At 43.1% G+C, this 144,179-nt stretch overlaps 2 protein-coding genes across 3 annotated transcripts; one reads left to right on the forward strand and one right to left on the reverse strand.

Moving 5' to 3' along the window:
• Nucleotides 1-25,723: 25,723 nt before the first annotated feature.
• Nucleotides 25,724-54,418, forward strand: LOC112260411 (IgGFc-binding protein). The gene is made up of 24 exons (XM_024435484.2): nt 25,724-25,917; nt 26,223-26,263; nt 26,569-26,816; nt 31,068-31,623; nt 31,762-31,958; nt 32,051-32,431; nt 32,901-33,202; nt 33,408-33,673; nt 33,982-34,035; nt 34,135-34,272; nt 34,528-34,790; nt 34,888-34,972; nt 35,089-35,151; nt 35,278-35,415; nt 35,756-36,015; nt 42,782-42,866; nt 42,949-43,181; nt 43,399-43,480; nt 44,370-44,578; nt 44,700-44,856; nt 45,136-45,614; nt 51,546-51,675; nt 52,045-52,213; nt 54,217-54,418. The coding sequence occupies exons 1-23, from the start codon at nt 25,841-25,843 to the stop codon at nt 52,161-52,163; spliced, it is 4,563 nt and encodes a 1,520-aa protein (XP_024291252.2). The 5' UTR covers nt 25,724-25,840; the 3' UTR covers nt 52,164-52,213; nt 54,217-54,418.
• Nucleotides 54,419-80,549: 26,131 nt separating this feature from the next.
• LOC112260412 (paired box protein Pax-3-like) lies at nt 80,550-117,268 on the reverse strand. Of its 2 annotated transcripts, none has more exons than XM_042328703.1 (9): nt 116,865-117,268; nt 115,977-116,212; nt 115,428-115,554; nt 114,857-115,003; nt 98,060-98,259; nt 94,079-94,244; nt 93,695-93,918; nt 83,227-83,499; nt 80,550-82,028 (listed from the first exon to the last, which is right to left on the reverse strand). In XM_042328703.1, exons 1-9 carry the CDS (start codon nt 116,947-116,949, stop codon nt 82,011-82,013), a joined length of 1,476 nt encoding a protein of 491 aa, XP_042184637.1. In that variant the 5' UTR covers nt 116,950-117,268; the 3' UTR covers nt 80,550-82,010. The 2 variants fall into 2 exon arrangements, with proteins under 2 accessions (XP_042184637.1, XP_042184636.1); XM_042328702.1 differs by having other exon boundaries at nt 115,428-115,557.
• Between the last annotated feature and the right edge of the window lie 26,911 nt (nt 117,269-144,179).

Below are 144,179 nucleotides of genomic sequence, written 5' to 3' on the forward strand. Positions count from 1 at the left end.
ATGTATATACCCTTGTTTAACCTTGATTTGGTGTACAGATGCCTGTATATTTGCAAGGCAGTGTGCTTGAGTGCATGTGTAAACATACTGTATCTATGTGTGTATGAAACGCTGTAAACCGGAGACTCTGTGCATCTGTGCGTGCACTGGCGTGCACATGCAGCAGCATGTGGATAAGCTCAGATTGCTCCTCTCTGGTCCACTACCCTCTGGTTTTTAGGCAGGCAACCTCTTGGCCCAGCTAACAGCTTGCAGAGCTGAGAAGACCGCTCTCTCTTAGCCCAGTCGCTGGATGCCTCCGCTCAGGTGAACAAGAGTAGATGGAATTTCTCCAGCCCCGCATGAGGTCTGCAACTCATCACAAACCGGTCTCGGCTGGTTTGTCCAGCGAATCAAATCAGGACCAACACTATTTCAGTTTTTGACTGGAATCTCTGAATACAACTCAGTCATTCACCACATCTGATACGATTCCATCCAACTTAAATGAAATATAACCCCGAAAACAATGGTGGTTTGACATTGTGCGAAAAGCCCACATGCTGTGCGTCACCACCGTAAACTCTAGTTATGACATCATCTGCTTCTGTTTGCAAGCCAGAATACCTTGGCTGTTGATAATACCGTCTATTTATACTATTCACAGCACACATTCAAATATGAACACACGTACAAAAGGTGCTTCATACACAGACCGTACAAACAGAGAAACCTATACAGTAGTCACAAGAACCATGGGACAGATCTGCAGTGCAGCGCTGCAAGGATGTACTGATAATGCACAATAGGACAATACTGCAATAGTCACAATAACATAAATGGAGAACAAACACCCACATTAAAAAATTCTATGGTTAAATACTATAGTATCCACTTTAGTGTTTTTGTGGACTTTACTGTAGTATTTACTATAGTTATGCGGACATGACTGTAGTATACTGTAGTATTTACAGTTTATTATTGTATAATTACTGTTTTAAGAAGAAAAAACAGTAGTATATGCTATAGTACTTACTGCAGTGTTTTTGCTGACTGTAGTATTTTCTGTAGTATTTTTGTGGACAATACTGTAGTATTTACTATAGGGTTTTTGTTTTATTATCTTTGACATAGTGGTGGGGGCTTTGTCCTTGAGGAAACCTACTTGACAAAATACGCAAAGAGCAAATTTTCCCTTACCTGTAGGTAGGTAGGACTGAAGTCTAAACAGACAGGTCAGAGCTTCTGCTCTTTTTTATATATACTGTAGGGAACACAATATATGGTCTCTACTTGGCATGTAGGTTTCTAACTTATGGGTGGCACAAATTGGGATATCGGGAGGGGCATGGGCAGGGTATATGCTAATATAATACAGTAGTATATACTATAGTAATTACTGTTTTTGCGGACTGTAGTGATTTTGCGACCATTAATGTTTACTGCTGTTTACTACATTATTCTATAGTAAGTACTGTAGTATTCTATAGCAAACTGTAGTATTTTTTCATGTGGGCACACACACTCAAAGACCTGCCGGACTACTCTAGACATGATTGTATAGTACAACATAAAGACATACCACACAATCCAAGCACATCATGGAGAAAAACATCAGAGACGTAGGTGTTTAATGAGGTGATATAGTCTTTGAGAAACATGAAGCAGTCAGTCAGAAGCTCTAACGATGCTCTCCAACGGAGCTTAGGAGTTGATGACGTCACTACTCCCGCTGTGCTTTATGCCCTCTTCTATGAATGAATAATGAGTGTGTTTCTTCTCTGAGCGGTCTAAGTAACACAGAGTCCTCCTAGTACTTGGCCTCTCTGCTTTCTCTCTGCCCCATGGGCAGGCTGATTTAACATTCAAGAGGCTGGTATCATTCTTCTAACATTGCCACGTTACGTTAGACTACATCTGAAGCCTTTCGCTCTCAAAAAGCCTGTAAGACTGAGCTGGTGTGAAGCAGAGCACTTCATCAAGAGACAACAACAAAAAATCATATTTGAAAGTGTCCTTGTTTACATACTTCAAGTACCCTTTGAGTGCCCTTTGACCTTTGAGTACAGCCAGGGACCCTCTAAGCAGGTTCTGAGTAGGTGTCTGTTTGCTTGTTTGTTGTGCATTTGGAGACAGCAGGTGATTCCACTTCACACTGATATCAGACAGTTAGCTCAGTGAACTGCAGCACCTCTCCGTATCAGTGTGTGTGTGGTGACCTTTAAACTGATTGTGAATTAACTGACTCTGGAATCCTCCGCCCGTGGCCTTTGAAGGTTACAACGCTAACACTCCTGACTCTTATCACCTCAACGCTACAGACCTGTACATATAAACCTGGGTGGGGAAAACAACAAGGTCTATCACGTTTGTTTTCTCTCCAATGCCAAACAATCTAATGCCAAACAATCCTTTGTCCCAATGGCAGAAAGGCTCCTGAATGTTTAAAAACCCAAATGCTTAAAAAACCAAGTAGGACTTGAGGGCTGGTCTACAACTAGCATTGCAGTTGACAGAGTGTTCTGTTGTGAATAGTGTACAGATTAATAATTAATTGCTAATGAACTGCACTTTATCTACCTGTATTTATTGTCTGTTTATGTCCTTTGTCTATCTTTAATTGTGTTATCCCCGTGGTGATAATAAAGTCATTAACTTATCTTACTCCCTCCATCTATCCATCCATCTCTTTCAGCAAGCATAGGTATCAGACACTGGGCCTCTCGCTCTCTCTCTCGCTTGCCCCCTTCTATCTCCTCTCTCGCTCTCTCTCTCTCTCCAACCCCTTCCATGTCCCTCAGGGGCAGGAGCTGGGATGTCCATTCTCCATAGTCTCCAAAATTCCATCAGAACCCCTCTCTGGGAGAAGAGGATCAGAACCCCTTTCTGGGAGAAAGGGATGACAATAAAACTGAAAATTAATAGAAAAACAATTAGTGGAGCTGATGGGACTGTGTATGATAATGAGATGGTGTGTGGTTGCGTGTAATGGAGAGAAGTTTGAAGTTAATTGAGGGCGAGATATGACACTGGGCGGTCTCCTCCATGGTATTGCGCTAGGAGACAAAGGATTTATCAGTAAAATCACTGAACCCAGTACATTCAATTTATTATCAGATTTCACAAACCAGAACTCTCGCCTTAACCTGACCATAAGGCAATATTAATTGGTTTCCTAACTCATTTTATTGGTTTCATAATGAATTTCGGATTTCTTTCATCAGTTTCAATATGCCATTATTGGCATGAAGGGTCTTGCTGAGTCAAACCATTTCTCAGTAGTCTTCATGTTTCTAATGTATAAAATGAAGCTAAAATACCATCATTCCAGCTGAAAGGCTTAATGTCACAGTTGTCGTGAATGTACATTTATTCAACATATTCAATTTGCCACTATGCCTCTCTACAGTAGCAGTGAAAGGTAATGTAAGGTTTTTTTTCCATTATGTTGTCAGTGGGATAATTCCCACTGCCAGAATGAGAACATTTGCAGTCTCGTCTTTAACTGACTGTTGGTTTTCTGAAAGAGAAAGAGTGCCACCCTCTGGTTGAATGATAGAATGACCTCCACAAACCATTCTAGAATCCATATAGTCAGCAAACCGACAGAAATGTATACGAATACAAATGTATGCGCTTTCTCAAAGATCACATATAGACACACACGCATACATACATGAACAAGCACGTACACACACATTTGCACACACACACACACCCACACACACACACACACACACACACACATTTTACTTGAACAAACCATAACCTTCTGTCTGCACCACACACATCCTCTCCTATTCAGCTTTAGCAACTTACAAAAAAGGGTGGGCTTGTTGCACTGTATTTCCTATCAATTCATGCTAGGAATGGGAATACATTACATTATGTTGAGCATGATCGACAGCAGAGGGCCCTCTCCTCCCCTCCTCAGAGAGAGGCTCTTTGTTAACAAAATACAATTAAACGCTGTCTGCCTACTGTATTGATCATGTTTCCCTGATAGGCAGTGCGGAACCACTGCACCTGTATTCATTACACTACCTGTTCAGCGTGGGGAGGGGTGATGGGGTAATGGGCTGATTGCGAAATGAAGTGCCGTGAGCTGAAAGACTCACAAAACTGTTTTGTGATTTGTTGACTTGGCCTACACTTCTACATTTTAGAGAAGTGCAGTCTGTCATCCTCCATGGGCAACATTTCCTGATATGAGCAACTGCCCAAAAAAATTAATCTTACAATGAAAACAGGCCATTTTTGCTATTGCAGAATGATATTAAATGGTGAGTTCTGCAACATATCCTTGCAAATGTTGGAGTGACTTTAAAACCGTTATGTTATGGATCCACTTTCGCAGTTATGACAGGATCAAAAATAAATCTGCTGGTGCCTGGGTACAATATTTACCACTCGTAGTACATAATAAGGGGCACAAGCCCTCATGTAAATATCGGCTCTTTTAAGCTCTGTTTGTTCAATTGCTAATAACCCATCCCCCAACCACCTGACTATATGTGATAAAGAGAAAATCTGAGGCCCGCACCTAACGCTAATCCGCAAATATATGAAATACGCTGTGGCTGCTATGAAAGTGAATTGTATTTACGTGTTATCAGGGGAGTATTTATTCCGCTGATTCTGTTGGGAAGAAAAAAAATCTACATTTTAAAAGTTATCCTTTTTAGATGAAACTATACTAAATCTATTCATGTCACCAAATAATTGAAATTGCATTTTTTTTCCAGGTTCACTTACCTAGCTAACAAATGCAGCTAGCTAGTTTATCCTACTCAAACACCCTGCTTAAACAGAGGAATGCTATGTTAGCTAGCTGGCTATGACTATTCCACACAACACTGGAACTCTTCCAAGTCAAGGTAAGCTTTCATAAACCGTATCATAACCGCTACACACAGCCTACATCGTTGTCACTATATTAGCTAAAGTAACAGAATAGTCAACATACTGTAGCTAAAAGAACTAACGTGTTAGTAAACCCACTACAATCATGCAGTAACATTACAGTGTACAGTCAGTAAGCAGTTTAGCACTTACACTGGCGGGTGTAATAAATTAGTGAAACTGTAGTCAAAACTGAACTGACAGATCTGTTAAGTCAAACATCAGTTACCTTGCCAGCTACATCAGTCAAACAAAGACTAAAGAGTTCATGCTCTGCTTTCTTGTACAATGCTGAGAAAAAGCACAACATACACAGACAACAGCTGCCTGTCGATGAAGACCTAATAAAGCCTGCTGAAACAAACAGCCATAGACATGGACCAGGAGGCTAAATGGAAATTCAGATGTTATGAATGTATCACGACTCAGTGAAACATAAGATATTACAGTTTTTAATGTACTGTTGGTAGGATATACATGACCGTGGGCAAATTGTTTGTTTGATTATCAGTATTGTTTGTTAGTATATCGCAATGTGCAACACGCAATACTATTATGGCACTATCCAGATGTTTTGCTTTGGTGTTTCTGATTTATTCTACAATTCAAACATGGCGATTATCCCAAACTTCCATTCCACTTACACCGAAAGACGTTGAGGGAAATCTTCACTTTCATATTGTGAACTTCGGCCATTAACAACTTTACCGGCACGTGATATTAACTTTCCTACGGGAACAGCTGAGCCGCTCGTGGAAGGTACACAGGAAACGCCGCAGCATCGCTGACACCGGTGTTGACTCCAACACGTTGCTTGTTACCTTCAGCCTGCTACTCTGTGGCGATGTACACCCCTGTCCTGGTCCAAACATCACAAAGCAAGCTAAACAACTATGCCCAAACTGTGGTAAGACCATAAGGAAGAATTCAAATGCGGTGGCTTGTGACATTTGTGATTGGTTTGTTCACATAAAGTGTGGAGCTATCAACCCCTTGTCATATGATGAAGCTGTAAAGTCTCAAAGTAACATTTCGCTAGTTTGCAATCTATGCTGCTTAAATGCGGTGCCAAACATTGGGATGCTGGACACATGCAGGGATGATGAGTGCAATCTAGATGAGATAGTCGATGTATCAGCAGTGGGCACAGAAAATGGCGTTTGACTGTTTCAATCGGAGAGGACTTCATTTTATTCATGTGAACGCACGGAGCCTGCTGCCGAAATTAGAGGAACTCCTTGCTTCTAACACATGGGCTGCAGTAGTTACTGTGACTGAGACATGACTCGATGGGTCAAATGAGGATGATGAGGTTGAGCTACCGGGTTATAGCATTCATAGAATTAACCGAAACCGTGGTGGAATGTGGGTTTTTACTAGGAATGCTGTGCATTTTAACCCTAGTTCATATCTGAAAATGGATGGTCTTGAGGTTACATGGGTAGATATACTTCTTCCTACATGTCGTCCTATACTTGTTGGTGTGCGCTATCGGCTTCACAAGCAGAATCATTTATATGATTTACTTGAATCAAATTGCTGTGATCACAATATATTTGCGGATAGCGAATGCATTCTGCTTGGCGATTTTAACACAAATGTGCAGTTATCACCCAAGAAGAATACACTAGTAAATGCCCTGTATAACTAATCAGTTATTTGGACTAAAAAAGTAATGTTGTTTAGAGGTCCTTGGAATTTTGGATTGGTCTCATGAACTAAACTGTGATGATGTTGATCAAGCTTGGTACCTTTTTAAAGATTTCTTTCTGTCTGCACTCGACTCTCTGTGTAAAGACGTGCGCTGAGAGTCGGGAAGCAAGTTCAGGAAGTGAGTGTTTTAATAAATAAACTGAACATAATACAAAACAAGGAACTCGAAAAGCACACAGAAATGATACAGAAACAGAAACAATGCCTGGGGAAGGAACCAAAGGAAGTGACATGTATAGGGAAGGTAATCAGGGAAGTGATGGAGTTTAGGTGAGTCTGATGACGCGTAGGTGTGCGTAACGATGGTGGCAGGTTTGCACCATAATGAGCAGCCTGGTGACCTAGAGGCCGGAGAGGAAGCACATGTGACAGTACCCCCTCACCAGCACGTGGCTCCAACCGCAGGACGGCAACCAAAATGACGATCCCGGGGAACAGGAGTGGACCGATCATCACTGCTGAGGTGCGGGAAACAAGTCAGTCCAGCTGAAACGTGGGAACATGGTGACCTAGAGTGCCAGAGAGAGCATACATAGTGGTACCCCCTCCCCGGCGGGTTCGACTCCAGCCGCAGGACGCCAACCAAAGGGACGATCCCGGGTATCAGGAGCGGACTAGTCACCCCTGCTTATGCGCGGGAACTTGTCACTGGCTGGGGCGCGGGATCCTGACAGACCGGCTGAGGCAGGGGAGTCTGGTGATCCGGTTGAGGCATGAGAGCCTGACGAGTCGGTGGAAGCAGGGGAGCCTGGCGATCCGGCTGAGGCATGAGAGCCTGACGAACCGGCTGAGGCAGGGGAGCCTGGCGATCTGTCTGATGCATGAGAGCCTTCAGCGGCTCCCTGACCCGACGTCATTTCCACCAAAACAAAAACACAAAAAACACTCCCTGATGCTTCCCTTAGGTGAGGAGTCATTCTGTAATGACGTGTGCTGAGAGTCGGGAAGCGAGTTCAGGGTGTCACGATCGTCATACGAATGAGACCAAGGCGCAGCGTGGTATGCGTACATTCTAATTTATTAAAAGAATGAACACTCAACAAAACGAACCTTGAAGCTAATATGCATAGTGCAGACAGGCAACTAAACATAGAACAAGAACCCACAAACACAAAAGGGAAAATGGCTACCTAAATATGATCCCCAATCAGAGACAACGATAAACAGCTGCCTCTGATTGGGAACCATATCAGGCCACCATAGACATACAAATAAATAGACATACAAAAACCCTAGACATACAAAACCCTAGACAATACAAAAACTAGCATACCCACCCTCGTCACACCCTGACCTAACCAAATATAAAGAAAACAGAGATATCTAAGGTCAGAGCGTGACACAGAGAGTGAGTGTTTTAAAACTTCTTTGGGCTGAGATCCCGCTAACGGGATCGATATGACAACAGCCAGTGAAAGTGCAGGGCGCCAAATACGAACAACAGAAATCTCATAGTTAAAATTCCTCAAACATACAAGTATTTTACACCATTTTAAAGATACACTTCTTGTTAATCCCACCACAGTGTCCAATTTCAAAAAGGCTTTACGATGAAAGCACACCAAACGATTATGTTAGGTGAGTGCCTAATCACAGAAAAACACAGCCATTTTTCCAGCCAAAGAGAGGAGTCACAAAAAGCAGAAATAGAGATAAATTAATCACTAACCTTTGATGATCTTCATCAGATGACACTCACAGGACCTCATGTCACACAATACATGTATGTTTTGTTCGATAAAGTTCATATTTATATAAAAAAATCTCAGTATACATTGGCGTGTTATGATCAGTAGTTCCAAAACATCTGGTGATTTTGCAGAGAGCCACATCAATTTACAGAAATACTCATAATAAACATTGATAAAAGATACAACTGTTATGCATGGAACTTTAGATAAACTTCTCCTTCTCCGCTGTCATCAAAAAAGCTTTACCAAAAAAGCACACCATGCAATAATCTGAGTACAGCACTCAGAGACCAAAACAACCCAAACAGATATCCTCCATGTTGTATCGGTCGTCAACAGAAATACCATTATAAATATTAACTTACCTTTGATGATCTTCATCAGAATGCACTCCCAGGAATCCCAGTTCCACAATACATTTTTGTTTTGTTCGATAATGTCCATCATTTATGTCCAAATACCTCCTTTTTGTTCATGCGTTTAGCCCAGTAATCCAAATTCATGACGCGCGATCACTAGGTCCAGACGAAAAGTCAAAAAGTTCCGTTACAGTCCGTAGAAACATGTCAAACGATGTACAGAATCAATCTTTAGGATGTTTTTAACATAAATCTTCAATAATTTTCCAACCGGAGAATTCCTTTGTCTGTAGAATTGCAATGGAACTCAAGCTAACTCTTACGTGAACGCGCGTGGTCAGCTCATGCCTCTCTGGCAGACCTCTGACTCATTCCCCTCTCATTCGCCCCCACTTCACAGTAGAAGCATCAAACAAGGTTCTAAAGACTGGTGACATCTAGTGGAAGCCATAGGAAGTGCAATTTGCCCCATAGACACTGTGTATTCGATAGGCTAAGAGTTGAAAATCTACAAACCTCAGATTTCCCACTTCCTGGTTGGATTTTTTCTCAGGTTTTTGCCTGCCAAATGAGTTCTGTTAGACTCACAAACATCATTCAAACAGTTTTAGAAACTTCAGAGTGTTCTATCCAAATCGACTAATAATATGCATATATTAGCAACTGGGCCTGAGCAGCAGACAGTTTACTCTGGGCACCTTATTCATCCAAGATACTCAATACTGCCCCCAACCATTACAAGTTAGAAGCAATCACCTGGCAGACCGGGTATGATAACTGCTGGTGGTGTAGGAGACCAGACTAGAGAGATAAAGAGGGAGTTTACCCAAAAAGGCTTTGTATATGAACACATAAAAATGTATCTTTCTGCACATATAAAGTGAGGTCCAACCTACCATTTAGTACAATGTGCAATGGTGAGTGAGTGACTTGTCATTTGTAATAAAGCGCAAGGATGCATGACAAACAGTCCAGTTTCTGTAAGACGAAGGAGGTTGCATGCACATACACCAAGTCACCATAATCAATTACAGAGAGAAAAGTGGCCTGAACAAGCTTCTTTCTAGCTAGAAGCGGGAAGAAAGCCTTATTACAAAAATAAAAACCAAATTTCAATCTAAGCTTTGTCACAAGATAATCCACATGAATTTTAAAGGACAACTTGTCATCCAACCAAATACCTAGGTATTTGTAGGATGACACTTTTTCAATGGATAAGCCACCAGATGTGACAATGTTAACATTCTCTGGCAGAGTTCTAGCTCTGGTAAAGATCATGAATTTATTTTTTTTGTATATTAAAGACTAGTTTGAGACCATAAAGGGAGGCCTGCAGTGAATGTAAATTGTCCGGTGGTGATTTTTTTATGAATTGTTCAGCAGTCTAATGGCTTGGGGGTAGAAGCTGTTGAGTAGCCTTTTGGTCCTAGACTTGGCGCTCCGGTACCGCTTGCCATGTGGTAGCAGAGAAAACAGTCTATAACTTGGGTGACTGGAGTCTCTGACAATGTTGCTTTTTATTAAGTCCATTAATGATGTAGTTTGCCACTGCCATAGCTGCAGTTGTGGTGCTGTGCCCCGATCTAAAGCCAGACTGAACCCTGCCCAGTATGTTATTTTCGATTAAGAAGTTGTTTAACTGCGAGTTCATTAGGGATTCATAGACTTTCGCCGGGATAGGGAGTTTAAAGATAGGACATAGTTATTAGCATCTGAGGGATCTCCAACCTTTAGCAGTGGAAGGACATAAGCTGATTTCCAAATGCTGGGTATGGAATTGGTCAAAAGATTCATGTTGAAAATGTGAGCCACAGGTTCAGTAATAATACCAGCTGCTATCTTTAAGAGGTAGGGATCCAGGTTGTCTGGACCTGTAGACTTTTTAGTGTCTATTGCCTTTAGTGCTTTATAGACTTCAGTATAAAAAACAAGCTCAAGGTTAAAATGGTTCACATGAGGGCCTATATCATAGTTGACTGTAACAGGTTACATTAGAGGCCTGGGCCCCACCATTATCAAAAACTGAACCAAATCAAATCAAATCAAATCAAATCAAATGCAATTTTATTTGTCACATACACATGGTTAGCAGATGTTAATGCGAGTGTAGCGAAATGCTTGTGCTTCTAGTTCCGACAATGCAGTAATAACCAACAAGTAATCTAACTAACAATTCCAAAACTACTGTCTTATACACAGCATAAGGGGATAAAGAATATGTACATAAAGATATATGAATGAGTGATGGTACAGAGCGGCATAGGCAAGATACAGTAGATGGTATCGAGTACAGTATATACATATGAGATGAGTATGTAAACAAAGTGGCATAGTTAAAGTGGCTAGTGATACATGTATTACATAAAGATGCAGTAGATGATATAGAGTACAGTATATACGTATACATATGAGATGAATAATGTAGGGTATGTAAACATTATATTAGGTAGCATTGTTTAAAGTGGCTAGTGATATATTTTACATCCTTTCCCATCAATTCCCATTATTAAAGTGACTGGAGTTGAGTCAGTGTGTTGGCAGCAGCCACTCAATGTTAGTGGTGGCTGTTTAACAGTCTGATGGCCTTGAGATAGAAGCTGTTTTTCAGTCTCTCGGTCCCAGCTTTGATGCACCTGTACTGACCACGCCTTCTGGATGATAGCGGGGTGAACAGGCAGTGGCTCGGGTGGTTGTTGTCCTTGATGATCTTTATGGCCTTCCTGTAACATCGGGTGGTGTAGGTGTCCTGGAGGGCAGGTAGTTTGCCCCCGGTGATGCGTTGTGCAGACCTCACTACCCTCTGGAGAGCCTTACGGTTGTGGGCGGAGCAGTTGCCGTACCAGGCGGTGATACAGCCTGCCAGGATGCTCTCGATTGTGCATCTGTAGAAGTTTGTGAGTGCTTTTGGTGACAAGCCGAATTTCTTCAGCCTCCTGAGGTTGAAGAGGCACTGCTGCGCCTTCTTCACGATGCTGATGTGTGGGTGGACCAATTCAGTTTGTCTGTGATGTGTATGCCGAGGAACTTAAAACTTGCTACCCTCTCCACTACTGTTCAATCGATGTGGATAGGGGGTTGTTCCCTCTGCTGTTTCCTGAAGTCCACAATCATCTCCTTAGTTTGGTTGATGTTGAGTGTGAGGTTATTTTCCTGACACCACACTCTGAGGGCCCTCACCTCCTCCCTGTAGGCCGACTCGTCGTTGTTGGTAATCAAGCCTACCACTGTTGTGTCGTCCTCAAACTTGATGATTGAGTTGGAGGCGTGCGTGGCCACGCAGTCGTGGGTGAACAGGGAGTACAGGAGAGGGCTCAGAACGCACCCTTGTGGGGCCCCAGTGTTGAGGATCAGCAGGGTGGAGATGTTGTTGCCTACCCTCACCACCTGGGGGCGGCCCGTCAGGAAGTCCAGTACCCAGTTGCACAGGGCAGGGTCGAGACCCAGGGTCTCGAGCTTGATGACGAGCTTGGAGGGTACTATGGTGTTAAATGCCGAGCTGTAGTCGATGAACAGCATTCTCACGTAGGTATTCCTCTTGTCCAGGTGGGTTAGGGCAGTGTGCAGTGTGGTTGAGATTGCATCGTCTGTGGACCTATTTGGGCGGTAAGCAAATTGGAGTGGGTCTAGGGTGTCAGGTAGGGTGGAGGTGATATGGTCCTTGACTAGTCTCTCAAAGCACTTCATGATGACGGAAGTGAGTGCTACGGGGCGGTAGTCGTTTAGCTCAGTTACCTTAGCTTTCTTGGGAACAGGAACAATGGTGGCCCTCTTGAAGCATGTGGGAACAGCAGACTGGGATAGGGATTGATTGAATATGTCCGTAAACACACCAGCCAGCTGGTCTGCACATGCTCTGAGGGAGCGGCTGGGGATGCCGTCTGGGCCTGCAGCCTTGCGAGGGTTAACACGTTTAAATGTTTTACTCACCTCGGCTGCAGTGAAGGAGAGGCCGCATGTTTTGGTAGCAGGCCGTGTCAGTGGCACTGTATTGTCCTCAAAGCGGGCAAAAAAGTTATTTAGTCTGCCTGGGAGCAAGACATCCGGGTCCGTGACGGGGCTGGTTTTCTTTTTGTAATCCGTGATTGACTGTAGACCCTGCCACATACCTCTTGTGTCTGAGCCGTTGAATTGAGATTCTACTTTGTCTCTATACTGACGCTTACCTTGTTTGATTGCCTTACGGAGGGATTAGCTACACTGTTTGTATTCGGTCATATTTCCGGTCACCTTGCCCTGATTAAAAGCAGTGGTTCGCGCTTTCAGTTTCACGCGAATGCTGCCATCAATCCACGGTTTCTGGTTTGGGAATGTTTTAATCGTTGCTATGGGAACGACATCTTCAACACACGTTCTAATGAACTCGCACACCGAATCAGCGTATTCGTCAATGTTGTTGTCTGACGCAATACGAAACATATCCCAGTCCACGTGATGGAAGCAGTCTTGGAGTGTGGAATCAGATTGGTCGGACCAGCGTTGAACAGACCTCAGCGTGGGAGCTTCTTGTTTGCAGGGATCAACAAAATGGAGTCGTGGTCAGCTTTTCCGAAAGGAGGGTGGGGCAGGGCCTTATATGCGTCGCGGAAGTTAGAATAGCAGTGATCCAAGGTTTTGCCAGCCCTGGTTTCGCAATCGATATGCTGATACAATTTAGGGAGTCTTGTTTTCAGATTAGCCTTATTAAAATCCCCAGCTACAATGAATGCAGCCTCAGGATGTATGGATTCCAGTTTGCAAAGAGTCAAATCAAGTTCGTTCAGAGCCATCGATGTGTCTGCTTGGGGGGGAATATATACGGCTGTGATTATAATCGAAGAGAATTCCCTTGGTAGATAATGCGGTCGACATTTGATTGTGAGGAATTCTAAATCAGGTGAACAGAAGGACTTGAGTTCCTGTATGCATTTGTGACCACACCACGTCTCGTTAGCCATAAGGCATACGCCCTCGCCCCTCTTCTTACCAGAAAGATGTTTGTTTCTGTCGGCGCGATGCGTGGAGAAACCAGCTGGCTGCACCGACTCCGATAGCGTCTCTCCAGTGAGCCATGTTTCCGTGAAGCAAAGAACATTACAGTCTCTGATGTCCCTCTGGAATGCTACCCTTGCTCGGATTTCATCAACCTTGTTGTCAAGAGACTGGACATTGGCGAGAAGTATACTGGGGAGTGGTGCACGATGAGCCCGTCTCCGGAGTCTGACCAGAAGGCCGCTACGTTTCCCTCTTTTACGAAGTCGTTTTTTTGGGGTCGCCGGCTGGGATCCATTCCGTTGTCCTGGGTGAAAGGCAGAACACAGGATCCGCTTCGCGAATGTCATATTCTTGGTCGTACTGATGGTGAGTTGACGCTGCTCTTATATTCAGTAGTTCTTCTCGACTGTATGTCATGAAGCCTAAGATGACCTGGGGTACTAATGTAAGAGAACACGCAGCGAGGCCTAGGAACGCGAAGCGAGGCGGCCATCTCTGTCGGCGCCAGAAGACGTGTAGCAGATATGAAGTGCTTGTTAAAAAACCCTACAATATTGGCTTTAATCCTTCACTTCATTAGAATCAATTACATGGTCAGGAAGGCCAGAGGATACATTAGAGCCAATTTGATTGGCTTCCAGAACTTGGTTGGGTTGTTTAGGTTCTCTGTGACTGCATTTAAATAGTAATCTGTTTTGGACTTCCTGATCAATCCTGTGCATTTGTTTCTTAGTCCTCTGAAGGAGGCCCAGTCGACAGGAGCATTTGTATGTCTCGCTTGAGCCCAAGAGATATTTCTCTTTCTAATTAATTCTGCCAAGTTATCTGAACACCAGGGATTGCCCCTTCCACTGTCTCTAAATTTCTTCATAGGGGCATACATATCCCAAATCGACACAAATTCCATATGAAAATAGTCCCAGGCAGTGTCAACATCGGGAATAAGACTTACTCTGTCAATATTATGGTACAGATCATGTAAAAACGCTTGCGCATCAAACTGTCTAAAATCTCTTTTAAAAATATAAACGGGGTTTGGCTTTGGTCACTTTTGTATTTCTAACACAAGCAATTGCACAGTGATCACTGACATCATTACAGAATATCTAGGTCGATGTGTATTTGTGAGGGGTATTCATTAGAATGATTTCCAGTAGCGTTGATTTGTTAGATGCTGTGGGATTTGGTCTTGTAGGCGCATTAATTAATTGAGCGAGATTCAGAGAGTCACACAGTTCTTTAAAAGAGTCCGATTCAGATGTAAGCATGTCCCAGTTCAAATCTCCTGAAATAATGAATTTGGGGTAATTTAGCTTGTGCAGGATATCAGAAAGAGAGTTAAGTGTGTCTCCGAAGCCGAGGGCTGTAGTCTTAGCCGACTACAGTGATGTGAGAGTCCTTATACATGTTCAACAAGCCACACCTGTTAATTGAAAGGGACTACCTCATGAAGCTGGTTAAGAAAATGCCAAGAGTGTGCAAAGATGTCATCAAGGCAAATACATATAGAGTTAATGTTAAACAAATACATTTTCATTTGTTTAACACTTTTTTGGTTAGTACATGAGTCCATGTGTGTTTTGATGAATGTGTCGAAACTTTTGACTGGTACTGTAGCTCTTGACTATAGTCATCAGAGGGGAGTAAATGATGAATGGACAGTGTCTGAGGTAGTCAGTTTCCAACAGAAGGAGGTTCAGAGCAGGGAGAGAGCAAGATCATGCAACCAACAGAAAAATAGCAAACCATGGAACAGATCATGCTCCTCCAATGAAATGAAAACAAATAGACCCAACATGCCATCTGCTGCGGCACTGCACACAGCCAGCCAGAAGGAACAAAACAATCTATTCTGTGATAGTGCAGACCACAAATCAGAAAGCTGCCCTGACCAAAATATTGCTACACGCAAAGAGAAACTAATGAAAATGGGAAGATGCTTTGTATGTTTAGGACAGAAACGCATAGCAAAAATCTGTAAAGTTTGTAGATAGAGGAAGTCAGAGAACAGTACTAGATAGAGGCAGTCAGAGAAGCTTCATACATGAAAACCTTATGAAGGGCCTGAAACTACCAGTAATCAGAAAAGAGGGACTCACTCTTCACACATTTGGTTCCTTTTCTCCAGTAACATCACAACACAGTGAAAGTAATCTTGGAGAATGTCTGGGACAAACAGCAGAGAATTTAATTAGAGGCAATTGAAACACCACAATGGTGCACAGCTATGACAGAGACGCTGGTTGCTTTAGAGAGCACCCTTTGGATGGTCGGTGCAGGGATCAGTGTACATGTCAAGTGTCGCCGAGTCAATATGCATGTTCTTCCCACTTTCTTCCCCCAAGACACACTAGTCTCCAAACAACTGCATGCATTCTGGGAGTCTCTGGGTATCATAAGCGAGAAAACACTGAACCCAGAGGAAGACGAGGCTCTACAGAGGTTAGAGAGAAGAACAACCTTCAAAGGTGGACGATACCATGTGGAGTTGCCATGGAAACGAGAAATGTCAGAACTCTGAGACAACTATAGAATCGCCAAGAAACGGTTTGAAGGTCTGAAGAACAGACTGAAGAAGGATGTGACATTGTACAGCAGATACAATTAAGTAATAGAGGACTAATTACAAAAGGATATGGCAGAGGATGTGCCCAAGGACAAAGCATCATGCGCAGACGATGTGAAATACTACTTACCTATCTATGCAGTACTCCGAGAGGTCAAGGTGACGACAAAACTGAAGTGGTGTATGATGAAGATGACTGTTCATCGCTCAATGACTGTCTACTCACAGGACCCAACCTGAATCGGCATCTTGTCAGCGTTCTGATAAAGTTCAGACTACATGAGATCACATTCATGGTAGACATCAAGAAGGCTTTCCTGCAGTTATCCCTAGCAGAGAGACAGAGACATGACACTATGAGATTACTGTAGCTCACAGGCCCTCGAAGGGGAGAAAATTAAGAGGAGCTGCTCGTGCTGAGGATGAACAGAGTGGTATTTGGAGCTTCCCCAAGTCCATTCTTGCATCGCAGCTACAATCAGGAAGCACCTGAAACAATATGAAAGGGAACAACCAGAAGTTGTAGAGACAGTGAGAGAGTCACTCTATGTAGATAACTTCATTGCAAGTTCACGCGATGTTGAAGAGGCTTACCTTGTGACAAACAACTGCAAAGTGAATGGTGTCGACTGCAGCCATGGACCTCTGCAAATGGATGACCAACTCTCCTGAACTGAAAACAAAATGGGAGGAGAGTACGACAACTGACCACCCATTGGCGCTAGAAACACAAGTTGTCGTGCGGAAAGTTTTAAGTTTAGTCTGGAGACCGGGAACAGATGACTTTGTGTTTGACCTCAGGCCGCTACTGAGCATTCTAAGGCAAAAGGAAAACACAAAGAGAAGTGTTCTGCAGTTATCTGCACGCATCTTCGACCCTCTGGGCTCCCTGACTCCTTCACCATAAGGATCATGTGCATGTTCCAGGACATGTGGGAGAGGGGACTCAGCTGGGACGAAGAGTTGCCACCTGATCTGACTCGAGAATGGCAACAGTGGTAACCCAGTTACACCAGCTCACCATACCAAGGTGGTACAGAACAGACATGCAGCCACAGAACAGCCACAAACTGAAACTACACATGTTCTGTGACGCAAGTGAAAGGGTTTATGGTGCAGTAGCTTACCTGCAAGGTGAATCACAAGGTGGGTAAACAACAACAAGTCAGGTCGCATCCAAGTCCAGGGCAGCCCCACTCAAGAAAATGAAGCTGCCACGCCTGGAGCTCATGGGAGCTGTGATTGGAACTACACTAGCAAACAGTCTACTGACCACACTGAAAATGGAACAAAAACAGATCAAAATGTGAACAGACGTATGCAGCTCAGCTCAGAAATTGAAACAGTTTGTCGCAAACAGATTGACAGAGATCCAATCCCTGACCAATCCAGAGTCATGGTCACATAATGAAGGGAAAACAAATCTAGACAACCGCCCTACAAGAGTACTAACTGTTCGAAACTTGACACAGAGCCAGCTACGGGGGAACGGACCCAGCATTCTGACATCACCCAATCAGTCGGAGGAGACTGATGACAACAAGGTTCCAGAAGAGGTGAACACAGAAGTCAAGAACTACTCAGTGTGGAAGGAAGACTGCAACAGTCCAACTTCACATTCAGAGAGCAGCACCCATGGGTTCTGCTCAACAAGCACAGATACTGACACAGTATCATTGTAATGCTCCGGGTGTCGTGGGTGTGGAGTCAAATGCAGGAGACAGAGAGTGAAATGCTGTGCGTCTTTAATAGCACCAACGCACCACAGGGTGCTCACAATAGTTACGTTCCCAAACACAGGGAATCAAAATGTACAACGGAAAAAATCACGACCAGGCACTAACACGTACCTCTACAACAGAGCCGAAGGTTACACTGAAATAATCCCGCACAACAACCAGGCGGGCCGGCTGTCTAATAAAGACAAACTAATAAACATAAACAGGTGCTACCAATAAACATACAAGGAGGGGGAGGAAAGACAAACAGTGGCAGCTAATAGGCCGGTGACGACGACCGCCGAGCGCCACCCGCCCGGGAAGGGGAACCACCCTCGGTCGGACTCGTGACAGTACCCCCCCCTGACGCGCGGCTCCCGCAGCGCGCCGACACCGGCCTCGAGGTTGCCCCGCAGGACGAGGTGCAGGGCGATCCGGATGGAGGCGATGGAAATCCCTCAACATGGATGGATCCAAGATGTCCCCCACCGGTACCCAGCACCTCTCCTCCGGACCGTACCCCTCCCAGTCCACGAGGTACTGCAGGCCCCTCACCCGGCGTCTTGAGTCCAGAATGGCCTGGATCGTGTACGCCGGGGACCCCTCGATGTCCAGAGGGGGGGGAGGGACCTCCGGCACCTCACTGTCCTGCAGGGGACCAGCTACCACCGGCCTGAGGAGAGACACATGAAACGAGGGGTTAATACGATAATAGGAAGGGAGTTGTAATCGATAACACACCTCGTTTATTCTCCTCAGGACTTTAAAGGGCCCTACACACTGCGGACCCAGCTTCCGGCATGGCAAGCGGAGAGGTAGTTTTCGGGTCGAGAGCCAGACCCTGTCCCCCGGTACAAACACGGGGGCCTCACTGCGGTGGCGGTCAGAAAAGGGGACACGTTAGTAGAGGAGTGGCGTAGTGAGTTCTGAGCCATTTCAGCCCAGGGAATGTATCGTGCCCACTCCCCTGGCTGATCCTGGCAATACAACCGCAGAAACCTACCCACCTCCTGGTTCACTCTCTCCACCTGCCCATTACTCTCGGGGTGATAACCGGAGGTCAGGCTGACAGAGACCCCCAAGCGTTCCATGAACGCTCTCCATACCCGAGACGTGAATTGGGGGCCCCGATCAGAAACGATGTCCTCCGGCACCCCGTAGTGCCGAAAGACATGGGTGAATAACGCCTCCGCAGTCTGTAGGGCTGTAGGGATACCGGGCAACGGGAGGAGACGGCAGGACTTAGAGAACCAATCCACAATCACTAGAACCGTGGTGTTCCCCTGAGACGGCGGAAGATCGGTCAGGAAATCTATGGACAGATGTGACCATGGCCGCTGTGGAATGGGGAGGGGTTGTAACTTCCCTCTAGGAAGGTGCCTAGGAGCCTTACTCTGAGCGCACACTGAACAGGAGGAGACATAACCCTTAACGTCCTTAGCCAACGTAGGCCACCAATACCTCCCCTGAAGGCTCCCCACTGTCCTCGTCACCCCAGGGTGACCCGAGGAGGGTAGGACGTGAGCCCACCGAATCAGTTTGTCCCGAACACCAAGCGGCACGTACCTTCGCCCCGCTGGACACTGAGGAGGCGCGGGTTCGGTCCGTAACGCCCGCTCGATGTCCGAGTCCACCTCCCATACCACTGGTGCTACCAGCTTTGAGGCGGGAAGGATGGGAGTAGGTTCGGTGGACCCATCCTCCGTGTCGTAAAGGCGGGACAGTGCGTCAGCCTTTACGTTCTGGGAGCCCGGTCTATAAGACAAAGTAAACCGGAACCGGGTGAAGAATATGGCCCACCTTGCCTGACATGGGTTAAGTCTCCTAGCTGCCCGAATATACTCCAGATTCTGGTGGTCGGTCCAGATGAGAAAGGGGTGCTTAGCCCCCTCAAGCCAGTGTCTCCACACCTTCAGAACTCTAACCACCGCTAGCAACTCCCGGTCCCCCACATCATAGTTACGCTCCGCTGGGCAGAGCTTCCTTGAGAAGAAAGCGCAGGGGCGGCGTACCCGAGCGCTGTGATAGCACGGCACCCACCCCAGCCTCGGACGCGTCCACCTCCACTATGAATGCTAGAGAGGGGTCCGGATGCGCCAACACGGGCGCATCAGTGAACAGCGCCTTCAACTTGTTGAATGCTCCGTCCGCCTCTGCTGACCACTGCAACCGCACTGGGCCCCCCTTCGGCAGTGAGGTGATGGGAGCCGCTATCTGGCCAAAACCCCGGATAAACCTCCGGTAGTAGTTGGCAAAACCCAAAAACCACTGCACCTCCTTTACCGTGGTCGGAGTCGGCCAATTACGCACGGCCCTAATGCGGTCGCCCTCCATCACTACCCCAGAGGTGGAAATGCGATATCCCAGAAAAGAGACGGCTCGTTTAGAGAACACGCATTTCTCAGCCTTGACGTATAGGTCATGCTCCAGCAGTCTACCAAGCACCTTGCGCACCAGAGACACATGCGCGGTGTGAGTGGCCGAGTAGATCAGAATGTCATCGACATAAACAACCACTCCCTACCCGCACAGGTTCCTGAGAATCTCGTCTACAAAGGATTGAAAAACGGCTGGAGCATTCTTTAACCCATACGGCATGACGAGGTACTCATAGTGGCCTGATGTGGTACTAAATGCGGTTTTCCACTCGTCTCCCTTCCGAATACGCACCAGACTATACGCGCTCCTGAGATCCAGTTTTGTGAAGAACTGCGCTCCGTGGAACGATTCCACCGCCGTAGCGATGAGAGGTAGAGGGTAACTAGATGCAGGAAAGTCTTCTGATATTTTCCCAGGGAGGACACTCCTTAGAAATCGTGTTGGTCACTTCAACAAGACAGTTACTGTACCCGATATTCATTTTGTTTATAGGGAGAAATCTGAGAGAAAGAATCGTCCTTTCAACATGGTTGGATTTTAGATAATCAAATCTATGGAGGAGCTTGACTAATTCTTATACTGTACAGTCGAGCTAGTCTCTTGTCACTTCTGAGACACCAACAAAGACATGTTATCAATGGGGCAATTTTAAGAATCGTGTCAATATTTGTTTAGCAACGTCTCTGTGTATTGACATACAGGACAGGGATCTGAGAATGTGTGACTAGATGAGACAATCACCTAACACCTCATCTGTCTATCTTATCTCTCCTCTGCTTATACTTATGGTGTGGTGCTATCTGTTTGACACACTGTAAATACACTGAGTTTACCACATTTTAAAGAATATCTTCCTAATATTGAGTTGCACCCCCACTTTGCCCTCAGAACAGCCTCAATTCGTTGGGGCATGGATTCTACAAGGTGTCATAAAGGTTCCACAGGGATGCTGGCTCATGTTGACTCCAATGCTTCCCACAGTTGTGTCAAGTTGACTGGAAGTCTTTTGGGTGGTGGACCATTATTGATACACATGGGAAACTTTTGAGTGTGAATACCCAGCAGCATTGCAGTTCTTGACACAAACCAGAGCTCCTGGCAGCTACTACCATACCCCTTTCAAAAGCACTTAAATGTTTTGTCTTGCCCACTTATCCTCTGAATGGCACACATACACAATCCATGTCTTAATTGTTTCAAGGCTTAAAAATACCTCTTTAACCAGTCTACTCCCCTTTTATCTACACTGATTGAAGTGTTTTTAAGGGGATATCATTAAGGGATCATAGCTTCCCCCTGGATTCACCTGGTCAGTCTATGTCATTGAAATGTTTTGTATACTCAGCGTATGCTTTAGCAGACACGGCATCGGAGCCTGGTTGAAGCCAGAAAGTATCAGGCCAGAATTTACACAATCCTGCTTGTAAACTTCTCAAGAGGACATTATAGATTGCACTTGCCTTATGCCGTAAGGTTTTGGGTACCAGCAGTGTTCCATTGGAATGAGCCATCTGAAGAGGCTGTCATTGTTGATACATGGAGTAGACTTAAAGACGTTATGGTTCAGCATGATGGAGTGTTTGTACAGGTTATTTTCGAAGGGAGAATAAAAAAAATGTTTAAAAATTACACTAAGTAGGCTTTTGTATGACAGGTGCAAACACTTGGTAAGACTGTTCATTGTGCATTGAATATTCATATGGGCCTACATGTGAGCAAAATATATAAATATATCTAGAAATGTAATGAGACATAATGTGACCATAATGTTACATTTTTTACTGTCATTTTGTCCACATAAAATTCATGATTTCCAACAGTAACCTGCTTTTATTGCTTTCAACTTTTCAACCTGACCCGTTTATGCTGCGGGCATAGCGTCAACAGGGTTTAATTGATAATCCATTATTACATATATATGGGAACATATTATCAATCAGATACTAGTGCCATTATGGATTTCATATGACATTTCTATAATTACAATTTCTATAATTGTTTATAACTGTTGGGTCGTTGTAAGGTTATTCTGCTTCCCTTACGTTTGTAACAGGTACATTGTAATCTGTCTAGAAGCAGGTCGGCATGATTTTAAAGGGCAGTGCCACCCTCTTTAAATAGATAAGAATCCATAAATCAATAGATTAGTGTGGCGTCATTGCTCACACACCATTCAGTGTGTGCGAAAGAATATTTGCTTACATGCACTAATGTGATGAGGAGCATTTTAGTGCATGCCATGAACACTCTCACATAATATTATCCCTCCTTGGGGTTACTTTACTTACTCTTACTTGACTTTACTTTGGTGAATGCACAAGGGTCATTCTTGAAATGCAGTGTAATTTAATCAGAAAACATGCATAAGTCTTACACGGCAACACATCTTGTCGTATACATTGTAGAAGCTACTTGGGGCGAGCAAATTGGCTTGTCCCACTGGTGGTGTTTAGAGGTGCAGTGACATGTTTTGGGGATTCAGAGATATCTATCAATTATTTTGATACTTTTTTTAAGCTTGACAGTGAGCAAAAGTATTTCATATATTGTATAGTCCAATATTAAAGATGTACTAATATAATGTGTGTACCTCAGTATTATGTGATTGGTGTTACCACCTAGAAAATTAATGATTACAAAGTTATACAACGACCTTGAGCATTCTGTCCGGTGGCAAACTGTTATCTGGGAAGGGTTCTACATTAAGAAGATTATTAGCTAGTATGTCATAAATTTGAGGATTTCATTGGTGTGTCTAAATCCACAATGTCACTTGGTGTTAGTCACTTTAAATAAAGGGAAATGGCAGTGTGGGCAAAATGATTCATCAAATCACTTTAGTAAAATATTTTTAAAGGATTGACCTTATATTTGAGCATTTGGGGCCTCCATTTCATAAAATCTTAATTTACCTAAAACGTGTCATTGGTGTTACTACTGCTACGGGTGGTACAATGCTATCATAATGGTCAAAATGATTTAAAGTCATTAAAATAGCAGTAGTCCCTGGATTACAGATTATCCCATTTAACGCCATCAGTCACAATAGTGGGGAAAGAATGTTGTACAGTACTTTACAGGAACTAGAGAAAAGTTTCCATATGCACAAAATGGTTATTTCTCTCAAATGTTATGCACAAATTGGTTTACATCTCTGTTAGTAAGCATTTGTCCTTTGCCAAGATAATCCATCCACCTGACAGGTGTGGCATATCAAAAAGATCATTAAACAGCATGATCATTACACAGGTGCACCTTGTGCTGGGGACAATAATTTGGCAGTTCGTCCAAACGGCCACAAAACTGCAAACCACGTGTAACCACGACAGGCCAGGACCTCCACATCAGGCTTCTTCACCTGCGGGATTGTCTGAGACCATCCACCAGACAGCTGATGAAACTGTGTGTTTGCACAATCAAAGAATTTCTACTGCCAGAAACTGTCAGAAACTGTCTCAGGGAAGCCCATCTGCGTTCTTGTTGTCCTACCCAGGATCTTGACTTGACTGCAGTTCGCCATCGTAACCAACTTCTGTGAGCAAATGCTCACCTTCGATGGCCACTGGCACGCTGTAGAAGTGTGCTCTTCACGGGTGAATCCCGGTTTCAACCGTACCGGGCAGATGGCAGACGGCGTGTATTGAGTTGTGTGTGTGTGTGAGTGGTCTGCTGATGTCAACGTCGTGAACAAAGTGCCCCATGGTGGCGGGGAGGTTATGGCATGGGCAGGCATAAGCTACGGATAACGAACACAATTGCCTATTAATCGATGGCAATTTGAATGCCAGGAGATACCGCGAAGAGATCCTGAGGCCCATTGTTGTGCCATTCATCCGGAGCCATCACCTCATGTTTCAGCATGATAATGCATGGCCCCATGTCGCAAAGATCTGTACACAATTCCTGGAAGCTGAAAATATCCATGTTCTTCCATGGCCTACATACTCACCAGACATGTCATCAACAGCCTTATCAACTCTATGCGAAGGAGATGTGTTGCACTGCATGAGGCAAATGGTGGTCACACCAGATACTGACTGGTTTTCTGATCCAGTCCCCTACCTTTTTTAAGGTGTCTGTGACCAGTGAAATAGATTAGGGCCTAATGAATGTAGGTATGTACCTTCATTTTCAATACATTAACTCCATGATGCTGGTGGTAGTAACCATTGAGTAAATAATTATTAATTTCTATGACCGATGTGCCACGAAAGATGGTTCTATATTCTGCATGATATTCTTTTGCAACTATTGATTTAAATAACCCAGAAACCAGATTAATATTGATTGTAGAGGAAAAGGGAAAGTTCTCATTTCAAACAGAACTACCAAACTTGCTTGTCATTGAAAGTCAAAACACAGAATAGGTTTCTCAAAAATGTATCTGACTATTTTACTCTCTCTCTCTCTCTCTCTCTCTCTCTCTCCCTCTCTCTCTCAGGGACCTGCACTGTCCACAGTGACTACCACAACAGCAGCTTTGTCTGAGCCAACTTTCCCTGTACCTACATCCTGGCCCGGATGTGCTCGCCCTCTGAGACCCCCCTGTCCTACTTCAGTGTAGATGTGAAGAACAAGCTGCGAGGGAACTCCTCCATGTCTGCTGTTCTGCAGGCCAACGTGGAGGTGGAGAACCTCAGGGTCTCCCTACACAAGCGACAGAACCACCAGGTAATAGTGAGAACCACCGGGTCATAGTGAGTACAATATAGCTTGTTATTATAAAGTTTATTCACCATACAATGGGTTATAATAGTTTATTGGTTCTAATCACCTTCACATATGATTTACATTCCAACTGATCACATTGATGTTAGGTAATGTATCTAAACCCAGGCGTCAGATAGCTTAGCATTTAAGAGCATTGGGCCGGTAGCCGAAAAGTTGCTTGTTTAAGTCCCAAGTCTACTAGGTGAAAGTCTGTCGCATTGAGCAAGGCTCTTAATCCTAATTTCTCCTGTTTATCGCTCTGGGTGAGAGCGTCTGCTAAATGACTAAAAAGTAAAGCTCAATTTTACTGCCGGAAATTCACTCCCAGAACCTGGATTCCCCCGATTTCTACCCTGTGTTGTCACTGAATAACAGAATAACTTTTTAACCAAGGAGGAAGTGTTATGCAGTGATACCAAGTTCAATAGAGTACATGCATTGTCTGTTCCTTTGCCTTATGATTCTTAGATGGGTCTAGCTAGCTCCTAAGAAGTGAAAAACAGTCTGGTTTCCTCATAATAAAACTGCTTTGTTTGATTATCAGCTATCTTTAATTAAAACACTAATCTTGTTACTGGGTACTGACACCCTTTACAGTAACTATGTCTTAATCAATGTTGTCAACTCAATGTCTTTTTGATGCCATACACTTGACCCCTCCCTTTCCTGTTTGCCCCCCCCCTTTCCCTGCCCACTGCTCTGGGCCACCAGGACCCTTATAAATGTCTGCACGCTTTCCCCTCCCTAGTCAGAATCAGAGTGAGACTCCAGTACTCCCCAGTCTCTCTATATAGTGAGTGTAAAGAGTATTTTATCTTAGCCTCCATAAGGGTACACAATAGAAGAACACCCATGCTAGGAGGCACCTACATGGGGTTGCTGGCTACAGCAGCCCTCCTCTCTCTGCTACAGGACGGGACTTACGGAAGGTGAGTCTCACTGTCATACTGTTGGTCTATTGTTTAGCATCTAACGTACTCTTAGTTACTCTCTCTCTCTCTATGGCTGTGTCTTACTCTTTCAATTATATGATTTACTGTCTTAATTATTATCATGTCAACATTGGTATAAATAATAAAAATGCTGAACTTTAGTTTGCAACTTGTTGTCGGATGCACCATGACATAGAGATTACAATGTCGATATGTCGATGTGTAGGCTAACAATAAAGTGTTTTACTTTGATATCAATTTCTCTCCCACTGTTTTGATTTGATCCGAATGTCTTCTTTCAGTGTTGAGGGTGACAGATCATCAGTTACAATGAGAGATGCAGGTATGAAACAGTATCAAATACAAATAATGCTAAGCATTGTTATGCGTTTTTTAAATTCTCAAACAGCACAATGATTGCTGAAGGAGAAGTGGGATTTGTCAGTAGAACTAGCAACCTATTCATCAGTCTGACTTATAGGCTACACCTTTGTCTGATTTTTGTTAAGTGCAGTGTCATCACACCCCCAATTGCTACATTAACTTTGGACAAAAACTCACCTTTATTAAAGACACAGAATAGTTTTTTTTAAACGACTACTTTAATTGACTATTCTCTCTCTTGTTCTCTCTCTCGCTCTCTCTCAGGGACCTGCACTGTCCACAGCAACTTCCACTACAGCACCTTTGACTGGGCCAACTTCCGCTTCGTTGTCCCCTGTACCTACGTCCTGGCCCGGCTGTGCTCGTCCTCTGAGACCCCCCTGTCCCACTTCAGTGTGGAGGTAAAGAACGAGCAGCGAGGGAACTCCTCTGTATCTCCTGTTCTGCAGGTCAATGTGGAGGTGGAGAACCTCAGGGTCTCCCTGCACAAGAGACAGAACCAACGGGTCATGGTGAGTACAACAGGTTATTATTATAAAGTTTATTCACTATATCAAATCAAATGTATTTATATAGCCCTTCGTACATCAGCTGATATCTCAAAGTGCTGTACAGAAACCCAGCCTAAAACCCCAAACAGCAAGCAATGCAGGTGTAGAAGTACGGTAGCTAGGAAAGGCCAAAACCTAGGAAGAAACGTAGAGAGGAACCAGGCTATGTGGGGTGGCCAGTCCTCTTCTGGCTGTGCCAGGTGGAGATTATAACAGAACATGGCCAAAATGTTCAAATGTTCATAAATGAGCAGCATGGTCAAATAATAATAATCGCAGGCAGAACAGTTGAAACTGGAGCAGCAGCACGGCCAGGTGGACTGGGGACAGCAAGGAGTCATCATGCCAGGTAGTCCTGAGGCATGGTCCTAGGGCTCAGGTCCTCCGAGAGAGAGAAAGAAAGAAAGAGAGAATTAGAGAGAGCATACTTAAATTCAGGACACCGGATAGGACAGGAGAAGTACTCCAGATATAACAAACTGACCCTAGCCCCCCGACACATAAACTACTGCAGCATAAATACTGGAGGCTGAGACAGGAGGGGTCAGGAGACACTGTGGCCTCATCCGATGACACCCCCGGACAGGGCCAAACAGGAAGGATATAACCCCACCCACTTTGCCAAAGCACAGTCCCCACACCATTAGAGGGATATCTTCAACCAACAACTTACCATCCTGAGACAAGGCTGAGTATAGCCCACGAAAATCTCCGTCGTGGCACAACCCAAGGGGGGGCGCCAACCCAGACAGGAAGATCACATCAGTGACTCAAACCACTTAAGTGACGCACCCCTCCTAGGGACGGTATGAAAGAGCCCTAGTAAGCCAGTGACTCAGCCCCTGTAATAGGGTTAGAGGCAGAGAATCCCGGTGGAAAGAGGGGAACAGGCCAGGCAGAGACAGCAAGGGCGATTCGTTGCTCCAGAGCCTTTCCGTTCACCTTCACACTCCTGGGCCAGACTACACTCAATCATATGACCCACTGAAGAGATGAGTCTTCAGTAAAGACTTAAAGGTTGAGACCGAGTTTGCGTCTCTCACATGGGTAGGCGGACCATTCCATAAAAATGGAGCTCTATAGGAGAAAGCCCTGCCTCTAGCTGTTTGCTTAGAAATTCTAGGGAGAATTAGGAGGCCTGCGTCTTGTGACCGTAGCGTACGTGTAGGTATGTACGGCAGGACCAAATCAGAGAGATAGGTAGGAGCAAGCCCATGTAATGCTTTGTAGGTTAGCAGTAAAACCTTTGAAATCAGCCCTTGCCTTGTCAGAAAGCCAATGTAGGGAGGCTAGCACTGGAGTAATATGATCACATTTTTTGGTTCTAGTCAAGATTCTAGCAGCCGTATTTAGCACTAACGGAAGTTTATTTAGTGCTTATCCGGGTAGCCGGAAAGTAGAGCATTGCAGTAGTCTAACCTAGAAGTGACAAAAGCATGGATTAATTTTTCTGCATCATTTTTGGACAGAAAGTTTCTGATTTTTGCAATGTTACGTAGATGGAAAAAAGCTGTCCTTGAGACAGTCTTGATATGTTCTTCAAAAGAGAGATCAGGGTCCAGAGTAAGGCCGAGGTCCTTCACAGTTTTATTTGAGACGACTGTACAACCATTAAGATTAATTGTCAGATTCAACAGAAGATCTCTTTGTTTCTTGGGACCAAGAACAAGCATCTCTGTTTTGTCCGAGTTTAGAAGTAGAAAGTTTGCAGCCATCCACTTCCTTATGTCTGAAACACATGCTTCTAGCGAGGGAATTTTGGGGCTTCACCATGTTTCATTGAAATGCACAGCTGTGTGTCATCCGCATAGCAGTGAAAGTTAACATTATGTTTTCGAATGACATCCCCAAGAGGTAAAATATATAGTGAAAACAATAGTGGTCCTAAAACGGAACCTTGAGGAACACCGAAATTTACAGTTGATTTGTCAGAGGACAAACCATTCACAGAGACAAACTGATATATTTCCGACAGATAAGATCTAAACCAGGCCAGAACTTGTCCGTGTAGACCAATTTGGGTTTCCAATCTCTCCAAAAGAATGTGGTGATCGATGGTATCAAAAGCAGCACTAAGGTCTAGGAGCATGAAGACAGATGCAGAGCCTCGGTCTGATGCCATTAAAATGTCATTTACCACCTTCACAAGTGCAGTCTTAGTGCTATGATGGGGTCTAAAACCAGACTGAAGCATTTCGCATTTCGCAACAGCCTTTTCTAAAACATTTGAGAGGAATGGAAGATTCGATATAGGCCGATAGTTTTTTATATTTTCTGGGTCAAGGTTTGGCTTTTTCAAGAGAGGCTTTATTACTGCCACTTTTAGTGAGTTTGGTACACATCCGGTGGATAGAGAGCCATTTATTATGTTCAATATAGGAGGGCCAAGCACAGGAAGCAGTAGTTTAGTTGGAATAGGGTCCAGTATGCAGCTTAAAGGTTTAGAGGCCATGATTATTTTCCTCATTGTGTCAAGAGATATAGTACTAAAACACTTGAGTGTCTCTCTTGATCCTAGGTCCTGGTAGAGTTGTGCAGACTCAGGACAACTGAGCTTTGAAGGAATACGCAGATTTAAAGAGGAGTCCGTAATTTGCTTTCTAATAATCATGATCTTTTCCTGAAAGAAGTTCATGAATTTATTACTGCTGAAGTGAAAGCCATCCTCTCTTGGGGAATGCTGCTTTTTAGTTAGCTTTGCAACAGTATCAAAAAGGAATTTCGGATTGTTCTTATTTTCCTCAAATAAGTTGGAAAAATAGGATGATCGAGCAGCAGTAAGGGCTCTTCGATACTGCACGGTACTGTCTTTCCAAGCTAGTCGGAAGACTTCCAGTTTGGTGTGGCGCCATTTCCGTTCCAATTTTCTGGAAGCTTGCTTCAGAGCTCGGGTATTTTCTGTATACCAGGGAGCTAGTTTCTTATGAGAAATGTTTTTAGTTTTTAGGGGTGCAACTGCATCTAGGGTATTGCGCAAGGTTAAATTGAGTTCCTCAGTTAGGTGGCTAACTAATTTTAAGATCCACAACATTTATTCCATGGGACAAAACTAGGTCCAGAGTATGACTGTGACAGTGAGTAGGTCCAGAGACATGTTGGACAAAACCCAGTGAGTCGATGATGGCTCCGAAAGCCTTTTGGAGTGGGTCTGTGGACTTTTCCATGTGAATATTAAAGTCACCAAAGATTAGAATATTATCTGCTATGACTACAAGGTCCGATAGGAATTCAGGGAACTCAATGAGGAACGCTGTATATGGCCCAGGAGGCCTGTAAACAGTAGCTATAAAAAGTGATTGAGTAGGCTGCATAGATCTCATGACTCGAAGCTCAAAAGACGAAAACGCCTTTTGTTTTGTAAATTGAAATTTGCTATCATAAATGTTAGCAACACCTCCGCCTTTGCGGGATGCACGGGGGATATGGTCACTAGCGTAGCCAGGAGGTGAGGCCTCCTTTAACACAGTATATTCATCAGGCTTAAGCCATGTTTCAGTCAGGCCAATCACATCAAGATTATGATCAGTGATTAGTTCATTGACTATAATTGCCTTTGAAGTAAGGGATCTAACATTAAGTAGCCCTATTTTGAGATGTGAGGTATCATGATCTCTTTCAATAATGACAGGAATGGAGGAGGTCTTTAACCTAGTGAGATTGCTAAGGCGAACACTGCCATGTTTAGTTTTGCCCAACCTAGGTCGAGGCACAGACACGGTCTCAATGGGGATAGCTGAGCTGACTACACTGACTGTGCTCCTGGGTCATAATGGTTTATTGGTTCTACTCACTTTCACATATGATTTAGGCCTTTCACATTCCAACTGACCACATTGATGTTAGGTAATGTATCTAGACCCAGGAATATGTGCTATTTGTAATTGAGTCATTGTAAATTCACTGCATAATAGTGCTGAACTTAGTTACTCACTGGGTCTAAAAGTTCATATACTGTATCTGCCATGAACTGATAAACTGAAAAAGTATTTACTACAGTACAACAAAGTTCAGAGTTGGTTATGCAATGATGTACAAGAATAGGAAACCTTATCAGATTTTTGAAAGTTATATGGGACATAAGAAGTTTAGTATTTTGTCCCCTATTCCAAAGTATCGAACACATTGATCCAGTACATTTTTACTACATGCTACGGTAAGAACGGCAAAGAAAGACCAGTCTTTCAAGTAAATCAATCTTTATCATGTTTTCAGGTCAACGGCATTTGGAAGAAACTCCCCCTGAGCCTCAACGGTGGCACCATCAACATCCGAGGCAATGCGGCTTCCGTCGTCCTGGAGACTAACTTCAACCTTTTTGTATCCTATGATGACTCCTGTGCCGTCCATATCACCGTCCCCGCCTCGTATTCCGGTAAAGTCTGCGGCATGTGCGGGAACTTCAACCACCTGAGAGACGATGATTACCACACGGCTGACGGTTCTGAGGCTTCAACCGCTGCCACGTTTGGCCAGAGCTGGCAGAGCCGGAAGGCCTGTCAGTCAACCGTTGTCCCCAACGAGTGTCCCCCTATGGACGAGGCAGAGTACGCTAGCGAGTCCTACTGTGGGTCCCTGGTCTCCAGGCACGGGCCCTTCGCAGAATGCCAGTCTGTCCTGGGAGCCGAGAGCTACTTCCGGAGCTGTGTGGCGGGGATGTGTGGAGCCGGTGGTGGCCTGGAGGTACTGTGTGAGGCCCTGCAGTCCTATGCTGAAATGTGTCTCAAGGCCGGGGGGCCTGTACCTGCCTGGAGGAACTCGACTATGTGTCGTAAGTTGTTTTATGGTTTCCTATTTTGATTACTAACCTTCCTGCTGTAATTAACTATTGAAGTTGGAAACAACTTGATGATGGTGATAGCCTTCCAGACATTTGACTAAATTCTCTGCCCTTTCTTTCCCTCCCAAGCCCTGGAGTGTGGAGCGAACAGCCATTACAACGCCTGTGCCGAGGGCTGCCCTGAGGCCTGCTCCGCCATGGACGCCCAAGGGGCGTGTGGAAGCTGTGAGGAAAGGTGTGAGTGCAACCCCGGCTTCAAGCTCAGTGGGGGGAGGTGTGTCTCTGCAGAGGACTGTGGCTGCTGGATGAATGGAGTGCACTATGAGGTAAGGAATAGATTTAGGTTGATAGCCAAATATCAACACAGACAGACATTAAGAAACACACACACACATCTCTTTTCTTCACCCTTTTCCAGAAAGGAGCGACGTTCATGGACGGTGAATGTGATCGTGTGTGCCAGTGTATGGGCGGGGGCGGACTCCAGTGTTCTGCTTCCTCCTGCGCGGACGACGAGGTGTGCAAGGTCAAAGAGGGGGTCAAGGGTTGCTTCCCCTCCAGCCCGGCCATCTGCCGCGTCTACGGAGACCCCCACTACATCACCTTTGACGGCAAGGCATACACCTTCCAGGGGGGCTGCAGCTACACCCTGGCCAAGACGTGCGGCGGACACACACCCATCCAGTTCTCAGTGACGGGCCAGAACTGGAACCCGGGGAGCGAGAGCAGTGCTAAGCTGGCCGCAGTGGTTCTGGAGACCAAGGGTCTGCATTTGAAGATAGATAACTACAGTGTTACAGTAAGAATGAAAACTACAACATTTTGAAATAATCTTTCTTTACTTGTGCAGATACTTTTTCCTATTTTGCCAGTTTTGCCTTTTGCCTTCAGAACCTTCAATAATGAGCTCTGCGTGTGCGGTAGATCCTACCGATTATTTACTTGTGACATTAACATGTATTGCTGACCCACTGGACCTTGCCCTCCTATAAACCCCCTCCCCACTTCCCTGTATTGCTTTGGTACAACAGTTCAAAGGAACTATGTAGAGAATTAGAGAATCGAACTATGTCTATCCATTATATGTTTTTATTTGTATTTGCAACTGTTCAGTACTTTAGTTTCTACAATTTGTCCAATGAGACAGTGGAGACATACTCTATTCCACACAAAAATTATATTTAATTTAGTTCAGTTCTACTTTCATCTATTTTACTTGGCTCCACTCTACCTTACTCTGCGCTACCCTTCCCTACTCTCCACTGCAGTTGAACCATGTTTGGCAGAGTCTTCCTATTGCAGTAAACGGCTCATACGGCGAGGTGAAGCTGTACAAGAAGAAGCAGTACACTGTCATGGAGACGACCTTTGGCCTCCAGATGCTGCTGGACAATCATCACAGGCTCTTCCTGCAGCTGGACGAGCGCTACAAGGGTGAGATGTGCGGCCTCTGTGGTACCTACTCCAACGACCAGGGGGATGACTTCCTGACCCCAAACGGCACCAAACCCGAGACCAATGAGGTCACGTTCGCCAACAGCTGGAGAGTGAAGAGTCCGGAGGACGATCGGTGAGTGGGTTGGATGTTTTGAACCATAACGGTAACATACTGTACGGTACATTATGTTACCGTTATGTTTGTAGTGGATGAGTGTATCTAGCCGTTAACTGAAAAATGCAGAACCGTCATTGTATCCTCAACCCTAATCTTTGAATATATCAATAAATCCAATACATAACACCATTGATCTCCTCTCCGTTCCCGTCTTCTCTAGCTGTGTTGCTTCCCCACCTGCCCCCCAACCATGTGACTCCCATTTGGACAACCAGGGCTACCAGGAGTGTTCCAAGCTGCTGCGTGACACTTTCAAGCCCTGCCACCCATTTGTCCACCCCACATCCTACATAGACAGCTGTATGTCTGACCACTGTGCCTCCGGCGGGGACATGCATGTGACATGCTACTCGCTGAAGTCCTACGTGACCGCCTGTCAGGTGGCCAGTGTTACCTTGCCCCCCTGGTTTAATGACACCGCCTGTGGTGAGTGTGATATGGTATGGTTGTTTTCGTAATGATGATGATGCTGCTGCTGAACACCATACTATGATTGTAGGGTGGTTGGCTCAACCCATCCATCATCAAACACTTTGGTTGTTTCTGTAGCCTTCAACTTGGATCCTTCATTCCTTCCTCCATTCTTCTTTTCCTTCCACTCTTGCATCCCTTATTCCTGCCCTCTTTTTCCTCCCCTCCTCCCTCCTTCTCTTACTTTCCCCTTCCTACCATCCACCTGAGGCTTGTCTAATGTGTTCCTGTGAAAAACCCTGCTGTCTGTCTTATAATTGCAGATAGCCTACCTGGCCCTCCCACAAAACCACCAGTTACTACACCTGACAATACATGTAAGAACGTTGACCGCATGCTTTTCCAATGGCAGCATTTCCATTTCTTTGATACCAGCTGGTTCATTTGGTGACTGAGTTTTCTATGGCATCCTACAGTTTGTCCTCTAGACTGCAACTTTGACAACAGCGAGTGTGGGTGGGAGCAAATTGTTCAGGACAGTTTTGATTGGAGGAGACAGAGAGGCCCAACCCCGTCTGACCTCACAGGGCCAACCCAGGACCATACCACAGGAGGTGAGAGGTTACGAGGTCACATGGTTGTGCCCCCCCAAAAAAATCTGAAATTACCAAATGTGCGTCATCCACTGTTTCTGGGATTTCAATGAACAAGACAATACATGGTTGTAGCGCATCGTTTTGTACAGACAGTGATATATAAATACCTATCTACATAGTGGACACCATAGACATCATAGAGGCTAGCCATTTCAGAGCTAATGTGCTGGGAGTCGTGATGTTAAAGAGTGTATGTGTATGTTTGTTGATCAGGTGGCTCCTACATGTACATTGAGGGCAATGGTGTGTACTACGGAGACTCTGCCCGTATGATAAGCCCTAAGTGCCAAAAAGGGGCGACAAAATACTGCCTGCGCTTCTGGTACCACATGTACGGACAGGCCAAGGCCATGATTCTCAATGTCTACCAGCTTGACGAGCACAACAAACACAGGAAACTGTGGTCCAAAGCCAATAACCAGGGCTCCACATGGTATCTTGCAAAAGTGGATATCAATATCGATGGGTCATTCCAGGTAGGAGAAGGTATCAGAGGTTTTTGAGAGTGTTAAATAGTGTGAAATGATTGTGATATTACACATTTTCACCCAACACAAAATGGCTCTGTTTCAGATCATCATGGAGGGAATCCGAGGCTCTGACCCTCAGTCTGACGTGGCATTTGACGACATCTCCATCCATTATGGATCATGTTCAGGTGAACGTTGTAACTATGACAGGGAGGCATGCTACCTGTACATCTAAACACTGGATGTCAGATGAGGAAACATTTACCCTTTATGACCAATGCCATTCCTCTGCTTCCTCTGGCAGGTTCCTCAACAGGTGTTGCAGTTCCTCCCCCAGTTGAAGAAGGATCATTTGTCCCACACCCAGGTATATTACATCTATAGACTACTTTTCTTATGGAAATAAAAAAAAATGTAAGGTACTTCAGAATAATGGGTTAAAATGTTGGACTCATATTGACTTTTACAAATGTTTCCCATATTCCCTGCTCAGTCTGCAACTTCGATTGCACTTTCGAGGAGGACCTCTGCAGTTTTACCCAGCTGATGACGGATTCTTTTGATTGGACAAGGCACAGTGGCTCCACCCCCACGGCGCTGACTGGGCCATCAGCTGACCACACTAAAGGAGGTAGGTGTTCTTAGGACTTTTACCCCAAACTGAACAACAAAATATGATCATTGTTGTCGATGATGGACATCGTAATGCCTTGTCTGAATGGTTGCAAAAACTCTAATGCTCAAACAGCAAACCTGAAAGTCAAAATTGCATTGAAGGACTTACCCTGTACTATTCTTCCTGCTCCATGAACTTCAATGGCTGTATTGCAAGACCTACATCCTTACATAAACAATCTGTCCCATTGCTGTATGAACTCCAGATAGAACCCCCAATAAAACCTACTGCTCTCTAAAGGAATTTCACCTGTGACCCTATCTCTAATCTTATCTAATCTACTCTTGCCTATAAGATGACGGTCACTACTTGTACATCGAAGCCAGCAATGTATCTAACGGAGACACGGCTCGCCTCCTCAGCTCTGAGTGTTCTGACCCCGGTCTTCAGTGTCTGCAGTTCTGGTACCACATGTCCGGTTCAGCGGAAACTATGGGCCTGCACATCTACATACTCCAGGACCGCAGCACCGACAGGGTATGGTGGAAGAGGAACAACCAGGGAAACAGCTGGCAACTAGCCCAGGTGGATCTCAGGACCACTGGACCTTTCCAGGTGAGTGAGTTATGTGACACTGGTCTTGGTTTAGCCTCTGACCTTCCCTCTGGAGGTTGGAACAATTAAAGGTCCAATGCAGCCATTTTTATATCAATATTAAATCATTTCTGGGTAACAACGAAGTACCTTGCTGTGACAGATTTCCATTAATATTGGCAAAATAGCTTTTTAGGAAAAAAATATGCCTCAAGCTAGAATTTTGCTAGGACTGACTGGGAGTGGTCTGAGTGGAGAGGGGGAAACTGAAAACTCGCTGTTATTGGCAGAGAGGTTTGGAACTCTCTTTGTTATTGGTCACACGTCATCAGAGCATGACGCATGCTGAAAACAGAACGAAAGAGAGCGCGGGTTTGTTGTTATGAAAGTTTCAGAAAAACTGTTTCCTTAAAAAAGAAACGCCTTCCTGTTTAATTTGGAACTTGCCGGGACCGGTACTATCTGTCCCAGGATACTACCAAACCCTAAATTTTGAAGTGCTGATGGTTGGTGAAGCAGCTAGCATAGATGTTGCTGTGTATTTTCAGAGCCATATTCCTGTAAAGCTTCTGAGGATCTCATGGCAAATGTTGTTGAAGTGTCGTTGTTGCAGGTTCACCTGCCTCATCTAAAGCCTCTTCTTTCGGGATGCTGTTAAAGGCCACCAAGTGATAACAGTCAGAATTTGAGTAATATCTGTGCAATACTTGATAGTGTGTGTGTGATGTTAATAGAGAGGTCTGTTTAATAATAATAATTTTGCACGCCCAATTTTTCAGTTTTTGATTTGTTAAAAAAGTTTGAAATATCCAATAAATGACGTTCCACTTCATGATTGTGTCCCACTTGTTGTTGATTCTTCACAAAAAAATACAGTTTTATATCTTTATGTTTGAAGCCTGAAATGTGGCAAAAGGTCACAAAGTTCAAGGGGGCCGAATACTTTCGCAAGGCACTGTATGTCAGCACCCAAAGCCAGTGAGTTCACTGAAATTCTAAATAAGGAGTTACAGTCAGTATCATAATGGGCGATTAATAATAAACTGGTCTTAAACTAAAGGCATTGTATTTGGTCCAAAGCATTCTTTATTACCTAAACCTCAACTGGAGTTGTGCATAAATGGTGTGACCATTGAGCAAGTTGAGGAAGATAAACTCTTAGGTATAACATTGGATGGTCAATTATCATGTTCAAGTCATATTGAAAAAGTTGTTGGGGAGATGGGGAGGGCTATATCTGTTAAAAAACATCATGAACATGCATGCCAGTCTATCCTGGTTGTGTTGATGAGAGATTAACTGCTTCTTTTCCAGTTTTTATGAGAAATAGTATTGTGATGAAAATTCAAGATTGTCTGCACAATCAAATAACTCAGCTCAGACACCCATACATACCCCACAAGACATTCCAACAGGGGTTTCTTCACAGTCCCCAAGTCCAAAACAAATTCACAGCAACGCACAGAGACTTCCGCTGCCGACAGAGATGGCCGCCTCGCTTTGCGTTCTTAGGAAATTATGCAGTATTTTGTTTTTTTACGTGTTATTTCTTACATTGGTACCCCAGGTAATCTTAGGTTTTATTACATACAGTCAGGAGGAACTATTGGATATAAGATCAACGTCAAATCACCAACATTACGACCAGGAATATGACTTTCCCGAAGCGGATCCTCTGTTTTGCCCACCACCCAGGACAATGGATCAGATCCCAGCCGGCGAACCAAAACAACGACTCCGTAAAAGGGGCAGACGAAGCGGTCTTCTGGTCAGACTCCGGAGACGGGCACATCGCACATTGCTCCCGAGCATACTACTCTCCCGAGCATACTACTCATGTCCAGTCTCTTGACAACAAGGTAGATGAAATCCGAGTAAAGGTAGCATTCCAGAGAGACATAAGAGACTGTAACGTTCTTTGCTTCACAGAAACATGGCTCACTCGAGACACGCTATCGGAGTAGGTACAGCCAGCTGGTATCTTCACGCATTGCGCCGACAGAAACAAGCATGTTTCTGGTAAGAAGAAGGGCGGCGGGGTATGCCTTATGATTAACGAGACATGGTATGATCATAACAACATACAGGAACTCAAGTCCTTCTGTTCACCTGACTTAGAATTCCTCACAATCAAATGTCGACCGCATTATCTACCAAGAGAATTCTCTTCGATTATAATCACAGCCACATATATCCCCCCCCCCCCTCCCAAGCAGACACATCGATGGCCCTGAACGAACTTCATTTGACTCTATATAAAATGGAAACCACATATCCCGAGGCTACTTTTATTGTAGCTGGGGATTTTAACAAGGCTAATCTGAAAACAAGGTTCCCTAAATTATATCAGCATATCAATTGTGCAACCAGGGCTGGTAAAACCCTGGATCATTGTTATTCTAACTTCCTCGAGGCATAAAAGGCCCTCCCTCGTCCTCCTTTCGGAAAAGCTGACCACGACTCCATTTTGTTGCTTCCAGCCTATAGGCAGAAACTAAAACAGGAACCTCCTGCGCGCGCTCAGGTCTGTTCACCGCTGGTCCGAACAATCTGATTCCACGCTTCAAGATTTCTTTGATCACGTGGACTGGAATATGTTCCGCATTGCGTCAAAGAACAACATTGACGAATACGCTGATTCGGTGAGTGAGTTTCTTAGCAAGTGCATCGGCGATGTCGTACCCACTGCAACTATTAAAACATTCCCAAACTAGAACCGTGGATTGATTGGTAGCATTCGCGCGAAACTGAAAGCGCAAACAACTGCTTTAAATCAGGGCAAGGTGACAGGAAACATGACCAAATACAAACAGTGTATCTGTTCCCTCCGCAAGGCAATCAAACAAGCTAAGCATCAGTATAGAGACAAAGTAGAGTCTCATTTCAAAGGCTCAGACACGAGATCTATGTGGCAGGGTCTACAGTCAATCACGGATTACAAAAAGAAAACCAGCCCCATCCCTGACCAGGATGTCTTGCTCCCAGACAGACTAAACAACTTCTTTGCTCGCTTTGAGGACAATACAGTGCCACTGACACGGCCCGCTACCAAAACCTGTGGACTCTCCTTCACTGCAGCCGGCGGGAGTAAAATATTTAAACGTGTTAACCCTCGCAGGGCTGAAGGCCCCGACGGCATCCCCAGCCAAGTCCTCAGAGCATGCGCAGACAAGCTGGCTGTTGTGTTTACGGACATATTCAATCAATCATTATCCCAGTCTGCTGTTCCCACATGCTTCAAGAGGGCCACCATTGTTCCTGTTCCCAAGAAAACTAAGGTAACTGAGCTAAACGACTACCGCCCCGTAGCGCTCACTTCCATCATCATGTAGGGCTTTGAGAGACTAGTCAAGGACCATATCACCTCCACCCTACCTGACACCCTTGTCCCACTCCAATTTGCTTACCGCCCCAATAGGTCCACAGACGACGCAATTGCAACCACACTGCACACTGCCCTAACCCATCTGGACAAGAGGAATACCTATATGAGAATGCTATTCATCGACTACAGCTCAGCATTTAACACCATAGTACACTCCAAACTCGTCACCAAGCTCGAGACCCTGGGTCTCGACCCTGCCCTGTGCAACTGGGTACTGGACTTCCGGACGGGCCGCCCCCAGGTGATGAGGGTAGGAAACAACATCTCCACCCCGCTGATCCTCAACACTGGGGCACCACAAGGGTGCGTTCTGAGCCCTCTCCTGTACTCCCTGTTCACCCACGTCTGCGTGGCCATGCACGCCTCCAACTCAATCATCAAGTTTGCAGACAACAATGCAGTGGTAGGCTTGATTACCAACAACGACGAGACGGCCTACAGGGAGGAGGTGAGGGCCCTCGGAGTGTGGTGTCAGGAAAATAACCCCACACTCAACGTCAACAAAACAAAGGAGATGATTGTGGACTTCAGGAAACAGCAGAGGGAACGCCCCCCTATCCACATCGACGGGACAGTAGTGGAGAGGGTAGTAAGTTTTAAGTTCCTTGGCGTACACATCACTGGACAAACTGAATTGATCCACCCACACAGAGAGCATGGTGAAGAAGGCGCAGCAGTGCCTCTTCAACCTCAGGAGGCTGAAGAAATTCGACTTGTCACCAAAACCACTCACAAACTTTTACAGATGCACAATCAAGAGCATCCTGTCGGGCTGTAACACCGTCTGGTACGGCAACTGCTCCACCCACAACGGTAAGGCTCTCCAGAGGGTAGTGAGGTCTGCACAACACATCACCGGGGGTAAACTACCTGCCCTCCAGGACACCTACACCACCCGATGTCACAGGATGGCCAAAAAGATCATCAAGGACATCAACCGCTGCCTATTCACCCTGCTATCATCCAGAAGGCGAGGTCAGTACAGGTGCATCAAAGCTGGGACCGAGAGACTGAAAAACAGCTTCTATCTCAAGGCCATCAGACTGTTAAAAAGCCATCACTAACATTGAGTGGCTGCTGCCAACATACTGACTCAAATCTCTAGCCACTTTAATATTTAAAAATTGGATGTAATAAATGTTTCACAAGTCACTTTAAACAATGCCACTTTATATAATGTTTACACACCCTACATTACTCATCTCATATGTATATACTGTACTCCGTACCATCTACTGCATCTTGCCTATGCCGTTCAGCCATCGCTCATCCTTATATTTATATGTACATATTCTTATTCATTCCTTTGTTGTTGTGAAATTGTTAGATTACTTGTTAGATTTTACTGCACGGTCAGAACTAGAAGCATAAGCATTTCGCTACACTAGCATTAACATCTGCTAACCATGTGTATGTGACCAATAAAATGTGATTTGATTTGGTGATTTGATTTGTAGATGTATGATTCTCTTCTTTATGTTTTAGATTAACTAACTTCAAAGTAATGACTCGGGACGTCGGGTTTGATATGAAAGCTTCTTTTAGTAATAATACTTGTTCACGTTACATTTAACAACTTTAGATTCTACAGAGCAATGCAGGTAAGATGCTAGCGGAAAGGTCAGCTTAATCACTTTCCACCTGCACATAACTGGCGCGTTATCTCTCTCATTCCTGTCGCAAGGCATTCTGGAACTTGCAGTCAAAAAGCGTAATTCAATACAAACCAATACAATTACATATGTAAATAACTGTAAAGAAATATCTTTAGATACAGCTCAATGAATTAACTTAAACAATAACTCTGTAACACATTAAAGTTAAACATTATGAAGTCCAAACATAATTTCATAACTTCCTTCTTCAAAATATGCTTCCCTCGTCATCAATCAGTGAGGACAAAAATGTCAGTTCCTTTAGCTTTTTCCGAATCGTTAGATGTTAATTTATTTGTACTTTTGGCTGTTCTGAAATATTATTTGAGGGCATAATTGTTACTGGCAGTGGTTTGTAGAAAACGGCAGCAACAGTTGTATTAATTGCCACTGGATGGACCTTCACCCTGCTATCATCCAGAAGGCGAGGTCAGTACAGGTGCATCAAAGCATCCAAGACTGACAAACAGCTTCTATCTCAAGGCCATCAGACTGTTAAACAGCCACCACTAACATTGAGTGGCTGCTGCCAACATACTGACTCAACTCCAGCCAATTTAATAATGTAATAAATTGATGTAAAAAAATGTATCACTAGCCATCTTGATTTAATTCATGTATCACTAGCCACTTTAAGCAATGCGACTTTTATATGTTTACATACCCTACATTACTCATCTCATATGTATATACTGTACTCGATACCATCTACTGCATCTTGCCTATGCTGTTCTGTACCATCACTCATTCATATATTTTTATGTACATATTCTTTCGTTCCTTTACACTTGTGTGTATAAGGTAGTTGTTGTGAATAGGTTAGATTACTCATTGGTTATTGCTGCATTGTCGGAACTAGAAGCACAAGCATTTTGCTACACTCGCATTAACATCTGCTAACCATGTGTATGTAACAAATAAACTTTGATTTGATTTATTATACAGAGACATGATCACATGGAACTCCCTTCCATTTCCAATTACGCAAGCAAACAGCAAAATTACCTTTAAAAAATTGATAAAACAACATCTCATGGCACAATGGGGACTGTGAAATGACACACACACAAACACACGCACCCATAGACACACTATCACACTCTCAACACAATCAACGCAATCAATTTACACACATTATTCTTTAGTAGTATTGTTTGTATATGGTTGTATTTTATATTAGTGTGACTGTTCTTGTCTACAGTGTTTTGTTACTTGACGTGTTTATGTTTTTCGGTGGACCCCAGGAAGAATAGCTGCTGCTTCGGCAAAAGCTAATGGGGATCCGAATAAACCAAATAATATTATCCAATTTACCACATGGTGATGTTACTGTGGAAAGCTGAAACTCCTGCCCGTGCAAACCTGCTGATTAGAAGGTCCTGTAGATTGTATTTTCAACCAGCAACTATCAGGAAAAAACATGGATCAAATTCCTTCACACTTTTACAGTGTCCATTTCATCATCTGTTGTGCAATATGACACAAAATACAGGCAAGACACAATGCTGACTTCACTGGGCCTTTAAGCAACAAGGTGAATAGGGTCGAGTGGAATGTGAGATGTGGATATTCCTCACTGCACCATTAACCCTGTGTTGTAATCTTAAAATGTCAGATGAGTTTGGACTCGGACATGTGTACCATTATTCATCGAGAAAGGTCCCTTTGACAAAATGTGCTTAGTGTACCTTTTTGCTATATATGCTCTGTTATAAATGTTTCTCCCTGGCTATTACTTTGATCTCAGATCATCTTCGAGGGCCGAAGAGGCACCACTGATCAATCTGATGTGGCTATAGATGATGTTTCTCTGCATCGTGGACACTGTGAAGGTAAGGGTCACTCCCTCCACAGTGAACAACACAACCACATTTGGGGTAATTGTTATAACGTTGATTTTCTTTTAACTCCTAGATCTGATTGAGCCAACAACACCAACCGAGAATCCTGTGCCAGCAGACAAGTCTACCATTGCACCAACACCAGGTCCAATTACCATGAGACCAGTAACACTAAGACCAACAACTGCTGCACCAGCTCCAACCAACTCAACCATGCCATCTAAACCCTCAACAACTGCTAGGCCACAACCACCACCAACTATGAGACCAGAAACACCAGCACCACCCACAACTGAAATACCAAGTCCACCAAGACCGACAACTGAAAGACCACAACCCCCAAGACCGACAACTGAAAGACCACAACCCCCAAGACCGACAACTGAAAGACCACAACCCCCAAGACCGACAACTGAAAGACCACAACCCCCAAGACCTACAACTGAAAGACCACAACCCCCAAGACCGAAGACCAACAACTGAAAGACCACAACCCCCAAGACCAACAACTGAAAGACCACAACCCCCAAGACCAACAACTGAAAGACCACAACCCCCAAGACCAACAACTGCAAGACCACAACCGCCCACCACAGCGAGACCAAGTAAGTCTTTATGTGCCCTTGATAACACAAAGTTACAATCTTCATTCATTACAGACCCCTCCTAACACAAGTGTTATACAATCAGTGTTTTACAAATGGAAAGACACTAAGTACAAAGAAAATGTAATCTGTACTTATTCTTGCAGTCAGTGTGCTACATATTCTATACACTCAACCTTATATTTGAAGAGTTTTATTCCAAAACCTTATATATCCATTTTCAGAAATATTTGTCAATTAGCTTTTATTGTAAAAAAACAAAATATGAAAGAGATTGGTGTGTTTTTTAACTATCTAATCATGGCATGGCATGTATTTGTTTCAAATGTATCATTTGGTTTCATTTCAGAGACAAATAATCATGTTTTTTTGCTAAATGCTATACATATCCGCCTCCCTCTCAGAGAATATGTAGTACTGCTAGGTTTTACACAGTGAAATGTAACACATTACTACATTTTTTTTAAATGAAATGTACAAATGATACATTTGTGACATCGATATTTCATGTTTTTAAAACATATTTAAAACAGTAATATGAGATCTGTATGTAAAACATTTACATTTGAGTAATATAGCAGATGCTCTTACCCAGAGTGAATTACAGTAAATACATTCGTCTTAAGATAGCTGGGTGAGAGCCACATGTCAGTCAAATATACAGGATACGAACATTCCATTCCAGCTAAGCAAATGGATATATGGCACTTTACCCCAATTTCTTGTGTACATTTTCATACACATCTAAAAGCCTTAAAGAATGAAACATCTGAGAACAATAATATTTTACAGACATGAATCTACCCTTAATAAGCTATCTTTTCTGGTGACGAATTGGTGGATATTGCGTTATTGGAAATAAACTCTTCATTTGCTCTTTTCTCTTTAGCACCATCGTGCCCAAACAACAGCCACTTCGTCCCCTGCATCTCCGACTGCCAGCCCACCTGTATGCACCTCCACGGCCCACCCGACTGCCACTCTGATGAGCACTGCATACAGGGCTGTGTGTGTGACGACGGCTTTGTGCTCAGACAGAGGGTGTGTGTGCCCACCCAGCAGTGCGGCTGTGTGGACAGCAATGGCAACAGCCATCACGTAAGTAACCTAGCACCCAATGAGAACTGCTTTAGAAGTATGTCTGGTGTAGACCCAGTGCCCATAGTTACATGTGTGAAATCTGCAGTGTAATGACTTTAAAGATGGACTTTCATTTCAGTTTAAAGAGAGCTGGTACACTGAGCACTGCCATCAGAAGTGTGAATGTGTTGAAGATGATGGTGTGGGGGAGATTGACTGCAATAATGAATATGAGTGTGATGGGGATGCCATCTGTCTTCAGAATGAAGCCGGACTGTATTTCTGCAAGTCAACAGGTAGGCCACACTTCTCAGAAACGTCACTCTCTTAAGAACTGTCTCTCATACACTCAACAGACATTCAATTGCATTCAATGCCAGTCCCTTACAGACCTCGGTCAAGGCCTAAAGTTCTCCTGTTTTCTAAAACAATGTTCAAGACCAAATCCAGAACAGTTAAGTCTCAAAGACCTTCACTGTTTTATATCATAATTCCTATCTATGTGTTTTCTCACCATGTCCTCATGCACATGTTGTTTCTTTGGTATTAATCTTGTTTCTATTTTTGCGTTCAAGGTTTCAGTGAGTGCTCTATCAATGGAGACTCAGATTACAGAACCTTTAACAACAAGAAGCATGACTTTGAAGGCACAAACTCTCATGTTCTGGTCCAGACCACAGACCTGTCCAAGAACCAGCCAGACATCTACATCAAGACCATCAATGAGATCGTCAACCAGGATGGTGATGACAGTCATGGTGACAGTAGCCAAGGTGACAGTAGCCAAGGTGACAGTAGCCAAGGTGACAGTAGCCAAGGTGACAGTAGCCAAGGTGACAGTAGCCAAGGTGACAGTAGTAATGTTGACAGCAGTGATGAGGATGACAAGCATAAAGACAGCATGAGAAGGGAGAACAGTGAAGACAAGCATGATCGCAGCGATGAGGACAGTGATGAAGATAAAAGTGAGAACAACAACCGTCTGCGACTCAGAGGGCTGAAAATCAGAGTCTACAACCACATAGTGGAGTTCAGGAAGAACAGGAAACTTGTTGTAAGTATTTAGGACTTATTCATGATTTAATATGACAATTATAAGGTTATTCATAACTTCTACTTACAGTTGAAGTCGGAAGTGTACATACACCTTAGCTTTAATCTTGAGTGTAGGGGGCAGTATTTTGATGTTTGGATGAAAAACATACCCAAATGAAACTGCCTATTTCTCAGGCCCAGAATCTAGAATATGCATATAATTGTCAGATTAGGATAGAAAACACTCTAACGTTTCCAAAACTGTCAAAATATTGTCTGTGAGTATAACAGAACTGATATTGCAGGCGAAAACCTGAGGAAAATCCAACCCGGAGGTGCTGTTTTTCCTGAAAGCTCTCTGTTCCATTGCCTGCCTTCGCTCCATTTAAAGGGATATCAACCAGATTCCTTTTCCTATGGCTTCCACATGTTGTTAACAGTCTTTAGACATAGTTTCAGGCTTTTATGTTGAAAAATAAAATCACATTGCGTCATTGTATGGCTGGATGCCAGCAGCGTTTTGCATACGCAACAGTTTGGAGCAGACATTTTCTCTCTCTCTCCTATTGAAGAAGGTACAGTCCTGAGGATTGATTATAAAAAACTTTGACATGTTTCTACGAACTTTACGGATACTATTTGGAATTTTCGTCTGCCCATTTGTGACCGCTCGAGCCTGTGGATTTCTGAACATAACGCGCAAACCAAATGGATGTATTTTGGATATAAAACGAATCTTTATGGAACAAAAGGAACATTTATTGTGTAACTGGGAGTCTCGTAAGTGCAAACATCCAAAGATCATCAAAGGTAAGCGATTCATTTTATTGCTTTTCTGACTTTCGTGACCAATCAAGTTGGCTGCTAGCTGTTTGTAATGTTTTGTCTGCTGAGAGAGATTTTTTTTAAATCAGACACAGCTGGTGGATTAACAACAAGCTAAACTGTGTTTTGCTATATTGCACTTATGATTTCATGAAAATGAAATAGTTTTAGTAATTTAATTTGAATTTGGCGCTCTGCAATTCCGGGGATGTTGACGAAAATGATCCCGCTAACGGGATGGGTGCATCAAGAAGTTATCTTCCTGTCTGATGTCTTGAGATGTTGCTTCAATATATCCACATAATTTTTCTTCCTCATGATGCCATTTATTTTGTGATGTGCACCAGTCCCTCCTGCAGCAAAGCACCCCCACAAAATGATGGTGCCACTCCCATGCTTCACGGTTCGGATGGTGTTCTTTGGCTGGCAAGCCTCACCCATTTTTCTCCAAAGATAACAATGGTCATTATGGCCAAACATTTATATTTTTGTTTCATCAGACCAGAGGACATTTCTCCAAGAAGTACGATCTTTGTCCCCATGTGCAGTTGCAAACCGTAGTCTGGCTTTTTTAAGGCGGTTTTGGAGCAGTGGCTTCTTCCTTGCTGAGTGGCATTTCAGGGGATAGGACTCGATACTTTTGTACCTGTTTTCTCCAGAATCTTCACAAGGTCCTTCGCTGTTGTTCTGGGATTGATTTGCACTTTTCGCACCAAAATACGTTCATCTCTAGGAGACAGAACGCGTCTCCTTCCTGAGCGGTATGACGGCTGCGTGGTCCCATGGTATTCATACTTACGTACTATTGTTTGTACAGATGAACGTGGTACATTCAAGCATTTGGAAATGGTTCCCAAGGATGAACCAGACTTGTGGAGGTCTGCAATTTTTTTCTGAGATCTTGGCTGATTTCTTTTGATTTTCCCATGATGTCAAGCAAAGAGGCACTAAGTTTGAAGGTAGGCCTTGAAATACATCCACAGGTACACCTCCAATTGACTCAAATGATGTAAATTAGTCTATCAGAAGCTTTTAAAGCCATGACATCGTTTTTGTGAATTTTCCAAGCTGTTTAAAGGCACAGTCAACTTAGTGTATGTAAACATCTGACCCATTGGAGTGGAATAATCTGTTTGTAAACAATTGTTGGAAATATTACTTGTGTCATGCACAAAGTAGTTGTGACTGACTTGCCAAAACTATAGTTTGTTAACAAGAAAGTTGTGGAGTGGTTGAAAAACGAGTTTTAATGACTCCAACCTAAGTGTATGTGAACTGCTGACTTCAACTGTATCTTTACGCATTATTTATCATGTGCTTTCTGATTTGTTACCCCATGTCTTATTGTAACCTGTAGCCAAAGGTTTGCCACTTTGCTGGCAGAACTGAATTATCTCATTATCTACAGGATGGAATTGGATGGAACCTAGTTTCCTTTTTGGCACCCGTATTTTTCAGTTTGTGTGTGTGTGTGTCTGTGTGTGTGTGTGTCTGTGTGTGTCTTTGTGTCTCACCCTGACCCTCATAGTCACTGGCTAGGTGCAATAAGAAAAATGGTTCATGACAGGGTTGTAGTCCACTCTAAACTTCAGATGAATGCAGAACTAGCCATATATTATCTTTTCACTTCTTCCCTACTCCTCTCCTGACGTTAAAACACACTAGCTAGGCTTACTTACGTTGGTTGCCTTTAAAGGTCGACTTTGAGCAAAAATGCAAAAATAGCTGATCAATGCACCATCATACTAAGTAATTTAATGGTTAAAAAAAAGAAAAAAAGATTAATAAGATATTTGGCTTCTGAAGTGCCATTTCTTACCGATATTCACAGCTTTCATTCAAAAACAATTTGCTGGAGGAGTTACTGCCCAGCAAACCAACATTGGTTCTGTAACGGTTCCCAGAACATTCATCTAGGTCACTGACAATGTTCTCATAACACAAAAACTGTCCAATCGTAGTGATCATTATACAATGTTTGTATAAAACATTCACCTGATGTTGCAAGAAAATTCCTAAAACATAAAAATGGACTTATTTTATTCTTTAAAACATTAACGGAATGTCCTGTGCAACCTAACATACACATTGTTTGAATGTCAAATCAAATCAAATCAAATTTTATTTGTCACATACACATGGTTAGCAGATGTTAATGCGAGTGTAGCGAAATGCTTGTGCTTCTAGTTCCGACAATGCAGTAATAACCAACAAGTAATCTAACTAACAATTCCAAAACTACTGTCTTATACACAGGGGATAAAGGGGATAAAGAATATGTACATAAGGATATATGAATGAGTGATGGTACTGAGCAGCATAGGCAAGATACAGTAGATGGTATCGACTACACTATATACATATGAGATGAGTATGTAAACAAAGTGGCATAGTTAAAGTGGCTAGTGATACATGTATTACATAAGGATGCAGTCGATGATATAGAGTACAGTATATACGTATGCATATGAGATGAATAATGTAGGGTATGTAAACATTATATAAGGTAGCATTGTTTAAAGTGGCTAGTGATATATTTACATCATTTCCCATCAATTCCCATTATTAAAGTGGCTGGAGTTGAGTCAGTGTCAGCGTCAGTGTGTTGGCAGCAGCCACTCAATGTTAGTGGTGGCTGTTTAACAGTCTGATGGCCTTGAGATAGAAGCTGTTTTTCAGTCTCTCGGTCCCAGCTTTGATGCACCTGTACTGACCTCGCCTTCTGGATGATAGCGGGGTGAACAGGCAGTGGCTCGGGTGGTTGATGTCCTTGATGATCTTTATGGCCTTCCTGTAACATCGGGTGGTGTAGGTGTCCTGGAGGGCAGGTAGTTTGCCCCGGTGATGCGTTGTGCAGACCTCACTACCCTCTGGAGAGCCTTACGGTTGAGGGCGGAGCAGTTGCCGTACCAGGCGGTGATACAGCCCGCCAGGATGCTCTCGATTGTGCATCTGTAGAAGTTTGTGAGTGCTTTTGGTGACAAGCCGAATTTCTTCAGCCTCCTGAGGTTGAAGAGGCGCTGCTGCGCCTTCTTCACGATGCTGTCTGTGTGAGTGGACCAATTCAGTTTGTCTGTGATGTGTATGCCGAGGAACTTAAAACTTGCTACCCTCTCCACTACTGTTCCATCGATGTGGATAGGGAGGTGTTCCCTCTGCTGTTTCCTGAAGTCCACAATCATCTCCTTAGTTTTGTTGACGTTGAGTGTGAGGTTATTTTCCTGACACCACACTCCGAGGGCCCTCACCTCCTCCCTGTAGGCCGTCTCGTCGTTGTTGGTAATCAAGCCTACCACTGTTGTGTCGTCCGCAAACTTGATGATTGAGTTGGAGGCGTGCGTGGCCACGCAGTCGTGGGTGAACAGGGAGTACAGGAGAGGGCTCAGAACGCACCCTTGTGGGGCCCCAGTGTTGAGGATCAGCGGGGAGGAGATGTTTGTTGCCTACCCTCACCACCTGGGGGCGGCCCGTCAGGAAGTCCAGTACCCAGTTGCACAGGGCGGGGTCGAGACCCAGGGTCTCGAGCTTGATGACGAGCTTGGAGGGTACTATGGTGTTGAATGCCGAGTTGTAGTCGATGAACAGCATTCTCACATAGGTATTCCTCTTGTCCAGATGGGTTAGGGCAGTGTGCAGCGTGGTTGAGATTGCATCGTCTGTGGACCTATTTGGGCGGTAAGCAAATTGGAGTGGGTCTAGGGTGTCAGGTAGGGTGGAGGTGATATGGTCCTTGACTAGTCTCTCAAAGCACTTCATGATGACGGATGTGAGTGCTACGGGGCGGTAGTCGTTTAGCTCAGTTACCTTAGCTTTCTTGGGAACAGGAACAATGGTGGCCCTCTTGAAGCATGTGGGAACAGCAGACTGGTATAGGGATTGATTGAATATGTCCGTAAACACACCGGCCAGCTGGTCTGCGCATGCTCTGAGGGCGCGGCTGGGGATCCACTCCGTTATCCAGTTTGTAAGGCAGAACACAGGATCCGCGTCGCGAAAAACATATTCTTGGTCGTACTGATGGTGAGTTGACGCTGATCTTATATTCAGTAGTTCTTCTCGACTGTATGTAATGAAACCTAAGATGACCTGGGGTACTAATGTAAGAAATAACACGTAAAAAAACAAAAAACTGCATAGTTTCCTAGTAACGCGAAGCGAGGCGGCCATCTCTGTCAGCGCCGGAAGTAACAAACATTTTAGTGAATGTTAGGAGAACATTCCAAGGAAATTTCATCTAAAACATTTTTTATAAATAAATAGATTTTATCCAAAAAATTATCTTAATGTTTTGGGGGTTTTATCATCCTAATGTTAGATAAAACCCTAACTATAACTTAATGAGAATCTTAGCTAATGTTCTATGAATGTTCCCAGCTAGCTAGCCTCTGCATAGTCCCCAACAACCGGATGCTCCAGTTTGCAGGGGAAATGGAAAGAGAGCCTGTGACGTGACTTCCTCTTTTGGACGTTAACAAGGCAACACTCCAACACTCCTCCACATTTACCAGATTGGTTAAACAGTGTAGAACAGAACCTGCCACCAACAGTTGTTTTCTTCTTGTCAAGACCAGTATGTAGGGGATCTAGTTTCAGGCAATTCTTTTACATCTGCTACATTAGGTTACTCGCTAACTAAATTAGCTAGCTTAGCTAAAAGACTAGCTACGTCGGTTGCGGACTGCATGAACAGAATGACATATCAATGAACCACTAAAGGCACACCCCATTTCTGTTTGAGAAATCATAGCAATATTCCTACAGTGAAATAATTGTTTTCCCAAGAAATACGTGTGTGTTTAGTAGACTGCTAGCACATTTTGACTTGTTGCCATTGGGTCAGTAACAGTCTTTCAAGTCTTTCAACAGAACAATAATTAACTATGAGCCCAATTATTTGTTTCCTCATTGGTTGCTGCCCTCTGTTGTTGACAGATAAGCAAAATTACATTGAACATATGATATCTTGCCCCATCTTTCCCCTCTCTCTCTCTATATATATATATATATATATATATATATATATATATATATATATATATATATATATATATATATATATATATATATATATATATATATATATATATATATATATATATATATATATATATATATATATATATAGCTGGATGGTAGGAGCACGCATGCCCCTGTCTCCCCAGCAAGGGGTCTGAGGATTCTGGAGAGCTCCTCTCGTATCTACCTGAAGACAGACTTTGGCCTCTCCGTGGAGTTTGATGGACACAGCAGAGCAGGTAACACCACTGTTACATCACAGCCAAAGGAAAGTTTAAATGATTGGTATCTCACCAGTCTCTCTGATAACAGGACAGTAAGATAGCTGTACAGACAGTGTTTACTGCTCAATGTGTCTCTTATCTGTGGACAGATAATATTAGCATAATAGTATAATTAACATTTACACATTTTATCATATCTTGCAGAAATATGGTAACAAGGCAACATACTGTATCAATCCAAACACATATGTGTATGATGTGCTACAGATGTGTGATGTATGCTTTGTGATATACAGTAAACTGCTTTATGATATAAAGTAAACTGTTACAGAACATAGATGTACTGACAGAAAGGACTCACTTCCATGTCTTTACTTTGCATAGTAATCATCCTGCCCCACACCTACAAGAGGAGATTGGGAGGCCTGTGTGGCAACTTTGACGGCAAGAAGAAGAATTACATGATGAAGCTGAACGGTAAACAGGCCAAGATCGTCAAATAAATTGGAGAGAGCTGAAGAGTGACGGAGGACGGACTGAGCATAACATGGAGGTACGGAGTCACAGAGACAGTACTAGCTACCACTACCACATTAATGTCTGCAATATCGTGTGTATCGAGTGTACAGTATGACATCCATATTAGGAACTCCCTCACTTTTGTCAAATCTCAACTTTTAACCATCTCTTAACCAAGCAGATACAGTGGGGAGAACAAGTATTTGATACACTGCCGATTCTGTAGGTTTTCCTACTTACAAAGGCTGTAATTTTTATCATAGGTACACTTCAACTGTGAGAGACGGAATCTAAAACAAAAATCTAGAAAATCACATTGTATGATTTTTAAATAATTAATTAGCATTTTATTGCATGACATAAGTATTTGATCATCTAGCAACCAGTAAGAATTCTGTCTCTCACAGACCTGTTAGTTGTTCTTTAAGAAGCCCTCCTGTTCTCCGCTCATTACCTGTATTAACTGCACCTGTTTGAATTCGTTACCTGTATAAAAGATACCTGTCCACACACTCAATCAAACAGACCCCAACCTCTACACAATGGCCAAGATCAGAGAGCTGTGTAAGGACATCAAGGATAAAATTGTAGACCTGCAAAAGGCTGAGATGGGCTACAGGACAATAGGCAAGCAGCTCGGTGAGAAGGCAACAACTGTTGGCGCAATTATTAGAAAATGCAAGAAGTTCAAAATGACGGTCAATCACCCTCGGTCTGGGGCTCCATGCAAGATCTCACCTCGTGGGGCATCAATGATCATGAGGAAGGTGAGGGATCAGCCCAGAACTACACAGCAGGACCTGGTTAATGACCTGAAGAGAGCTGGGACCACAGTCTCAAAGAAAACCATTAGTAACACACTACGTCGTCATGGATTAAAATCCTGCAGCGCACGCAAGGTCCCCCTGCTCAAGCCAGCGCATGTCCAGACCCGTCTAAAGTTTGCCAATGACCATCTGGATGATCCAGGGGAGGAATGGGAGAAGGTCATGTGGTCTGATGAGACAAAAATAGAGCTTTTTGGTCTAAACTCCACTCGCCGTGTTTGGAGGATGAAGAAGAATGAGTACAACCCCAAGAACACCATCCCAACCGTGAAGCATGGAGGTGGAAACTGCAAAGGGGACAGGACGACTGCACCGTATTGAGGGGAGGATGGATGGGGCCATGTATCGCGAGATCTTGGCCAACAACCTCCTTCCCTCAGTAAGAGCATTGAAGATGCGTCGTGGCTGGGTCTTCCAGCATGACAACAACCCAAAACACACAGCCAGGGCAACTAAGGAGTGGCTCCGTAAGAAGCATCTCAAGGTCCTGGAGTGGCCTAGCCAGTCTCCAGACCTGAACGCAATAGAAAGGGAGCTGAAGGAGGGAGCTGAAAGTCTCTATTGCCCAGTGACAGCCCTGAAACCTGAAGGATCTGGAGAAGGTCTGTATGGAGGAGTGGGCCAAAATCCCTGCTGCAGTGTGTGCAAACCTGGTCAAGAACTACAGGAAACGTATGATCTCTGTAATTGCAAACAAAGGTTTCTGTACCAAATATTAAGTTCTGCTTTTCTGATGTATCAAATACTTATGTCATGCAATAAAATGCTAATTAATTACTTAAAAATCATACAATGTGATTTTCTGGATTCTGTCTCTCACAGTTGAAGAGTACCTATGATAAAAATTACAGACCTCTACATGCTTTGTAAGTAGGAAAACCTGCAAAATCAGCAGTGTTACAAATACTTGTTCTCCCCACTGTACTGTATATTTGACTTTTATTTAACTAGGCAAGTCAGTTAAGAACAAATTCTTATTTACAATGACAGCCTAGGAACAGTGGGTTAACTGCCTTCTTCAGAGGCAGAACAACAGATTTTTACCTTGTCAGCTCAGGGATTCAATCCAGCAACCTTTCGGTTACTGGCCCAACGCTCTAACCACTAGGCTACCTGCCGCCCCAGGGGAATATATTTTATTATAAGGAAATGTTATATCTTTAAAGAGCACCAACACCAAAACTGACTCATTCTTCTTTTATGTTTTCAGAGGATCATCTTCCCTTCGTAACTTTGCTTATGGCCAGCGACCTGACCTCAATGCATCAATACCATTGAATGTGTTTTTTTATTTTCTTCTCATAGACAGACACATTCCTTCCTACAATGGACACAGTGCATTTGAAAGCACTTGGGTTAAAAAAAAGGGGGTTTTGTGGACTATGGATCAATAAAGTATTCTACTTCTTCCATATGACTGTTGGTTTAAATCCTGTTGTTTCTGCAGCTTATGACCCACCTGTGTGCCTTACAGTCGTAGGTTATTTACACAGTTAACCTAGTGTAAGAATCAATGTACACACATGACACTTCCCACTTGAAAAATTACTACAGTTTACTATAGAATACTACAGTTCAGACCCCAGTCCTACCTACCTGGTTATGGAAAATGTGCTCTTTTAGTATTTCTACAATATGTGGAGAAAGTGGAGAAAGCCTCCACTTCTATGTCAAAGATAATAAAACAAAAACACTACAGTAAATAGTACAGTAATGTCAGCAAAAACGCTACAGTAAATACTACATTCCACAAAAACACTACAGTAAGTAATACTGTATACTACAATCCGCAAAAACACTACATGAATTGCTATAGTATATACTACAGTTTTATTTTACTACAGTATTTGTACTATAGTTAACTGTGCATACTGCAGTATATTACAGTAAACACTACAGTGAATACTACAGTAAAGTCCGCAAAAACACTACAGTGAATACTATAGTATTAATACCATAGTATAATATATCGTTTTTTCATGAGGGTTATACTTGTATATTACTGCTAACGTGTAATATTTATTCGAAGGCCCACATTCCATTAGCTTTAGACTGATGTCCAATACCTCAGTGACTGTAATGTACAATATGTTTAAAGTGTTTAAGCTTATGCTTTTCCCACTGAATGTATGTTTTATTTCTTGAATTATTGATCTATGCTTGATATTCATTTTATAAGATCTCATGAATAATAAATTATTATTCACACTGCACCGAATCTATATGTGTTGAAAACAATAGGGCAAGGGCAAGTTTAATAAGGGGTAAAAAAAAAATGCTTAGGGGGCATCTTTGTAAAACTCAAGTGATTTGACCTAGACCCCTGGTTATAGTGTATTATTTATCGTCTCAATCAGTCTGGTCATGTGTGTCTCCATTGGTCTAGTCCAGTGTCGGTCAGTGCCATTTAAGATGAGGGAGTACGATGATCTTTTTTTTCATCAGCATGGCATTATTTCTATCACAGCATATTGGATGACTGTCATTCATATTCCATTCATTCAGTTCAATGTAACAGCAATAGGTTTAGGCTACTAAATGATACTTTAATTTTCCCTATACCCATCATGAGGTTGCTACAACCTAGCTTATGAATGAAAGTTTACAACGTAGGTGCACACATGTCGAGAGAAAATGTTTGTGACAGACAGTGACACATGGACAGACAGGGACACATTCAGTACCACCGTGCACAGTCTTGCCTGTATCTTGCTGATCTAGGGTGTAATCATTAGTACAACAGTTGCAAACGAGAGTTTCTATTGGACAAATCCAGGTATGTTTATCCCGGTTTTGTTCAGTTTGCTTCAGCGGAATAAATACAACCCTGATCATGCACAGTTCACTTTCATAGCAGCCACATTGTATCAATCAAATGTATTTATAAAGACCTTTTTACATCAGCCGATGTCACAAAGTTCTATACAGAAACCCAGCCTAAAACCACAAACAGCAAGAATGCAGATGTAGAAGCACAGTAGCTAGGAAAAACTCCCTAGAAAGGCAGGAACCTAGGAAGAAACATAGAGAGGAACCAGGCTCTGAGGGGTGGACCTTAATTGAAAAACCGTGTGTTTTAATCAATTATTTAGTGGCATGCGAATATATTTAGTATAGTTTTATCTAAAAATTATAACTTTTTAAACTATTTTTATTTTTATGAAATTAATTGAGAAGGATGGTCCTTCCCTTCCTCCTCTGAGGAGTCTCCACTAGTCTAGTCAATGGACATACACACCATTCCATACATGTCAAACATGAACCAATAATGAAGAGAATGTTGTTGTTAGTAAATCATTAGACACCACTTTGACTTTTAGGGAAACGGGTACAACCAGTGATGTCTATAAAGCCTGGATGACTGACGGGGCACTGTATTGAAGCCATTGCGATGCCATCTTGGTACTCCTCCTCCATTGTAAAAAAAGATTTTGTAAGCTATAGAAATGCATTTATTTATGTCTACATTCGTTTTTGACATGTTTATTATATTACATACACCAATATATATATATATATATATATATATATATAAATATTTTCTTTCAAGTATTTTCTTTAGTACTAATGTTACTGTCTCCACTACAATAACAAAATACTTAAATATATGTAATTTTATCCTTTAAACATTTAATTGAAATACTGTAGAATTCCATTAATTCCTATGGAGGACTGCTCCTACTGGGGAGTACCAATATGGCCGACCAGTGGCTTCAAAGCCTCTCAATGGCCAATACATAGCATCAGCAATCCAGGGTTTAAATACATGGCGGGGTACGACTGTGGTGTCTGGGGTAATAGGATATTACCAACTTCTCTAAGCACAATAGGTGTTTGTGCACAAAGCACACAATTGGATTGTTTGTCTGCATATGTGTGCCACCGTGCATATGATGAATATTGTATTCATTCATACCAACCTACATTAATGTTTACCACATTTGGCTGTAAAACAGCAGGATGGATGGGTCTACAGCACACATAGTGCTTCTGATGCTGTTGCTGCTTCGCCATCCACAGGGGATCTTGCCAACAGGTAGTGAAAAGAGGGAAAGGAAAGTTATTGACATACAATTGATGAAGTTTATTTCCACAACGCTATATCCATTTTAAAATGATAAACGTGGATTACCTAACACAACGTGCCGTTGGAACACAGGAGGGATTGTTGCTGATAATGGGCCTTTGTACGCCCATGTAGATATTCCATAACAAATCTGCCATTTCCAGCTATAATAGTGATTTACAACATTAACTATGTCTACCCTGTATGTCTGATCAATTTTATGTTATTTTAATGGGTATTTAATGGGTACTCAGTACTTTGTTGAAGCATCTTTGGCAGCGATTACAGCCTTGGGTATGATGCTACAAGCTTGGCTACACCTGTATTTGGGGAGTTTCTCCCATTCTTCTCTGCAGATCCTATCAAGCTCTGTCAGATTAAATGGGGAGCGTCACTGCACAGCTATTTTCAGGTCTCTCCAGAGATGTTTGATCAGGTTCAAGTCCAGGCTCTGGCTGGGCCACTCAAGGACATTCATAGACTTGTCCCAAAGTCACTCCTGGGTTGTCATGGCTGCGTGCTTAGGGTCGTTGTCCTGTTGGAAGGTGAAACTTTGCCCCAGTCTGAGGTCCTGAGCGCTCTGGAGCAGCTTTTCATCAAGGTTCTCTCTGTACTTTGCTCCATTCATCTTTTCCTCGATCCTGACTAGTCTCCCAGTCCCTGCCACTGAAAAACATTGCCACAGCATGATGCTACCACCCCCATGCTTCAATGTAGGGATGCTGCCAGGTTTCCTCCAGACGTGACGTGTTCAATCTTGGTTTCATCAGACCAGAGACTCTTGCCTCTCATGATCTGTGAGTCTTTAGGTGCCTTTTGGCAAACTCCAACAGGGCTGTCATGTGGCTTTTACTGAGGAGTGGCTTCCTTCTGGCCACTCTACCATAAAAACCTGATTGGTTGAGTGCTGCAGAGATGGTTGTCCTTCTGGAAGATTATCTTATCTCCTCAGAGGAACTCTGGAACTCCTTGAGCGTGATCATCGGGTTCTTGGTCACTTCCCTGACCAAGGCCCTTCTCCCCCAATAGCTCCGTTCGGCCAGGTGGCCAGCTCAGGGAAGAGTCTTGGTGGTTCCAAAAAAAATCAATTTAACCTCTTGATGCTACCCATCCCGGATCCGGGATCGTGACTACGGCTCAAGCTCATTAGCATAACACAAAATGTGAAAAAATATTCTTAGACATATTTAACCTCCACACCTACACAAGTCCAATAGCTCAAATGAAAGATAAACACCTTGTTCATCTACCCAGCAAGTCAGATTTCTAAAATGTTTTACGGCGAAAACATAGCACACATTTATATTAGACCACCACCGAAACAAAAGGCAAACGGCGGCCATTTTGTCCCAGAAAATATCAAATTTAAAAGTAGGATTAAAAAATAAATAATTCACTAACCTTTTGAAAATCTTCATCAGATGACAGTAATATTACATGTTACACAGTACATTTTTTTTTTTTTTCAATAATATGCCATTAATATCCATAAATCTCTGTTTACAATGACGACATTTCAAAAAATGCTACTCAAAATGTCCGGAGAAATTATGATAGCTTGGACAGATAACGTCAGATAACAAGCAATAAACATGACTAAATATACATGTTCTACATATAGTTACAAAGATACACTTCTTCTTAATACAACCGCTGTGTTACATTTATTTTTAACGTTACAGAATTCGTTCACTAGTCTATGCTATGAGTCGGCGCTCAGATATTAGCAGTGTCTCCTCTACGTTTGGAGTCCACAGAAACCCAAAATAACCACATAAATATTCCCTTACCTTTGATGTTCTTCGATCAGAAGACGTAGAAGGAGTCATACTTACCCAATACATCGTTTGGTTTCAAGTTGTGCGTCTTTGTATTAGCATATGCTAACAGCTTCAGCTGAAATGCACCCAAAATAACTTCTGCTCCTTCTGGTCCCGCACTCTTGCGCAATCAAACTTCAAAATTACATATTATATGTCGACTAAACTGGTCAAACTAAGTGCAGAATCGAGCAAAATGATGTTTTTATCATGTAAAACAATGATAATCGCAAACAAACGAACCGGCTTCAATTGGTGTCTATTGGAAAAGAACGTTCCCAAATCGGCCGCGCGCAATAGAGTGCATGTATGTGAGAGTGAACCGGGCATTTTCGCCCGCCAAAGGATGAGGGAGCGCGAAATTCAAACAATGAACGTGCCAATTGAAAGCAGACATCGCGCTGAACAAATACATACTGTTCCCAGATCGGTAGCTGCCTGGGAAGGGTGGGGGCGATGACGTCAAAGTTGACCCAACTTTTCTCTTGACAAGAGAGAGTTTGGGAGAAAGGCTGCCCTGAGAGTTCTGCTTTACATACAGACATAATTTAAACGGTTTTAGAAACTTTAGAGTGTTTTCTATTCAATAATTATTATTATATGCATATATTAGCAATTTTGGAAAAAAATATTTTCAGTTTACTATGGGCACGCACTTCCTCCAACGGGGCAGTATTGAGCCATAAGCTCAAGAGGTTAAGAATGACGGAGGCCACTGTGTTCTTGGGGACCTTCAAAGCTGCAGACATTTTTTGATGTCCTATCGCAGATCTGTGCCTCGACACAATCCTATCTCTGAGTTCTACTGACAATTCATTCGATCTCATGGCTTGGTTTTTGCTCTGATATGCATTGCCAACTGTGGGACCTTATGTGGGCCTTTCCAAATCATGTCCAATCAATTGAATTTACCACAGGTGGACTCCATTCAAGTTGAAAATGATCAATGGAAACAGAAAGTACCGGAGCACAATTTTGCATCTCATAGCAAAGGGTCTGAATACTTATGTACAGTGGGGCAAAAAAGTATTTAGTCAGCCACCAATTGTGCAAGTTCTCCCACTTAAAAATATGAGAGAGGCCTGTAATTGTCATCATAGGTACACGTCAACTATGACAGACAAAATGAGAAAAGAAATCTGGAAAATCACATTGTAGGATTTTTTATGAATTTATTTGCAAATTATGGCGGAAAATAAGTATTTGGTCAATAACAAAAGTTTATCTCAATACTTTGTTATATACCCTTTGTTGGCAATGACAGAGGTCATACGTTTTCTGTAAGTCTTCACAAGGTTTTCACACACTGTTGCTGGTATTTTGGCCCATTCCTCCATGCAGATCTCCTCTAGAGCAGTGATGTTTTGGGGCTGTTGCTGGGCAACACGGACTTTCAACTCCCTCCAAAGATTTTCTATGGGGTTGAGATCTGGAGACTGGCTAGGCCACTACAGGACCTTGAAATGCTTCTTACGAAGCCACTCCTTCGTTACCCGAGCGGTGTGTTTGGGATCATTGTCATGCTGAAAGACCCAGCCACGTTTCATCTTCAATGCCCTTGCTGATGGAAGGGGGTTTTCACTCAAAATCTCACGATACATGGCCCCATTCATTCTTTCCTTTACACGAATCAGTCGTCCTGGTCCCTTTGCAGAAAAACAGCCCCAGAGCATGATGTTTCCACCCCCATACTTCACAGTATGTATGGTGTTCTTTGGATGCAACTCAGAATTCTTTATCCTCCAAACACGACGAGTTGAGTTTTTACCAAAAAGTTATATTTTGATTTCATCTCCCAATCTTCTTCTGGATCATCCAAATGCTCTCTAGCAAACTTCAGACGGGCCTGGACATGGACTGGCTTAACTTCTTGCCACTCCTAACCCGTATCCGGCAGCGTAATCATAGCCTCAAGCTCATTACCATAACGCAACGTTTCCTATTCATGAAAATCGCAAATGAAATGAAATTTCAAAATATTGAAACACAAGCTTAACCTTTTGTTAACAACACTGTCATCTCAGATTTTCAAAATATGCTTTTCAACCAAAGCTACACAAGCATTTGTGTAAGAGTATTGATAGCCTAGCATAGCATTAAGCTTAGCATTCAGCAGGCAACATTTTCACAAAAACAAGAAAAGCATTCAAATAAAATAATTTACCTTTGAAGAACTTCGGACGTTTTCAAGAGACTTTCAGTTAGAGAGAACTTCGGATGTTCATTTTTTCCAAAAAGATTATTTGTGTAGGAGAAATCGCTCCGTTTTGTTCATCACGTTTGGATAAGAAAAAAAAACGAAAATGCAGTCACTACGACGCCAAACTTTTTTCCAAATTAGCTCCATAATATCGACAGAAACATGGCAAACGTTGTTTAGAATCAATCCTCAAGGTGTTTTTCACATACAGTATCTATTCGATGATAAATCTTCGTGGCAGTTGGTTTTTCATCAGAGGCAAACGGAAAAATACTGCAGCTGGAGATTACGCAATAATTGCGACGGAGGACACCAAGCGACCACCTGGTAGATGTAGTCTCTTATGGTCAATCTTCCAATGATATGCCTACAAATACGTCACAATGCTGTCGACACTTTGGGGAAACGACAGAAAGTCTAAGCTCATTCGTGGCCCATTCACAGCCATATAAGGAGTCATTGGAACACAGCGCCTTCAAAATCTGGGGCACTTCCTGTTTGAAATGTCATCTTGGTTTCGCCTGTAGCATCAGTTCTGTTATACTCACAGACAATATATTTGCAGTTTTGGAAACGTTAGAGTGTTTTCTATCCAAAACTGTCACTTATATGCATAGTCGAGCATCTTGTCGTGACAAAATATCGCGCTTAAAACGGGAACGTTTTTTATCCAATAATTAAAATACTGCCCCCTAGTTGCAAAAGGGTAAGCAGGATTTGAGTCCCTGGCGGCGTAGTGTGTTACTGATGGTAGGCTTTGTTACTTTGGTCCCAGCTCTTTGCAGGTCATTCACTAGGTCCCCCCGTGTGGTTCTGGGATATTTGCTCACCGTTCTTGTAATAATTTTGACCCCACGGGGTGAGATCTTGCGTGGAGCCCCAGATGAGGGAGATTATCAGTGGTCTTGTATGTCTTCCATTTCCTTTTTTTTAAATATATTATTTAACTAGGCAAGTCAGTTAAGAACAAATTCTTATTTTCAATGACGTCCTAGGAACAGTGGGTTAACTGCCTGTTCAGGGGCAGAACGACAGTGTTTGTACCTTGTCAGCTCGGGCGTTTGAACTTGCAATCTTCCAGTTACTAGTCCAACGCTCTAACCACTAGGCTACCCTGCCGCCCAAATAATTGCTCCCACAGTTGATTTCTTCAAACCAAGCTGCTTACCTATTGCAGATTCAGTCTTCCCAGCCTGGTGCAGGTCTACAATATTGTTTCTGGTGTCCTTTGACAGCTATTTGGTCCTGGCCATAGTGGAGTTTGGAGTGTGACTGTTTGAGGTTGTGGACAGGTGTCTTTTATACTGATAACAAGTTCAAACAGGTGCCATTAATACAGGTAACGAGTGGAGGACAGAGGAGCCTCTTAAATACGAAGTTACAGGTCTGTGAGAGCCAGGAATCGTGCTTGTTTGTAGGTGACCAAATACTTATTTTCAACCATAATTTGCAAATAAATTCATTAAAAATCCTACAATGTGATCTTCTGGATTTTTCTTTCTCATTTTGTCTATCATAGTTGAAGTGTACCTATGATGAAAATTACAGACCTCTCTCATATTTTTTAAGTGGGAGAACTTGAACAATTGGTGGCTGACTAAATACATTTTTGCCCCACTGTAAATAATGTATTACTGTTTCTTGTTTTTAATACATTTGCAAACATTTCTAAAACCCTGTTTTTGCTTTTTCATTATGGGGTATTGTGTGTAGATTGATGAGGAAAATGATTTATTCAATCCATTTCAGAATAAGGCTGTAACGTAACAAAATGCGGAAAAAAGTAAAAGGGTATGAATACTTTACGAATGCACTGTACCTATAACTAAAGGAAGAAAGGATGACCTTACAAGGTATCACAAGCAGTTGTTCCTCTTTACAAAAAAATGTCAACCTTTATTTCTGAGAGTGTACATACAAAAGCAACCTGTTGAAGTCATTCATATTTCTTAACATATTACATGTTTTGTCAACAGTCTGTTGTTTGAATCGTGACTTTTAACTGCTGACATTATTCCTTGTTTTCTAAAGGGTTCACCCCTCCAGAGCCAGTCACACAAGAGCCAACCACCTTCACCATGTAACACAGTGGACAGCAGTACTACACATTCACCCTCTAATACAGTAGACAGTAGTACTACACCTTCACCATGTAACACAGTGGACAGCAGTACTACACATTCACCCTCTAATACAGGACAGCAGTACTAGTACTACAGTTTCACACATTCACCCTTCACCATCAGTAGACAATAGTACTTTCAATACAGTAGACAATAGTACTACAGTTTCTCCATCTAATACAGTAGACAGCAGTTCACATTCATCTAATACAGTAACACAGTAGACAATCAGTACAATAATACTAGTTTCACCATCTAATACAGTAGACAGTAGTACTACACCTTCACCATCAGTAGACAATAGTACTACAGTTTCACCATCTAATACAGTAGACAGCAGTACTACACATTCACCATCAGTAGACAATAGTACTACAGTTTCTCCATCTAATACAGTAGACAGCAGTATTACACATTCACCATCTAATACAGTAGACAGCAGTACTACACCTTCACCATCAGTAGACAATAATACTACAGTTTCACCATCTAATACAGTAGACAGCAGTATTACACATTCACCATCTAATACAGCAGACAGCAGAACTACACCTTCACCATCAGTAGACAGCAGTACTACACCTTTACCATCTAACACAGCAGGCAGGACTGCTAAACCTTCAGAATCTAAAACAGTAGACAGCAATACTCCACCTTCCCCAGAAGAAGGTAGCACAGCAGTCACAACGTCCACTCCTCTTGGTGAGTGTATGATGTTATCCAGGTATTCTATCCTGCAGAAAGAAACAATGTGTACTGAACAAAAAAAATAAGCACAGCATGTAAAGCATTGGTCTCATGTTTCATGAGCTGAAATAAAAGATCCCAGAAAATGTCCTTATGCACAAAAAGCTTATTTCTCTCAAATTGTATGCACAAATGTATTTACATCCATGTTAAGTGAGAATTTCTCCTTGGCCAAAATGATCCATTCACTTGACAGATGTGGCATATAAAAAAATATGATTAAACAGCATGATCATTACACAGGTGCACCTTGTGTTGGGGACAATAAAAGGCCACTCTAACATGTGAAGTCTTGTCACACAACACCATGCCACAGATGTCTCAAGTTTTGAGGCAGCGTGCAATTGGCATGCTGACTGCAGGAATGTCCACCAGAACTATTGCTGGAGAACTGAATGTTAATTTCTCTACCATAAGCCACCTCCAACGTCATTTTAGAGAACCTGGCAGTACGTCCAACCGGCCTCACAACCGTAGACCATGTGTAACCATGCCAGCCCAGGACCTCCACATCCGGCTTCTTCACCTGCGGGATCGTCTAAGACCAGCTACCAGCTGATAAAACTTTGGGTTTGCACAACCGAAGAATTTCTGCACCAACTGTCAGAAACCGTCTCAGGGAAGCTTGTGTGCCTGCTCGTTGTGCTCGTGAGACAAACGGTGGTCACACAACATACTGACTGCCCAAACTTCTTTTTGAAGGTATCTCATGGTTTACCATTTAATCCAGGATAAGCACCTGTTTCGACAAAGAATGGCACGTCAGTAAATAGTGCTCACTTATTAATATCCCTTTACACTTTTCTTTTTAAAACAGACAAGTCAAACACAGGAGGAAGCAATACTACACCTTCACCGCTAGAGGACAGCACAGTCGCAAAAGTCACAGCCTCCACTACTCTGGGTGTACCAGTATCTGAACTGTCAATCACACCTCTAATCACACCTATCCCCTAGTTGTATGGACCAAGAATGAATGCAGCAAATTACAAATTGTTTATCATATACATGGATTATTTCTGAACTTGGATCAACATGGACTCTTCAAGCAACACATACCACCCCTGCTGTGTCTAACCAGGTACATACCATTACCAATCCAGCAGTCAAGTCATTTTGATCACGCAACTGACACAACACCACCAGTCATAACCCTGTTCTACAATATGCACACCACAACCATTGTCTCGAAGGACACAACTGAGATAGACCATAAGAACATCATAACCTCTTACAAAGGCAGGCTACAGTCCCCACTGCCAAGTTGCTCAAGAAGGAAATTATTGATTTTGTATAGGCCATACTTTACAGTATGAGTAGGATCATCATCTTAAAACTGATCATATGAAATTGTGATTTTTTTTCTCACAGATACCAAAAATCTGATCGCCCATTTGAGGGTCTCTATTGTTTCAGCTGGGGAGAGAAGTGAGGAAGAGATCATTGAGGCGTTGCACAATGTAAAAGAAGCTTACAATCATCAACTCTGACAAGGCTTCATTATTCAATAAATCGTTAGAAATCCCTACATAACCAGCATGAACCATAAATGGGCTATATTAAATCAACCTGCTGAGACACCAGGAAGGAGAGGCTTTATTTGTCTTCCTCTCCTCCTAGCTTGCAGCCCAGGTCTGAGCCTTTCTACAGAGGGAGTACTGTAAAGACTGCACACTCAGGATCAGAAACATCAGATGGACGTGAGACCAACATTTGATCCAAACCATTAACCCAAACAATCTTATGAGGTCCATGGCACTATCCCTCATCGTATAACCCTAATATACAACTAGGGTTCCAGGAGGGTTCTTTAGCTGTCCCCATAGCTTCCAGGTAGAACCCTTTTTGGTTCCAGGTAGAACTCCTTTGGGTTCCATGTAGAACCCTCTGTGGAAAGTGTTCTACATGGAACCCAAAAGATCTCTACCTGTAATCAAATAGGTTCTACCTGGAACCAAAAATCGTTCTTCAAATGGTTCTCCTATGGGGACAGCCGAAGAACACTTTTAGGTTCTAGATAGCACCCTTTTTCTAAGAGTGTAGCCTGGGCCCCACAGATATACCTACCTCTGAATATCCACAATGCCAGGTCACACTTTTAAGCCATTTTAATTTTGGTTCCGGCTATATCTTTTTCAGACTAATGAAATATATGGCCTATTCATTTTAAATATTTGCATTTTACGTTATTTAACCAGGTTGGTCAGACATATGCGATTGTAAGCGTATGATGCTGTTTGGGCTTCTGTCACAAGGAGGCAGTAGAACCTTTTCTTCTTTCCAACAGAAGCACCGTAAAATAAGCTTTCCTCTTTTGTTTCAACACTGTTTCATGAGTGGCTACCAAACAAAGTTATTTAGTGCAATTTGTGCAACAAATGCATTATTTAAAAGTACACACATAATGTTTTCATTTTTAGGTTAAACCATTTGTGCAGTTTTTAACGAATTCCTATTTGTATACGCAGAAAGAAAGAACATCAGCCAGAGCAGCGTGATATTATCCTTCCGCAGCACATCATTTTCTCGGAGGCGTAGCCCACATTTTTTAAAGCTTTTACACGTGTTCCAAACTTCAGATAGGACAACAGGCGCTGATGTGAGAAAGCATGAGCAGTAGGAGCACAGCGCAAAAATCTAATTATGAGAGAAGAGGAAGGAGATTCCACCGCCCCAGGGACCGCGTTGTCTTTTATAGCTACACCCGCTCTATCCAATTAGGGCAGTGCAGGCTCGATCTGACCCAGGATGCTGCTCCCTGTGACCCGGGAAATTCGGTTGTCCTCAAGGCCTACTCTCACCGCCTTTGACCAAGCTGTTAAAAGGTATCGACAGTCATGGGTTAGGTATACGCAGCTATTCTCAGCCACAATAGCATTGGTTACCCCACTGAAGACACCGAACTAGGCTACAAACACTCTGCTGATTCATTGTAAAACACATAGCTTACATTTGCGTCTTCATAAACTGGAATTTGTTGACTTTCTCTGTGTACCAATGCATGCCAAATATCTGACCATGCTTAATGGGGAGAAAATAATACGAGTGGAAGTGGAATCTGCACGAGCGCATTTAGGGATTGTGGACCTTTCCAGTCCGTTACTTTGACGTGCTGGCTGGATGCGCGGCCACTATCACAAGCGGGCAGAGCCCGCGCGTTTGATTTGCCTCAAACGCCTCGGTGATATGAGCCTCGTCTCGTGGCACGGATTCGGGAGGGTTGTTCAATGTAGAACATAACAATACGTTGTTCGTCGTCGTAGTCGTCCCTCTCAATCCAGGTTGTTTATTTCAAAGCATCGCTGTAGCAGTGCGTGGTGCAAATGTTAAACGTATGTTCTCATTGCGCACATCTCCACAATCCTGCTAGATGTAATTTATCTTAGTTCTCTTGACTGATAAATTCTAAGGGTTCGCCTTTGGCCATCTCGGTTTGTAAACTCAGCTCATATAGGGTCACTGAGGGGTTGAAATCAGACCAACCCTTTAGCTCTGAACATACAGTATTAGCTTGCTGCTCCCAAGGGACAACTTCCCAAGGCAATGGCATAGGAATGCCACTCAGACCATGGCTCTGAGTAGGAGCATATAACTTTGGGCTTGATTATGGTTAACTTGTATTTTTTTTTAAATGTAGACCAGTCAATGCTTAGACCAAGGTCTCTTTTCCAGATGAGCCCTGTGTAGCACCGCAATACACATTAAAATAGAATAAGCACATTAAACTACACATTCGAATACATATTAAAATATACGTTATCATACACAACAATACACGTAAAGCAAAACACAATCGTAAAAAACAGACACATTCTTCAGTAAAAAGGTCCCCTAACAATCATCTGATATGCCCTAGAGGCACCAATTCCTCAATTTTTAAAGTGCATTGTAGATCATTCAACACATAAAGTGCAAAAAAAGAAGAAGCAGATCTACCCAACTCAGTGGAGATCAAACGGATCTCCAGAGTTAGTCATCCCTGAGCCCTGGTCCAGTAGGCCTTACAGTAGGTTATAAGGTAAGGTATGGCGAAAGTTTATGCAAGATGGTCTTATAGACAAACGAGTGCAATGCATCGATCTACAAGACTTCAAGGAGTACCAGCCCACATCTTGATACAAAAAGCAATGATGTGCACTGAAACTATCTCACGTACTAAAGTGCAATGCGCTATGATAAACTGCACCCAATGACTTCAATACAGTCCCTTCTGCATTCATATAGACGATATCGCCATATTCAATAAGCAGAATGAATGTTGACTGAATTAATCGTTTTCTGCTCTTTAACGACAGACAGAACCAGTTTCTATAGAAGAAGCCTATTTTAATTCTTAATTTATTAACTAATTAATCAACATGCTTTTTTGAAAGATAGCTTTTCAACAATCCAGATGATATTTATAGGGGCACCGTCCAAAGTACATATGCATAAATCATTAGATATGTGATGTGGAAATTAACATACACTTGTTTTTAACTGTATTAAGTTCCAATTTCAGTTCAACAAATGCTTGGCAGATTGAAGCTCTGACAGAGCCTGGTCAGCTGTGGGGGCAATAGCACACCACAGTGTCATCTGCATACAGGTGATTATATTTTTATTTTTTTACAGATAAACCAATATTGTTAATGTAAATAGTAAAAAACAAACGGACCAAGAATCGATCCCTGTGGGACACCTTTTGTTATGTCCAGAAAACCTGATTTAACACCATCGGTAAATACACACAGTGTTCTGTCCTTTAAATAATTTTCAAATCAGCTGCATGCAGCCTGGTCCAGGCCAATTGATGAAAGCCTCTAAATTAGTAATGAGGGATCCACAGTGTCGAAGGCATTAGACAGGTCAGTAAATAGGTCTGCACAATGTTTATTTTTATCCAAACAATTAAGAACTTCTTTTTTTTAAGTAGCAGAGATAGTACTATGACCTGGTCTGAAACCTGACTGGTGTACATTTAGAATACATTTAGTAGTTAAAAGGATCTAAGTTTAGTATTTACCAAGGATTCTAGGAGTTTTGTTGGCAAGAGAGTTAATAAATTGGGTGATAGTTATTTGGGCCACAAGGGTCACCACCTTTGTAAAGGGGGAGTATATTGGCCGCCTTCCAGACCCTGGGGATGGTACCAGAAATAATTGTAAGGTAAACATTTGTGTTAAAGATTCTGCAATCCGAGGAGGATCAAGCTGCAGCAAGAAAGGACCAAGCAAATCAGCCAAAGTGGATCTTGGACAAGGCATCTAGCACATGACAAGAAGAAAGTTGTTGAAATTAAAAAATGTTTCACTGATGTTGACGGCCAACTATAGGCTGGGAGAACGGGTCAGTTAAGCCACAATTTCTTTCAAAGAAAACAAAAAAATCCTTACAATGGATAAATGTGTCCAGTATTTTGGCTTATGGCCACATCCATAACCAAAAGCAACATTTTGAGGTGATAGCGATATTCAGAGAACATGATGCCACAAGGGTTGATTTCGCATACTGTATGTAGCCACCATTCCCCCTTTTTTCACTCTGTCACACTTGAAGATATTGTAATGAGCAATGTCAATGTCCTTATCCAGGAATCAAGCCATTCACCCAAGTCTCTGTGAGAACCAAAATATCCGGGCTCGTGTCATGCAAGAAGTTCCATCTTTGACATCAAACTTTGTACGTTGATATGTAACAACCCAAGTCCTCTGTGTGATTTGTAAACAGCATGGGTATCCATATTATTTATGGTAGTTGATATAATAGCACTGGACAAGCTTACCACAGTGGCCTCCTCAATTGGGCTAACAGTAACAGAGCTAACTGTGGAATTCAACTTGATGGTCACAAGATTATTAATGACAATGCCCCTGGAAATCTGTATCAGTATGATGATAACGCTGTGCAATAGTGGGAACGGGAAAAGTTAACTGAGCTATGACATACACTACATGACCAGAAGTATGTAGATACCTTCTTGTTCGAACATCTCATTCCAAAATTAATGGGCATTTATGTGGAGTTGGTCCCCCCTTTGCTGCTATAACAGCCTACACTCTTCTGGGAAAGCTTTCCACTAGATGTTGGAACATTGCTGTGGGAACTTGCTTTCATTCCGCCACAAGAGCATTAGTGAGGTCGAGCACTGATGTTGGGCGATTAGGCCTGGCTCGCAGTCTGCGTTCCAACTCATTCAAAAGGTGTTTGATGGGGTTGAGGTTAGGGCTCTGTGCAGGCCAGTCATGTTCTTCCACACCGATCTCGACAAACCATTTCTGTATGGACCTCGCTTTGTGAATGGTGGCATTGTCATGCTGAAACAGGAAAGGGCCTTCCCCAAACTTTTGCCACAAAGTTGGAAGCACAGAATCGTTTAGAATGTCATTGTATGCTGTGGCATTAAGATTTCCCTTCACTGGAACTAAGGGGCCTAGCCTGAACCATGAAGAACAACTCCAGACCATTATTTCTCCTCCACCAAACATTACAGTTGGCACTATGCTGTCGTGGCAGGTTGCGTCCTCCTAGGAAGCGGGATTCAGGAAGTGTGATTCATCACTCCAGAGGACTCGTTTCCACTGCTCCAGAGTCCAATGGCGGCAAGTTTTACACCACTCCAGCCGATGCTTGGCATTGTGCATGGTGATCTTAGGCTTCTGTGCAGCTGCTCGGCCATGGAAACCCTTTTTATGAAGCTCCTTTCGAACAGTTATTCTGCTAACGTTGCTTCCGGAGGCATTGGAACTCAGTAGTGAGTGTTGCAACAGGGGACAGACCATTTTTACATGCTTCAGCACTCAGCGGTACCGTTCTGTGAGCTTGTGTGGCCTACCACTTCGCAGCTGAGCCGTTGTTGCTCCTAGACATTTCCTCTTTACAATAACAGCACTTACAGTTGACGGGGCAGCTCTAGCAGGGCACAAATCTGACTAAGTGACTTGTTGGAAAGGTGGCATCCTATGACGGTGCCATGTTGAAAGTCACTGAGCTCTTCAGTAAGGCCCTTCTACTGACAATGTTTGTCTATGGAGATTGCATGGCTGCGTGCTCATTCTTTCATATTTGTATATACAGTACAGTTGAATTAGATCTTTAGAAAAAGGAAAGGCACTGTGATACAATATATTTTTGTATCTGTGTTTAAAATATTAACTTTCTTTAAAACCTCTAGGGCTCTATTTTAGCAAACGTAACACTAAGTGCAGTCGGTAACATAAATCTAAGCGCAGTCGGTAGCGCTATCAAATCAAATCAAATCAAATTGTATTTGTCACATACACATGGTTAGCAGATGTTAATGCGAGTGTAGCGAAATGCTTGTGCTTCTAGTTCCGACAATGCAGTAATAACGAGCAAGTAATCTAACTAACAATTCCAAAAAAAACTACTGTCATACACAGTGTAAGGGGATAAAGAATATGTACATAAGGATATATGAATGAGTGATGGTACAGAGCAGCATAGGCAAGATACAGTAGATGATATCGAGTACAGTATATACATATGAGATAAGTATGTAAACCAAGTGGCATAGTTAAAGTGGCTAGTGATACATGTATTACATAAGGATGCAGTCGATGATATAGAGTACAGTATCAACGTATGCATATGAGATGAACAATGTAGGGTAAGTAACATTATATAAGGTAGCATTGTTTAAAGTGGCTAGTGATATATTTACATCATTTCCCATCAATTCCCATGATTAAAGTGGCTGGAGTAGAGTCAGTGTCATTGACAGTGTGTTGGCAGTAGCCACTCAATGTTAGTGGTGGCTGTTTAACAGTCTGATGGCCTTGAGATAGAAGCTGCTTTTCAGTCTCTCGGTCCCAGCTTTGATGCACCTGTACTGACCTCGCCTTCTGGATGGCAGCGGGGTGAACAGGCAGTGGCTCGGGTGGTTGATGTCCTTGATGATCTTTATGGCCTTCCTGTAGCATCGGGTGGTGTAGGTGTCCTGGAGGGCAGGTAGTTTGCCCCCGGTGATGCGTTGTGCAGACCTCACTACCCTCTGGAGAGCCTTATGGTTGAGGGCGGTGCAGTTGCCATACCAGGCGGTGATACAGCCCGCCAGGATGCTCTCGATTGTGCATCTGTAGAAGTTTGTGAGTGCTTTTGGTGACAAGCCGAATTTCTTCAGCCTCCTGAGGTTGAAGAGGCGCTGCTGCGCCTTCCTCACGATGCTGTCTGTGTGAGTGGACCAATTCAGTTTGTCTGTGATGTGTATGCCGAGGAACTTAAAACTTGCTACCCTCTCCACTACTGTTCCATCGATGTGGATGGGGGTGTTCCCTCTGCTGTTTCCTGAAGTCCACAATCATCTCCTTAGTTTTGTTGACGTTGAGTGTGAGGTTATTTTCCTGACACCACACTCCGAGGGCCCTCACCTCCTCCCTGTAGGCCGTCTCGTCGTTGTTGGTAATCAAGCCTACCACTGTTGTGTCGTCCGCAAACTTGATGATTGAGTTGGAGGCGTGCATGGCCACGCAGTCGTGGGTGAACAGGGAGTACAGGAGAGGGCTCAGAACGCACCCTTGTGGGGCCCCAGTGTTGAGGATCAGCGGGGAGGAGATGTTGTTGCCTACCCTCACCACCTGGGGGCGGCCCGTCAGGAAGTCCAGTACCCAGTTGCACAGGGCGGGGTCGAGACCCAGGGTCTCGAGCTTGATGACGAGCTTGGAGGGTACTATGGTGTTGAATGCCGAGCTGTAGTCGATGAACAGCATTCTCACATAGGTATTCCTCTTGTCCAGATGGGTTAGGGCAGTGTGCAGTGTGGTTGAGATTGCATCGTCTGTGGACCTATTTGGGCGGTAAGCAAATTGGAGTGGGTCAAGGGTGTCAGGTAGGGTGGAGGTGATATGGTCCTTGACTAGTCTCTCAAAGCACGTTTATCTCAGTTACCTTAGCTTTCTTGGGAACAGGAACAATGGTGGCCCTCTTGAAGCATGTGGGAACAGCAGACTGGTATAGGGATTGATTGAATATGTCCGTAAACACACCGGCCAGCTGGTCTGCGCATGCTCTGAGGGCGCGGCTGGGGATGCCGTCTGGGCCTGCAGCCTTGTGAGGGTTAACACGTTTAAGTGTCTTACTCACTTCGGCTGCAGTGAAGGAGAGACCGCATGTTTCCGTTGCAGGCCGTGTCAGTGGCACTGTATTGTCCTCAAAGCGGGCAAAAAGTTATTTAGTCTGCCTGGGAGCAAGACATCCTGGTCCGTGACTGGGCTGGGTTTCTTCCTGTAGTCTGTGATTGACTGTAGACCCTGCCACATACCTCTTGTGTCTGAGCCGTTGAATTGAGATTCTACTTTGTCTCTGTACTGGCGCTTAGCTTGTTTGATAGCCTTGCGGAGGGAATAGCTGCACTGTTTGTATTCAGTCATGTTACCAGACACCTTGCCCTGATTAAAAGCAGTGGTTCGTGCCTTCAGTTTCACACGAATGCTGCCATCAATCCACGGTTTCTGGTTAGGGAATGTTTTAATCGTTGCTATGGGAACGACATCTTCAACGCACGTTCTAATGAACTCGCACACCGTATCAGCGTATTCGTCAATGTTGTTGTCTGACGCAATACGAAACATCTCCCAGTCCACGTGATGGAAGCAGTCTTGGAGTGTGGAGTCAGCTTGGTCGGACCAGCGTTGGACAGACCTCAGCGTGGGAGCTTCTTGTTTTAGTTTCTGTCTGTAGGCAGGGATCAACAAAATGGAGTCGTGGTCAGCTTTTCTGAAAGGGGGGCAGGGCCTTATATGCGTCGCGGAAGTTAGAGTAACAATGATCCAGGGTCTTTCCACCCCTGGTTGCGCAATCGATATGCTGATAAAATTTAGGGAGTCTTGTTTTCAGATTAGCCTTGTTAAAATCCCCAGCTACAATGAATGCAGCCTCCGGATAAATCGTTTCCAGTTTGCAGAGAGTTAAATATAGTTCGTTCAGAGCCATCGATGTGTCTGCTTGGGGGGGGATATATACGGCTGTGATTATAATCGAAGAGAATTCTCTTGGTAGATAATGCGGTCTACATTTGATTGTGAGGAATTCTAAATCAGGTGAACAGAAGGATTTGAGTTCCTGTATGTTTCTTTCATCACACCATGTCACGTTAGTCATAAGGCATACGCCCCGCCCGTCTTCTTACCAGAAAGATGTTTGTTTCTGTCGGCGCGATGCGTGGAGAAACCCGTTGGCTGCACCGCTTCGGATTGCGTCTCTCCAGTTAGCCATGTTTCCGTGAAGCAAAGAACGTTACAGTCTCTGATGTCCCTCTGGAATGCTACCCTTGCTCGGATTTCATCAACCTTGTTGTCAAGAGACTGGACATTGGCAAGAAGAATGCTAGGGAGTGGTGCACGATGTGCCCGTCTCCGGAGTCTGACCAGAAGACCGCTTCGTTTCCCTCTTTTTCTGAGTCGTTTTTTTTTTGGTCGCTGCATGTGATCCACTCGGTTACACTGGTTGTAAGGCAGAACACAGGATCTGCATCGCGAAAAACATATTCTTGGTCGTACTGATGGTGAGTTGACGCTGATCTTATATTCAGTAGTTCTTCTCGGCTGTATGTAAAGAAACCTAAGATGACCTGGGGTACTAGTGTAAGAAATAACACGTAAAAAAACAAAAAACTGCATAGTTTCCTAGGAACGCGAAGCGAGGCGGCCATCTCTGTCGGCGCCGGAAGTACTATAGGTTCAGCAGTGTGTCAGAAATATCTTTGCTATTTTCACTATCACAATTATTGGCGCACTTGCTGGTGTTGGCACGAAAAGGCTAGGTTTTGATGAATTAACAAGTTGTGGGTGTGTGGAGGCTTGGCCCCACATTGGCCAATCAGAACGTGCTCCATGGTGAAATATGTGGTTGCTTCAAGTTGTGTATTTACAGTCTTTTATGTACTGCCTTGGAATCAATTCCAATGCCAATGTTAGTCCGTTTTAGTTTGTTAAATGGCTTACAGAAATGAAATTCCAAAATGTAGACCTATCTTTGCTAAACACGTTAACGTGAACCCATTTGCTGTCCACATTGGTCCAAATAGTTGCATGACTTCAATAGCATTCACACTGATATAGGGGCTAGGCCTACTGTAAATTGCATTATGGCTGAGCATGTACATGCAAAACATTGTCAATAAGCAAGATTCAATTAATTATTGATAAGGCCTAAAATGAGAACGAATAATTCTAATACGCTTGGTTGTAATACAATTAAACGGAAAACAAGCCATTTTTACAGGTTACAGATAACTTCTAAATACGATATTCACAGGTATTCGCCAACGTATCCAACATCATGAGGGGGGTTTACGCAGGTCCAAATCTGAATATGCATGGCCAAAATAATGTGGGCCTGCCTACAATGCAAAGATTAAAAGGGAATGTCGGCTCACTGTTTTATTCCTCTCAAACGTAATATTTTAATATAGTTTTGGTGATTAAGATTCATTTCCAAGCAGTCTCAGGAGCCAAACCCTTTATCGGCTGTATTGACTACTTCACGATTGCATTGGGCAGACAAAAAAGGCTTTTTTTGAGAGGAGGGGACGCTACGCTTGGTTTATAATCAAATAAAAGGAAATGGGGAAAAAACATGTTTTTATGTTTCTAAATACGAAATTTATAGGCACATTAGGCTACCCTTGTTCCACGCGCATATGGGCGGTCTGCATCACAGCTGGATGGGCTGCGTTTCCGCTGTCAAAATTCATGCCTTAATCAACTGTGACACTGCTAAAACTAACTTTTAGTTGGTCTTAAATATCCCTATCAGCGCTGCCTGAAATTAGCACTTTAGATCATGTTTTTAATGGCACACCTCAAATATTTCCAACCCGCCCTTCTGACCAAAATCAAGCTGAAATAAGACAGGTAAATTGCCGAACCTAGTGTTAGGTCTGGAAATGCTAGTGCGCCAGTTTTGGCAAGAGGAAATGGCAAACTAACGTGGGTTTGACACTGACGCTGCCTTAACGCCAGCCGAAAATAGAACCCTTAGAGGCAGAGCATTCTACAATGACATGGCTCTATACATAACTGAGCAACGCATTGAATCTGTTTTTGGTTTGGGTACCGTTAAGAAACCCGGGGTGGCGTGTCTGGTGGGGTATGTATGTTTGTTTGGAGTGTATGCAAATAGATTACACAAGTGCTTAGGCATTTTTCAACACACAACTGTTTCTTAAAAAGGCTAGAAGAGAAGTAGTCAATTTCTCCATAACGTAAACAATGAAAGACTATCATGCATGTTTATGATGTTAGTTCTGTGTGTGTAGTGCAGGGCAAGGTGTGCTGCTTTGTTTTTAGCCAGCTGCAGCTTTGCTAGCTCTTCTTTGTGGCACCTGACCATGTTACCGGACATTAATCAAGATGGGATGATATCAGAGCCTGAACAACTAGTACAGTTGATCTTTGTGTCAAAAACTCAGAACATCTTTTAATAACTTTATTGCTCATTATTGTGCAATAACACAAACAAACCTCTTGTTGACTAAAACACCCCACTCAGAACAGGTTCTCTGCCCATGCATGTTTTCATAATTGTTAAGTTTATATGTCAAATGTAATGATTTGTCTCTTTCTACATACACACATGTTATCAAAGACACAAACACACACACTATCCATTCCACCGGGCCTTTTAAGTGTCTCTTACGTGCTGTGGCATGTGGCGTGTGCCATGTATAAGGCCCTTCTGGAATTGATCCTGATTGGACCTCACAGGAGGAGATTCCGGCCTTCCGATGACCCACACTTTGAGATGTCCCCCCCCATCACACACAGGCAGCCCTCTTCTGCATCCCCACCCCTGATCCCCTCCTGCTTCCAGTGTCTCATTTTAAAATGTTGAGGAGGGGGAACAAAATTAAAGAAATTGTAGCTGAAGGTTTCACAAAATCACTAGCAGGTCCGCGAAAGGTCCATATTGAAGTTTTCCTGGATTTTCCGACTGTCAAAACATCTCTCTGCAGCATTGCCTCACGGCCAGCCAGCCCGCCAGACAACCCAACCCCAGGGCTCAGAGTTTCCTCTCCTTTACTCTACTCTTCAAAGTTAAATCTACTCTTTGTCGTTCAAATTCAAGTCCAAATCGTCTGTGTTCAATTTCTCCTTCCCTCCTCCTCCTTCGCCCATGAACTCTATGTAAGGGTCCTCCTTTTGTGCACTGTTGACAAAGCTCTTGAACAGGGGCATATCCAGGAAGGAGTAGAAACCAATGACAAAGCTCTTGAACAGGGGCATATCCAGGAAGGAGTAGAAACCAATGACAAAGCTCTTGAACAGGGGCATAGCCAGGAAGGAGTAGAAACCAATGACAAAGCTCTTGAACAGGGGCATAGCCAGGAAGGAGTAGAAACCAATGACAAAGCTCTTGAACAGGGGCATAGCCAGGAAGGAGTAGAAACCAATGACAAAGCTCTTGAACAGGGGCATAGCCAGGAAGGAGTAGAAACCAATGACAAAGCTCTTGAACAGGGGCATAGCCAGGAAGGAGTAGAAACCAATGACAAAGCTCTTGAACAGGGGCATAGCCAGGAAGGAGTAGAAACCAATGACAAAGCTCTTGAACAGGGGCATAGCCAGGAAGGAGTAGAAACCAATGACAAAGCTCTTGAACAGGGGCATAGCCAGGAAGGAGTAGAAACCAATGACAAAGCGGATATAGAAGTAAGCGTTGTCGCAGGACGTCCTGGGGTCCTCAGCCATCGGGGTTGGGGTTGTGATGGGCATGGGGAGGGAGGATGATGGGGTGGTGGTGGTGTTGAGATTGTGGTGGACACGGTTACAACCATTGTATTCCAGTTCTTCTAGGATGATCTTCCTGCATTGGGAGAGTGGTGCAAGAAGCAGGGTTTGGTTCATGGCGAAAGAGATGAGAGGGAAATAGAGATGTAGGGAAATAGAGATGAGAGGGAAATAGAGATGTAGGGAAATAGAGATGAGAGGGAAATAGAGATGAGAGGGAAATAGAGATGTATGGAAATAGAGATGAAAGGGAAATAGAGATGTAGGGAAATAGAGATGAGAGGGAAATAGAGATGAGGGGGAAATAGAGATGTAGGGAAATAGAGATGAGAGGGAAATAGAGATGAAGGGAAATAGAGATGAGAGGGAAATAGAGATGTAGGGAAATAGAGATGTAGGGAGAGGATAAAATAAAAATGGTATCAAAAGTATCCAATGGTGGAATGAGAGACGATGAAGAAAGAGTCCTAGAGAGAGGAAGACTTTGGAGAAAGACGTGCAGAGGGAAACTAAGAGAAGGGGTAACTGGAGAGATAGAGGGTGAAGTGATGACACAGCTGCATTGGGAAAGGAATGTTGTTCCTAACCTGGCAGCTCTCTGACACTGGATTAAGAGGCATTGCTGAGATTAATTCCATTTACCACCCTTACCAGTAAAAGACCATGGCAGCTACAGGGCAAGTTCCTCCGGGCAAAATATCAGAGAGAGTTCAGTCTATCAATTATGATATAAACATGGTTGAAATGTCATACTGATAAATGTCACTAGGCTAAAATAGCATACACACACCATGCAGAAAAGTCATGCCAGATCAATGTATCCTTTTTAACTTTTTGCCTTCAATCATAACTTTGCTTTACCCAAAACATTGATCAAAGCTTGTTTTTCTCTTTCTCCCTCTTCCCGCTCTATCTTTCTCTAAAATCAATGATTATTCACTCCTCCCTCCCTTTCTATCTCCCTCCCTCTCTTCTGAAACACCTCCTCCCCTTCCTTCACTTTCTATTGGAGGGCCGGGAGGCTGCAGGAGACTGGCGTTGTTGTCAGCTCCGGTCAAGTACTCTACACATTTCAAAGAGTGTTGGGGTCAGGGGTTAAGTTGTCTCCAGTGTGTGGCTGCTTGAGTGACACTCTGCTTCAGAGGAGGCCTTTGGCTCCTACTTCCATTGTGTTCAACAAGTTAAGCACTTGTAAAAAGAGTTTGCAGAAGGACTAAGAAAACAGTGAAATGGTATCTCGCCTTGATCTCTCAACGTTAACGTTCGAGCTTGGACACACAAGTAAACATTAACACGCAACCATACACACTATTGAAAATAAACACACAATGTAGGAAAACATGCACACACACAGGAAGATGTATGAACTTATACATGGACACACACACACACACACACACACCATATAAAATGAGTGACACTGCCAGCTGCATACACCTGATCCCTGGATCCCCCCGTCAGAGAGAGAGAAAGAAAGGACGAAAGAAGATGAGAAGAATGAGAGTGATAAAAACACAGATATCCATAACTTGTGAAGTGTCAGACAACTGGCTGAGTGTTTTTCTTTCTGCCAGGGCGCTGGGATCGGAACGTTTTGCCCTCTGAACCCCATGTGTGCCCCAAATGGTGCCCTATGTCCTAGATAGTGCACTACTTTTGACCAGAGCCCCTTTTAGTGTACAATCTAGGGAATAGGGTGCCATTTGGGACGTGAACGCAGTCTGAACCCCAGTCTGAATCCTAGAGAGACAGTGGCAGTGACTAATGTCCCAGTGTGTCTGTGGTGTTGTGTTTAGATCGTTTACAGGGTGCTCTGTTTTACTCATTATGGGTGTGAAGGGTCCCCCGGGGAGGAGGAATTTGTCCGAAAGCGGTGTTTATGAAAGGGAATATATTTATGAATGAGTCAATGTGCCTTTAAAGTGTTAGGGAGCCACTGTGCTGCAGGGAGAGAGAACATGAGTGGATGAGAGGCACCGACCGACTGTCCGTCATCAGTCATGGAGAATGCTTGTTCTTAGACCACAATAAAAGCATGTTCTATGCTCAATTCGCTTTTGTGTGTGTGTGTGTGTGTGTGTGTGTGTGTGTGTGTGTGTGTGTGTGTGTAGGAATGGTGGTGTGTGTGTGTGTGTGTGTGTGTGTGTGTGTGTATAGGAATGGGGTGAGTGGGTGGCAGATTGTTCCACTTATTTTTCTTGGAAAACAAAATATATCTTATTGCAGGAAAAACTGTAGTTTCCAATATGGATACTTGAAATATGAATGAAAGAGTGGAAGTCCTGAATGAAAAACTCAATTCTGAATTTTGGTAAAGAAAGGCAGTGGATGGTCACTTGGGACATTGCCATCTTGTCTTGTCTGAGTCATTGCTCTGTTGGCTTGAGTTCCCTTTGTTTAATACAGTTACAGTATCTCAGTGTTTCTTAACCTTGGTCCTGGGGACCTAAAGGGCTGATTGAAATGATCAACTCATCATCAAGCTTTGATGATTTGAATCAGGTGTGTAGTGTGAGGGCAAAAACAGAAATGTGAACCACTTTGGGTCCCTGGGACCAGGATTAAAGAACGCCACAGAGTATCTAAATCAGATGTACCTAAATGTAGAGGTCCTGAATGGGCAAGTAATCTGTTCTCAGTAATCTCATCAATGATATTTACCCAAATTCAGAACTAGTTCATATCTTATCATAACTCGTAGTTAGCTAATATCTGTACTTACATTTTTCAGTACATAATCAAAATGGTAAAGCCCATAGACGGTATGGTAAAGACAGACACACATTGGTTGGAAATAAATGAAAACACTTCAGCCTGTACACATTTTTATATATTTTATTATAAATAGTAAATAGTGCTGCATTTGACACGAGACATATTAAAACACAAATCATTTGATGCAGTCATAAATGAAAATGATATATGTATACAAAAGAAACAAGGCAGAAAAATAAAAGTTTGATTTCCACACAACTGAATGCTATGATCAGGGATACTAACAGAGAAGAGGTGGACTGAATAAATACTAAATGAATGAGAGTGGTATGTTTTACCAGGTCCAATTTACACTTGATTGGACTGTGACTGGTAGCCTGGGCCTGTATTCACAAAGTGTATCGGAGTAGGAATGATGTTTTGCCATTTTGATCATAACTAATATGATTATATGGACAGGAGGGACCTGATCCTAGATCAGTACTCCTACTCTGAGATACTTTCTGAATATAGGCCCTGGTCCTACTCCGATTTCTTCTCAAATCTGCCATTGAAATCAATGCAAGGTTTATGCAAAAGTCCAAGCTACCTGTACGTGCACAGATCTTGTGTTAGGATGATTCTCGCTTCAAAGTGATCCGTGCAACCCAGTTACCATTGTTTTTGCTCAAAACAATATGGATTACAAAAAGGATGTAGTCAGTTAATTGAGGAGATTGTTATACAGGGATGTGTCAATTCATTTCATCTGAGGTTTGAATGTATTGCACTTCTTTGGGTTGCAGCAGCTTCCATCTACTACAGTATATTTCTCTCTCTATCATCCTAGTTGGGTGAAAGACTGTCCAGACCTTCACTGTCCAGACCTACAGTACATATGCTTAGAGTCATTTTTACAAATCAAATTAATGGCAGTTTTTCTTCTCCTGATAGATCACATTTAATTTCCCCAAATCATATCAAATAATACAAAGTCTCAGCACGCAGTATTTCCCAAAGACATTGTGAGTGCCTTTACATAGAGCATTGTGGCTGAGTGAGCGGTGTGCCTATTGCAGGTCCATACATCATCCTTATGCCTCGGGATTGTGCCCTAAAACCTTATTTTCCTCCATTCATCACAATATACCCTGAAAGCACATCCATGGAAGGAAAACTGTTTACCCAGTCCTCTCCCACTCTCTGCCACTTATTACAAATCAAAGGCAGAGTGTTGAATGAGTAAATGTGGTTTTTTGTTGGGGTTTAATTCACTCCTTTTTTTATCCTCTTCTTCTCCTTCTCTCCATTTATTTTTCTCGTCAAGCATGGAGAGCGAGGCGTGCTTGGTTTTCGGAGCATGAAGTGAAGCGCGAGCGGGGCGAGTGCCAGGTAACTAGAGAGGGCTTCCCCTTTGGTCCTGATTATCCCATTGAGTCAACCCTCCCCCTCACATCCACGAATCCCCAAAACAACCCCCTTCCCTCCATCTCTCTGGGTTGTCTCTTCTCCTCAGGGGCTGGGTGGGGAGAAGGCAGAGGGGGGAAGAAGAGAGGAAAGGGGAGTGCTCCAGAGTTGACTGTCGGGTTGACCAGAGATCTCATCCACTCCTGGCCATGGTGGGGCTTCAGATAATGAAAGGCACCTGAGAGAAAAGGAGAGAGAGAGGGGAAGGGTTGGAACTGTTCTCCATTGGGTTTCATGTCACTCTCTACCTCCTGTGTCAGGGAAACATCATGCCTGATGAGTAAGGAGGTAAATAGTGGGTGAGAGGGATGAGAGCAGTGAGAGGTGGAGAGAAGGGAGGGGTTGAGGGAGTTAAAGAGAGGCAAGGAGTGTGAGGCAGATCTGGGGCTTTTCCCTGTGGCTGGGCTGTACTGTACAGTACTGTACTGCCTGCCCTTGCTGCGTTGGTCCTGGCTGTGGCTCTGCTCCAGTGATCAACAACAACTCAGACTGCATCTGACCTGCACAGAAACACATGGTTCTAATCCCCGCCTGCCAGAGGCCATTTCGCTCCCCGTTAAAAAGGCCCCCTCTCAAACCCACCTTCCACCCACCCCTCTCTTACCTACCCCTGCGAGCTGCCTGCACACAGGTCCCGAGCCAAATTAATGACATCAAGATGCCGCCACTGATGGGCCAGTATACACTACTCAACATGTGGCAGTGTACCTCACCCCCACCCCACTAACTCTACTACCCCCCCCTGCCTGTCAAACATGTTTTGGGGAAGCCGCCCATTTGATTTGGGGAGGTATCTTTGTTACCCAGGGGTCATTACATGGCTAGGTGAGTGAGCGGAGGGTTTGGTGGTCCAGCTCATCACACGGGTCGTGGAAGGTCACAGGCTGATGGTTATGGGGGAGGCCCCACTGACATACCTCTGTATCGGGCCACGTGGATATATGGCGTGGGTAAGTGCTTGAAGGTAATAGTAATGTAAACCGAAGTGCCCTCTGGACTACTAGCCGTGCCTCTGACATACATGTAATGTCACAGCCTGATTTGAGAGCGTGATTCAAGAGGCTCACTCATCATGTTGGCCTTTGCAATTAACGTGGGTTATGATTCTGAAAATCTAAACCTTGAGTATGGTCTTTAATCATAGGAGACTATATACCGGTATATAGAAATGAATGGAGTTAGTATACCTCTAATGCTAATCTAATGTGTCTTTTATACAGGCATTTAAGCAGAATTTTCTTTTCAGAATAACTTACAATCAATTGCATTCAAATAAAAAAGGGATCAAAATAACTAATACACAAATACCTTTATAAAAACGTTACCAACAACCACATGACTAGAATATCATTGCACATAAAACTCCCATGACCCACCTTGCTCTGTCCATACTGTCCGTACTGGTATGAGGGGTGGTGGTCCATAGCGTAGGCTGGGGAACTGTAGGTGGGCGGGCAGTAGGACTGGGAGTTGGGCAGGGTGGGCATGCTGGTCAGGCCTGGCAGACCCTCCAGGCCCCGCTGGGAGCCGTGGCAGCTGGCCGCCATACCACCCCCGGGCTCCATCCCACCAGTCAGGGGAGAGAGGGCAAAGTCACTCTGGTGGCTAGGCTGGTGGGGCACTCCTCCCGGGTTCAACAGCCCCATCACCTGGAGAGACAGAGGAGAGAGGTTAGAATGGAATGGATTGTGGTGGGATACAGTGGAATAGAGTAGAGTATCGTAGAATGTGATAGACATGAAGAATAGAGAAGGATAACATTTAACAGAATACTTTTTCTCATACAGGTTACGCAAGTTTCATTTGTTCACAAACAAATGAATAGATACAGTTGAAGTTGGAAGTTTACATACACCTTAGCCAAATACATTTAAACTCAGTTCTTCACAATTGCTGACATTTAATTTTAGTAAAAATTCCCTGTCTTAGGTCAGTTAGTATCACCACTTTATTTTAAGAATGTGAAATGTCAGAATAATTGTAGAGAGAATGATTTATTTCAGCTTTTATTTCTTTCGTCACATTCCCAGTGGGTCAGAAGTTTACAAACACTCAATTAGTATTTGGTAGCATTGTCTTTAAATTGCTTAACTTGGGTCAAACGTTTCGGGTAGCCTTGCACAAGCTTCCCACAATAAGTTGGGTGAATTTTGGCCCATTCCTCCTGACAGAGCTGGTGTAACGGAGTCAGGTTTGTAGGCCTCCTAGCTCGCACACGCTTTTTCAGTTCTGCCCACACATTTTTTATAGGTTTGAGGTCAGGGCTTTGTGATGGCTACTCCAATACCTTGACTTTGTTGTCCTTAAGCCATTTTGCTACAATTTTGGAAGTGTACTTGGGGTCTTTGTCCATTTGGAAGACCACTTGCGACCAAGCTTTAACTTCCTGACTGATGTCTTGAGATGTTGCTTCAATGTATCCACATCATTTTCCATCCTCCTGATGACATCTATTTTGTGAAGTGCACCAGTCCCTCCTGCAGCAAAGCACCCCCACAACATTATGCTGCCACCCCCGTGCTTCACGGTTGGGATGGTGTTCTTCGGCTTGCAAGCCTCCCCCTTTTTCCTCCAATGGTCATTATGGCCAAACAGTTCTATTTTTGTTTCATCAGACCAGAGGACATTTCTCCAAAAAGTACCATCTTTATCCCCATGTTCAGTTGCAAACCGTAGTCTGGCTTTTTTTTATGGCGGTTTTGGAGCAGTGGCTTCTTCCTTGCTGAGCAGCCTTTCAGATTATGTCGACATAGGACTCGTTTTACTGTGGATATAGATACTTTTGTACCTGTTTCCTCCAGCATCTTCACAAAGTCCTTTGCTGTTGTTCTGGGATTGATTTGCACTTTTCACGCCAAAGTACGTGCATCTCTAGGAGACAGAACACGTCTCCTTCCTGAGCGGTATGACGGCTGTGTGGTCCCATGGTGTTTATACTTGCGTACTATTGTTTGTACAGATGGACGTGGTACCTTCAGGCATTTGGAAATGGCTCCGAAGGATGAATCAGACTTGTGGAGGTCTGCAATTTTTTTCTGAGGTCTTGGCTGATTTCTTTTGATTTTCCCATGATGTCAAGCAAAGTGGCACTGAGTTTGAAGGTAGGCCTTGAAATACATCCACAGGTACACCTCCAATTCACTCAAATGATGTCAATTCGCCTATCAGAAGCATCTGAAGCCATGACATCATTTTCTGGAATTTTCCAAGCTGCTTAAAGGCACAGTCAACTTAGTGTATGTAAACTTCCGACCCACTGGAATTGTGATACAGTGAATTATAAGTGAAATAATCTGTCTGTAAACAATTGTTGGAAAAATGACTTGTGTTATGCACAAAGTAGATTTGCCAAAACTATAGTTTGTTAACAAGAAATTTGTGGAGTGGTTGAAAAACGAGTTTCAATGACTCCAACCTAAGTGTATGTAAACTTCCGACTTCAACTGTAAGTACAGCCCTTACATGGCTTAATCCATGAAGACAAACGTACAAATAGCATGTACTGTATCTTTTGCACACGTAACACATGCTTTTGCTCATGCAACATTATTTTTCACACATAACATACTTTTGTATAGCTCATGCATTGATGTCAAAAGGACATATGCATGAAAGTTCAATTTGAGCGATCATATCACAAGTTGGGGTATGTACAGAGTCACACAGTACATATTAGGAATGCTGACTGTGTCAAAGAGGACGAGAGGAGAGCTCAAGATGGAGGAAGAACAACAGGGATTGACTGGTGAATCTATTACAGCAGTAAAGTTGTGTTACTAATCCTCACCGGGCCTAAAAAAAAGATGTCAGTTCGCATCAGAGAAAACGTCTTTCAACTCAGTCTCGGGAAACATTAGATGGATTTTCCAGGAATATATTTGTGAGGACACATTGAATTTCTGACATTCTTTGAAGGCTGTTAGAAAATACCTTAGGGTCCTGTAACAAACGGTACATCCGAGTACCCATAAAAAATAAAATAATCTATACAAAAATCACGCAACGTCTTTATGAGTCTTCAACTTGACATGTATGCCTACTCTTCATTGACAGACAACTGTAACCCTGTTGATTCTTACTGACCATGACTATGTAACTTGGTTCTGTTATATTATACATAGTTTCTAGAATAACCTCTCCTCTCCTTCTTTCCTTTCCTCTCTTCTCCTTCTTTACTCCTCTCCTCTCCTCTCCTCTCCTCTCCTCTCCTCTCCTCTCCTCTCCTCTCTCTCCTCTCCTCTCCTCTCCTCTCCTCTCCTCTCCTCTCCTCTCCTCTCCTCTCCTCTCCTCTCCTCCTCTCCTCTCTCTCCTCTCCTCTCCTCTCCTCTCCTGGTTGTGACCATATGAGACACATTATACTGTGTTCACCCAGACACATGGTTCCTGTTACATCATTTCCTAAGTGACAGATGGACGGGGGAGCCCGCATCGGTTCGGGACCGCACAGTTCTGGTCCACTACACCACTAAATAGCATTTTCAGAATTACTCTGTGGAGTTTTTACTGTATCCTATGGAATGGAATCGAAAAGGTTGTTCATGGAGGTTATTTACTATGCTAAACTTACATTTTCCATGAAACATGTTATATTTTATAAACATAGTAAAAAGACATTCACAATACAAAACCTATGGTAAATAATTTGTTAATTAATTTCGTCATCAGAGTCTACTAGATAAAGCAGATCATTTATCATTTTATCATGTTTAACATGATAAAACTTATGAATGACCGTTTATGTGTTTGGACAGTATACTAAAGGAGAAAAACAGACGTGAATCCTTCTTTTTCTCCCTCTCTCCCTTCCACCCCCACCCACTCCGTCTTCTCCCTCCTTCCCTTTCTCTCTCTCCAGCTTTCTCATTTGATGCCCAAATTCACTGTGTCCTTATGGGGCCTACATGGAAAGGCCACAGGGTACGTGGGAACAAGGAGTATGATTCTTTAACACATTTCCAATAAGTAAGTGTGTGTGTGTGTGTGTGTGTGTGTGTGTGTGTGTGTGTGTGTGTGTGTGTGTGTGTGTGTGTGTGTGTGTGTGTGTGTGTGTGTGTGTGTGTGTGTGCGTGCGTGAAGCACTTTCTGTTAGGGGTTAAGAGGTCTCCTTGGTGATACATCATGAACAGCTGCATGAGAGTTTGTGTGTGATGAGATATCGCTAAAACGGAGGGGAAAATAGGTGGAGTTAGTGATCGTTAGAAACATACAGCAAGAGAGAGAGGGAGAAAGAGGGAGAGATAGACAGAGAGGGGGGGAGAGAGAGAAAGTAGATATAAACAGGCACGAGAGTGACAAAGGTAGACAAGATCATGAAAGAGTGACATATATAGAGAGAGAGAGCGAAAGCGAGACAATACTGTGAGAAATAAACCGAAAGAGACACTTTAAAAAGAGGCAGAGAAAATGGCAGAATGCTGAACTAATGGTGAATAATTGAAGGATAATCGTGTTGCTTCCCCACCTGGCAGCCACACGCACACCGACACACGCACACACACACACACACATATATGCCCGACAGCCACACACACACACATACACAATATCTGTCTGAGAGTATGTAATTTACAGGAGCTCTGTCAGAGGAATCTAACCTTACGCGTCTCAGGAACATGCTGATGTGTGACTGACTACAAATGGGAAACACATGGAGGTCAACACATCCCATTCATCTTACAGTGTGTGTGTGTGTGTGTGTGTGTGTGTGTGTGTGTGTGTGTGTGTGTGTGTGTGTGTGTGTGTGTGTGTGTGTGTGTGTGTGCGTGCGTGCGTGCTTGCGTGTGTGTTTGCCTGTGCATGCCCGTGCATCTGTGTATGTTTGAGTATATGTGTGGGTTGAGGGTGGGGAAATATATGGAAATTATATTTTCTGAATGGAAAACCCAAATGTTGGCATGTTCACAGGGAAAAGTGTAGATAACAATACGTATAGATCCTTTTTACATGTGGACGTTGTACTGCCGTCATGGCGAGAGCATTTAACCCATATTTCCTCCGATTTGAGGTCAGATACGGGATTAGAGGAGAGATAACTGTATACAATCCAATTGATACGGTTATCTGATCAAAAAAAACCTGTGTGCATGTGTGTGTTTACATGCATGCCCGTGTGTCTGAGACTGTTTGCGCATGCACACTAGGGCCGATCCCATTTAGTCGGCTGGTCGACTGTTTGGTCGATAGGCTGTTTTTCGACCAAGATCTTTTTTAGTCAAGCAGTGGCAAATGATATATTAAAACAATTACGGCACACGAGACACCTGTTTGATTCACTCCTGTCTGAGGGGACTAATCCATTGGGGAGGCCGCGGGGATGGCACTCCAGTAACACCAGTAGTACATTTACCAATAATTACCATCATTTCTCATCTACAATGTTTGTTTGTTAGGATCCTTTCTGTTAATGTATTCAATATATTATTATTACAGTCTTACCGATGTCATTGTAGAAGTGGACACGTTGTTTGCAGAGCGCACAACTTGGGCGACAAGTTTGGGTTCATTTCATTCCATTTACGAGTTGTCAATTTATTCAATGTCTTTTGTTTGGAGCACTCCTGTCAATGTTGAGTAAGGACACGCACCTGATTACGCACAGAAGTAGGCCTAGGCTACCTGGCCTGCACGCAAATATAGGCCTATAAATGTGCCCATTTGGGGATCTGATACTGTTTCTGATTGGCTTAACTCACCATCACTGTGGAGCTTCTCAAAGTAGGAGACAACGAGAGGGAGAGAGACAGAGGTAGAGAAAAGAGAGTGGAGAAATAGACAGATCGAGAGAGGGGGAGAGAGAGAGAGAGAAAGTAGAGATAAACAGGCATAGAGATAAACAGGCAGAAGAGAATGAAAGTGACAATTGGGAGACAGAAGAGAATGAAAGAATTACATATTGAGAGAGAGAGAGAGAGAGAGAGAGAGAGAGAGAGAGAGAGAGAGAGAGAGATAGTAGTTGATACGTTTCAAGTTCCTTGCAGACAGGCCATGCATAGCCAGTAAAGTCTAAATATATTTTACAATTGAGATTCTTCAAAGAAGCCGCCCTTTGCCTTGATGACAGTTTTGCACACTCTTGGTATTGCGAAGGTCAGCTTCAGGATGGGGGTCGGGAGCAGGGTTTTTTTTTCCGGTTAGGCTATATTGATCTCTGGCTCCCTCTTTAGTAATTTGTGTGTCTTCATTTTTAATTGCAGTGCTTAAAGCATCAGACCAGCTCAGTAGCCTGCATATAGTTGATTTTACTCAAACATATATGGAAAAATACACCTACATTTTTTTTTGTCAAATCGGGTGGCCAAGATATTTTTTGTTAGGGAAAGTCCTAATGTGTCTCAGCCTATGTTTGCCCGTACGTTCACGTTCACGAGCTCCATAAGTATTTGGACAGTGAAACATATTTTGTTGTTTTGGCTCTGTACTCCAGCACTTTAAAAATTATTCAATGACTATGAGGTTAAAGTGCAGACTGTCAACTCTAATTTGAGGGTATCTTCATCCATATCGGGTTAACCATTTAGAAATTGCAGCACTTTTTGTACATACAGTGGGGCAAAAAAGTATTTAGTCAGCCACCAATTGTGCAAGTTCTCCCATTTAAAAAGATGAGAGAGGCCTGTAATTTTCATCATAGGTACACTTCAACTATGACAGATAAAATGAGAAAAAAAATCCAGAAAATCACATTGTAGGATTTTTTATGACTTTATTTGCAAATTATGGTGGAAAATAAGTATTTGGTCACCTACAAACAAGAAAGATTTCTGGCTCTCACAGACCTGTAACTTCTTCTTTAAGAGGCTCCTCTGTCCTCCACTCGTTACCTGTATTAATGGCACCTGTTTGAACTTGTTATCAGTATAAATGACACCTGTCAAACAACCTCAAACAGTCACACTCCAAACTCCATTATGGCCAAGGCCAAAGAGCTGTCAAAGGACACCAGAAACAAAATTGTAGACCTGCACCAGGCTGGGAAGACTGAATCTGCAATAGGTAAGCAGCTTGGTTTGAAGAAATCAACTGTGGGAGCAATTAATAGGAAATGGAAGACATACAAGACCACTGATAATCTCCCTCGATCTGGGGCTCCACGCAAGATCTCACACCGTGGGGTCAAAATGATCACAAGAACGGTGAGCAAAAATCCCAGAACCACACGGGGCGAACCTAGTGAATGACCTGCAGAGAGCTGGGACCAAAGTAACAAAGCCTACCATCAGTAACACACTACGCCGCCAGGGACTCAAATCCTGCAGTGCCAGACGTGTCCCCCTGCTTAAGCCAGTACATGTCCAGGCCCGTCTGAAGTTTGCTAGAGAGCATTTGGATGATCCAGAAGAAGATTGGGAGAATGTCATATGGTCAGATGAAACCAAAATATAACTTTTTGGTAAAAACTCAACTCGTCGTGTTTGGAGGACAAAGAATGCTGAGTTGCATCCAAAGAACACCATACCTACTGTGAAGCATGGGGGTGGAAACATCATGCTTTGGGGCTGTTTTTCTGCAAAGGGACCAGGACGACTGATCCGTGTAAAGGAAAGAATGAATGGGGCCATGTATCGTGAGATTTTGAGTGAAAACCTCCTTCCATCAGCAAGGGCATTGAAGGTGAAACGTGGCTGGGTCTTTCAGCATGACAATGATCCCAAACACACCGCCCGGGCAATGATGGAGTGGCTTCGTAAGAAGCATTTCAAGGTCCTGGAGTGCCCTAGCCAGTCTCCAGATCTCAACCCCATAGAAAATCTTTAGAGGGAGTTGAAAGTCCGTGTTGCCCAGCAACAGCCCCAAAACATCATTGCTCTAGAGGAGATCTGCATGGAGGAATGGGCCAAAATACCAGCAACAGTGTGTGAAAACCTTGTGAAGACTTACAGAAAACATTTTACCTCTGTCATTGCCAACAAAGGGTATATAACAAAGTATTGAGATAAACTTTTGTTATTGACCAAATACTTATTTTCCACCATAATTTGCAAATAAATTCATTAAAAATCCTACAATGTGATTTTCTGGATTTTTTTTTCTTATTTTGTCTGTCATAGTTGAAGTGTACCTATGATGAAAATTACAGGCCTCTCTCATCTTTTTAAGTGGGAGAACTTGCACAATTGGTGGCTGACTAAATACGTTTTTGCCCCACTGTAGCCCCCCCATTTTAGGGGACCAAAAGCAATAGGATAAATTCACTTATATGTGTATTATAGTAAAAAGTTAAGTATTTGTTCCCGTATTCATAGCCGCCAATGAGCTACATCAAGCTTGTGGCTCTACACATTTGTTGGATCCATTTGCTGTTTGTTTTGGTTGTGTTTCAGATTATTTTCTGCCCAATATAGTTGAGTGGTAAATCATGTACTGTGTCATTTTGGAGTCACTTTTATCGTAAATAATAATAGAATATGTTTCTAAACATGTCTACATTAATGTGGATGCTACCATGATAACGGGTAATCCTGAATGAATCGGGAATAAAGGTGAGTGAGAAAGTTAGTGGCATAAACATCATGATATTTGTGCATCTGTAACTTTCTCGCCCGTCATTATTCACGATTCATTCATGGTCCATTCACCATCCTTAATCATGGTAGCATCCACATTCATGTAGAAGTGTTCACCCGATATGGATGAAAATACCTTCAAATTAAAGCCGACAGTCTACCTTTTCACCTCACAGTCATTGTATCTTTTCAAATCCAAAGTGCTGGAGGACAGAGGCAAAACAACAACACGTGTCATTGTCCCATTACTTTTGGAGCTCACTGTATGTGTGTCTAAGCCAGCGTGTGTATTCCTCCAGCCTTTCTCCTCTGTGATTGAAGCCCATGGCGGTTCCTGGGGGTGTCTCTGCTTCTCGGTGGTTCCGGGGATTAAGCCTCATCGGGGTGCAAAGCCTGGCCGCTTGCTGCACTGGTGAGAACAGATTCCTCTGGTATGCCCCGGATCAGCTAGCCAGACGTCTGAGACCCCACACCCCAGGGAGATATCCCACAGTACACTGGGGCAGGCTAGACTGGTCCCCTAAACCTTCATGTTTTACTACCAACCGAAGCACTACCACTCAGAGCATAGGCCGAACTACTCATAAAATAGGGTTAACTCGGAGTGATGATGTATTCCTACACCATATAACCAAAGGGTAACCATTCACAAAGCTACAAAAAAAAAACACATTCATTGTTTTTTCATGGACTAAAACCTCAAATAACTTCTAAACGCACCAAGAAGTGTCATTCAGCACTGTTTAACGATCAGACAGCCCAAAAGAACGATATACTGTAACAACCCACTGGGCAAAAACTGGTTGAATCAACTAGGTTTCCACGTCATTTCAAACCAAAAATTCTGTCATGACGTTGAATCAACATGGAAAACTGATTTGATTTGAAAAATATAATCAACGTAATGTTTGTTTTTTTACCCAACCAATTATTTGGTTGATTTCCCGTTGAATTGACATTAGTTGACAACCCAACCAAATGTAAATCCAAAACTAGACGTTGAACTGACGTCTGTGCTCAGTGGGAATCCACAGTATTGAGGATTTTCTGTGTAGACATTGCAGAGTTTATATAGCTTTGTGTGTGCGTTTATTTGGTATGTCTAATTGTAAAGTTTTAAAGGTTTTTATCCACTCACTATAAATGTCATAAAATTTATTAATTCGTATTACTTTTATTATTTCAAAGTTCCATCCAGTCTGAAATGCAAATGAGCATATTCCAATATGCATTAAAAAAAACTGCAGATGAATACATGAATTAAAACAAATTAGTCAACAAAGTGAGTCATTTGCATAAATTACACACCGCATTACTAAGGGATAGATTCCTTCATTCCAATCAATTAGCACACTGGAACGTTTCATAATTGCAATTCAGGACGGACGCATACATTCCAGACGTGTGCGTTTGATCGTGCATGTGCACGTGTGCACGTATGCTTCCATATGCAAGCTAAGATAGCCATTCTCTAAAGGGAAAGACCCTCTCAGGGAGGCTGATGGTGGAAAAACAGCTACGAGAGAGAAGCACCTTTGGCCTCCAAGCAGAGTAAAAGCAATCGAATGGATTTGTCCTCTTAGGAGAGAAGAAGGCATCTACTGACCGTTTGCGTGTGTTAAGTCGACTCTACTCAAGTGGTGGCTTGTGGCTAGTCAGCACCAGCTTGTGAAGGAACCAATGTGTTTTACTGCTGTTCTCAGTTTAAGTAGTCAATTATTGTCCATTTCCCAAATGGTTTCACGGATCACCAGGTTGTGTTGTCCTGCTGTCATTTGCTGATGAAAATGACAAGCAGACACACACACACACACGCCCTCAGGGTTCCCCTTGTCACAGAAATAGGAAGAAGTGCTCTCTCTCATGGGGCGAGGACCCAGCGTGCATTGCGTGGGGCCTGGCCACCGTTTGTGGCGGTTAAAAGCTCGTTTTCCGCCTGTTAGGACGGCCCCCTCACGGCGTACGGAACCCGCTATGGCCTCTAATGACTGTGTAATCGGCCATAATTGTATTTTCCGTTTTCATTTGTGTCATCTTCCATCTGCCACTCTTCCTCTTACTATCGTCCACTCTCACACTCCCTCCATCTTCTACTGTCTCCTCTCTCTTCATGAAACATTTGCATATCACAAGTCATCCCTATTGAATGCATCTGACAAATGGATGTCAAATCCACTCAGTCACCGAGCTAATACATCTACCGAAAGTTATCAAGAACAAACCCCCTAAACAGGGTTTACCATTCCGATGGTATAAAATTTAAACTTTGGAATCGACATGTTGCATAGTAAAACACTTATGTTTGTGCTGCTAGCTACAGTCATGACATTGAATGACTGACCTGCGGTGAGAGGCCGTTGCTAATGCTGGGGTTGACTGGGTTGGAGTGGCCAGGGGGGGGCACAAAGCTGTCTGAGTAGCCTGAGAAGCCGTGGCGTCCGGAGGACAGGCAGTAGGCCGAACTCCCGTCCTGGGTCCCCACTGAGGAGCCAAGCCCACCCTGGTGCACCGAGGTGGGGGGGAGAGGCTGAGGCCTGTGGACCGTACTGTGCTGCTCTGACACTGCTGAGAGAGAGAGAGAGAGAGAGAGAGAGAGAGAGAGACAGAAAGAGAATGGATTAGGACTAGGCTATTGATCTTGAGTCAAATACATCACATCTGTAGATGACCTCTGTTGATATAGAATGAGATCACAGAGAGAAGTGGAAGGTGAAGGTGTGCTCACTTTGTGAGATGGAGGTGGGAGGGTAGGGGGTGTCTGACAGCTGATATGGCTGCAAGCTCGACATGGCCGAAGGTGGGAAACCGCCGGGGATCAGGTGATTAAATGCCATTAGCTGATTGGCTCCTGCCTGTTTCCTCCACCTGGCTCTCCTGTTGCTGAACCACACCTAATAAAATAAAATAGAAGACGTGAGAATCTATTCTTGTGAAAAATAGTACATACAGTGTGTGTGTGTGTGTGTGTGTGTGTGTGTGTGTGTGTGTGTGTGTGTGTGTGTGTGTGTGTGTGTGTGTGTGTGTGCGTGTGTGCGTGCGTGCGTGCATGCGTGTACGTGTGTGTGTGTGTGTGTGTGTGTGTGTGTGTGTGTGTGTGTGTGTGTGTGTGTGTGTGTGTGTGTGTGTGTGTGTGTGTGTGTGCAATAGACATGCCTAAAGTGTGTGAGAGTATTCAATGTGTGTGTGCCTGCTAACAGTATGTGTGTGTGTATGTGTGTATCTGTGCTGTAGCCTCAAGCAGAACAGACAGAGATCTGAACATCTGGTGCACTTTGAAACCACAGTGACATTACGTCTTTGTCTAACTCAGTCACAGGGTTTACATTGACAGAGGTCCCCAATTACATTCAGCCGTGGGACGATTTGTCCTTGAGTGGATGGTCGGGGGGGGTCATATGCAGTTGAAGTCGGAAGTTTACATACACCTTAGCCAAATACATTTAAACTTAGTTTTTCACAATTCCTGACATTTAATCTTTAAAAAGTTCCATGTCTTTAATAAATCTTCTTAGGGCTAAGCAGCTTTTTTTCTCAAATTCCGCCTGAATTACGTGCCCAAAGTAAACTGCCTGTTGCTCAGGCCCTGAAGCCAGGATATGCATATAATTGGTACCATTGGAAATAAAACACTTTGAAGTTTGTAGAAATGTTAAAAAGATGTAGGAGAATATAACACAATAGATATGGTAGGAGAAAATCCAAAGAAAAACAAACCAGCATTTTTCTTTTAAGAGGGACCATGCGCTTACAATGGCAAGTATAAGGACATACTCAATTTTAGCTCCCAGGATGCAATTGATATGGCTTCCACATGGTGTCTGCAGTGTATGTTCAAAGTTTCAGACTTGTAAATTACAAAACTAATAAGAATTATCAGTTTTTGTACAGGGATACAGTCTTTTTTGCCCGCGCCATGAAGACAAGACACACGTGCTAAAATCGGTTTCCTATTGAACATACTTCTTTCTGTAAGAAATATTATAGTTTGATTACATTTTAGGGTATCTGAGGAGTAAATAGAGACATATTTTGACTTGTTGAAACAAAGTTTAGGTGTAGATTTTCGTATTCCTTTCTCTGCATACTGAACGAGTGGATTACTCAATTCGATGGCGCCAAACTAAACAGACCTTTTGGGATATAAAGAAGAATTTATCTAACAAAACGACACTAAGTGTTATAGCTGGGACCCTTTAGATGACAAATCAGAGGACAATTTTCAAAAAGTAAGTGAATATTTAATCGCTATTTGTGAATTTATGAAACCTGTGCCGGTAGAAAAATATTTTGTGGGGCGCTGTCCTCAAACAATCACATGGAATGCTTTCGCTGTAAAGCATACTGTAAATCGGACAGTGCAGTTAGAGACACTTGTATGTAGCTAAATGTTTAATATCCATAATTTGTATGATTATTTTTTTGAATTCCGCATCCTACAGTTTCACCGGAAGTTGTCCCGCTAGCGGGGACGCCTAGCCCCCTAAGCCATTTTGCCACAACTTTGGAAGTATGCTTGGGGTCATTGTCTATTTGGAAAACCCATTTGCGACCAAGCCTTAACTTCCTGACTGATGTCTTGAGATGTTGCTTCAATATATCCACATAATTTTCCCTTCTCATGATGCCATCTATTTTGTGAAGTGCAACAGTCCCTCCTAGAGCAAAGCACCCCCACAACATGATCTTGCCACCCCCGTGCTTCACGGTTGGGATGGTGTTCTTTGGCTTGCAATCAAGCCCCTTTTACCTCCAAACATAAGGATGGTCATTATGGCCAAACAGTTCTATTTTTGTTTCATCAGACCAGAGGACATTTCTCCAAAAAGTACCATCTTTGTCCCCATGTGCAGTTGCAAACCGTAGTCTGGCTTTTTAATGGCGATTTTGGAGCACAGGCTTCTTCCTTGCTGAGCGGCCTTTCAGGCTATGTCGATATAGGACTCGTTTTACTGTGGATATAAATACTTTTGTACCTGTTTCCTCCAGCATCTTCACAAGGTCCTTTGCTGTTGTTCTGGGATTGATTTGCAGCTTTCGCACCAAAGTAAGTTCATCTCTAGGAGACAGAAGGCGTCTCCTTCCTGAGGGGTATGACGGCTGCGTCATCCCAAGGCTATTTATACATGCGTACTATTGTTTGTACAGATGAACGTGGTACCTTCAGGCGTTTGGAAATTGCTCCCAAGGATGAATCAGACTTTTTCTGAGGTCTTGGCTGATTTATTTTTAATTTCCCATGGTGTCAAGCAAAGAGGCACTGAGTTTGAAGGTAGGCCTTGAAATACATCCACAGGTACACCTCCTATTGACTCAAATGTTGTTAATTAGCCTATCAGAAGCTTCTTATGCCATGACATCATTTTCAGGAATTTTCCAAGCTGTTTAAAGGCACAGTCAACTTAGTGTATGTAAACTTCTGACCCACTGGAATTGTGATACAGTGAATTGTAAGTGAAATAATATGTCTGTAAACAATTGTTGGAAAAATTACTTGTGTAATGCACAAAGTAGATGTCCTAACCGACTTGCCAAAACTATAGTTTGTTAACAATACATTTGTGGAGTGGTTGAAAAACAAGTTTTAAACTTCAACTGTACTTAGAAATAATTTGAACACTGCAAATTGACGTCAAGAATCCCAAACAGTTTTTGACAAAAACAAAATCATTTCAAATCTGGATCCCACTTGGATACGATGACATACAGTATTCCTCTCTATTTATGCGTGGGGATATTGGGGAACAGACTTCCTCAATTAAAATCACTTTGAACTGATTTCCTGGGGATTTTACAGTCTTTTATGTCCAACACTGAAAATGATATACAAATGTAAATATATTCTTTGTATTTTTTTGTTTTGAACACTTGGGGGCCTAATTAAAATCCCCAGCCCATGGGTTGCCTGTTGGGGAATCCTGACAAACCCATAAACCAATGAAATCACTTTAATGGCTTACTAAAGAATCTCTAATTCTGGCATCTTTTTTAGTTGCTTTTAATAGATATCTTTTTACAAAAGATGTCAAAAAAGGAAACTTTTATATCTGAGAATACAGTGAGGTGTGTGTGTGTGTGTGTGTGTGTGTGTGTGTGTGTGTGTGTGTGTGTGTGTGTGTGTGTGTGTGTGTGTGTGTGTGTGTGTGTGTGTGTGTGTGTGTGTGTGTGTGTGTGTGTGTGTGTGTGTGTGTGTGTGTGTGTGTGTGTGTGTGTACAGCTGACATGTGACTGATGTCTGGAGGGGGTGAATGGCACCATGCCAGGCCAGTTTAACACCCATATTGCACACATCCCCAGGAATCTCCAGCCCAGCAGATCACAGAGCAGTCGCAGACCAGATTGGGCCCCTGGGACTGTGGACAAAGACCTCCAGAATGTGTGTGTGTATGGGGCGGCAGGGGTTAAAGACATCCCAGTACAACTGGTGTCTGTGTGTGTGTGTGTGTGTGTGTGTGTGTGTGTGTGTGTGTGTGTGTGTGTGTGTGTGTGTGTGTGTGTGTGTGTGTGTGTGTGTGTGTGTGTGTGTGTGTGTGTGTGTGTGTGTGTGTGTGTGTGTGTGTGTGTGTGTGTGTGTGTGTGTGTGTGTGTGTGTGCATCTGAGCATGCATGCATGCCTGCCTGCCATGTGTTTGTATGTGCTTTCCCATGTTTGTGTACTTCCCTGTGTATGTCTGCATTCTTGCCTGTGTGTGTATTGGTCTTCACTAACCTGAACTCTGGCTTCTGTGAGTTTGGCCCTCTGAGCTAGCTCTTCTCTGGTGTATATATCAGGGTAGTGTGTTCGTTCAAAGGCTCTCTCCAGCTCCTCCAGCTGCTCGGCTGAGAAGGTGGTCCTACTGCGACGCTGTTTCCTCTTTAGTGGCAGGCCCGGCTCGGAGTCCACGTCCGAACCCTCGTCTGAGTGGCTGGCTGCAAACACATAACAGATAATGGTTATTCTGATTGGCCGGTTAGAAAAACGAAAGAGGAAAGATGTTATTTTGAATGGAGGAGGGGGGCAACAAAATGTATTTCTAAGACTTGGAATGTAAAGTAAACCCTTGACCTTTATTAGAGAGACACACAGAAGCAACAGGTGTCAAAGACTTGGGATAAATCCTGCAATGTAATGTAATGACTAGGGCCCATATTATGACCTGGGTAGCTCCTGCGGTCAGGGAATAATATATCTAGTTCTCGCCCACTATGATGTGACCTTAGGGCTTTCACAGGGTGGGATCACTTTAATTTGATCCTCAACACCCCCTTCTAAACTCCACACAGGCCCCAGTGGATCCTAAGATGATCAAAAGAGAGCCCAGAGAGACCAGTAGTCTGTTTAAACATGGATTAATGGAGTCGTATACCTGTTGGGCAAAATAGGATATCACCATTTTGTATGAAAATTTAATCCCAGATTGTGTCTTTCATCTGTTTGCTCAGTTGAGGGCTGCTGGACAGCGGGACAGAGAGACCGAAGGGACAGAAGGACAGAGGGACAGAAGAATATAGAGAATGACAGATGGACAGAGGGACAGAGGGACAGGAGAATATAGAGAAAGACAGATGGACAAAGAGACAGAAGGACAGAGAGACAGAAGAGACAGAAGGACAGAAGAATATAGAGAAAGACAGATGGACAGAGAGACAGAGGGACAGGAGAATATAGAGACAGACGAACGGACAGAGGGACAGAGGGACAGAGGGACAGACGTACAGACGGACAGACAGACAGAGGGACAGACAGAGGGACAGACAAACAGATGGAGGGATATAGAAACAGACAGACAGAGGGACAGAGGGATATAGAAACAGACAGACAGATAGAGGGATATAGAAACAGACAGACAGAGGGATATAGAGGCAGACAGACAGAGGGACAGAGGGATATAGAGGCAGACAGACAGAGAGACGGAGAGGGCTTTTAAGGCCTAATTCAGCAGAAGAGTGGTGAATGAAGGCTTGAGGCTGGGATACTGAAGGACTAAAGCAGCGTATGGGGGGAGGCTAGCTGTCTATTAAATAATGATTAGGGTCCTCAAACTAGCGTGACAGCCACCCATTGTCCACCATTACGTGTCTGCAATGCACTCGTCACACACACACACACACACACACACACACACACATAAACGTATACACACACACATGCATCTGTCTGCTGTGTCTAGAACCTCTGATTTCACGCGTTGCTTTTTCTCTATAACAATGTTTGCAACGCAGATGGCTACAGACAGAAAGGGTTAAATTCCATTCCCTTGAGCTCTTTGCCTGAGGGACCTTCTAATCATGAAGTCTGACAGAAGGTGGGACAGAGCTTTAAATAGGGGTCTGTCTGAGTCTGTGCTCATATGTCTCATAGACCCAAACATCCACCTAAAAGCAGAGGCAAATCCAGTTCTATTGTAATAATAGTATTACCCATACCAAGACCACCTCATGTCTCTCAGTGAGCCATCAGAGAGGAGGAAAGAGCTGGAGAGAAAGAGAGAGAATATGGTGTGGATGCATGGTTAATGGAGGTAACCTCTCCTCTATGCTTCTCCTCTCTTCAGCTCTCTCTTTCTCCTCCCTCTCTCCTCCCTCTCTCCTCGCTCTCTCCTCTCCTCTCCAGATTTAGGTTTAATTAAAAGTAGAGAGCCAGGCAGGCAGGGGAGCGGGGCTCCCGTCTCTCCGGTCTCCTCGGTGCCATTCTCTGGAGCCGAACAGGAAATGCTTGTGCTGGTTGCCAGTGAGAGCCCATCCAGGCATTACACAGGGATTTGAGCTCTGGGAGCTCTGGAGCGCCGAAACAAGATTCCAACGCAGGGAAGAGCTCTTTATTAGATTCAGACCAGGGGCACCGGACAGAGCATTGAGAGCAGAGAGACTCATGGGAGATTTGTTGGACGTGAAGAGTAAATATCCATCAGGGCAGAAAGTTTTGAGCCATGATTTGGAATACTGGTCTGGCTGGGATGTTTGTGTTACTTTGACAGGAATGTTGAGGAGAGGTATGTACACAGCATCAACCCTAACTGAAAAACTGATCAAGTATAGTACATCATTTTTTTCTGCAGTGAATTTTACATGAATTCTATTGGGATGCTATTATGTCCTAAACTATCAAATAGTCTCAAATTCTGCCCCCAAATTATTCTGCCCCAAAAGCAACTATACTTGTTACTCAAAACATTCACAAAACAAGAAACGGATTCATTAAGCGATAAACAAGATAAAAACCAAACAAACCAATAAACAAATACACACATCATGGTCATTGCCATTTAAAGGATAGAAGAAAGAGAGAAAATGAGACAGAAAGAGAGCTGAAAACAAGCTGAGAAGAGCTGAGAGAAAAGAAGGAGACCAAAAGAAAGCTGAAAATGAGCTGAGAAGAGCTGAGAGAAAAGCTCCCCAGCAGCACTGTATCATGTTAACTGCAGGGTGGGGGTGCACTCCTCTTCTCTCTCTCTCTCTCTCTCTCTCTCTCTCTCTCTCTCTCTCTCTCTCTCTCTCTCTCTCTCTCTCTCTTATTAGTAACTACCGCGAAAACACTCCATCACGGCCTCTACTTTAATGAAAAATGACAGTGTTACTTTTGTCATCCTTTTGGCCCTCTTTCTCTCTCGTTCTCTCCATCTCTTTCTCTCCATCTCTTTCTCTCCATCTCTCTCTTTGGGAGTGTTATGGCCCGGGTTCCTTTGTATGGCGGAGGGGAAAGGCCTGTGGCAGGGCTCTATTGGGCTGATTTCCACGCTCCATCTGTAGAATCCATCAGGGCTGCCCCGGCCCGCATTCAGGGCCCTGTCACCTGCCCAGCAGGGGAGTGAGGGAATGGGGGTCTGGATGGGTGAGCGAGGCAAGGGGGGTTGTGGGGGCACAAAGAGGGCCAGAGAGGGGCCACTGGGGCTGTAGAGGGGCACAGCAGGGGAGCACCCCCCCAATCCCTCCCACCTTCCATCTATAGCCAGAGGGGCATGGGGGTTGGTGGGGGCATGGGGGTTGTGGAGTTGAGAAGATGAGGGGGTGGGGGTAACTGAGATGGGAGCTGAATGCACCTGGAGAAGATAGACAGAGGTGAAGGGGTGCTACGGAGGGAACGAGAGAGAGAGAGAGAGAGAGAGAGAGAGAGAGAAGAAGTACAAGTGGGGTTGCTCTCTATTCTGCTCCACTCATTGTTAAAACTGTCCCTTCCACCACGTCCATTTCCATTACTCCACTTCCCTCTTCCTCCCGCCACAACCGCCCACGTTTGAGTTTGAGAATACCAACCACGTTCCGATGCCCGTGGCGGATCACAACGAGAGGGCAACATTGACGCAAACGCAGGAACCTAGAGCAACAGGGTTCCCACACATTCCCATCAACAAACAGGAGAAGAGGATACTGAACACACAAGGGGACCTCCTCACTTCAACACTCAAATCAAATTTTACCCTGGAGCTAGGGTGCTGAAAATACAAAATACTCCACAGTTTGGCTGTGCCTCTGACAATAATCTAAATTAACGTAAAAATGGATTATTTTCCCTGAGGAGGAAATTGGTTTTGCTGCTGAATTAGCCACTAAAATAGACATTTAAACAAAGCAGGACCAGGACGTGTAAGGCCAGTAGATAAAGGATACATTGAATAAGGTTGACAGAGCGACACAGTAAGGATAGATGGATATGTAGATTTCAACAGGTACGTAGTTTGTGTTAGACAGTGCTTCCCTCTCGAGCATGAAACACACAGAGAATCTCACTGCCAATAGATACTTATCACAGTGGGAGGCCATTCCCTCTTTTGCTAGAACAAAAGCGGTAACTGCTGGGTGACAAACCAGTGGCGACGAACCTGACATTTCTACTTTTAGAATCACAATGCACTTCAGTAGCCAACAACTTGACTTTGAGCCAATCAGAGAGCACGAATCCCCACGTGGGGGGAGCCAACAGGAGTGACAACAAAAAATTTAAAATAGGGGGGCATGAGCCAGTCACAATTAATATGCAATTTAGTCTATGGGATGGGAGCTAGCTAAGTGCACAGATGCAATGCACACAACACGAAATATTTCCTCCAAACTATCTAACCACTGTAGCTAATATTTACATTATCATTAAATCACAATGGATTCATTTCCATGAAAAACTGCCTGTGTTAGCTGCCGAGTTAGCGCAGTGTCCTTAGCTAACTAGCTAGGTTGTGCCAGCTAGCGAATATGCTAACATTAGCAAGATATTTCAACAAGTGTCTATGGTCTGGTACTGGCAGTATGGGATTATGTATTCAATTGTTTCTTCGTCATCTTGCTAGGTAGTTATCTACCTGTGGCCGTCAAGTGCTTTCTACAAAATAGCAACATTAGCGAAGCTATCTAGCTTGTTAACATTGGAATCTAGACCATGAACTAAGCAACACATACGGGCATGCATTGCTAAACAACGCTACTGCCACATTCTGGATCGGAGTATTTTAACAAGGCTGAGTGGCTGACGACTTCTAGGTCTTTGCTGTGTGAACACAAAAGGGATTCACTGCCGACAGTGTTCAGAGGTGCTGAGTACTGTCGGCAGGCAAACGTTTGACAATCCTACCGGTGTGTCTGAGATTTTAAATAATTACAGTGTCTTAGATTGATGCATTGAGCTCTTTTTTGGTTATAAAGCCCTCTTGCATAATCTTCCGCCGTACCTTACTAAATTGTTAACCTTCAGACGTATAAGTTACCAGACCTGGACTCAGGGTTTTTTATTTGCACCTCTCATGAGGAATCCTCTCCAAAAATCCTTCAGGTTGGTGGAGTTGGTGCCTTTATGCGGGCAATTCAGGCGGATGTCAGAGGGCCTTTTTACTGAAGAATATGTTTGTTTCATTGTGTTTTGCTTTTCGAGCTTTGTGTTTGCTTTTCATGTATTGTGTAATGAATGCGTATGTAGATACAGTTGAAGTCGGAAGTTTGCATACACTTATGTTGGAGTCATTAAAACCTGTTTTTCAACCACTCCACAAATGTATTGTTAACAAACTATAGTTTTGGAAAGTTGGTTAGGACATCTACTTTGTGCGTGACACCAGTAATTGTTCCAACAGTTGTTTACAGACATATTATTTCACTTATAATTCACTGTATCACAATTCCAGTGGGTCAGAAGTTTACATACACTAAGTTGACTGTGCCTTTAAACAGCTTGGAAAATTCCAGAAAATGATGTCATGGCTTCTGAAACTTCTGATAGGCTAATTGACATAATTTGAGGCAATTAGAGGTGTACCTGTGGATGTATTTCAAGGCCTACCTTCAAACTCAGTGCCTCTTTGCTTGACATCATGGGAAAATCAAAAGAAATCAGCTAAGACCTCAGAAAAAAATTGTAGACCTCCACAAGTCTGGTTCATCCTTGGGAGCTATTTCCAAACACCTGAAGATACATCGATCATCTGTACAAACAATAGTACGCAAGGATAAATACCATGGGCCATCATACCGCTCAGGAAGGAGACGCATTCTGTCTCCTAGAGATGAACATACTTTGGTGTGAAAAGTGCAAATCAATCCAAAAACAACAGCAAAGGACCTTGTGAAGATGCTGGAGGAAACAGGTACAAAAGTATCTATATCCACAGTAAAATGAGTCCAATATCGGCATAACCTGAAAGGCCGCTCAGCAAGGAAGGAGCTACTGCTCCAAAACCGCCATATAAAAGCCTGACTATGGTTTGCAAATGCACATGGGGACAAAGATTGTACTTTTTGGAGAAATGTCCTCTGGTCTGATGAAACAAAAATAGAACTGTTTGTCCATAATGACCATTGTTATGTTTGGAGGGAAAAGGGGGAGGCTTGCAAGCCAAAGAACACCATCCCAACCGTGAAGCACGGGGGTGGCAGCATCATGTTGTGGGGGTGCTTTGCTGTAGGAGGGACTGGTGCACTTCACAAAATAGATGGCATCATAAAGAAGGGAATTTATGTGGATATATTGAAGCAACATCTCGACATCAGTCAGAAAGTTAAAGCTTGGTCGCAAATGCGTCTTCCAAATGGACAATGACCACAAACATACTTCCAAAGTTGTGGCAAAATGGCTTAAGGGCAACAAAGTCAAGGTATTGGAGTGGCCATCACGAAGCCCTGACCTCAGCTCTGTCAGGAGGAATGGGCCAAAATGCACCCAACTTATTGTGGGAAGCTTGTGGAAAGCTACCGGAAACGTTTGATCCAAGTTAAACAATTTAAAGGCAATGCTACCAAATACTAATTGAGTGTATGTACATTTCTGACCCACTGGGAATGTGATGAAAGAAATAAAAGCTTAAATAAATCATTATGTCTACTATTATCCTGACATTTCACATTCTTAAAATAAGGTGGTGATCATAACTGACCTAAGATAGGGAATTTTTTTACTAGGATTAAATGTCAGGAATTGTGAAAAACAGAGTTTAAATGTATTTGGCTAAGGTGTATATAAACTTCAGACTTCAACTGTATGTATAGTGTAATTGTTGTGTATTGATGTGTATACAGGGCTCATCTGTGAAAGATACCGTGGTCTCAGCATGACTCTCTTCTTAAATAAAGGTTTTTAAAAAGACATATAAAAATATATATGCCGTTTACACAGAAACCCGCGCTAACACATGCAGACACGCCCACAACGATTTACAGAGGACTGACATTGCCAAAAGCACCCACACAAACCTTAACTAAACTAAATGGTTTATGGATCCAGGAAGCAGACAGGCATGGCACACACACGGAGATGCGAACCGTCAGACTGTCGCTGTCCATTACAATCACCTCTAGCAGAACAGTATTTAACAGTAGAGAAAAACCTCCACACAGACCAGACCTCAAATAGGGACTGACTGGGCTTGTTGACTGTGTCGAGTCCAGTGGCCAAAACACACCCTGGCAAGCATTCCCTCTTCACCCTACTCTGAGATGTTAACACGAGGAGACACATATTACACACACATAGTGGCTGACACACACATACACACACACAGAGTCACGACTTGCCAATACACACACACACACACACTCAAACACACACAAACACACACACGCAAACACACCCGTACAAAGAGTTGCCAATACACACACACAAACACACACACACAGTCACCAATACACACGCTCTGATTTTGCAATCTCAGAATAAAGATGTAGAAAGAGAGGGAGAGAGGAAGAAAAAGAGGCAGATTGAAGGAGACTGATGGAGAAAGAGATTAGAGAAAGAGCCAGAAGGACTGAGCCGGATAGAAGGAGAGAGAGAATCCAGAAAGAGACAGAAAGCAACAGAAAAAGAGAGATACAGTAGCTATAAATAGAGAGAAAGGGTTTAGAGAGAGGGCCATATGGGGCTGTTTATGACGGGGCTGGTCGTAGGGCCGGGCGGCCCTTCCTCTAGGGGCTCTTAATAGAGAGCGTAATTGAGATGCTGACATGTGTTCCCCTGCACCCAAAACAAAAGGCAGAAGAGACAAATTAACTAGTTATTTGCACAGGGAAGTAGATCTGGCCCTTTCAGAGAGCAGGACTGGATGGCCGACTCACTGAATAAAACAGTACATCATCGCCATGGAGGCGTGACAAGGAAAAGCTAGGGCTAGACCCAGCAGATGCACACAGGGTATAATGGTTAACTGACAGCTTATGGCCCCAGCTGGAGTTAACAGTGTGGTGAGAAAAGGAGGAGAAAGAGGGGAGGATGGGGAGGAAGAGGGGAGTGGGGCCTGGCTCTCACTTGACTTGCTAAGGAGCCCCCAGGAGTCTGTTGCAGCTGCCTGGGAATGAGCGAGGAAGGGACGAAGGAGGAGGGATGGAGTAGGGATGGAGGGCGAGAGAGCAAGAGAGAGAGAGAGAGCGATTGGAGAGCGGGCTACGGAGATCACACACAAAGAGAGTCAGCTATATGACGTTAAAAAGATGTATCACTCTCTGATATAGCTGAAGTGGCAAAAAGCCCCAAACGGCCCTGTGCAGGGCATTATGTGGACCCAGTGTGGGGCATCTTATTATTTAGTTCCAGTGGGGTGGAGTGAGGTGACAGTTTCACGGTGGCATTGCCACCCCCAAAGAAGGGACAAAGCAGTGGCACAGTACCCATGCAGGGCCACATGAACAGGCCAGTCTGCCACACGCTCCCCCCCCAGCACCGACCCACCCTGGCCCAGCCGCCCAAGCCACCCGCTCCCCAGGTGCATAATGGGCCTAGTGGGCCTACTCTCATAGTCTCACACCAAGCAACCACCAGCATCATTCCAATTCACTTTAGCTTTACACATCCAATAATATCAGAAAAACCTACAAGATTCCTATAATATTGGATGACTATGTAATATGTTCTATAGCCCAGAGAAAAAGAACGGGAGTCCATTAGCTGTCATGGTGAACTAAACATTATTTTAACCTTCTCTTCCTGACGAGGAGATAGTTTTAACAGGCAGTGACCCTAAGTCGCCCTCTGACCCTGCCAAACTACACCCCCATGTACTGTCATAAAGGGGAGGGGGCAGGAGAGGAGCGGAGGTGGGCTGCTGACCCCTTTACAGGCCAACATCACCCCTCCACAAAAACTTCATAGGCAGTGAACGGCCAGAGTTCAACCACCGTGGCATTCCTCAGTTTCTCTTCTTTTCCATAACACATTCTCTAGGCTGTGACGTGTCTTTCTTTCTGTTTCTCCGTTTACTGGTTAGTCTGTCTGTCCTGGTTTCTTTATCTTAACATTCTGATATTTTTAGATTTTTTTTAGGCATATCTCATCGTGCTTGGATAATGTTCGCGTCTAATCGAGATGAACCAAGACGCGAAACCAAAAGCAGACTTTTTTTGTTGTTGCTCTTGTCCGTGAGAAAACACGACTAAAAAGAGCTACGAAATGACTCTACCGTGTCCATTCCATTCTGCGCCGAACTAAACCGCTCTTAAAAAATAATAAAGAAGCCAGGCTAAACCAAGTTAAGTGATTGACAACGCTGTCTGGCTTTACTCAATTAACTATCTCATTGTATCGAAACCTTTTTTTTGCCAGAACTCCCCTCGCCCATCACCCCCCTCCCCCCCGACCTCATTCTCTCCGAACTCCTTTATTCTCCACCATCACAGAGTTTTGCTTAGCTAATACTTCCAAGGAAATAGAGCGTTCTCCTTGACCTTCTATTGGTCACTCTTCTCTTTCTCTCTTCTTCTCTCTTTCTCTTTCAGCCACTTCAAACTGTCTCTCTGGGCAGTGGGGAGAATGTGACGGGAGTCCATCAGCGACGAGAGGCAGGCCCAGGGCAGGACCCCGCTCCCTCACTTCAAAGTTGGCCTGCATTCATTAATTGTCCTTTGAATTAATATCACAGTCCTCACAATGCGGGTGCCAGCACAGAAAGAGGATTTAATGAAGCATAGAGCCTGTATTCACTTGCAGATAAACCAGTGTGGATTTTCTTGAGAGAGAGTCTTGAGAGTGATGCTTTGACATAGGCTGAAGTAAATGTGGTGTGTATAGCCAGGGTGAGAGGAGATAAATAAGGGAGTGAATAGGGAGGGGGATGCTTTTCAATGCACCGCTAACATACACTACATGAGCAAAAGTATGTGGACACCTGCTCGTTGAACATCTCATTCCAAAATCATGGGCATTAATATGGAGTTGGTCCCTCCTTTGCTGCCATCACATCCTCCACTCTTCTGGGAAGGCTTTCCACTAGATGTTGGAGCATTGCTATGGGGACTTGATTCCATTCTGCTCCAAGAGCATTAATGAGGTCGGGCACTGATGTTGGGCGATAAGCCCTGACTCGCTGTCGGTGTTCCAATTCATCCCAAAGATGTTCGGTGGGGTTGAGGTCAGGGTTCTGTGCAGGCCAGTTAAGTTGTTCCACACTGATCTCGACAAAGCATTTCTGTATGGACCTTACTTTGTGCACAGGGGCATTGTCATGCTGAAACAAGCAAGGGCCTTTCCCAAACTGTTGCCACAAAGTTGGAAGCACAGAATAGTCTAGAATGTCATTGTATGCTGCAGCGTTAAGATTTCCCTTCACTGGAACTAAGTGGTCTAGCCCGAACCACAAACCATTATTCCTCCTCCACCAAACTTTACAGTTGGCACTGTGCATTGGGGCAGGTAGCATCCTCCTTCCATCCACCAAATCCTTCCATCCACCAAATTTGTCTGTCGGACTGCCAGATGGTGAAGCATGATTCATCACTCCAGATAACACGTTTCCACTGCTCCAGAATCCAATGGCGGCGAGCTTTACAACACTCCAGCCGACGCTTGGCATGGTGATCTTAGACTTGTGTGCGGCTGCTTTGCCATGGAACCCCATTTCATGAAGCTCCAGACGAACAGTTACTGTGCTCATGTTGCTTCCAGAGGCAGATTGGAACTCAGTAGTGAGTGTTGCAACCGAGGACAGATGATTTTTACGTGCTATGGGCTTCAGCACTCAGCGGTCCCGTTTTGTGAGCTTGTGTGACCTACCACTTCGCAGGGCAGAAATTTGACAAACTGACTTGTTGGAAAGGTGGCATTCTATGACAGTGCCACATTGAAAGTCACTGAGCTCTTCAGTAAAGCCATTCTACTGCCAACGTTTCTCTATAGAAATTGCATGGCTGTGTGCTACTTGTATACACCTGTCAGCAACAGGTGTGCCTGAAATTACTGAATCCACTCATTTTAAGAGGTGTCCACATACTTTTGTATTTATACACTACCATTCAAACATTTGGGGCCACTTAGAAATGTCCTTGTTTTTGAAAGAAAAGCAAATATTTTGTCCATTAAAATAACATAAAATTGATCAGAAATACAGTGTAGACAGTGTTAATGTTGTAAATGACTTTTGTAGCTGGAATATCTACATTGGTGTAGAGAGGCCCATTATCAGCAACCATCACTCCTGTGTTCCAACGGCACATTGTGTTAGCTAATCCAAGTATATCATTTTAAAAGGCTAATTGATCATTAGAAAACTATTTTGCAATTATGTTAGCACAGCTGAAAACTGTTGTACTGATTAAAGAAGCAATAAAACTGGCCTTCTTTAGACAGTATCTGGAACATCAGCATTTTTGGGTTCAATTGCAGGCTCAAAATGGCCAGAAACAAATAACTTTCTTCTGAAACTCGTCATTCTATTCTTGTTCTGAGAAATGAAGGTTATTACTTGCAAGAAATTGCCAAGAAACTGAAGATCTTGTACAATGCTGTGTACTTCTCCCTTCACAGAACAGCGCAAACTGGCTCTAGCCAGAATAGAAAGAGGAGTGGGATGCCCCGGTGCAAAACTGAGCAAGAGGACAAGTACATTAGAGTGTCTAGTTTGAGAAACAGATGCCTCACAAGTCCTCAACTGGCAGCTTCATGAAATAGTACCCACAAAACACCTGTCTTAACGTCAACAGTGAAGAGGTGACTCCGGGATGCTGGCCTTCTAGGCAGAGTTGCAAAGAAAAAGTCATATGATGCTCAATTGCTAACACAATTGCAAAATAGTTTTCTAATGACCAATTAGCTTTTAAAACGATAAACTTGGATTAGCTAACACAACGTGTCATTGAAACACAGTAGTGATGGTTGCTGATAATGGGCCTCTGTACATCAATGTAGATATTCCATTACAAATCAGCCGTTTCCAGCTACAATAGTCATTTACAACATTAACAATGTCTACACTGTATTTCTGATCAATTTGATGTTATTTTAATGGGAAAAATTGTTGCTTTTCTTTCAAAAACAAGGTCATTTCTAAGTGACCCCAAACTTTTCAACGGTAGTGTATATTCTCTAAGTATGCAAGCCAGGAGAATCTGGACGTCTCTTACTTAATAGCTGAGCTTACGATTTTATAAAATGGTTCGCAGGAAACGACAACACACTACAGAAGTCAAAAATAAGCTACAACTTCGAAAAAGTGAACATTCATTTTAACTTGATCCAAAAAAACACCAGGAAAAATCCAAGTGGAAAAGGTTAAGACCAAACCCATAAGTTAATCAAAAATGTGTATGACACTAAACTGCCTCTATGTTTGACTACTTGTGATGACACCAAACACCAAATGATCTGGGATACATCATTTATTCATCTATTGGTGTTAATAAAAACTCTCAGCCCTGAATGAATTCTGATCACTCCATCCAACATCAATCTCCAAGAAAGAGTTGCTATACTCCAGGTATTGTGAATTTGGATTTCTGGTGTGGCATACTGTCACAGTACAGTTAAATTGGGTTTATATATGTAGTAATAACCCAGGCAGGGAGACAGCCAGTGATCGCACACAGAGTCAAGACCCAGCTATTTCTCTTCTCTATCCCAGTGCCTGGGTTTCTCCACTGCTCTGCCTGGAGGCAGAGATGGAAAGTAGTCGGTAGAAAACATTCCACTGGTCGCAATGAGGCACTGTTGTTTGTTATGACTGGAGATAGTCTCTCTCTCTCCATCCCTCTGCTTCACTAAGACAGCGTACAAACGCACGGACTGCTGACAAATATACAACGTTATAGAAAATCAATGTCTAACTTCCCTAAAGGTTTCCGCTGTTGTGTCTGAGGTTTTTTTTTTGGTGTGTTCCTGACATGGTCGGCTATTACTGAGTGAGTGAGAGACATGCGTTTATTGAAATTTATGAATGCCCTGGGAGAAAAGACATTATGAAACATTCTAATTGGTTTATAGGGTTTGTGGAAATACACAAATCATAGCGGCCATTGATATGATTCCCTATAGATCTAGCTTCAACCGAATGATTGCAGTTTGCATATTACGGTCTATGCATGCCACGTTTAAAAATGGCTCTCACTTTTTTCTGTTTCTCTGTTCTCTCTCTTTCCCTCTACTCTTTCTCCCCCCCCCACCACTCTCTCTCCTCTCTCTCCTCTCCCTCCTCTCTCTCCAAACTCTCTCAGTCCATGCCAAAGTAGTGGGGAGCCAGTTTTCCCACTTTATTTACACAAACAAAGTCCTACTCAGTTTCTTTGACAAAAGCAGCTAAATCTTTCATGTTTTGTCAGCACTTGATTCCTCCTGTCCCCCTGGCTATTTGCCTGCCCCAGGACAATGGAGCCAGGAGAATGGGAGCAGATTTTGTGAATGTGCCTCAATGAAACCAATTATTACATGTTGACTGCGTTCACCATGGCAGATTTGAAAGAACTGGGCTTATTCAATTTGGCACCGCGGGATTCCCTTTCAAGATAAGTTATCCCTTTGACTGTTTGTATTTCTGAGCTTTTCTTTTTTTCTGCCCCCCCCCCAACCCCCCATTGTCATAAATGGAATCTGCAAGAGTAGGCTACTCCTCTTTCATGACTTTGGTTATTTTAATTAGCTAAATGAGGCTAAAGGGGTGTCCGTTGGTGTTATAGTCATAAACAGAGGAAGGTGGTGTCATTCATTAGGAGGCAGTTAATGTGCCAGTATTTATTGATTAATTAACATGAAACCATTCATTCAGTTTAGGAGACCACTTCCATGCTGGTATCATTTATGTAATTTGCTCATGCAAGATTGACAAGGTTGAGCACTTTCTGCAGACAATTTTTGCACCAAATGAATGTGTTCATACTAATAGAAAGTATTTACTATGTCCCCAATTTCTTTCTTTTTTTCTTTTTTAACTACTGTTAAATAATTGGTCAATCACCATAACATTCTTAATTATATATAAATAATCGAATTTATACATTTAACATTTTGTTTCCCCTGAACTCAACTATACCTCTTAAACAGGAACTGCAATCGTTTAACATCAGATTCATTTCCTGATTAAAAGCGCGACATTTACCATTTGCTTGGGGGCATCCTTTTCCCAGAATGCTCTAGGTGCCCTGTAATGTCAGGCAGATCTAGTAGTAGCTACCTGGTCCCAGTGTAGCTACTTTATCCCACTGAACTCAACAGTGGCCTTTTCCCAGACAAATAAATCAAAACAGAGCAGCTTTGATCTCTGCACTTAAGGGTAGCCAACAATGGAGGCCGAGGCGAAAGAGGCAGAAAGAAACAGTCCTCTCTCTCCTGCAACAATAGCCTCTACAAACACCTACTTAATCAATATTTGGCCAGAAGACACCCTCTCCATACCCAAGACAGCCTTTTCACATTCTAATGAAGAGCTTTAAAGGAAAACGAAAACAACAAGATCAACTACTTCCACAGGCACACACAAGAGGATAAGAGAATTACATATGGCCATTGCAGACTGAGAGAAAAGGGAAAGTAATCATTGGACTGTGTTTGAATTGGAGTAGACAACATTTCAGATATGCCATTATCAACACTTGAGTTTGCTCTGAGCTAATGAGCTAATGTTGTCATTGTGGATAAGATTAAGATGATTAGTCTGGCAATGTAACAAGGGGTCGAGGTACTGAATTAAAGGAAAATACGTTGACGAATTCTTCCCAAAACACTCAACTATATTTCTTGAATCTAAATAACACATTAAAAAAAAAAAACTTTTAGTCCGTTCAGACGTTTGGCATATTTTAAAATAAATAGTCTGTAAATCATACTGTGATACATCTATAGGTCGTAATAACAATTTAATGTCACTTGTTGTGCTCTCTTGTTGCAACGTTTTATCATGCCTGGCTGTTCCTAACTTACAATATCTATATCCTAATCATACACCTCTCTCACAATATCTGCAAGCCTGTATAATCTATCTAAACAAGGCATCATCCGCACGAACAGATAACAGAGAAAATGGAGGGGAATAATATCAGATATCGAAACACAAACATTATCAAAAGAGCACTATCACATCTCCAGAAATGGGCTATAGATTGTGGTGGACAAATTTGTCACAACCCCGCAGGAAAAATATTAACCAAACTGAGAGAATACATTTTAAAAGCTTAACAAAGTAAATTGCCTATCCTGATCTGTATTCGCGATGCCTCGCCTGGAAAAGGGCAGGAAAGCGGCTATACATATGGCATGAATGCGCGCGCCGCGGGCGAAGAGGACCGGGCGGGCTTTGTCCCTAGATGAAAGTGGGAAGAAATAAAAGGTTTGAGTTTAATCTACTAGAAAGGGTTTACACTGCGATGACTGATGTAAGGAGTAGTAAGCAGACCATGCCTCCTGCGCAACGAGTCTAAACACATGAGTAAAAGAGCGATAAGAAAGGCCTAATCATTTGAGGATGCTTGGAAAATGTGTAAAAAAAAATGGTTGAGTTCTTCAGATATGTATTTGCTATAAGTGAAAATAATTTACCCCCAGAAAAATAATAAAAATAATAATATGTAAAACAGGCAATGTGTCCCTTCCGAAACCTTGTTATGAACTTGGAATAGGCTTTGCTCACATTTCTAAAATTGTTTGTTTAAAAAAGTCCGTTTCTGAAAGTATAGCCTACATTCCTGAAAAACCAACAGGTCACCAAGCAACAGGTGTTCGGGAAAAATCCAGGTCATAGGGAGAGATAGGATGCTGTCTCGTTCTCTCTGAGTCTGAATAGCAAACCCATCTCTTGACGCTGAAAAAGTCTCCAAATGAACATTTTGTCGTTGAAAACGGCCATTTTCTCTCGGCGCGCAGTCTATAAAACCGGCCGGAGTTGCCCATTGGTGATATCTGAATTATTCATCGCTCATTGCGGGTCCATAATGTCTTCTCCCAGCCTTTTGTCAGCGCATTTTTTCTCCCTTTCTCTACACATTTTGAAAAGCTTTGGCGTCTTTTTGTACACCACTGAGCCGCTTGCTATAGCAGGCCTTTGTGCGCCTGAAACCGAAGTGTGAGTCTCAATAGACTCTCTCGCCTTTGTCCGGCAAGTTCATCCTCAAGTGTCCGATTGTGTGCGGAGGAACCGTCTTTTTTATGGGGGACGGAACAGTTGGGCAAATGTTTGATCAACTTCATATGGAAACGTTTGCCTTTAGCAAAAGTTTCGTTTAGTATAAACACAGGCATGCAACTCAAAAGTCCATATTCATAAAGTTAGGCTAGGCCTGTATTGCAGAAAACCACCAAAATAGTTGTTATTTTCAAATGCTTAAATATTCGTTTTTTAAAATTCAATATCTATCTCATATCTGCACAACAATCATTCCGCTTAAACGCAGAGTCGCGTCCAAAAATAATAATTTAGTAAACGATTTAGGTATTTAATTAAATAGTAATGGTCCATGATTATATTTCCATTTATCGCATTATATGGGTATTTTAATTCAATTCTAAATTTTTTCTCTGCACATTATGTAGGCCGTACCCATCTGAATTAAGTGTAATATACAGGTTATTTGCTAATTCAGCATCTTCAAGAGACAACACATTTTTAATATTCCCAATTTCTCCCAATTTTCAACTGTCTCAAGTGGCCAACGAATTAACCGACTTTTTAACAACTTGTAAACAACATCTCAGCACATATTGTATCACAACCAAATATAGAAAATTGGGAGGAAAAGAAGCATTCATACTTCTGAAATAAAAATAATTTTCTAAACCAAAATTGCACCCTTGTCCAATAAGGAAACCGTGGCCTACAGTCAACATCGCCAAAGCTTTGCACTGCTTTTGATTAAAACCATTACTCACATCTATCCCCGAGGATGCCGTCGATGCTGTGTTTCGCTCGTCTTTCGTTCTCTTCCAATTCCCTTTTCTGGATTTCATCATCGTCCTCCTCATCTTCTCCTCCAACTCCCCCGAATTTACAACGCATGATACGGCTGATTGAACTCACTTTCAAAGTAAATACATAAGTGATAAATTGTTAGTAAAAAAATCATGCTTGAATTGATGAAAGTGCCAACATCCAATGCATATTGTCTTAGCACCTGTTGATTGGTTTTCACCTCGCAATAATGTGTCACAAAATTCTATTTATATCTGTTTATATTTTCAAACTTTCAGAATGTTTACAGTTGTTGCAATAGGGGTGCCATTATTGCATGCTTTTATGACTTTAGTAGACCTATAGGCTATCTTCTCCTGCACTTTTTACTAGGCGTATGCAAACGCATAATATTATTGTTAGGCTTATACGATTTTAGTTAAGTAGTGTACATTTACATATTGGACACTATGCTCTGGTTAAGATAATTATAATATATGTTTGGTTTGTAGATCTTTAAGGTATAAATTATTAGTTAAAAAATGTAAATACCTGAGGGGATGTTGTTTCTGTCGCAGATCCCATCTTTGAGTAATTTATCCCTGATTTCCCAGCTGAACATGCCCGGGTTGTCTTTCTTGTATTCCTCGATCTTCTTGTCCACATCTGGGGTTGTTGTCTGCTTCAAGTGGCAAGGATGCAGGAAACATTTCATTAGGCCTATGATTGCTATTGCACATTTATTTATTTTAATTTTAAAATAAATTAGGCTACACTGTGCCTAATAGGCTATACAGTTCTGTTGAGTTTTATCTTTTACCTGATCGTTTTCAAAACCCATGTTTTGACAGTCTGTATTAATATGGTGTTAAAAGTGCGCATAAAATAAGGTCTTATAAATTAAATATGTATTCGGAATAATGAATAGCATATGACAATAAATTATACCACACAAAACTGTTAATTATTATATATCCTTTTAGTTTAACGGCCTGTCATCCCCAATTACATGTATCCTGTTAGTGGCATGTTGAGGTGCAGCCCATTAAGTTGGGATGACAGAGACATCGCTGCTATACAGTCCGGTTCTAGGGCCCTCACCTTGGGTTTGCTGCCTCCGATGGACCCGGGCCTGATGGAGCCTGTCTCTTGGTACCGGCACAAGATTTTGGACACGCATCCATGGGAGACTCGGAGCTGGCGGGAGATGACACAGGGTCGGATGCCGTGGTGGGCCATCTCCACGATCTTGTGGCGGATGTGGTTGGGCAGGGGTCTGCCGTTGATAAACATCCCACCGAGCTGGTTCACCCGGCCCTGGCCTAACGGGGTAGAGACTGGACGGAGGGAACGCATTTCATTCAATAACAACAACAAAAGTAAACCCCAGAGGCAAAAAAAAAAGCCTAAACAATCAGGCCTATATTTATTTATTCAACGTTTATTTATCCTATCTCAGTGAAAGGGGCTATATTTTTCAAGAGAGACCTGTTGCAAGAAAATATGTTAATAACATACCATTTGATCTCGGTCTTTTGCTAAATGTTTAATTGTTCTTGCTATTACATAGGTTAGACTTAATGGATGGTGCACAATGTAAATCAATATAACATTTATAACAAGAGCATTGTAGATGTTTTGATATCAACTGCTACTATGTTAATTCAATTGAACCAGGGATTGCTGCAAACTGTTTATGGCTTAGTAGGCTAGTGTAGGCTACTTACAGTTTCCAATAGGCAGCCTACACATTTAGGGAATACATCAACTTTGATTCACTTGTCAAAATGTTAGTTCATGTGTAGGCCTACTGTTAATTGTCTGTTAAAAGGCCACACTAAGACAATTATTTAGATATGAACAACAGTTTTGCAGCTGTTCAATGTTGACACAATATCAACACTTGCTTTCTGATTGAATCATGAACAAACAAACAAAATCTTCCAATACTCAAGAAACATGCACTTGGTTCCATTTGCAATAGCCTACCTTCCAGAGAGTAGCCTCCCCGCGGGTAGTTTTGGTGTGGGTTCGGGCGCATCATCCTCGGTATGCCCCCCGCTAGTGCTGTCATGTCTCCTAAAACTCCGCCAACGATGCCTTGCTCTCGACCAAATCAACACCAACCCGTAAACTTCTGAAATATTCTGGGATCCACAAAAACGTATAGCTTAAAGGCCTACACGTTGGCTTCGATGGAGCAACAGGACAGCCTCCACGGGTTGCTTCGTCAAAATAACAACATGCAAGAAAACCCACAAGTTAAATCCTTGGAGAATATGGTGCATTTGTCGATATTCAACGTGGAGTGTGAAAATATTGACAAAGCAATGTTTGCCTCTGTTGAAAGTAAAGGCCGCTTAGTTGGAGTTGTTGTTGACACTTTATCTGAATTGAGAAGATGGGTGGAAGTGAAACATTTTATAAGTTGTTGCTCTCCTTTCTCCTCAGTCCTTCCAGGCCTCTGATTGGCTTAGAAAGGCGAATCCCAGGGGCGCTGAGGGTGCATTTTGATTGGCCGACTGTTTTCTGTAGTGACCTCACGGGTTCAAGGCGTTGAGTCTTGTGGTGCTCCCGAGCTTTTGCTTTCACAGAATCTGATCCACGATCAACCCTCCAGTCATCAACGGTAAAGGCTATATAGTCCAACCATGTTGATGGATGAAGATGCGCCTTTTAGTGAAGGCTACGCTACCCCCTGTAAGTCACCAGTCACCAATGTATTGCTTCATTATGATGTGACTATTTCATAACAGAATTGCACATACACCATTTTCTGCCTGTGAAAGAACACACACACGAACATACACACACACTCACACTGTTTGCTATGCACAGTGATTTTACAAACAGGGATTTATTGTAGTATTTAGACAGTAGTGCACTAATTAGAATAGAAGGAGCTATGCGACCCAGCAGGGTGTGACGCCTGGAGTGCAGTAAAGTTGTCTGTGGCGAAAGAAAGTACAATTGTGTGAAGACATTATTTATAACTTCATGAGTGTCAAATGCCCCCCTCTTCTTTTATCACTCTCTCTCTCTATCGCACACGCGCGCAGACGCACTTCCACATGCACGCACACACATACACACAGCCACCCCAGCTAACATATATGTTTGTTTTTTTAAGTTGTGGGAACTTATGTTTTAATTTCACATTGGTTGTGGGAACGAATCCACGTTTCCTTACTGGTAAAACGGAACGTTTTTTAAACATTCTGAGAACAGAAGTGAAAATGTTGCCCGTTCTGCGTAAGTTCATTTGTAGGTTGCAGGGAGGTTCTGAGAACGTTTTACTCTGGTTCTGAGAACGTTTTCCTGGGAGGTTTTATTAACGCTCTGAGAACGGTTTTTGAATAACTTCCTTAATAACTTAATAACTCACTGAATGTTTCAATACGACTTTTAATAACACTGCTATCTTATTTTGGATGAACTTTTTTTTTAAACTCCAAGCACAGATAGGACACATGGGAAATGGATTTCCATAGGCATCAATCATGCAAGCACATTTGTTTTTTATTGTGCCACGGAATCACTGAGATTCAAACCTACGGTCTTATGTTCGCTATCCATGGAATTAGTCCACTGCACTATGAAGATGGAGCTAGCATGCAATGTTCTTTTAAGCGTACAATGCTGTTCATTTGTGTCTATTCAAACAGAACCCATTTCAAAGGAAACAAGCACTCATCATTAAGATCAGGTGTGGCCAATTCGTGGGCGCAACCGACACACCTGAACACACTTAACAAGATAGAGGATAGAGAGAGTTTCGTTGATGCTGAGGACTGAATATACATGTTTTTCAATAACATTCGTAGAACGTTCTTTGAAAACTTTTCTTGTGGTTTTTATGGAACGTTGTCTTCAAGTTCTGAGAACGGAATGTATGTTTTTAAGTAACATTCTTAGAATGTTCTCCGAACATTACTAAAGTTTTCTTGTGTTTTTTTTTTGGAAAGTTTGCTTAAACGTTCCCGAAATAATTTGAGAACATGACTTTAAATAGAACCATGAGAAAACTGATAGTAAACATTATGCTGAAGTAGCCTACTGAAATTCCCATAAATTAACATTGTTTCTAAACTTTCTTGGAACAATTTGAGAACATGATTTTAAATAGAACCATGAGGAAAACTGTAGGAAATGGTATGGTGAAGTACTGATATTACCACAGAAGAATGTTGTTGAGAAGAAAGCTCTCTGAACCCTTCGAGAACATTCCCAATGTTAAACCAGTTGGTGAACGTTCCTGGAACATTACCAAAATTTAAATTAAATGTAACCATATTTGAACTTTTAGGAAACGTTCTGTAAAAATCCATAGGACTCTATTGACACACCTGTGAGTCAATCTAATTAACATGATAAACAAATCCCCTTCAAAATCTGCCAGTTTAAGCTAGAGATACGTTTTTTTTGTTACATGGTCTGTGTCCCAATCCACCACATCTGCCTATGTTGGCCTTCAGCATCTGCGGTGGAAAGTGGCAGGGCTACAGCATTGTTTGTCAGACCAGGAGACATCCCTAAAATCTGACATTTGTAGCGACCCCCACAAGCCCCACGGGACTCATCTGAAGTCGGTACTGGTTGATGTGTCAACTTCCGGTTCGTAGCGTCTGAACCGTTTGGGCTACAAACGAATATGACCCCCACTATGGAAAGGGGGGACTCCGTTTTTGCTCTACGACCCCACAAGTGTCACAGGACTCATCTGAAGGTAAACCGGGTACCGTTTTAAAATATGAATGGAAGTATGAAGGTAGTTTTGAAGCAACAAAAGAAATTGGTTAAATATGTGTCCAAAAAACGAAATCCCCCTACCCGGCTTAGACTTTTAGTGGTTAAGGTAATGAAATACGCAAGATTTTTTTTTTTTTTTTTTTTTGTCAAGTTCCTTAATTCCTTAAATGTGCTGAGAATGCCAGCAACTATCCTGCACCGTTCCCAGAAAGTTGTGGGAAGGCAAAATAACCATAGGATGACCACGTTCTCACCAAGCTCTAAGAAACATATGGTTCTCAGAACGTTATGTGTGCTAGCTGGGACTTGTACCCCATTCAGAAGTTTTTGTGGAGGCTCATTGAACAAGTCATGTCAGTCAAAAAGCTTCTCCCATTCACCACTCCAATCAATCAAAGGTATGGAGATCATTCCAAGCGAAGCCATTGAGTTCTAACAAAACAACGATTTTTTTCCCTCCAAATTCCACATTGAGACTTACCCTAATATTAGCCTACCCACCGACTGTTAAGGTCACATTTCCAATCAGTGAACTGAACGAAAATACAGTTTTGAATTAGGATACTTATAAGAGAGGTATAAACGACTTACTTGTGATAGGTCGTGGCTGTTTTATGGCCTGGAATATAGTAACCGATCAACAATTCATAATCACATGGCGAAGTGCATGAAAGGGCAACATGTCAAGGCATATCAGTTGATAGAAACTATGAATATAGGCTATTCTGTGTGCTCTTACAGGCCTATAGGAATTTAGTCAATCCCAACAGATTGAGCCCTACAACATTACTGTGGTTGACATTAACCACAGTTTAATTTTGTTGCCAAAAATACTTCTATGTATAAACAACAGAAAAGTTCGAGAGTGGTTTTCCTTTGGAATATTGTATGGCATCATTGCCATCTTCACGTCTATGTGTGCGCACCCGGGCGCGCCGCGACCCTTAATAACCGGTGATTATGGAGCGTTTCGGTCCCAGGTGCTCTGTAACCAGATTAGGGCCGTCACCGTGGCGCGAGGAGCCGCCACACCACCGGGCAAACTGGAGGCTCTACAAGGGAGAGCGTCATTAGTTATGATTTTAATTGACATTGCTGGAATAGCTGAACAATAATAAATGCTTCTGATGAGAAGGCCCTATGCCTAAAGCCAATCATAGCCTATTTGCATAATGGTGTCACCTTTTTATTAATGGAAATAATTTAGGCCTGCGTCGTTTTTAGCAATGTCCTTGAGTTGTTCAAAAATAGCAACTTATTGTATCTTATTCATATTTCTATGTATTTATAAATAAAGTGGCTGTTATTGTTATTATACTTATAATTAATATTATTATTGTAGTCCTTATTATTATTTAATAATAACCATTTGTATTATTAACTTTATTCTCACAATGATAACAATGGAGATAAACTAGTAGTTTAAAAAATAATCGTTAACATTCGTATTGAATAACCATTACCTCTACTACATTAAAATCATTAATTAAATACTTGGACCATAATAAAGTTCGTTTTTCACTTATCTTTTAACCATGTGGCTGTCGTGTTTCTCACCTGAAATCTAATACATCTAACAGACGAAGAATTATGGTAAGCCAAACGACATTTTAGAGATGGAAATGTGGTATCCCACAGTTAATGAAGGCCTGCATTGACATTCCGCTTTTTGGTAACCGAAAGGTTTCTTCCAAATGTTTTCTTTCTACAGGAACGCACGGATAACGGAACGCAGGAGGGAAATATGGTTTGGACACGGGAGTCCTTTCACATGCAAAAGGGGAATTGCTCTCTTTCTCTCAGTTCCAACACATAAGTCTACATGCGGAACTTCTTCCATGGTCGCCTAATGTTCGCCTAATTCAACATTAGGACCATGCATGACCCGCGGTTCAACCACACGTTGGTGTAACACATGCGTGCAAATGGTCGATTATTGACACAGAGACACGAGAGTTCATTTGACTGTAGCCTTGTTGAACTGTGACAATTAGCCATGTTTGATGGTCAGAGACACATGCTGCTCAGGCATAGGGCCTATTCCAAATAGGTCAATGGAGAGCGTTAGGCTATTTGTGATCGTGAGGATTGTTAGAGCATTTGTTGGTAAGCTACAATGTACTAATATGGTAGACGTTATATAGAATTGTCACAATATCTGATAATACATTATTGATATTTTGGCATAGGCCTTCAATTAGAAGTTGTAAAAAGTAACCTTCTGACATTGCATTAACAAAACAATTTGGACTGTTAATTAAGTAGGATGATACAATGATAATGATATACCTAATAATAGGCCTAATAATACTAATAATATGCCTAATAATAAGAATAAGCATACATTGTAAATCAAAACAAATGTTAAAGAAAATAACAACCTATCTAGAATTATAATCGTAAACATCCAGCGAGATAACTAAAACTGTATCTGCAGTTTTAAGAAATGGTGTGGCTACTTTTTACAGAAACAACCCCATCATGCAGCCTGATAATGTTTTTCTTCACAGGGTTTGAGGTGGGATACATTCCCCTTTCCTCCTACAAAAATACGTCCACGGGACATAAATGACTTGCTGAAACTCTATATCGTCATAAAAGAGGGAATGGGGCAAAAACAAAGTTATGATACGAATTTTGATTATCATGAAAGGGATACTGGATATCCGTGTCAAATCAATTAGTGAAGGGGAAAATCCAAGTCAGAAACTCGCTCGATCAGTGAGCAAAATGCATCGAAAAATAAAGACCAAAATGCCTGTGTAGAAAAGAAAACGCAGTCGCGTTCAGTGTGCTCAGAACCAAAATAACCTTAGGATGTATCAGAGAGCATAAGGACGAGCAGGCCTTTATCTCTGTCACTTATAGGCCGGGAGTAAAGAACATCATTAGAATACGGGATTTGGTCTGGTTCTGGTTTAAACGTTCTGTAATTTTCGATAGGTCCACATCTCATGGTATTTTGATTAATTTATTTCTTGACGAGTTGTTCTTTTAATTATGAATGCTGACTCGTTTGTGGACATCATGGCCAATTGTAGCTTAATATAAATATTATATTGTTCAAAGGTCTAGTGCAATTTGACCCTTTTATAGCAACATTAAATCAGTATAACTCAGAAAGATGTCGCTATTGGAGGTTTGGAGTTTTTCTTTTTGATCACCCCTCTAAGTCAGTATTTACAATGTGGGAACCTTGTCATTCCCACATTACGATGACAGATGACAACTGAATGCCCTGCGTTTACAGTGGGCACTTGTTGCTGTGATTGCTTTACAAACTGTTTTCAGGTCATTCAAATAACTCTGGAATGGTTGTAAAGCCATTTCCCATTTACTTTGAGTGTAAAACCGATTAATTAGCCCACAGAGACATGTTTGCCACTGTGACAGGGGACGTAATTCCCACAGGAAATAATAACATTATCTTATCTACACCAACTCGCAGCCTATTGTTGTGTATACTGTCCTCGAGATATGAGAATATATTAAAACGATAGCATATGGACCTACCAGCATAGTCCAGTCAGAACGTTAGCTATATATGCAGATGTGGGATCTTTTCAAAAAGATTGCAAACAAAGAATAGTTTCTAAGGATTAAATAGTATTATGGTTACACTGTATTTGAACTATTAGGTCATTTGTCAATTAGTTGCCCATATAGCCTGTAAGCTTATTCAACAATGGCTAATTTATCTCTGGTTCTTTGAAATGGTCAATTATATGCAATCTGAGGTTCTACAATCGAAGCTCAAACTGTGGGATATTTTGCATCAGTGAGCCTACAGTGCCTTCAGAAAGTATTCATACCCCTTGACTTATTCCACATTTTGTTGTGCTGAATTTAAAAAATGGATTAAATGTATGCTTTTCTCACCTGTCTACACACAATACCACATAATGACAAAAGCGACAACATGTTTTTAGACGTTTTAACACATTTTATAAAATACATAAATATCTATTCACACCCCTAAGTCAATACATGTTAGAATCACCTTAGGCAGCGAGTCTTTCTGGGTGTCTCTAGGTACCTTGAACACCAGGATTGTACAATATTTGCACACATTCTTTTTTAAATTCTTCATGCTCTGTCAAGTTGGTTGTTGATCATTGCTAGACAGCCATTTTCATGTCTTGCCATATACTTTAAAGACGATTTAAGCCCCAACTTTAACTAGGCCACTCAGGAACATTCAATGTCATCTTGGTAAGCAACTCCAGTGTAGATTTGGCCTTGTCTTTTATATTATTGTGGTGCTGAAAGGGGAATTCATCTCCCAGTGTCTAGTGGAAGCAGACTGAACCAGGTTTTCCTCTAGGATTTTTACTGTGCTTAGCTCAATTCCATTAATTTTTTATCCCCAAAAACTCCCCAGTTCTTAATGATTACAAGCATACCCATAACATGATAAAGCCACTACTATGCTTGAATATTTGGAGAGTGGTACTCAGTAATGTGTTGTATTGGATTCGACCGAAACATAACACTTTGTATTCAGGACAAAAAGTTAATTGATTTGCCACATTTTGTGCAGTATTACTTTAGAACAAGATGCATGTTTTTTAATACTTTTAGTCTATACAGGCTTCCTTCTTTTCACTCTGTCAATTAGGTTACTATTGTGGAGTAACTACTTTCTGAAGGCACTGTATGTGGGACTAGGTGAGTGGGGGAAAGAGAAGAAGAGAGGGAGATGGGTAGAGGGGCATTTGTTAACCCTGAGCCCTCAGGCCATGCAGCAGGATGACTAAGGATGATGACTGAGGACAGTGGTGAGTTTGTAGTTTATTGTCCCTATGGTGAACTCATATGGCTACCTACATCCCCCATTCTTAGCCCTCCATCCCTACCCCCAGGCTACTGTGTGAGCCCCTTGGTCCTCCTCCTGTACCCTAAACTAAACCATAAGCCCTCAGGTGACCTTTAGCCCAGTAGGAGCCTGAGTCATTCTCTCTCTGATGTTGGCACCTTGATGTCAAATGTCATTGTTAACTGGTTAACTTTGGATTAGTGACACTACTGTAATACTGAATCCCATTCTGTAGGCCAATCACGTGCTGTATGTCAATTTTATTCAGCAAATGGGCTAGTGTGTGCATGTGTGCGCGTGTGTGTGTGTGTGTGTGTGTGTATGTGTGTGTGTGTGTGTGTGTGTGTGTGTGTGTGTGTGTGTGTGTGTGTGTGTGTGTGTGTGTGTGTGTGTGTGTGTGTGTGTGTGTGTGTTGTGTTTGTGTGTGTATAAGGTCAGCTCTAGCCTTTTGGGGACCCTAAGTGAGATTTGGTTGGGGGGCCCACCAAGCTGGTAAAACAGTACTGTGGCCCCTCTCTTGATTGTGGAAGGAAAAATCAAAGTTATAAGTTATAACAAGTTTTATGCAATTCTACTCATGTTGTCATGGGACAAAGATACATTTTTGTAGTTTTAAAGCTAACTTCATGCAATTATATTGCAGCCTCATTATTTTGGGCTCCTGAGTGGCACAGTGTCCTAATGCACTGCATCTCAGTACAAAGAGGTGTCACAACAGTCCCTGTTTCAAATCCAGGCTGTATGACATCCGGCTGTGATTGGGCAGCGCACAATTGGCCCAGCATTGGCCGGGTTAGGCCGTCATTATAAATAAGAATTTGTTTTTAACTGATTTGCCTAGTTAAATAAAGATTTTTTAAAAATACAAATATCAATTTTGCCATGGGGTGAAGAGATTTTTTGGCAGTTTTAAAGCAAATTTTGTGAAATTCTACACATTTTACCATGACTTATGCCCTGTTAATGATATCTGAGTGAGAGTGACTAACAAAATCAATGGGACCCCCTGGAGGTCAGGGCCCCCGGGCACGTGCCCTGCATGTACGGTCAGTATTAGGCCAATGTTACTACAAGTTTAGATAATGGGCTAGACTAAATTACCAATCTAAAAATTGTTAGCTTGGTGACTGTCAGTGACTGACAAAACAAGAGAAAAACTGCTGAAACACAACCAAAATCTACTATTCTCACTCTCAACAGTAAGTTGAGTCTCCGACTGAGTTCCTTTGGGTCTGGAGCCACTGGTCACTAAGCGATCATTTACAACACTTATTCCTGGAGCCAGCCCTGTGTGTGCCTGTGTGTTCTTCATTTGTGGGTGCACATGTGTGTACAAAAAATACTTATGTGTTGTAGTGCAAATGGAAATGCCCCACCATTTAACCAGTTCTGCCTCTCATTGACCTGTAACTTAATACCTTTCACCATTGTGGGAGTAGATTTCCTCCCATCAACACTGAACCCCATATCTCTCCCTGATCTGATTGTGAATAATGTCATTATTACACCTCTCCATCTAGGGATCTCCATGGAAAACGTGTTATAATGTTGACAATATTGACTTTGACAGGGAATTTATTTCCCACCATGAGAATGATAAATGGGATATCAAGTAAACAATGTGGGTAGCCTACAATATGTGCTTGATGATGTGGAAAACCCTGCATTCACAGGAGGTTGGTGGCACCTTAATTGGGGAGAACGGACTCGTGGTAATAGCTGGAACGGAATGGGTGGAATGGCATCAAATACATCTCAAACATGCCATTCCATTATCTCCGTTCCAGCCATTATTATGAGCCGTCCTCCCCTTAGCAGCTGCACTGCCTGCATTGGTCTCTTTAGAAGACCAGAACAAGGGGCCAGAACATGGGGCCTCCTGAGTGGTGCAGTGATCTAAGGCACTGCATCGCAGTGCTAGCTGTGCCACTAGAGATTCGGGGTTCGAGTCCAGGCTCTGTCACAGCCGAACGGGAGACCCATGAGGCGGTGCACAACTGGCCCAACGTCATCCAGGTTAGGGGAGGGTTTTCCTGGCAGTGATGTCCTTGTCCCACCATGCACCATTGACTCCTGTGGTGGGCTGCTGACACAGTTGCCAGGTTTCCTCTGACACATTGGTGTAGCCAGGTTAAGTGGGCATTGTGTCAAGAAGCAGTGCAGCTTGGTTGACCTTTGCTGCTCCTGAGTCTGTACGGGGTTGCAGCGCTGAGACAAGACTGTAACTTCAGTACCAATTGGATACCAGGAAAAAGGAGGCCCCATGTTCTGGCCCCATTTCTGGCCCCATGTTTTATTACATTAAAAAAGAAGACACATTACATTCACATTACACAAGAAGACAGAACATTCAATACATTCTGTCAGTGTGATAAGCACATTGGGATTCATGCAGCATCACTGAGCTGGACAGGATTCAGTAGTTTTATTTTCGAATGTTGTAAATGTATGAGCCACCGGAGGGTGCCAGTGGTAAACCTAATTCTTATGTGAGCCTGAGATTGAGGGTGACAATGTAGACATACCAATCAATATGAACTACAAATACACATTCCCTTATTCAATAATGCCAGATCAGAAAGGAGAGAACGGACTTGCAAGCCATGACTCAAGGATCACTTTTATTAAAATGATAACACTTGAGCTCTGACGGAATCAGTGTCATCTGAATGGCTAAATGTACTCTTAAATCTCCAGCCGGTACAGCCAGGGACTGGCTACCCCCCTGGAGCCTGGTTCCTATCTAGATTACTTCCTAGGTTCCTACCATCTAGGGAGTTTTTCCTAGCCACTGTGCATCTGCATTGCTTGCTCTTTGGGGTTTTAGGATGGATTTCTGTAAAGTACTTTGTGACATCTGCTGATGTAAAAAAAAAAGTTAAAAAAGGGCATTATAAAATACATGATTGATTGATTGAAGGGCTACATTCCAGGGTTCGGCTGACTGAGAAACTGCTCTAAAACCTTTCTGTCATCAAGTAGTACATAACAGTCAGGACAGAGGAAACATTATTCTTTGGTTAATGTAAATATGGGTGACACATTTGCGTTTAGACAGGCAACTCAATTCTGATATTTGTTTCACTAATTGGTCAGTTGACCACTCAGGTCATCTCTGAAAAAGAGCTGATGTGAAAAATCTGAAGTGATTGATCAAAAGACCAATTAGCGGAAAGCATATCAGAATTGGGCTGCCTGTGTAAACACAGCCAGAACACACAATCTGAATATGAGTCATGATGACATAGCCTACATTCATAGTGATATGACAGGCCCACCAGAGGCGGAACACAATACCTGCATTTACACAGGCAGCCCAGTTCTGATCTTTTGCCCAATTATTGGCAACATATCTGATATGATTGGTTAAAAAGCCAATAATTGGGCAAAAGATCAGAATTTGGCTGCCTGTGTAAACGTAGCTAATGTGATGCAATACTAAATAGGGCAGACATACAACATATTATTTAATTGGTCCAATTATGAAGTGGAATCACTAGCCTGTGAATCAGGCTACCCAAAGGAGTGTATAACACACCTAAGCATATATAATAGGCTATAGCCTACACTTAAACTGACACCTCAATACATTAATACATTGAAGTGAATACATTTGAAAGGTAATCTCATAAAACATTTAAATGTCTCTGGTTGGCATTGGACGAGGAAGAATGTCCGGGTTCCGGGCCAGGTCTGTATCTCAGCCAGCACACCAACCACGTGATAACAACAGAGAACATCGTCATGGTGCTGGCGACACTGGTGCTTTCCACCCAACATGGTGCTGAAATATGTAACACAGTGGTGCGCAGCCTGATCACAATAAAGAAACGGAGACTCTTGACTATTTAAAAAAAAAAGAATAGGACCATTGTTTTGGTTTGAGCAAATAAACTAGGCCATGCAAATATGCACCTGGCAGGAGGATAGATTAGGTGTTATGCAAGGGTTATTCGTTTAAGCATGCAACAGATCTAAACGGGTTTATTAAACCTGCATAATCTGATATAGCCTAATCTGGCACTATTTCTAGGTTGTGCCAGTGCTCCAGTTGAGCCCCAGATCCAAACAGCTCTACCGGGGAAACGACTCTAGTCTAGATTCTGGTTCATGCCAAATTGAAGCAGCAGGAGAACCGTGAATGAATGCAGTTCTGTCCTATCCGCTGTGTGTGAGAGAGAGAGAGTTCCAGGGGCCGCTTCCTCTTTACCGCGACGGAATTACCACATTAAATTACCCTCACATCGTAGACCTATTATCGTATTCTAGCACTATTCTGGTATTTGATGCTGTCAAAACCACGCAGAATGGCGGGAATGGAGCTCACTGCGTCTGTGTAAACCCGAGGGAGAGGCGTTGGAAAGCATCTGGTCACATCATAAATTATTTTGAGCAGCCTTTAAAGCATGTAGGCGAAACATGCCCTCTCTGTCCCCACCGGAGTACCGGATACACAACCTCCCCAACAACATTACAGCCACCGACGCTTATCCGTTCTACATCCAGGATGACAGTCTTCCGCAAGACAGCCTGCCACCGTATCCTCCTCCTCTGCACCCAGCGCTCACGGCGGCGTACCACCGGGAGGAGGCGAACGCACAAACCATACGAAATAGCCGGAATGTAGCTGTGTCTAGAGGTAAAGCCGCTTCCGCGGAGTCGTATGACAGTGCAGGAAACGAGAACTGTCGGAACTGTAGACGCATCGCACTGACCACAGGCTGTGTGAGCGCCATTTCCGCCTTCGTCTCGACGCTTGTGCTGCTGTTTCTGGGACTCATATTCTTACATAACTTCAGCAACCCCACATCTCCAGTCCGCCCTGTCTGTGTTGCTAATCAGCACAATGCGATAACACCTGTGATGTGTAATGAGGAGCAACCAGATGCTGCACTTGACACCTTTATGGAATTGCTTATTCCGTTTACTAATAATGCACCCATTAAGAAATTTACTGTAAAAACTGTTAAATCTGCGTGGATTGATGATGAATAGAAAAATTTGATGATTGAGAGGGATGAGGCAAAAGGAATGGCAAATAAGTCTGGTTGCAAGGCCAAGTGGTAAACATACAGTAAATTGAGAAATCATGTGACTTAACTGAACCAAAATAAGAAACTATGAAACAAAGATAAATTATATAAAGAATGATAGTGAAAAGCCTTGGAGCACCTTAAATGAACATTTTCATTGAATCAGATGGCTCATTCATCTCAAAACCCATTAATATTGCCAAATACATAAATAGTTTTTTCATTGGCAAAATTAGCCAACATAGGCATGACATGCCAACAACAAATTCTGAACCTACAAATCCCTGCATAACTGATCAAATTATGATAGACCAACATTAGAATTTTGAATTCTGTAAAGTGAGTATGGAAGAGGTAAAAAAATTATCAACAATGACAAGCCACCTTGTCATGGAAAATTGTAGAGGATGATAGCGGACGATATTGCCATCTCTTCCATATAAGCCTACAGGAATGTGTGTGCCCTCATGCCTGGAGGGATGCAAAAGTTATTCTGCTACCCAAGAATAGCAAAGCACCCTTTACTGGCTTAAACAGCCTACCAATTAACCTGTTACCAAAAAAAAATGTGTTTGACCAGATACTTGCTATTTCACAATAAAAAGATTTTCAGCATGTTTATAGGGAAGGGCATTCAACATATACGGCATTGACACAAATTACTGATGATTGGCTGAGAGAAATTGATAATGCAAAGATTGTGGGAGCTGTTTTGTTAGACTTCAGTGCATCTCTTGACATTATTGATCATAATCTGCTGCTGGAAAAACGTGTGTGTGATGGCTTTACATCTACTGTTATATTGTGGATTGACAGAACATAGACTGTGTTCTTTAATGGAATCCTCTCCAAACATAATCCAGGTAGAGTCAGGCATTCCCAAGGGAAGCTGTCTAGGCCCCTTATTTTTTTAAATATTTACTAATGACCTGCCATTGGCTCTGAGTAAAGCCTATGTGCCTATGTATGCTGATGACTCAACACTATACACGTCAGCTAGACCAGCAAGTGAAACCACTGCAACACTTAACCTCTCTAGGGTACGTGGGACGGTAGCGTCCCACCTGTCAACAGCCAGTGAAACTGCAGGGCTTCAAATTCAAAACAACAGAAATCCCACAATTAAAATTCCTCAAACATACATGTATTTTACACCATTTTAAAGATACAATTGTTGTAAATCCAACCACAGTATCTGATTTCAAAAAGGCTTTACGACGAAAGCAAACCAAATGATTATGTTAGGTCAGAACCAAGTCACAGGAAAAACACAGCCATTTTTCCAGCCAAAGAGAGGAGTCACAAAAAGCAGAAATATAGATCAAATTAATCACTAACCTTTGATGATCTTCATCAGATGACACTCATAGGACTTCATGTTACACAATACATGTATGTTTTGTTTGGTAAAGTTCATATTTATATCCAAAAATCGGAGTTTACATTGGCGCCTTATGTTCAGTAGTTCCAAAACATCCAGTGATTTTGCAAGGATTTATTTACAGAAATACTCATAATAAACATTGATAAAAGATACAACTATTATACATGGAATTTTAGACCCACTTCTCCTTAATGCAACCACTGTGTCAGATTTTTAAAAAACTTTACGGAAAAAGCACACCATGCAATAATCTGAATAGGGCGCTCAGACGACAAAATCAAGCCATACAGATATCCGCCATGTTGGAGTCAACAGAAGTCAGAAATAGCATTATAAATATTCACTTACCTTTGATGATCTTCATCAGAATCCACTCCCAGGAATCCCAGTTCCAACAATAAATGTTTGTGTTGTTCGATAATGTCCATAATTTATGTTCAAATTCCTCCTTGTTGTTAGCGCATTCAACCCAGTAATCCAACTTCATGACGCACGAGCAGACGAAAAGTCCAGAAGTTCCGTTATAGTGGGCATGCTTTTCATCCAAAATTCCCAATGCTGCCTCCTACCCTAGAGAAGTTAAGAGCTGCAGTCAGTTTCAGAATGGGTGGCAAGAAATAAGTTAGTGCTAAATATTTCAAAAACTAAATGCATTGTTTTTGGGACAAATCATTCACTAAACCATAAACCCAAACGTAATATTTTTATGAATAAATTGGAATTTGACCAAGTTAAGGACACTAAACTGCTTGCAGTGACCCTGGAGTGTAAACTGTCATGGTGAAAACATATTGATGCAACAGTAGCTAAGATCGGGAGAGGTCTGTCCATAATAAAGCACTGCTCTCTCTTCTTAACAACACTATCAATAAGGCAGGTGCTACAGGCCCTAGTTTTGTCACACCTGGACGACTGTCCAATCCTGTGGTCAGATGCCACAAAGAGGGACTTAGGCAAATTACAATTGGCCCAGAACAGGGCAGCTCGCCTGGTCCTTAAATGTACATGGAGAGCTAACATTAATAATATGCATGTCAATCTCTCCTGGCTCAAAGTAGAGGAGAGATTGACTTCAACACTACTTGTATTTGTGAGAAGCATGTTGAATGCACCAAGCTATATGTTTAAACTACTGGCACACAGCTCAGACACCCATGCATACCCCACAAGACATGCCACCAGAGGTTGCTTCACAGTTCCCAAGTCCAGAACATAATATGGGAGGCGCACAGTACTACATAGAGCCATGACTACATAATGCAGTGTTTCTTTGGAGAGGGAATCCCAGGCAAGGCCGTTGACAGACGGCGCGGTGACGTCAGAGACTACCCAGAACAGGTTACCCTAACTCCACACTCGAGTGCATCTTCTCTTGATGCAGATTTGGATTAGTTATGATTCCCATGGGAGTGGATTTTTTTAGGACGCAAGCGAGGGAGAAGAGGATACCCGCAATGGCCTAACAGGGATCAACAGCACAGCCGACATGGAAGAAGTGTCAGAGGGGCAAGAAGAACAGAGGAGCAAGGCCCCTATTGGACACGCAGTCAGAATGCCTGAGTGTGATCAACCGTTCTTCACGTCCCATCACCACTTCATGTGAGTTGGCCTTGAGTAAGGGTTTATCTTTTGTCCCCACTTTATCATGTAATGACTTTGACACCACAACAGAGTTTCAGAAATTATTTTGTACATTGAGACTTAGGGAGACTGAAGTGTCCAAATGTGGATGTGTCAACTATGTCACACCCTGATTTGTTTCACCTGTCCTTGTGCTTGTCTCCACCCCCTCTAGGTGTTAACCATCTCCCCCATTATCCCCCGGGTATTTAAACCTGTGTTTTCTGTCTATCTTCGCCAGTTCGTCTTGTATGTTCCAAGTCAACCAGCGTGATTTTTCCCGTGCTCCTGCCTTTTCTATTCTCTTTTGTTAGTCCTCACGGTTTTGACCCTTGCCTGTTTTCTGGACTCTGTACCCGCCAGCCTGACCATTCTGCCTGCCCTGACCTCGAGCCTGCCTGCCACACTGTACCTCCTGGACTCTGAACTGGCTTTGATCTTTTGCCTGTCCACGACCGTTCTCTTGCCTACCTCTTTTGGATTATTAATAAATATCAAAGACTCAAACCGTCTGCCTTCCGTGTCTGCATCTGGGTCTCGCCTTGTGCCTTTATAAACTATGGGTAAGACACGTGTTCAGACTATGGGTGACACAATAGAGAATGACATTTCCCACAGAACAAATACCCCTTTTCAAGCCAAATCCAACTTTTGTCCACCCAGATACAGAAATCCCTCCCTAGAAACATACTGCAGATTGGTGTAAAAAGATGTATTTTGAATGAGAAACAAGAATACAGACTCTACAATAATCTCCCTAAAGAACAGAGGCAAGCACTGGATGTTTTAAAAAACTGATTCCACTTTGATAGTGCGTAATGCTGATAAGGGCGGAGCTGTGGTGTTGTTAAACCATGATGACTATGTGAATGAGATCTGGGGACAATTGAACGACACCAATTTCTATCAAACATTGTCACGTGAACCCACACCACTGTTCAAAAATGAGATTCACTGCAAGCTAAAGTCTCTTGAGGAAAGTGGAGACATTATGCAAAAATAATATGAGTTCATGAAAGTATCTATCCAATCAGGAGCGTTATTCATGCCTTACCAAGAACCCACAAACAACTGGATAAGCAACCAGGGAGTCCTATTGTGGCCTCCATTGGCTGAAAATATTTCTGCTTTTGTATATTTATTTCTAAAACCCAGTGTGGTGTCCCTCCCTGCATATGTACGAGATTCTATGGACATGATTAACACCCTCAAGACAATGCACAATATCAATGGAGAGATGCGCATGGCTTGCTTTGATGTTGAATCCCTGTATACTAATATCCTCCATCGGGGAGGCCTAAAAGCCATGGTACACCGTCTTAGTCAACGACCCACAGGCACACTGTCTTAGTCAACGACCCACTGGTACACCGTCTTAGTCAACGACCCACTGGTACACCGTCTTAGTCAACGACCCACTGGTACACCGTCTTAGTCAACGACCCACTGGTACACCGTCTTAGTCAACGACCCACTGGTACACCGTCTTAGTGAACGACCCACAGGCACACTGTCTTAGTCAATGACCCACTGGTACACCGTCTTAGTCAACGACCCACTGGTACACCGTCTTAGTCAACGACCCACAGGCACACCGTCTTAGTCAACGACCCACTGGTACACCGTCTTAGTCAACGACCCACTGGCACACCGTCTTAGTCAACGACCCACTGGTACACCGTCTTAGTCAACGACCCACTGGTACACTGTCTTAGTCAACAACCCACTGGCACACTGTCTTAGTCAACAACCCACTGGTACACCGTCTTAGTCAACGACCCACTGGTACACCGTCTTAGTCAGAGACCCACTGGTACACCGTCTTAGTCAACGACCCACTGGTACACCGTCTTAGTCAACGACCCACTGGTACACTGTCTTAGTCAACGACCCACTGGCACACTGTCTTAGTCAACGACCCACTGGTACACCGTCTTAGTCAACGACCCACAGGCACACTGTCTTAGTCAACGACCCACTGGTACACCGTCTTAGTCAACGACCCACTGGTACACCGTCTTAGTGAACGACCCACAGGCACACCGTCTTAGTCAACTGGCACACCGTACAGGCACACCGTCAGTCAACGACCCACTGGCACACTGTCTTAGTCAACGACCCACTGGCACACTGTCTTAGTCAACGACCCACTGGCACACCGTCTTAGTCAACGACCCACTGGTACACCGTCTTAGTCAACGACCCACTGGTACACCGTCTTAGTCAACGACCCACTGGTACACTGTCTTAGTCAACGACCCACTGGTACACCGTCTTAGTCAACGACCCACTGGCACACCGTCTTAGTCAATGACCCACTGGCACACCGTCTTAGTCAACGACCCACTGGTACACCGTCTTAGTCAACGACCCACTGGCACACTGTCTTAGTCAACGACCCACTGGCACAATGTCTTAGTCAACGACCCACTGGCACACTGTCTTAGTCAACGACCCACTGGCACACTGTCTTAGTCAACGACTCACTGGTACACCGTCTTAGTCAACGACCCACTGGTACACTGTCTTAGTCAACAACCCACTGGCACACTGTCTTAGTCAACAACCCACTGGTACACCGTCTTAGTCAACGACCCACTGGTACACCGTCTTAGTCAGAGACCCACTGGTACACCGTCTTAGTCAACGACCCACTGGTACACCGTCTTAGTCAACGACCCACTGGTACACTGTCTTAGTCAACGACCCACTGGCACACTGTCTTAGTCAACGACCCACTGGTACACCGTCTTAGTCAACGACCCACAGGCACACTGTCTTAGTCAACGACCCACTGGTACACCGTCTTAGTCAACGACCCACTGGTACACCACTGGCACACCGTCTTAGTCAACGACCCACTGGCACACCGTCTTAGTGAACGACCCACAGGCACACCGTCTTAGTCAACGACCCACTGGCACACTGTCTTAGTCAACGACCCACTGGCACACTGTCTTAGTCAACGACCCACTGGCACACCGTCTTAGTCAACGACCCACTGGAACACCGTCTTAGTCAACGACCCACTGGTACACCGTCTTAGTGGTACAACGACCCACTGGTACACCGTCTTAGTCAACGACCCACTGGTACACCAATGACCCACTGGTACACCGTCTTAGTCAACGACCCACTGGTACACCGTCTTAGTCAACGACCCACTGGCACACTGTCTTAGTCAACGACCCACTGGCACAATGTCTTAGTCAACGACCCACTGGCACACTGTCTTAGTCAACGACCCACTGGCACACTGTCTTAGTCAACGACCCACTGGTACACTGTCTTAGTCAACCCCACTGGCACACCGTCTTAGTCAACGACCCACTGGCACACCGTCTTAGTCAACGACCCACTGGTACACCGTCTTAGTCAACGACCCACTGGTACACCGTCTTAGTCAACGACTGACTGGTACACTGTCTTAGTCAACGACCCACTGGTACACCGTCTTAGTCAACGACCCACAGGCACACTGTCTTAGTCAACGACCCACTGGCACACTGTCTTAGTCAACGACCCACTGGTACACCGTCTTAGTGAATGACCCACAGGCACACTGTTTTAGTCAATGACCCACTGGTACACCGTCATAGTCAACGACCCACTGGTACACCGTCTTAGTCAACGACCCACAGGCACACCGTCTTAGTCAACGACCCACTGGCACACCGTCTTAGTCAACGACCCACTGGTACACCGTCTTAGTCAACGACCCACTGGTACACCGTCTTAGTCAACGACCCACTGGCACACTGTCTTAGTCAACGACCCACTGGCACACAGTCTTAGTCAACGACCCACTGGCACACCGTCTTAGTCAACGACCCACTTACACCGTCTTAGTCAACGACCCACTGGTACACCGTCTTAGTCAACGACCCACTGGTACACCGTCTTAGTCAACGACCCACTGGTACACCGTCTTAGTCAACGACCCACTGGCACACTGTCTTAGTCAACGACCCACTGGCACAATGTCTTAGTCAACGACCCACTGGCACACTGTCTTAGTCAACAACCCACTGGCACACTGTCTTAGTCAACGACCCACTGGCACACTGTCTTAGTCAACGACCCACTGGCACACTGTCTTAGTCAACGACCCACTTGCACACTCCCTAGCACTAAGTGTATTGAACTTGCTGAGATTGTTCTCACTAAGAACTTTTTCATGTTTGAAAATGACATGTTCATTCAACAGAAGGGAACTGCTATGGGTAGTAAAATGGCACCAAATTATGCCAACCTGTATGTGGGGTTGTTTGAGAATAATGTGATTTTCAGCCTTAACGATCCATTATTGCGCCATATCAGACTCTGGAAACGCGTCATTGATGACGTATTCATTCTATTCCAGTGCACAGCAGAGGAACTTAATCAATTCCACTCCTTCATTAATACAAGAAGTGAACATTTGAAATTCACCCTCACCTTTGATGCAGATGACATTTTAATTAAGAGGGAGGGGGGTTGATTTTAGCATGGATCTATACAGCAAGCCGATGGACAGGAACTCTCTGTTACGAGGCGACAGTTTCCACCCTACACCCCTAAAAAAGAGCCTCTCTGTTAGCCAATACAGTCGCATACGCAGGATTTGTAGTACACAGTGTGACTGACAAGCAAGCCGACTATATGGATGAGCGTTTCAGACAGCGGGGTTACCCAGAGGAATGGCTGCATTCATATATGCATCGTCACTTTAACCATATCTACATGTACATACTACCTCAATCAGCCTGACTAACCGGTGTCTGTATGTAGCCTCGCTACTTGGGTACAGCAAGCCCCATCCCCCTCTCCCTGTCTCCTACACACAGGCTGCTGTGGTTAGAGAGAGGTCGTATATTCCTGGAGGAGTTTATCTCCTCATGGCCACAGTATAGAGACAGAGTGAATTTTCATAGAGAACAAAGGAATTGCTTCCACCTCACAGAACTTGAGGTCCGAACAACATTTATGTTCTGGAGAAGGTATAAAAGATTGGTGAAGAATCCAGCTACGAACTGGTCCGTTTGGTACACTTTGGTGAAACTCATGGGAGACAATACGACCACATTACCATTACGCTGTTTATATAATAGCCTCAGATATGAGGTTTACATCTAATTGTTGTATAAGATGAATGAGTGAGGATGATACTCTTTGTAAAATTGTGTAATGTGATTTTGGACTGTTTAATGAAGGAAACTCCAATTCCCTTTTGAGTTGAACTAAATCAGAGGACCGCCCATGAGCCCAGTTAGGGTCTGGCATCCTGGGACAGGCCCTTTTCTGCAACTCCCGAATAAAACCCCCACTTTGAGAATTTCTCAACAGACCATGTTTCTCTCCATTACGAGAGGACAAAGGTTGCAGACTAGCTTAGCTTACCTCGATAACGAGGGCCAAGGTTTGAGACCAGACTGCTGAATCTTTTAACCATCCCACGAGGTTAAACTCTTAGACTATCGATACCGACCCGAATAAGAACAAGTCTTTGATATTAATTACTAGTCTGCAGCTAGGAATTCGGTATCATTGAACGCAAAGACCGACAACCGCTGAAACATCTATCCATAACAACATAAATTAATGTCACTCTGAACTATCCATTCTAACCACGACAGAGAGGGCGGACAAACTCTCCAACAGAAACAAACTTTTCAACAGAGACCCCGACAACACACTGAGCGTAAATATACAGTGCCTTGCGAAAGTATTCGGCCCCCTTGAACTTTGCGACCTTTTGCCACATTTCAGGCTTCAAACATAAAGATACAAAACTGTATTTTTTTGTGAAGAAGCAGTGCAGCAAACTCTCTCCAGAAGTTCAGTGAGGATCTCTGAATGATCCAATGTTGACCTAAATGACTAATGATGATAAATACAATCCACCTGTGTGTAATCAAGTCTCCGTATAAATGCACCTGCACTGTGATAGTCTCAGAGGTCTGTTAAAAGCGCAGAGAGCATCATGAAGAACAAGGAACACACCAGGCAGGTCCGAGATACTGTTGTGAAGAAGTTTAAAGCCAGATTTGGATACAAAAAGATTTCCGAAGCTTTAAACATCCCAAGGAGCACTGTGCAAGCGATAATATTGAAATGGAAGGAGTATCAGACCACTGCAAATCTACCAAGACCTGGCCCGTCCCTCTAAACTTTCAGCTCATACAAGGAGAAGACTGATCAGAGATGCAGCCAAGAGGCCCATGATCACTCTGGATGAACTGCAGAGATCTACAGCTGAGGTGGGAGACTCTGTCCATAGGACAACAATCAGTCATATATTGCACAAATCTGGCCTTTATGGAAGAGTGGCAAGAAGAAAGCCATTTCTTAAAGATATCCATAAAAAGTGTTGTTTAAAGTTTGCCACAAGCCACCTGGGAGACTCACCAAACATGTGGAAGAAGGTGCTCTGGTCAGATGAAACCAAAATTGAACTTTTTGGCAACAATGCAAAACGTTATGTTTGGCGTAAAAGCAACACAGCTCATCACCCTGAACACACCATCCCCACTGTCAAACATGGTGGTGGCAGCATCATGGTTTGGGCCTGCTTTTCTTCAGCAGGGACAGGGAAGATGGTTAAAATTGATGGGAAGATGGATGGAGCCAAATACAGGACCATTCTGGAAGAAAACCTGATGGAGTCTGCAAAAGACCTGAGACTGGGAGGGAGATTTGTCTTCCAACAAGACAATGATCCAAAATATAAAGCAAAATCTACAATGGAATGGTTAAAAAATAAACATATCCAGGTGTTAGAATGGCCAAGTCAAAGTCCAGACCTGAATCCAATCGAGAATCTGTGGAAAGAACTGAAAACTGCTGTTCACAAATGTTCTCCATCCAACCTCACTGAGCTCGAGCTGTTTTGCAAGGAGGAATTGGAAAAAATTTCAGTCTCTCGATGTGCAAAACTGATAGAGACATACCCCAAGCGACTTACAGCTGTAATCGCAGCAAAAGGTGGCGCTACAAAGTATTAACTTAAGGGGGCTGAATAATTTTGCACGCCCAATTTTTCAGTTTTTGATTTGTTAAAAAAGTTTGAAATATCCAATAAATGTCGTTCCACTTCATGATTGTGTCCCACTTGTTGTTGATTCTTCACAAAAAAATACAGTTTTATATCTTTATGTTTGAAGCCTGAAATGTGGCAAAAGGTCGCAAAGTTCAAGGGGGCCGAATACTTTCGCAAGGCACTGTATATATTGATTGCAGTTGTTCCCGAATGAGTCAGCGTTCATGTGCAAAGGATTTGCATTTCAATTGTTGTAATTATCAACGGTGTGTTGTCTTATCTCAGCTGACCCCCACTCCCCTTTTGTCTAACAAGCCGCCATGCTGGTTTAGCCCACTAGGGCACATTCCCCTATCATTTCTTGTAACCTTATTTACTTTGTTGGATTGCGTGTGCACTTGAGTTAGTTAATAAATAAATGATTTAAGACAATTGATGTATGGATGACTCATAGTGAAGACTAGGTTTGTGCAGATAACCAACAATTTACATCATTGGAATGAGACTAACGTGAGATAAAATAAATAAGTAATTAATCAGAAGACTAATTGATCAGAAATAAAATATCTGAAAAGTTATATTAGGAAAATTATAACTTTGTAATCTGAATATTTTCCTTGGTGCCCCCTACTTCCTAGTTAATTACATTTGCCTGATTAGTTCATCACAAAATGCTAATTACAGAGAATCTTTGATAAAAAACGAAGTCTTCAGTTAATGATAGTAAAGACATGACAATCAGGGCCCTTGACCAGAGAAACCCTGTGGCTACGCATTTCATGGAGGCTCATCACAACATTAGCTCTTTGAGATATAATGGCATCGAACATGTTAAGACTCCTAGGAGGGGGGAGATACTGATCATCTAGTATTCAGAAGAGAATTGTATTGGATTCACCATTTGTGTACCATGTCTCCTAGAGGTCTGAACCAAGAGTTTGATATCAGACCATTTTTTACATGAATATGTCACTTTGATTGGTCTTGCCTTCCAGGTTACCCATTTTTTGTAAATATATATTCTTTTCTGGAACTACTACATGTACCTATCTCATTGTTATTAAATTATTAGAGATACACAAATTGTTTTTGCATCCACCATGTGTCATGTCCGTAATGGCCATGTGAGGTGAAATGTGTATATTTTGGGACGTCACCACTCAGTTTGTTTGTCCGGAAGAAGATCGGTTGCGGATCGAAACATCAGTAAATCGGTGAATTGGGAGCTTTAAAACGGTGCATGCCTTCTTGTTCTATACTAGTATTCTTAGTTCGTCTAGCACCTATGTTTTTAAGGATGTGCGTATGACCACAAACTTAACATACGCACTACAACACACATATACACATGGATTTTGTGTTGTAGATACAGTGCCTTTGGAAATGATTAAGAATCCTTTACTTTTTCCTCATCAATCTACACTCAATAAATACCCCATAATGACAAAGAAAAAAGAGGTTTTTAGACATTTTTGCTAATTTATTAAAAATGAATAAATTGTAGAATTCCCACATATGCTGAGCACTTGTTGACTGCTTTTCCTTCACTTTGTGGTCCAACACATCCCAAACCATCTCAAATGAGTTGAGGTCGGGTGATTGTGGAGGCCAGGTCATCTGATGCAGCACTCCATCACTCTCCTTCTTGGTCAAATAGCCCTTACACAGCCTGGAGGTGTGTTTTGGGTCATTGTCCTGTTGAAAAACAAATGATAGTCAAACTAAGAGCAAACCAGATGGGATGGCGTATCACTGCAGAATGCTGTGGTAGCCATGCTGGTTAAGTGTGCTTTGAATTCTAAATAAATCACAGACAGTTTTACCAGCACAGCTACCCCACACCATCACACCACACATGCAGAGATTATCTGTGCACCTACTCTGCATCTCACAAAGACATGGTGGTTGGAACCAAAAATCTCAAATTTGGATTCATCAGACCAAAGGAGAGATTTCCACTGGTCTAATGTCCATTGCTCGTGTTTCTTAGCCCAAGCAAGTCTCTTCTTCTTATTGGTGTCTTTAGCAGTGATTTCTTTGCAGCAAATCGACCATGAATTCTATCAGGTATGAAGGTAAGACCCAGATGCAGAAGGTCGAATTAACAATGGTTTAATAATTCAACAGGGGCAGGCAATAGACAGGTCAAGGCAGGTAGGGGTCAGTAACCAGAGGTGGGGCGAAGGTACCGGTCGGCAGGCAGGCTCAGGGTCAGGGGCATGCAGAGTGGTCAGGCAGGCTCAGAGTCAGGACAGGCGAGGGTCAAAACCAGGAGAGCGAGAAAAAGAGAGATGATGGGACCAGAGATGCTGCTGCGTTCTGTCTCCTAGAGATTAATGTACTTTGGTGCGAAAAGTGCAAATCAATCCCAGAACAACAGCAAAGGACCTTGTGAAGTTGCTGGAGGAAACAGGTACAAAAGTATCTATATCCACAGTAAAACGAGTCCTATATCGACATAACCTGAAAGGCCGCTCAGCAAGGAAGAAGCCACTGCTCCAAAACCGCCATAAAAAAGCCAGGCTACGGTTTGCAACTGCACATGGGGACAAAGATCAGACCTAAGTTAAACCATTTAAAGCAATGCTACCAAATACTAATTGAGCGTATGTAAACTTCTGAACCACTGGGAATTTGATGAAATAAATAAGAGCCAAAATAAATCATTCTCTCGACAACTATTCTGACATTTCACATTCTTTAAATAACGTGGTGATCCTAACTGACCTAAGACAGAGGATTAAATGTCAGGAATTGTGAAAAACTGAGTTGAAATGTATTTTGCTAAGGTGTATGTAAACTTCCGACTTCAACTGTTCATATTACCTCAATTACCTCAACACTGGTGCCCCCCGCACATTGACTCTGTACCGTACACCATGTATATAGCCGCTCTATTGTTATTTTACTGCTGCTCTTTACATTTTTGTTATTCTTATCTCTTACTTTTTTTTTTAGGTATTATCTTAAAACCTGTTATGGCTGCAACCCTTTGTTCTCAATTTCCGCCTGTAGCTCCGCCCCAGAGGCAGAAGACATACCCAAATCTAGCTGCCTGTAGCTCAGCCCCAGAGGCAGAAGACATACCCTAATCTAACTGCCTGTAGCTCCGCCCCAGAGGCAGAAGACATACCCAAATCTAACTGCCTGTAGCTCAGCCCCAGAGGCAGAAGACATACCTAACTGCCTAAGAGGCAGAAGACATACCTAACTGCCTGTAGCTCCGCCCCAGAGGCAGAAGACATACCCAAATCTAACTGCCTGTAGCTCAGCCCCAGAGGCAGAAGACATACCCTAATCTAACTGCCTGTAGCTCAGCCCCAGAGGCAGAAGACATACCCTAATCTAACTGCCTGTAGCTCCGCCCCAGAGGCAGAAGACATACCCAAATCTAACTGCCTGTAGCTCAGCCCCAGAGGCAAGGATATGCATATTCTTGGTATCATTTGAATGGAAACATTCTGAAGTTTGTGGAAATGTTAATTGAATGTAGGAGATTATAACACAGTAGATCTGGTGGAAGAAAAGAGAAAGAAAGAGCATACGTTTTCTGTTTTTTATTGTTGTAGCATCATCTTTCACATGTACTAGAATAGCCACACAGTCAGATAGGATGCTGGAGATCATTTTGATGGATAACACAAGAGGGCAACTGTAGGTGTGTAAAGTTTCAGACTTCCTGACTCTCAGAGTACATTGTTACAGAATGACAACTCAACAAAGGGAAGCATAAGGGAGTGTATGTATTATTTTTTGTGTGTTGGAGGTGATGTCGGGTCCGGGTGTTGGAGCTGGAACTACCTGGGAGGCCTCAGCCGGTTTGTAGGCTCCCATGCCTAAACTGGATGAACAGGCTCCCGTGCCTCAGCCGAGGCAACCGGGGAGGTCTCAGCCGGCTCATCAGACTCTTATTCCTCAGCCGGTTTGTCAGGTTTCTGCACCTCAGCGGAGGCGACCGGTCCGCTCCAGATCCCCGGGATCATCCCTGTGGTTCGCGTCCTGCGGCTGGAGCTGAACCCACTGGGGAGGGGGTTCTGTCACGTATGCTCTCTCTCCGGCACTCTAGGTCGTCATGCTCCCGCCCTTACCAAATAGACAGGGTCCCGCGCCTTAGCAGAGGTGACTGGTCCGCTCCTGATCCCCAGGATCGGCGTCCTGTGTTCAGCCATCGGGGAGGGGGTTCTGTCACGTGTGCTCCCTCGCCGGCCTCTACGTCACCAGGCTGCTCGTTTATGGCACACACCAGTCACCAGCGTTATGCTCATTTGCGCATAATGAAACTCACCTGGACTCCATCCCCTCCTTGATTACCTGCCATGTATATGTCACCTCCTTTGGTTTCTTCCCCAGTCATCATTGTTTCTGTTTCTGTTCCATGTCGGTGCGATGTTTGTGTTTCTTGTTTTGCTTAATGATATATTTAAATGTTTTCACTCCCTGAACTTGCTTCCTGACTCTCAGCGTGCATTGTTACATGTATTGTGTGTAGATTGTTAAGGATTTTTTCATCCATTAAATAATAAGGCTGTAACGTAACAAAATGTGGAAAAAGTCCACAATTTTTTACGTTACAGCCTTATTATTTAATGGATGAAAAGGCACTGTATGTGGTAGTGGCCTGAGGGGGACACACTTAATCTGTTGTGAAATGTAATATAATGTTTTTTATTATATTGTATATAAC

Source organism: Oncorhynchus tshawytscha, linkage group LG10 (assembly GCF_018296145.1).
Source record: "Oncorhynchus tshawytscha isolate Ot180627B linkage group LG10, Otsh_v2.0, whole genome shotgun sequence".
Lineage (NCBI taxonomy): Eukaryota > Metazoa > Chordata > Actinopteri > Salmoniformes > Salmonidae > Oncorhynchus > Oncorhynchus tshawytscha.

What these genes read in the sequence shown, in the direction of transcription:
- LOC112260411 (XM_024435484.2), top strand. Translation starts at nt 25,841, where the DNA reads ATGCTAGGAGGCACCTACATGGGGTTGCTGGCTACAGCAGCCCTCCTC. An exon ending in GACAGAACCAACGGGTCATG is followed by an intron (nt 26,817 to 31,067) that starts GTGAGTACAACA and finishes TCATGTTTTCAG; the next exon opens with GTCAACGGCATTTGGAAGAA. An exon ending in GTTTAATGACACCGCCTGTG is followed by an intron (nt 33,674 to 33,981) that starts GTGAGTGTGATA and finishes TTATAATTGCAG; the next exon opens with ATAGCCTACCTGGCCCTCCC.
- LOC112260412 (XM_042328702.1), bottom strand. Translation starts at nt 116,949, where the DNA reads ATGACAGCACTAGCGGGGGGCATACCGAGGATGATGCGCCCGAACCCA. An exon ending in CAGAAACAACATCCCCTCAG is followed by an intron (nt 115,004 to 115,427) that starts GTATTTACATTT and finishes TTACTTTGAAAG; the next exon opens with TGAGTTCAATCAGCCGTATC. An exon ending in TCACAGAAGCCAGAGTTCAG is followed by an intron (nt 94,245 to 98,059) that starts GTTAGTGAAGAC and finishes TTATTTTATTAG; the next exon opens with GTGTGGTTCAGCAACAGGAG.